General features: G+C 39.9%; 1 protein-coding gene and 1 pseudogene across 2 annotated transcripts; both read left to right on the forward strand.

Moving 5' to 3' along the window:
* Nucleotides 1-24,466: 24,466 nt before the first annotated feature.
* Nucleotides 24,467-24,585, forward strand: LOC136884582 (5S ribosomal RNA; annotated as a pseudogene).
* Nucleotides 24,586-54,715: 30,130 nt separating this feature from the next.
* Nucleotides 54,716-111,797, forward strand: LOC136884442 (tubulin alpha chain). Of its 2 annotated transcripts, XM_067156608.2 has the most exons (6): nt 54,716-54,934; nt 76,867-77,077; nt 93,070-93,371; nt 99,177-99,344; nt 104,300-104,659; nt 110,953-111,797. In XM_067156608.2, exons 1-6 carry the CDS (start codon nt 54,920-54,922, stop codon nt 111,241-111,243), a joined length of 1,347 nt encoding a protein of 448 aa, XP_067012709.1. In that variant the 5' UTR covers nt 54,716-54,919; the 3' UTR covers nt 111,244-111,797. The 2 variants fall into 2 exon arrangements, with proteins under 2 accessions (XP_067012709.1, XP_067012710.1); XM_067156609.2 differs by lacking the exon at nt 76,867-77,077 and having other exon boundaries at nt 54,716-54,938.
* The last annotated feature ends 29,674 nt before the right edge of the window (nt 111,798-141,471 follow it).

The following is a 141,471-nucleotide window of genomic DNA, read 5'->3' on the forward strand; positions in this document are numbered from 1 at the left end:
AGAAAAAAGGGGGAGGGGTGTGTATTCAACCACTCCCACCTCGGAGGTTTCCCGTTCCACAGTAGCCGAAAAATCTGTGTTAATACATCACATGCACAAAAAAAAAAAAAAAAAAAAAAATACATAAATCTAAATTACTCTTTACAAACATCAGAAATGTATGCAAAGTAGTGTTTCATAGCTCCCGTATTTTAAAAAAATCGTGTTTTGTAAACCATTATGAGTGATTCATTATTTACCTTTCTTCTCGTTCTTGGAAATGAAGCAAGGATTCACGATACTTCAGTCACCGCTTTTGTAAATAACACTATGTCGTTGTTTTGAACTGCAAGTAACTTTCTTAAAAGATATGTATTCCCACGAAATTAAATCACCTACATAAATCAAGTAATAGTAACGAATTACTGTATACAGAATCTGGCGCTAAAGACTGTAAACTTGTAGCAATGATCTTGTTGTAAACGAAATCGAACATCTCAGAAGCACAAGATAACATTCTCTTAGCACACATCTAAACAGCAGACTGACAGCTTTCCCCGTGTCAGCAGTAAAACAGCTGGGTGTTGCTACTTTAGTTAGAGGAGGGACAGTCGAGAGCCAATCAAATTGCAGCATTCACCTTCTGGGCTCGGCGGGCACCTTATCTGTCTGGACTTTATTGCACAACACACACACTCCGTTACACTTGCCTCAAAATAGTAAGGGATTTCCTTTGCCACAAACATTACACCATAAGTGTAAGAAATTACAATGTCAAAAAAGGAACACAACACAGGGTCGCCCGGGTGTGCATGATGCAACTTTCGATGACCACGGGTGGTGATTTTTCGCAACAATGATATTACGCAAAATGCTTATAAAGGCTTGTGCTTCTGTCTTTTCAATTTTTGCGACCAATAAACCACGTTTAATGAGTTTTGAAAACGCGATGAAATACGAAATTTACTCAAAAGGCGAAATGTATTATTAAAACGAGATACAAAACAACGATTTTTTTAAGTAAAACCTAAATTATTTTGTTTTTTATTATTCTGCCGGAATGGTAAAACAAGAAGTGTGTGCTCGCAAATGCTGCTGGTTGTTAAGCTAAAATACCTACAGTTTTTTCCAAGTAGTTCTGCAATGTACCGAGCAAGTGACTGTTGCGCTTTGGGTCACGTATCTGTGAGCTTGCATTCGGGAGATAGTGGGTTTGAACCCCAGCCTTGAAAATGTTTTTCCGCAGTTTCCTATTTTCACACCAGGCGAATGTTGGGGCTGTACCTTAACTAAGGCCACGGGCGCTTCCTTACCACTCCTATCCCTTTCCTATACCACAGTCGCCATACGACCTATCTGTGTCGGTGCGACGTAAAGCAAATTGTAAAAAAAAAAAAAAAAGTGGGCGTTGTCCAATGTACGTGAGGTTCTACCAAAAAAATTACGGAAAACGTCCGACCCTCGAAGAATGCAGATATCTGCAAACCATCGTATATGTATTAAATTGTACAAACTACACAGCCTTAAGATTCCTAATTAGATATAATAATTACGAAATTTACACTTAAATAATAGTTAGATACGAAAGGTAAATTTCTGAGGGTTACCGTAAAGAAACATATTATATATGAGTTTCTTAAGTCTATCTACCATTTACAAAATATATTTTTAAATACATTTCTGTCCGCCTCTGTGGTGTGGTAGTTAGTGTGATTAGCTGCTACCCTCAGAGGCCCGGGTTCGATTCCCGCCGATGCCACGAAATTTGAAAAGTGGTCCGAGGGCTGGAACGGGGTCCACTCAGCCTCGGGAGGTCAACTGAGTAGAGGGGGGTTCGATTCCCTCCTCAGCCATCCTGGAAGTGGTTTTCCGTGGTTTCCCACTTCTCCTCTAGGCAAATGCCGGGATGGTACCTAACTTAAGGCCACGGCCGCTTCCTTCCCTCTTCCTTGTCTATCCCTTCCAAACTTCCCATCCCCCTACAAGACCCCTGTTCAGCATAGCAGGTGAGGCCGTCTGGGCGAGGTACTGGTCATCCTCCCCAGTTGTATATCCAGACCCAGAGTAGTGGTGGTGGTGATTATTGTTATAAGAGGAAGTACAACTAGGCAACCATCCTCTATATAACACTAATCAAGGGGAAAAAATCGAAGGGATCCTACACTTCGAAAAATGAAGATATCGGCCAAAGGAAGACAAGGGCCACGAAGGGCGTGAAAATGAAAGACTCCCTAGCCCTCGCAAACCTAATAGCGTCGGGGTCGGAAAAGAACAAGAGTTGACCAAGAGAGGTCGGATAGGATAGATGAAAGTGAGGAGCCTGTCACAAGTAAGTGGAAGCAATGCCAGGACTCGGCTAAGGACCCCGTGGTCGCCAACCCACGCTCCAAAGTTAAGAGCCCCTGGGACCCCTTTTAGTCGCCTCTTACGACAGGCAGGGGATACCGTGGGTGTTATTCTACCGCCCCCACCCACAGGGGGCCCCGACCCAGAGTCTGAAGCTCCAGGACACTGCCCTTGAGGCAGTAGAGGTGGGATCCCTCGCTGAGTCCGAGGGAAAAACCGACCCTGGAGGGTAAACAGATTACGAACGAACGAAATACATTTCTACTATGTATGTCTAATTACAGCCGGACAAATAATGGAAAATAACTGGCCAACTAAAGATGATATATTCAAAATGTCAATATATGGCACAATGAAAATGACTGGTAAAGGACCCTTCATCACTGATCTGAATCAGCTGTTAAAAAAAAAAAAAAGATTTAGAATTTAGATTTTTTCCTAGTATGACATAAACTTAACCATGTTTCTGTATAAATGCAGATCAATTTTTGAACTATGACGCAGAATTGCAGTGTATTTAATGCCAATTTAATTTTTTTGTAAAAATGCTCACTAAGTCTACTGATTTTGAGCATACTCATTATTGGAAATTAAGAATTAAATACCTGTCCATTTCTGGTTCTGAATCTACCCAATAACAAAAATATCATTAATGTAAAAGTAGACACAGCTTTTTAATTACTCCTGTATAAGAAAACAGAGTAGGCTACACATGATTAATCTTGTTGTTTGAGCCATCAGTCCATAGACTGGTTTGATACAGTTCTCCATTCCACCCTACCCTGTGCTAACTTGTTCTTTTCTACAAAACTACTATATCCTACACCTACTCTAATATGCTTGTCATATTCATACCTCGGTCCATCCCTACTGTTCTTACCACCTACACTTTGCTCAAAACCTAACTGACAAGTCCTCGATGTCTTAAGATGTGCCCTACCATTCTATTTCTTTTTCTCTGCAAATTTAGACAAATCAGTCTCCTCTCACAACTCGATTCAATACCTTTTCATTCATGATTAAATCTACCCATCACAAACATCTGCGTAATTCCTATATCAATTTTTGAAGTGAGCAAATTTCTTTTCTTAAGAAAGGCCTTCCTTGCTTGTACTAGACTGCATTTTATGTCCTCCTTACTTCTCCCATTGTTAGTTATTTTACTACCCAAGTAAAAATATTAATCTACTTCCTTTTACATACTAAAACTGACACTTGCAACTAAGTGTCTTATTTCTGATATATTTTTTTTTATAAATTCACTGATCAAGATCACCACTTCCTATTTCCTGAGTGCTTTTTTTCTCTCTCACAGATGTTTCAATACTTAAATACTTAAAGGCAATTTAAATGTAATCAATTTGTTCAAACCACTTCAGAATTACACTAATTTTCAGATGTGTAACCACAGTGTACCTCTACATGTGTTCAAGATCTGAAATGAAATTTGTGCCTTTAACTGGTAAGAAAGCAAGGAAGCAAGCTAGCAGTTTGACATGTTTGTTGTTATCTTGATCATAGCCACATCAACACACGTGAGTGATTTGTCAAAAATGCCATACTCATAGGTCGGGTTTAGAACGGCAACCACCTCAGTGAGAAATCATTGTTGATGTTAATCAACTACTGGGCAAGTTGCACGTGGGTTACCCTAGTATAATCATCATCATCCTCCTCCTTTCCCCTTATCCAGCTCCTGCTGGTTCCGGGTATCTATGGCACTTCTCCACCTTCCGCTCTCCTTCCACCATTTTGTCCCAGTCCACGTCTTGCACTCCTCTTTATCAAATCGCTCCACCTTGATTAAGGTCTCCCTCTCGCTGCCTTTCCCTCGGACTTCATCTCAATCATCTGTTTTGGTATTCTTTTCTCCTCCATCCTCTTTACATGTCCAAACCATCTTAGTTTACACTTTACAAAGGAAATTGAATATGTCCTCCTATTCACCCCCCCCCCCCCCACACACACACACACAGACACACACCCTCCATGATTAGATGGAGTAATAATAATCAAACATGTTTCAACTCATTCGAGCCATCTTCAGTGAAAAAAGTTAACTTTTTACATAACTGAAGCTTAAAAATGTGTTAAAACCTGTAACGGCCACTCACCTACTTGATTCCGTATGGCCACTGTTCTCTCATACTCCACTTGACTTGCACAACACGCTGCTACAAAGCACTCATGTATTTCGCCTTGTACTTTTGCTGCTGCCTCTCATATCGCCTGACTTGCTGGACATCTCACCGCGTACTGAACTACCACTGGGTTACGTCACTATCTGCTGTTTCCTGAAGCCTTGTGCGCTTCACAAACTTTCTGCCGCCCTATGAATTCATCCCCCGATCCCTCGGTCTTCAGTCCAGCACTGATACCAAGGGAGGTTGGAGGATCATCCAACGAGTTCCCAGTATTTTGCTGGGAAACTATATTTTTATTTTCTTCCTGATTGGGTGAGCAACAGAGTGTCTTATTATTTATTATTATTATTATTATTATTATGATTTGCCCAGTGGATTTTGGCAATCAGGGCCTAATTTTAACTTTATCTCCCTGGTCAGTTTTACTTTACATGAGTGTTTTAACAAAATAATGCCAACAAGATAATAAATAGACTCACGAGGTTCGAATGATTGAATATGAGGCCTGGACTTAGCAAGCATACTATGAACTAACTTAGTACTCTACATCTTCACCTGCTCGGGGGACTGTTGTGATCCCGTCCTCTGCCCTCCCCATTGCCCTCCTTTTCCTTCTGTCAATTTTAAAACTGTGTTCATTTATCTCATTCGCCTGAGGCTTGAAGTTCACTATATCTTTTTGAATTGCCTCATCTAAAATAAAAGTTTCGTAAATGGTCTAGGGCTTTCTTGTATATACATTATTTCTATTTAAACATTGTTCCTGTACTTTACGGTATTGTGAAATGTTGAGTTTTATTCTGGTTATCTTTCGAGTAGAAAGAATATATGGTCTTGGTTAACTATTATTCTTCTTGTTTCCTCCACGGACCTTTCATCAATCCCAGCCTGTTTCTTATTGGATAGCTTGTTAATATTTCTTGAAATAATCACTGCGCTGTTGCTGCATATACATACATGCTTGGTTGTATATACTTCCACAATCGTAATAAACCTAATGAAGAAAAAAATGAAAACAAATAAGATAAGATGGAAACAAACAATAAGCGATTATGGTGAGGTTCTGGACGTCGTAGTCTAAAAATTTGCAGTGAGTTATAACTAAAAAACAGGATAAAATCTTTGTGTTAAAAATTCAGAATGACAGTCTGTCTCTGTAGAGTCATCATCACAAATAGTTAAGAGGGGAGAGAAAAACTTGAGAATCTAAGTTTGAGAGGAAACACGTGCCAGGTCAAATGTATGTGACACATAATGGAAAACCGCCAATGAATTTTAGAACAGTAGCACTCTCGAAAGGCCTGATCATCTCAATTTTAGCGGTCCCGTTCTCAATGATTGTTTCCAATGTTGGCTAGATATGTTTGCCTTATTTTTAAATAGTCAGGAGGGCTGCAAAAAAAACTGAGAAGCTATGTTAGAGAAGACAACAGATGTCTGGTAGACTGTATGTGACACATAGTGGAAACTGTCAATGAAGTTCAAATCTGTAATGTATTTAGTATTAAAAACTTCATTTTTTGTCCGTATTGACTCAAGATTTTACAATGCTTAGTAAAGCTAAAGGTTCCACCTATTCAATACGTTCAAACGTATAGGTGGAACCTTTAGCTTTACTAAGCATTGTAAAATCTGTAATGGAAAAAATGAGGTTGTATGAGAAACTTGGGCTGATAAGTACAAAATAAGTATGAAGATACTTTAAAACTTACTTATTAAGTAGTTGTCTTTTTGAAACGGCTTGACCTTCTCAAAGTTAATGGTCCCATTCTTAAGATTGTGTCTATTTTTTTGAACTTCAATTATGTAAAAACATTAATATTTTTCCACTGAAGATGTCACAAATGAGATGATTTTTACTCCATCTAATGATGGTGTATATATTGAATTGTTTTTTATTTCCATCATGTCTCTTTTGTTTTTCTTTCTTTCCTTCATTATATTTTAACACATTCTTAGCATCTATTATGTAAATAACTTTAACCCCCCTTTCTCACTGAAGATGGCTCAAAGAAGTTGAAACATGTTTGACTATTATTACTCCATCTAATGATGGAGATGTGTATTTATTGAAGAGAAGGCCATATTAAATTTCCTTTGTAAAGTGAAAACCGTCAATACGGAATGATTCTAACATCTCAGTTTACTCCTATCAATTCTCTCATTTAAGTTTTTCCATTCCGACCACCTTTCTCACATCTTCGTTTCTCAATCTGTCTTTTCTTGTCTTTCCTATCATATTTCTCAGGCAAGAGTAAGTGTTGAAAATGCTCTCCCTTAGCTTGTAGACAAAGCGCTGTAGCATATGATGATATTCTGTTTTACTCTCTCCAATTCAGCCTTGTAAATCTTCAAAATTTCAATGCGAATTGCATTTAATTATGTACAATACCAGAAAATATGCTGCTGAACACTTAACCCAGAAGCCATTAAATGCACTGTTGTAGAAGAACCAATCATGCTATACAGAAGCTTACTGCAGACCAGCTGAGACCATATCACTTGGTGAGCTATATGGGTTATGTGGCTACTGCATCATCCAGTCGCCCAGACACAGCACAAGGAATAACAGGCAATTCGACTGAGGCTTGCACTTGTATTATACCCTGGTAAGTGCAAATCAATGTTAAAAATCAATGACCGGGTGAGTTGGCCGTGCAGTTAGGGGTGCGCGGCTGTGAGCTTGCATCCGAAAGATCGTGGGTTCGAATCCCACTGTCGGTAGCCCTGAAGATGGTTTTCCGTGGTTTCTCATTTTCACACCAGGCAAATGCTGGGACTGTACCTTAATTAAGGCCACGGCGACTTCCTTCTAACTCCTAGGCCTTTCCTATCCCATCGTCGCCGTAAGACCTATCTGTGTCGGTGCGACGTAAAGCCACAAGCACAAAAAAATCAATGAGGTGCCACCAGCAATGAACGAACAGTTCTCGCTGAAGTTCATGTTTCCAAGCAGATCATGATTATTCTTTTCCATATGCCATGCATGGTCTCCCGCATGTTGGCAGTACCTATTGCAAATGCTTTTCAATCTTATGCCTATTGAAAGAGCTGTTGGGCATTGTAAATGTCTGTCCTTTCCTCTATTTCTATTAACCACCATTTCCAACTTCATGATGACCCTCGTCCGGCTCCATGGCTAAATGGTTAGCGTGGTGGCCTTTGGTCACAGGGGTCCCGGGTTCGATTCCCGGCAGGGTCGGGAATTTTAACCTTAATTGGTTAATTTCTCTGGCACAGGGACTGGATGTGTGTGTGTCGTTTTCATCATTTCATCCTCATCACGACGCGTAGGTCGCCTACGGGTGTCAAATCAAAAGACCTGCACCTGGCGAGCCGAACATGTCCTCGGACACTCCCGGCACTAAAAGCCATATGCCATTTCATTTTTCATGACCCTCAATTTTCCCTAGTATTGTTTCCTTGTCTCCTTGCATAACGTGACTGAAATTTTCCTGTTTCTGACATTTAATCAGCTTTAATAACTCTCACCCAGTTCTTACTATATTCTTTGGGAGAAAGATACTAAAAATTTTGTAATAATGCGATGAACCTTCCACTATTCTATGCCTCTTCCTTGCAGATTTTCTTTTATATGGGATATCCATCTTGTCCTTGGCCTGCCTCTAGATCGCTTTCAAATCATTCCCTTACTACTCTCTTTGAATCCATTCTCTTCAAGTGACCAAACCATTTCAATCTTGATGATGATGATGACAATAATAATAATATGGCCTCAGCTACCATGTGCAGACATTACAATTTGATGCCATCTGGCTGTCTGCTCGTCAATGTCAACATTCTGTTTTACTCTAGGCCTACTAGATCGCAGACCAAGTAAACCGAAACTCTCTTGGGCATCTATGGCTGAGATTTAATGAATTTTGTCAGGTAAACACCACATGTGTCACCAGACATCTTTTACATGCCAACATCGCACAACATGGAGTGTTGAATGTACTTGTACCCACCCTTCAATCTTGATGATGAATGCTTCATAACAAAACATAAATTCCGACTAACTTTAAGCAAAAACAAGCTAGTAGTTTTATAGGACTGTCAATATTACAATCATATCCATCGGACCTCCAGCATAGGGACTTTTAACTTTTCATTTTAAAAATTCAACATGCCTTGGCTGGGATTTGAATTGTAGCTGCCTTCATAAGAATTCAGCAACACAGTGGTTCCCTCCATGTCCCTCCAGAGCAAGCAAGCTTGTAGTTTTATGTGACATGATATCAGGATCATAACAATACAACTTCCAGGTTCAAATGGAATAAAAACTCCAAGAATGTGACTTTTCACTTCAAAAACCCCACATGCATTGGTCACGGGAAAAATATACCCTTCAAAAGCACTAATCGAGGAGAATGAGGACCTGTTCCAACACCCGTAAGAATGTGTGTGTCACATAAAGGAAGAGAACGTCCACAAAATGTTTGGAAATGTAAGACATCCTAAGTGTCGTCAACTTAATATCACTGAGAACAAGAAAAGAAGACTTGTTAAATCATTCTGTTGTAATTTTGATTCATTTTAACCACAGAAGAGGTATACAATATCAAATGGCAGAGGTGTCAAATATTTTGTTCTGAAGGAGATCTTAAATATGTTGGTACCCAATGACTTGTAGTTTTCAGAATTCAACACTTTTAAATGCCAGACTTTAGCTGGGAGGGAATGATAAAATTGATGAGACTGCACAAGCAAGTGGAATATGTCAGTATCAGATGAAGGCTTCTGACTGCCAATCAATGAGTTATCTTTGTGACTATGTTGAATGTTGTCAGATGTTATCTTTCTACCTAAGAGTCCAATAACAAATATGTAGTGACATGAGAATCAGATATATATGACAAGACAGTGTGTACAATTAAATCATATTATTATTATTATTATTATTATTATTATTATTATTATTATTATGTACAATTCATGAATAATGAATGCAGATGCTGTTACCAATCTGTTCACTGCATAACCGTGCTTATCTATCTTTAATTTGTCGTCAGTACCGTGAGATCTGTATCAGGCTATGTCGAAGGGGGTTCTCAAGTTAGAAAGAAGAAAAATACGAAACACTAAGGCAAGTTAAAAACATTTTTGCAAATCTACATGAGTTTAATAGCGTACTTACAAGGGTCTATAGACACCGCTTTTGCTGAGCTTTAGTGAGGTTAAAGTAAATTTTAAAAATTAAAAAAATCCTAACCCCACAGTGCAACAGCCCCAAAGAGCCATGGCCTACAAAGTGACCGCTGCTCAACCCGAAGGCCTGCAGATTACAAGGTGCCGTGTGGTCAACACGACAAATCCTCACAGCTGTTATTCTTGGCTTTCTAGACTGGGACCACCATCTAACCGTCAGACAGCTCCTCAAATTTAATCATGTAGGCTGAGTAGACCTCAGACCTGCCCTCAGATCCAAGTAAAAATCGCAGTTATAGATAGAAAATTCATAGCAGTACCTATTTGAATGGACTTTAAGTTTTGAGATATGAGCATTTTAGGTTTCAAACACCAGTCATAAGAGATTGTAGAAGCCAGCATTCAGAGAAAGTTTCTCACAGCACAGTGGTCAAGGCACTGGCTCTGTAATGTAAGGTGTACAGGTTCAACTCTCCAACTTGCTGTTGCTTTTCAACTGTGTGTCTTTTTTTCATATATCTTTTTACTGATAATTTATATTATTCTAATACATAATCATCGCATCACTTTCTCCGAGTGCATATTAAGTACGCAGCACAAAGGATGATTGGATCCTTAACAGCTCCACCATCAGTTGTCATACAAAAACATTATGACTGTCAAGCTCAGGAACTTCACAGAAACCTATTCAGAAATGTTGATGGTTAACCGTGCAAAAAAAAAAAAATTTAAAATAAAAGTGAAGTGAAATAAGAAATTTGGAACCAAAATGAAAGTGCCTAGGTGTCAGTGAAGAGGCGTACTAAGGAAATGAGGAGTGAGGTAGTTTCGCTACTCCTTTCTTTACAAAACACATTCCCCTAATAAACATTCTTGAAATAACTCATAAGTTATATGTAAGAAAAAAAAAAGACATGTCAGAAATAATATACAATTTGTAAAAAGTTGCTAACTATTGAAAGAAGACTTTTAAAAGAAATGCAGAGATATGAATAACAAGAAGAAGGAAAGGAAGGTTCGATGGCAACTTGACTCTCTGCACCTACATTACAAAGCCAGCACCACGACCACCATTCTAAGAGCACTGAACGCTAGCTAATATGACGGTTTATAAGGGAAGTTTAAATATTAAACTAAAAAATCTGGAAATTAAAGGCAATTCAAAAGAATTTCCAAATAGGCACTGATTTATGTGACACTTTAAATAGGGACTTGCCAAATGCTACTGATCAGCCTGGCGATCTTGGTATATTATCAGCATGGCACTAAGAGTTAATAATGTTAATGGTTTTACATCCCACTAACTACATTTATGTTTTTCGGACAAACCTCAAGACAAGAAAGATTTTAGATAATAAGTTACTCTCGACTCCTTAACAAGGTGATGGCACGTAGAACTGTCAGTGAGGAGATAAAATACAAAAGAAAAACTACAGAACTGCAGCAAAAAATATAACAGACTCAACAGCCATTAGCATGACAAGGCTAATAAATGTTGATGGTTAACTGTGCAAAAAAAATAAAAGCTATGAGGATACTCAGCTCTACAACAGCTAATGTTTGTATCAGAAATATTCCGAATTTCAAAGGAAATAATTAATTGTATCAAGTAGCTTTACATCGCACCAACACATTATGTCTTATGGCGACGATGGGACAGGAAAGGGCTAGGAGTGGGAAGGAAGCGGCCGTGGCCTTAATTAAAGTAGAGCCCCAGCATATGAATGGTGTGAAAATGGGAAACCACGGAAAACCATCTTCAGGGCTGCTGACAGTGGGGTTCGAACGCATTATCTCCCGAATACTGGATACCAGCCGCACTTAAGCGACTGCAGCTATCAAGCTCGGTAATTAATTGTATCAATACATATGAAGCACCATAAAGAATGTCCAACAACCATACAGAAAACCACAGCTATCCATTTTAAAATAAGGTGATCCTGCAAAACCAAGCTGTACTTTTACCCAACTAATGAATACCTGGAATAATTCCTGGGCACTACGGCAGCTGGGCACAGAACTAATCACTCCACCACTCTTAGTGGTTTCAAATTGTGAAAGCCTTTACCCTCCACTCCTCCAAAGGCCACCACGGCCTGTATGGAGATGGCTTTGGTTTTTATGGATACTGTGATCTTGATGTTCCTTGAATAATGCAAACAATTCTTCCATTAGAAAGTTTAGGACAAATTGCTCCTACCGTGGCTCCTCGGACTCGTAATTCTTTATTACTCTACCATTTACATTAACAAATAATTAATTAGAAGGAATATCTCAAATCAGTTTCGTGGTCAATAGCTATGCTACTTACTCCACTACTGCCTTCTGTGTTGCCTTTAGTTACCAAGAAAGAATAAAAGAAAAATTGAGGTTTTTTTTATTTTTTACAACTTGCTTTGTGTTGCACAGGCACAAATAGGTCTTATAACGACGATGAGATAGAAAAGGGTAAGAGTGGGAAGGAAGCGATGTGGACTTAATCAAGGTACAGCCTCAGCATTTTCCTGTTGTAAAAATGGGAAAAACCACAGAAAAGCATCTTTAGAACTGCCGACAGTGGGGTTCGAACCCACTATCTCCCGAATGCTGATAGCTACGTGACTCAAGCCGAGCAGCCACTTGCCTGATAAGGACGCGTATACGTTTCACTCCAGTCCAGTTACTAAATAAGTCATCCTTATAAAGTAAACAAAATTACTTCAAGACATCCCAAACATAGCAGATAGTATACACACACCCACCTCACACAAAGGCACACAAACAAAAAATCCAAAAATCCGCCTTAAGTTATTATTACACGCATGTTAAGTTACTTTAAAAAGTAATTCGAACACAACCTAGAATATAATACGAGGTATGAAAATTATTCACTAGAATGTTCGCATACTGTGGAAATCTTGCATAACGGAAGAGATGTTATCATTGCAGCTATCTGAAGCTTCATAAAACATACGAATACATTTCAAATTAAGAAGAAGTACCACATCATTAAACTCAAGCATGCGACTTGAATTTCCAATTTTACTTTCATTATTCGATGAATAACATAGTGACAGGATTGATGTTTGTAAACAAGAATCTTGTTTATAAACAAGTCCTCATGCCGAGTTCACTAACCCATAACAATAAATGATAAAGAAGTACATGTCACTTACTAGCAAAACTTGTTTATATTAAAGGGCCCACTCTCTATTCTGATAAAAAGCTGTAACTCACCTTTATATTAATTTTTCATCCAGAACCGAAAGATTCACGCCTCCGCACTCTGACAGCCATTTTGAACTAACGGAACTCGGCGTAGGACTCGATCAGTTGAACCACACGTAAGTCACTAAATTCCCTATATTCAACATCACAAGCATCGGCAACTTTATTTACACACGGATAATATGTATAAACCTCCTCTCTGCTTCATTAAAAACAGCTATTCTCAAAAAGCTTAATCATTTTAAAATATGGCATTTGTCGGTTCGCCAAATACTGGCAGAGAGATTTCTCGCAGATAAAGCCGGAAAAGCTTCCATTCCAGTCGATTTAATCCGATGCTAAAACAAAGCATATGTGATACAGTAACTTCCGTACTCAGTTGGTGCATATTGATATATTACAGCTGTTTGGCTGCAGTAAAAATAAAAAAGTAGCACCAGACACCATAACTTTGAAATGAGAGTTAAAAACAATAGCGTTAATCAAGGTGAACGTTCATACCGATCACACGAAAATCTGAAAAACTGAAATTAATGATTCAAGGATCAAAATAATTCGTGTTCGAGATTCAGTATACACCACAGTTCTGAACATGATGAAGCGAAAAGAAAAATACGTGTTGTATTCGATAAGTACTGTATGGGCTTTTCCCCAACATAAATAAACACAGGTCCCAAGCGAAGAGTATGAGTATGGGTCTCAAGGAACTGGAGTAGGGAGAGAAGGAGCTCAGTTCAAACGCGTATCCAATAAATACCTTTTTGTTGGTGTTAATCATATGTCGAGGGGAAGCGGGTGGGGTGAAGGGGTGAGTAGAAGAATATACACTATTAATATGTTGGGTACAGCCTCCGTGGCTCAGACGGCAGTGTGTCGGCCTCTCACCGCTGGATACCGTGGTTCAAATCCCGGTCACTCCATGTGAAATTTGTGCTGGACAAAGCGGAGGCGGGACAGGCTTCTCCGGGTACTCACATTAATAAATCACTTTGGGAGTGGCGACCCCATCGTACTAATAGCCTATCCCTGACCCGGTCAATGACTGGAAAACAGGTTGTAGGTTTTCCTTCAGTATGTTGGGTATTCAGCCCGAAGGCTCGTTTGATCCTCTACAGCTCCACCAAAAGCTATCATAGATAGCCTAGGTGTCACTAGGGAAATGAGGAGTGAGGTAGTTTCCCGTTGCTTTCCCCACCGAGCCAGAAGTTGCTGTTGCATATCAGTCTGCCAAGCACAATGCATGCATTTCATGTACACACAGAATGTCGTTCGTCCGGCTAACTGATTTGTATAGCGCCACAGTAGTGCAGGCTTTGCATGTACTGTGATGAAGGGTAGCAGGGGTAAGTTTTTTTGCCAAGGTCAGGGTCCGCTATATCCCACGAACCCGGTAGTGTTTATTGTCTGTACATTTTTTTGCCCCCGCACTTTGAATATAACTCTCTCCTCTGTATCCGTTCTTCCGCTACTAGTTTCGTCTTCGTGCCCTGCTTTCGACATCCTCCAGCTCCAGGTATTATTCTCCAGATCGTGCTCTCCCTTTCTTCCGTAACACTTTGCCTTCAAGCCGGGGTGAGTGGCTCAGACAGTTGAGACAATGGCTTTCCCACCCCAACTTAACTTGGCAGGTTCAGTCCTGGCTCAGTCCAGTGGTATTTGACCGTGCTCAAATACGTTAGCCTCGTGTCCGTAGATTTACTGGAACGTAAAAAAAAAAAAAAAAAAAAAAAAAAACCTTGCGGGACAAAATTTCGGCAATTCAGCGTCTCGGAAAACCATCAAATAGTACTGTAGTTAGTGGGACGTAAGCACGCTACTTTCGGTCTGTTAAAAGGCCCTGCTGGTCTCGTTGGTCTAGAGCAGGGATGGCGAACCTTTTCCAACTAGTGTGCCATTTTAACTCTGGTTTATTATTCTCATCTGTTGACTGTGCCACTTATTGTTTTCCATTTCCATTACGGGATGTCTACAACCTACCCCCCCTCCCCCCTCGCAACTTCCTTTCAATTTCCCGATTATGTTTCATAATACGTTATTTATTCATTTATTGAGTCATTTATTTATTTATTATACATATTTGCATAACGGGTGCAATATATCTTGTAAATATATTTGATTGCATGTTCCGCGGGGCCGCGGCGGTTTCCTACCCACTCGCAAGCCTATCCCATCGTCGCCACAAGTCCTATCTGTGTCAGTGCGACGTAAAACAAATTGTAAAAAAATAGATATAAAAATCTATAGTACTAATATTGTGAATGGACTTCACTTCCCCCATTAGCTTCATTATCTCCCCATGTTGTAGTTTGTACGCTCAACAATTAAACTAATTTCTCCCTCATCACAATTCTATAAGGAAATCTTATTAAAAAAAACAGCTATCCTTGTTTGTAAGGTCACATTCATGCTTCCATCAAACAATCCTGCATATATGTGGGAGTTATCCAAATTAGCTTTCAACTGCTCCGAAACTTCTTCACTCATTTTTATTATTCTATCCTTGACAACAGTTCAGCTGGCTGGCATTTCTTTATTCTTGTTAATTATTAGTTGTTTTTTAGGGAAGTTTTCAAATAATGTGTTGGACGTCAATAAGAAACTTATTTTCAACAACTCACCGTCAGAAATCTGTTTCCCATGCATGCTGTACTATGCAGTGAGACAGATAGAAACAGCCGCACTGATATTATTCCTTGGCCGGAAAGATGATACAAAAGAACTAGTTTGTTTGTGTAATGTTGGATATTTTGTGAAACAAGCTCTCTTCTTTCTTAATTTGAAATGGAACAAACATTTGAATGACCAGCCTCAAAATTGCGCTTTACATTAAATGTGGGGGATACAACTGTTTTCGAACACAGGCAACACATCTTTTTAACAGTCCGAATTCCCTTGGCCAGAGTTCTTGAAAAATACGGTCACCACCTTTGTTAAGTTACTGTTTTTTTCGGCACCGAAAACATATTTGCAATGTCCGTATACAAAACCACCAGAAAACGACACTATCTCACTTGACTTTCGGACCTATCAGTGTAGCAGTGTTGCCATATTGCACGTCCGAATGGAACTAGTATTTATATTTTCGATATTTATTTCTTACACGTGAAACGCTGTAAGATATGCACTGTCTGTATTACGAGACGTATATATAAAATATTATTATGTTCATGTGGCGTGTCACCGAAATCGTGTCCGCGTGTCACCTAGTGACACGCGTGGCATAGGTTCGCCATCTCTGGTCTAGAGCAAAGGTTCTCAAACCATTATGAGATTGTACCCCTCACTCATGGCTAAAAGTTCAATGTACCCAGACGAAAGAAACCATAAATGATAGGTTTAAAAAAACATAGGTACCTGGAGTACTTCAGACATTTTTAATTGATTATAAACAATTCTTTTAAATTATTTCTTACCCTTTCATTTTTTCTTAATCCGTTTACCCTCCAGGGTTGGTTTTTCCCTCGGACTCAGCGAGGGAACCTATCTCTACCGCCTCAAAGGCAGTGTCCTGGAGAGTGAGACTTTGGGTCGGAGGGATACCGCTGGGGAGGAGGACCAGTACCTCACCCAGGCAGTCTCACCTGCTATGCTGAACAGGGGCCTTGTAGGGGATGGGAGGATTGGAAGGGCCGTGGCCTTTAGTTAAGTACCTGGAGGGGAAGTGGGAAACCACGGAACACCACTTCGAGAATGGCTGAGATGGGAATGGAACCTCCCCTCTACTCAGTTGACCTCCCGAGGCTGAGTGGACTCCGTTCCAGTCCTCGTACCACTTTTCAAATTTCGTGGCAGAGCCGGGAATCGAAGCCGCCCCCCCCCCCCACTCGGGTGGTGGCAGCGAATCACGCTAACCACTACACCACTGAGGCGGACATTCTTTTAAATAGACCTCGCAAATAAGACGAGAATGTGAAATTAAATGCATTCTTATAACACATCACAATAAATTTAAGAGTTTGTGTCTGTATCAATGATAATAATAATAATAATAATAATAATAATAATAATAATAATAATAATAATAATAATAATAATAATAATAATAATAATAATAATAATTTCATGTGGCTATTTCTAGCCGAGTGCAGCCCTTGTAAGACAGACCCTCCGATGAGGGTGAGCGGTATCTGCCATGTGTAGGTAACTCCGTGTTATTGTGGTGGAGGATAGTATTGTGTGTGGTGTGTGAGTTGCAGGGATGTTGGGGACAGCACAAACACCCAGCCCCCCGGCCAATGGAATTAACCAATGTAGGTTAAAATCCCCGACCCGGCCGGGAATCGAACCCGGGACCCTCTGAACCGAAGGCCAGTACGCTGACCATTCAGTCCCCCCCCCCAAAAAAAAATGTGGAGAAGAAATTAAAATTTTATTCCTTTTTATTCCTTGTAAGACAGACCCTCCGATGAGGGTGAGCGGTATCTGCCATGTGTAGGTAACTCCGTGTTATTGTGGTGGAGGATAGTAAAACTAGGAATTACCGGTATTAAAAAAAATACCGTATGCAAACACTGTTGTATCTTTAAATATTCTTCTTCTTCTTAATCTGTTTATCCTCCAGGTTCAGCTTTTCCCTCGGACTCAGCGAGGGATCCCACATCTACCGCCTCAAGGGGAGTGTCCTGGAGCTTCAGACTTTGGATCGGGGGATACAACTGGGGATAATGACCAGTACCTCGCCCAGGCGGCCTCACCTGGGCCTTGTGCAGGGATGGGAAGATTGGATGGGATGGGCAAGGAAGAGGGAAGGAAGCGGCCGTGGCCTTAAGTTAGGTTGCCTGGAGGAGAAGTGGGAAACCACGGAAAACCACTTCCAGGATGGCTGAGGCGGGAATTGAACCCACCTCAACTCAGTTGACCTCCCGAGGCTGAGTGGACCCCGTTCCAGCCCTCGTATCACTTTTCAAATTTCGTGGTAGAGCCGGGAATCGAACCCGGACCTCCGGGGGGTGGCAGCTAATCACGCTAACCACTACACCACAGAGGAGGACATCTTTAAATATTACTTAGCGTAAATACGCACAAAATGTCATTGGACGCAGCTAACCGATTCGTGCAGTGCCACAGCAAGTACCGGGCGTGGCAGCTAATCACACTAACCACTACACCACAGAGGCGGACCAATTCTACTTTTCTAAATTTAATGTTTTTTTTTTTTTAACCCACCTATTACAGATGGAGAAATTATTAGCTTTTACAAATGTTGGGGTGGCTTGTGACTTGAAGAAGGAGAAGAAGATTTCCGTGAAAACATCGAAATGAATCTAATTGGTTGCACAGTTTATAGTAACTTACCTTCTCAATAAGAATTATATTTGATCACAACTGCTAAAATTCCGCAAATACTACGTAGATCGTCAACACTTATTTCTCAAGATGAAGTCGCTTCAGTAGATATATCTTCACTGTATAAACATGACTAATCCATTATCACCGAACAGAACAATAGACATGAGTGATGCAACGAACAGCGAAACGTCAGTCTGCTATTGTGCAATCATCTATGTAGGGGAAAGAACCGTCACATCCTTTCATGCTATGCTCGATGCTGCGCTATAATCGATTCATTCGACTATTGTTTCCCATTCGAGAGAGCAGCAATTAGTTGGCTGGCACGCCAACATGAAGTTGTCATGCAGGCGGTTAGTACAGGCGTCACCAAATACGATGTAGTTGTCGTCAGACTCAATAGATGTCAGGAAAGTGTACGTTCTGTTTGCGAAATTTTGCTTCGTAAGATCCCAATTAGTCCGCCTCTGTAGTGCAGTGGTTAGTGTGATTAGCTGCCACCCCCGGAGGCCCGGGTTCGATTCCCGGCTCGGCCACGAAATTTGAAAAGTGGTACGAGGGCTGGAACGGGGTCCACTCAGCCTCGGGAGGTCAACTGAGTAGAGGTGGGTTCGATTCCTACCTCAGCCATCCTGGAAGTGGTTTTCCGTGGTTTCCCACTTCTCATCCAGGCAAATGCCGGGATGGTACCTAACTTAAGGCCACGGCCGCTTCCTTCCCTCTTCCTTGTCTATCCCTTCCAATCTTTCCATCCCCCACCAAGGCCCCTGTTCAGCATAGCAGGTGAGGCCGCCTGGGCGAGGCACTGGTCATCCTCCCCAGTTGTATCCCCGACCCAATGTCTCACACTCCAGGACACTGCCCTTGAGGCGGTAGAGGTGGGATCCCTCGCTGAGTCCGAGGGAAAAAACCAACCCTGGAGGATAAGCAGATTAAGAACGAAATATCCCAATTAGAGTTATCCACTCTCCAGTGTACGGTTCCCTCAGTAGGATTACTTTTTCGACAAACGAGTAATGTTACGAAAATACTACAACTTTTGGGTTGGGAGGATCTGGGTATGTGGAGACGAGCTGTTCGACCAAACGGTATGCGGAATGAGATTAGAAGTCAAATAGGCAATACTAAAATAAGGAAATGAAATATTTGTCTTTGTTTTTCTTCGGTGTTTATTCTTTTCCATACTGTCGTGTTTGTTATTTAGAACATTTAATTCAGATATGAATAATGAATGTAGAATACGACTTAAATGGCTCATGAATAAAATAAATAAGAACCTTTAAATCGATATTATGAGCCCTTTTTACTCAGACAGCATTTTTGTGGTAAAATTCAATAAATAAGACTGGTGCTTTAAATTAAATGTAAACCAATATTAATACTAAAGATTGAGTTTGTTGAAAAATTAAGTGGCTACAATGGATCAGTATTGTCAGAGAATAAAATTTTCTGTTCAGTCTTGGTTTATTAACATTGTTAGAGAATAATACTAAAAGGCCCTACTTCATTTGCTGTTCAGTCTTAGTTTAACATCCCCTCAATGTCCGGCTCCATGGCTAAATTGTTAGCGTGCTGGCCTTTGGTCGCAGGGGTCCCGGGTTCGATTCCCGGTAGGGTTGGGAATTTGAACCATCATTAGTTAATTTCGCTGGCACGGGGGCGTATGTGTTGTCCTCATAATCATTTCATCCTCATCATGACGCGCAGGTTGCCTACGGGAGTCGAATCAAAAAAGACCTGCACCTGGCGAGCCGAACATGTCTTCGGACACTCCAGGCACTAAAAGCAATACGCCATTTCATCCCCTCAATGAGCGCAACACCGTCTTCAGACAAAAAATTTGTATAGGCTTCTTATATACCGTACTTCACTTTCTTTTGGTTGATGTCCCGGGTAGCAATCTTTTCAGTGGTGAAGTTTTCTTATCTGTAAGGACGTTTCCAAATGTGAACAAGGTTGAAAGTGAAGGTGCGAGAACGCAAAACATGACCACTTCTCATTGTGTTTATGATTACATGCTGCATTATTGTGAATGGGACATTATTTCTGGATACTGACTTGCACAAAAATGTTGGAGATAAGAACTTATCCCAGTCCAGCAGCAGGTCCACATCCATTGTGACTTCAAAAGCGGGGAAGGATCTCTGCGGCACAATACCATTTCACTAATATAAGGCTTGGCATTCCTAACCACATCTTTCTGGTTAATGTACTATCTGATAAGTGAAAAGTTCCTATCAGACTGTGAGAAGCTGTGACCACGAACTGGGAAAAGTTTCACGGCTAACTTTAAACAGGTGTGACAACATCAGTTTTCAATATATCCCGCTGAATATTTCACCATTTTATTAACTAGAGAAAATGGCGGACAAACCTATGTATTTTGCGTAAAACGGACTCATAGGTCTATGTGCTCATTTTACGTCGACCCCCTCAAAAAATCTTGAGTGGAGTTTTTAAAATAGGACTAACTGAAGCGTGTTTCTTCATAGAAAAAGAAATTCGGGATAGGAAGACTTTACCCAAGGAGATGTTCAACAAATTTCGAAATCCTCTGAAATGGTTTAAGAAAGTAGAAGTTAAACAATTAATAGGGAATCTGCCACCCGAGCAACAGTCGTAGTCTAAATGCAGATCAACTGTAATATATATACAATAAATATAATTGCCGGGCTGAGTGGCTCAGACGGTTACGGCGCTGGCCTTCTAACCCCAACTTGGCAGGTTCGATCCTGGCTCAGTCCGGTGGTATTTGAAGGTGCTCAAATACGACAGCCCCGTCTCGGTAGATTTACTGGCACGTAAAAGAACTCCTGCGGGACTAAATTCTGGCACCTCGGCGTCTCCGAAGACCTTAAAAAGTAGTTAGTGGGACGTAAAGCAAATAACATTATTATTATAAATATAATTATACTGTATTACCGGAGATCTAGGTGACGACAGGTAGACTCAGGTTTTAATGACTTTAAGGTGCCGGTAAGAAGTGTAGAACGAGATGTGGGATAAGACCACACTGCTAGCTGCAGATAGAGAATTGCAGAGGATCTTTGATCACTCACAGAGGGCAGTGGCGTGCAGTGAACATATTCATGACCCCAGCTGCAAAAACGTTTTTTTAAATATAAACAATCGTAGCCCCACTACACTCTCTAAAGTCAATATTACCATTTTATAAGGCTGCATTATTCGTGGAAAGGTCTACCTGAGAAAGGTCTTTTAAGAATATTTTCAACCACACGCTCGCTATTCACGGCAGTGACGACACCATCGTAGATTAATCTATAGCAGATTTTAAACAATGTACTTACAGTTTCATCCGGTGACTCTTCGTGATAGTACAGTCATGGTTTTCACAAAAATACACTAGGATTAACTATTTATTTTTTTACTTAAAAGCCTAATCTAAACTAATCAGCAAAATTTAACTGGTATTTTACCGTCGTTGAAGTTTTATATTGTCACTCGCATATTGAGTGTACGTGCATCAACGACAAACGAGGGAAAATATTTGTCTCGACGCATAGCACACGTTATATTCATGAAGAATGCCACAGAACTCGCGAAACCTTCACCTATAATTAGAGGCATGATTTTTTCGCACTAACGATAAAGGCGACAAAAATATTTTGAAGCGATTTTGCGATATCTTTACGAATCATGTGTTTCTGGTTAAGAAAATATGGATATTATGCTCGCGAATTAAAGCGATAAGACCATTTTAAAGCGAAATTCAATTATTTCGCGATAAGCGCTATATTACAGCGAAATCTGTAGTGAATAACGAACTTAACATTTTGTTCCAAGATTATGTATGAAAAGAAAAGGATGAGCGAACAGTGGTTCATCAACAGGAAAAAAAAAAAAAATCATTAATGTTCTGGAAAATCTCTTTAAGACATGGTATCAAAGAAAAGGGGTTGGCTCCAGGCTTCATCATCATCATCATCATCATCTGTTTACCCTCCACGTTCGGCTTTTCCCTCGGATTCGGCGAGGGATCCCACCTCTACCGCCTCAAGGGCAGTGTCCTGAAGCTTCAGACTCTTGGTCGGGGGATACAACTGGGGAGAATGACCAGCACCTCGCCCAGGCGGCCTCACCTGCTAAGCTGAACAGGGGCCTTGTGGAGGGATGGGAAGATTGGAAGGGATAGGCAAGGAGGAGGGAAGGAAGCGGCCGTGGCCTTAAGTTAGGTACCATCCCGGCATTCGCCTGGAGGAGAAGTGGGAAACCACGGAAAACCACTTCCAGGATGGCTGGGGTGGGAATCGAACCCACCTCTACTCAGTTGACCTCACGAGGCTGAGTGGACGCCGTTCCAGCCCTCGTACCACTTTTCAAATTTCGTGGCAGAGCCGGGAATCGAACCCGGACCTCCTGGGGTGGCAGCTAATCACGCTAACCACTACACCACAGAGTCGGACTCCAGGCTTCTTGCCAAACGAAATGTTTGGAATTTTGTTCTTGTGGTGGCTTGTAATCCCACCCCAGCCTGTCTCCTCACGGCAATGTGCAATCCTCGAATCCCTAATGACATCTACAAGCAGTGACTGGTGTATTTCGGCTTCGTGGTCAGGTAAAATTAAAAAAGTGATCACAGACAGTAGCGAAGATGGGTCGTTCGACAAGTGTTACGGTGCACAGCAGAGCTAACCAGTTTGCGAGTGAAGGTTTATATGTTTCGGAAAGCAATATTTTAATGTGTAAATTTTGTAATGTTCGTATCGAGTGGGAGAAAAAAGATATTATCTCAAAACATTGTTTTAAAAATAACGAACATTCCGAACGTAAATTTAGCACTCCAAACAGTGAAACGGCAGGCAACAATAGAACTCTCATTAGATATGCAAAAGAAAACTAAGAGTGAAAAAATAGAATTTATTCGCGAAACAGCAGCGATGCTACTCAAAGCCAACATCACGCTGGAGAAGGTAGACGACCCTGCAGTCCGGTAATGCCTTCAAAAGTATATACCAGGTATGTACAGTCTATCAATTAAACCTCCACAATCAACGATCAGTGATAGTAATGAAAGTTTTAATGATTAATTTTAGAACTGCATTAAAGCGAAATTAAAGCGATACGGCAATATCTATTACGCGAAATAACGCGAAAATTAGTATCCTTCTCGCGAAATCGTTCATTTATTAATGCGAAAAAATCATGCCTCTACCTATAATATAAGAGGAACACCACAAAAATTCACTATATACCACTATCACAGACAACCATTCGTGCTTACCTCTGTGTTCATGCTGGGCAACCTAAATATTTTTCTGCGGCTATCGGAAGACATAATCTACACGCGCCATCAATCAATTGGTTGAAAAAACTGTATACATGCCGAAACCCAAGACTAAAATATATTCTTCTATATTACAATTTATTTCATATACTGGCTCTATTTTTATTAGCAAGAATATGTGCAAGTGGCTATACTATTCAGATGTTGATATGTTTTTCTTGCAGTCTCTAGTGTGTGGCGCTGAAGACTTCGAGTGTCAAGTATTAAAACTAACACCCCTTACCTAAGCTAGCTGGCCTGTCGCCGTAAATTGCTGTCGGGGGAGGGAGCACAGCTCCGTCTCGAGGAAGCTTCAAGTGCATGCGTTACCCAAGCGACCTTAAATTTCGCTGGGGGAAGGTCTCTATCGCACCGGCAAGGAAACCCAGCTCGCTGGAGAAGCTGAACTGCGGTAATGCGAGCGGATTGTCGAGACAGCTGTACTTGGCTTGCCTTAGATGTTCGCAATTTTTTAAAAACTTTATAAAAAGCGTTCTAAGGAATAGTTCGAAAATGTTAATACAAAGTTCTTTAGATGGGGTTCAGTGCACGCAACTGAGTTGTAGACCGAACACTGAAACGCTATTATAATGATGTATGCATTTATGTATTATTTCTAGGTATTCCAGATGTCCCAATTTTCCTGGGACAGCCCTAGTTTTCTTTTATTTTTGTAGTGTTGTTCCGGTCACAGGCGTAGTTAGAGGGTGGGTAGGTGGGACGTGCCCTCCCAATAATCTTCTGTGTCATTTGTCTGATTGTTTTATCGTCGCACCGACAGTCTTACGGCGAGGATGGGATAGAAAAAGGCTAAGAGTGGGAAGGAAGCGACTGTGGCCTTACAGTAATTAAGGTACAGCCCCAGCATTTACCTCGTGTGAAATTGAGAAACCACTGAAAACCATCTTCAGGGCTTCCGACAGTGGGATTCGAACCTACTATTTCCCAAATAGAAGTTGACAGCTACATGACTGCGTAGCGAACTCGCTAAGTGCAAATGCTTTGTTTCTTCTACGGTACAGTTTGTAAATGAAACAGCTGATACCATGCCTATCTCTAGCAAGAAGCCAACGGCCATAACATGTTGAATACACCGGTTCTCGTCCAATTACCGCAGTTAAGCAACATTGGGCATGGTCAGTATTTGGATGGGTGACCGCTTGGGAACACCACGTGCCGTTGGCTCAATTCCCTTGTCCTGCTCCATGGCTAAATGCTTAGCGTGCTAGTCTTTGGCCACAGGAGTCCCGGGTTCGATTCCCTGCGGGGTCGGGAATTTTAACAGTATTTGGTTAATTTCGCTGATATGGGGGCTGGGTGTATGTGTCGTTTTCATCATCATTTCATCCTCATCACGACGGGCGTCAAATCAAAAGACCTGCATCTGGTGAGCCGAACTTGTCCCGGCACTAAAACCATACGCCATTTCATGTTTTCTAGCAACCCTTGTCCTGTTTCTCAACGGGGGCGGGTATGCAGTGAGCGAGTTTTTACGTCCAGATGCTCTTCTTGGCGCCAACCTCTTCAGAGGTTTGAATGAAATGAATGATGTGATATATGATTAATAAAGTGGAGGGTTAAAGAAAGCACACAGCTCTGCACAGTGTATTTAGCTAGAATATGAAGTGAAATCAACACAGCCAATTTATCAAACTTTGCGTTGATGTTGTAATAATAATAATAATAATAATAATAATAATAATAATAATAATAATAATAATAATAATAATAATAATAATGTTATTTGTTTTACGTCCCACTAACTACTCTTTTACGGTTTTCAGAGTCGCCGAGGTGCCGGAATTTAGTCCCGCAGGAGTTCTTTTACGTGGCAGTAAATCTACCGACACGAGGCTGACGTATTTGAGCACCTTCAAATACCACCGGACTGAGCCAAGATCGAACCTGCCAAGTTGGGGTTAGAAGGCCAGCGCCTTAACCGTTTGAGCCACTCAGCCCGGCCGTTGATGTTGTGGGCTACTGACAGCGGAAGGGCGCGTACCGGACAATCACGGATCGTACACGTAAATTTTGCACGCACGTTAAATGAGACAACGGCCAAAACATTTATTTCGGAAATTAACTTACGTGACCCACAGAATGCGTTAAATCTCGCACGTTTGAATTGACACGCTTGGCTATCGTGTTGGGTTCACTCGTCGAGGGACGCCACTGATCTTTTCTATTCCGTTTGACCGTTAGTAATATGACGTAGCACGTCGCGAAAATGATGTAGTGGTATTAATAATTTGATTCCTGCATTGATTGTGGATCAATAAAGGCAATAGAATAAGATTGTTATAGCGAAAATAAAGGTCAATCAGTATAACAGGGGACATTATTCACAAAAGCAAGTTACTCCTTATAGCTTCTACAACAATGGATGCTCGTGAAAGCACAAAGCGGTTCTACACCTAACGAAGCGAGAATAAGGGCTCAATATCACATGTTTCATATTTTCCTTCAAAGCAAGAATAACTTTACCTATGTTGTTTATAATTATATACCGAGCTCGATAGCTGCAGTCGCTTAAGTGCGGCCAGTATCCAGTATTCGGGAGATAGTAGGTTCGAACCCCACTGCCGGCAGCCCTGAAAATGGTTTTCCGTGGTTTCCCATTTTCACACCAGGCAAATGCTGGGGCTGTACCTTAATTAAGGCCACGGCCGCTTCCCTCCCACTCCTATACCTTTCCTGTCCCATCGTCGCCGTAAGACCTATCTGTGTCGGAGCGACGTAAAACAACTAGCAAAAAAAAAAAAAAAATATATAATTATACGAACAACCACTTTTTTTTTTACAAGTTGCTTAACGCCGCACCGACACAGATAGGTCTTATGGCGACGATGAGATAGGAAAGGGCTAGAAGAGGGAAGGAAGAGGCCGTGGCGTTAATTAAGGTACAGCCCCAACATTTGCCCGGTGCGAAAATGGAAAACCACCTTCAGGGCCGCCGACAGTGGGGTTCGAACCCACTATCTTCCGAATGCAAACTCTCAGCTGCGCGCCCCTAAAGGCATGGCCAACTCGCTCGCTCGGTAAAACAACATTTTGTCCCATACAACAACTATAAACGTTGGACAGTGCGAGTTGCGGCTTGCGTAATCGAGCGCACCTATTCAAAATACGAAATTTAAGCCCCAGGGGCTCTGAACTTCGGAGCGTGGGTTGGCGACCACGGAGCCTTTAGCTGAGTCCTGGCATTGCTTCCACTTACTTGTGCCAGGCTCCTCACTTTCATCTATTCTATCCGACCTCACTTGGTCAACTCTTGTTCTTTTCCGACCCCGACGCTATTAGGTTTGCGAGGGCTAGGTAGTCTTTCATTTTCACGCCCTTCATGGCCCTTGTCTTCCTTTGGCCGATATCTTCATTTTTCGAAGTGTTCGACCCCTTCCATTTTTCTCTCTGATTAGTGTTATATAGAGGATGGTTGCCTAGTTGTACTTCCTCTTAAAACAATAATCACCACCATACGAAATTTAACGCTTTCTGTAGGTCGCACAAGTTAATTCTCGAATGAAGTATTTTGGCCATTGTGTTATTCTTGGCTTATTTAACGCGTGCGCAAAATTTGCGTAAGACCGGCGATTCCCCCGTATGCGCCCTTCCTTTGTGAGATCAGGAATAGGCCTATGCATTTAAACACTTTTCATTAGCAGTTAGGCCTATTTGTAATGTGCTTTGTTTGGCCATTTTAAGACCGTAGACAGTGGCGCCGTCCCCCGTGTATATTTCAATACGTCCATGAGGGAGGCCCTGGTTTAGCGATCGATGAATTTTACATTTTATATTTGAGTATCTCTTTGAAATTTGTTCACTTCATGAAAGAGGGCCTTGAACTGTTTGTTTACAACAGCATTGTTAATTGAAAACATTTCTTGTGGTATCGTAAAAGCTGGAAACAGAATTTACGACATAATGGTAGATTCCAAAGGAGGTGACAATTCTAACATCATTTATGATTCTTTTAGTGGAAGAATTTTTGAACGAGGTGCAGTTTTAGGGAAAGGAACATTTGGAAAATGTTTTGAGTTCACGGATATAAGAAGTGGGGAAGTGCTGGCAGGAAAGATTATTTCGAAAGCAAACATTAAAACACGTAGAGTGAAGGATAAGATAGTTCAAGAAATTAATATACACAGACGCCTTAATCATAAACACGTTGTTGGTTTTCGAGGATTTTTTGATGATTCGCACAATATTTATATATTATTAGAACTATGTCGCAGAAGAACTCTGATGGAACTCCATGCAACAAGAAAAATTATAACAGATCCGGAGGTTAGGTATTTCATGTTGCAGGTATTGTCAGCTATTAAATATCTGCACTCAAATAATATTATTCATAGAGATCTTAAGCTCGGGAATATCTTTCTTGATGATAGTATGTCTGTTAAAGTGGGAGATTTTGGACTCGCCACCACCATAGAAAAAACTGGAGAAAGGAAACGAACTCTTTGTGGAACTCCAAATTATATAGCTCCAGAAGTTTTAGAGAAATCAGGACATGGCTGTGAAGTAGATGTGTGGTCATTTGGATGTATTATATTCACTCTTCTAGTTGGTAAGCCACCCTTCGAAGCTACTTCTGTTCAAGATACTTACAGACAGATTAAGACGTGTGAATACAGCATTCCTATAGCAGTCAATTTCTCTGCTCGTCAGCTTTTGCAGAGAATCTTCGTTCGTGATCCAACACAAAGACCAACTATTGACGAGATTGTTCAAGATGATTTTTTTACGAAAGGTTTTACTCCAACAGAACTTCCACTATCGTCATTAGTAACTCCACCTAACTTCCTTGAATCGATAAATCCTTGCGAACCAAAACTCATTAATTCAATTGATACTTGGGGTGACAGATTTGGCAAGAAGTTCCCTTTTACTCCTGGATATCCGTTGTTGACTTTACAAAGTCAGTTAAAAAGTATTCTTGACAACAAACCTGTTGAGATGGTGCCACACCCTTTGGAAGAACTTGAAGACCCTTCATTGAAACCTCTAGTGTGGATTAGTACTTGGGTAGATTACTCGGACAGGTATGGTTTTGGGTATAGTTTAAGTGATAATAGTGTTGGTGTTTTGTTTGTTGACGGTACAAAACTCGTCTTACTGGGTAACGGCATCACAATGTATTACATGGATAGTAATGGCTCTGAGGAGTGCTTCAAAATGACCAATTATGATCAGAGAGTAGCTAAGAAAGTCAAGTTATTAATACTTTTCAAACGATACATGACTATATTACATCGTACTGGTATCAACTATACGCCTAATGACCCCGATGCCTACAATCGACCTCCATCATTAATAACGTGGTTAAGACACGACAAAACTATCGTCATGCTTCTTTCGAACGGAATATTACAGATTAACTTTTTATATGATCATACGAAAATGATCTTGTGTCCCTCTCTGGGCGCATTCACTACGATTGATCGAAACGACCAGTTGCGGACTTATCAGATGGCATTAATTCAGCGCTATGGATGTAGCCAAAATATGGACGTACGCTTGCGTTATGCATTGCGTAGGGTAAATGAAATGCTTCTGATGAAAGGTAGACCTATAGTGAAACGAAATCAGAGTTTATGATGAAATTTTTGTGAGTCCTTTTATAGATTTTCTTCTCAATGCTTATAGTGTTATTTCTTTTTCTACTTTGGCTTTGATCTCAGTTTCTTTATAATCAGTATTTCAAGACACACTGCTGTCTAAAGATGAAATAACCCCATACACTCAGACTGGTTCATATTTTCATCAATGATTACATTTCCGCTTAAGTATTTATACAATATATTATGTACTTCTTGTATTTAGATGCTCTATTAGGATATTTAGCGTGTGATAATGGTGGCAGTTGTGTGAGAAATATTTATAGCGATGATTAGTGCTCGATCAGCCACATAACCTTCTAAAGAAGTAATATACACTGCGGAATATATAAGTCATAGCCTTCTTAGAAATGTTTTCGCTGGATTTTAAAGAGTAGATTATTGAAATTTCTTGCACTTTCGATGGTTATTGCAGAATATGTCTTCAGTCTTTTGTGCTTCTTTTAATGTTTTTTAAAGAATTTTACCTTATTTTATAGTAATTTTAGATAGGAGAATTTAATGAATACTACGTCAACTAGCTTTTTTGTGCTTATTAAAAGGTGTCGGAAATGTAAGAATACAAAATGCGTGTTTTAAACGATATATTTTCAAGAGTTGAAGTTCAATTTTTTTTAGATTGACTCGAAGGGGGTAAATGCAATAAGAACTCCTTTAACATGTAGTATTTATTATTTCTAAAGGTCACCAAAATACTCGGTACTTTCAATTTAGGAGTAGTTAATACTGTTTTGGTCTTCGGAAGCTCATTTAACTTTCAAAAGATATTCACTTCCGTGGCTCAAAATTGTTTAAACTACTCCTTGATCTGAAATGCCCGAGAATGTGGAGACGAAGTTGCGAATTACGGAATTAGAGGGGTTTATTGTTCCATTCATCGTCCCTAAATTATTTCAATAATTTAAGAAAGTCTGATAAAATTATTTGTTAATACCACGTTCTTTTTGTTGAGAATTACCGAAATCACAACGATTTTACATGCTGTCTAAAACGTATCGTTTTATTCTTTTACACGAATATATTCATATAATGGGGTTATTTGATCTCAAGTGGTGAAGTGTCTCTGTAGAATTATTTGTATATTTCTTTTTGTGGAAGAAAACGCACCGTGCATTGTAAACGAAAAAAAATTAATTGTTCTTTTTCTTTCTATTTTTTTGCAGCGTTGTCTTCATAATTATTTTCACAAATTTCTTGTTATTTTTTTCTGCTTTATTCATGTTACATTTCAAGTATGTATTATTTTAGTTGAATATTTTTCATTATTTTGTTTCATTGGTCATATTATAAATAGAATAAAAAAGAACGGTGCGTTAAGATAAAATGTTTTATTCTATTAACATCATATGGTAAAAAGCCGGTAAGTTTCTAGGGGATATTTTTACTTTAGTGCTCACTTCAAATGTTCAGTATTTCAGGGATGAATCCCAGCATATTCGATTGACATTTAAAGGTACTCAATTGCCAGTTGTAAGTATACTTCCTATGATTTTCAGGTCAAAATTCCTTATAATTCACCATGTAAAGGACGTTAAAAGTAGAATCTTCTTTTTCCTCTACTTCCAGGTCATTTCTCATTTTTGGGGGGTTAGCATTTCATTTATTCATATAACTCCAAATATTATAAAATGAAGTCCTGGTAGGTGACTGTCTGTGTTTTTGAGGACAATCTCAAGAACCGTTCAATAGATTTTGATGCGGTTTCAACATTGTATTGAGCAATTATCATGGAAGGTTTAAGTATAATATGAAACATTTATCTGTGATGTTTGAAGTCATTTCTTTACAGTTTCAACTCAGTTAATTTATTACTGTAAGTTCCTCAGTCCGTAGAAACTAATTTATAAATAAACTTATATTTATAAACCACCTAAAAAAAGTAAACATATTATACCTGAAAAATACTGCAATATTGCAGGGGCGAATCCCAGCATAATCGGTTGACATTTAAAGGCACTCAGTTGCCATAAACTTACGATGTAAGTATATTTCCTGCATCTTCAAGTCAAAATTCCTTATAATTCACTATTTAAGGAACGTTAAAGGTAGGGACTTCTTCTTCCAGGCCATTTTTCAATATTTTTACTATTATAATTATACCTTCTGATGTTATAAAATAAATTCCTGACAGGAGTCTGATTTTGCTCTTGTGCTTGTGTTTAATTAAGTTGTTTCTTTCAGGTATAATTCTGATATATGTTTTCTTTTTTAGGTAGTTCATAAATATGTTTATTGAGAAATTAGCTTGACGTGTGGTTAGGGACGCGATGCTGTGAGCATGCATTCGAACCCCATTGTCGGCAGCCCTGAAGATGGTTTTCCGTGGTTTGCCACTTTCGCACCAGGCTGTACCTTAATTAAGGCCACGGCCGCTTCCTTCCACTCCTGGACCTTTCCTATTCTATCGTCGTCATAAGACCTATCAGTGTCGGTGCGACGTAAAGCAAATTATTTAAAAAAATAGCTTCGACAGACTGAAGAATCAACAGTTATCTGTAACAATAGGGAGCCGAGTAGTGGCAATTTTAGTGAAGGGAGTTCCGAGCTGTCAGTTTAGAGGTGGCGTGGAATGACATTCGAAGACTAAAAGTCGAAGCTTGAGCGGAGCTTTAAAAAGTAGGTAAGATCATAATACGAAGATAAAAGTTGGAATTCAAGAGGACAAATTGGGGCAAATATTCATTTATAGGACGAAGAGTAAGGGATGGAATAACTCATCAAGGGAAATGTTCCATAAATTTCCAAGTTCTTTGAACATATATAAGGAGAGGCTAGGTAAACAACTGATAGGGAATCTGCCACCTTGGCGGCAGGCCTAAATGCAGATACTTGATTGAGATTGATTGATTGATTGATTGATTGATTGATTGATTGATCGATCGATTGTTAACCACCACCACCACCACCACCACCACCACCTTGGGAATCAAAGAGAGCACGGCACTTTCTCAGCTTACTATACTCAAACCGTTACCGATAGTGTGAAAGAACGGTTGAATATAAAAGGCTTTACGAAAAAGTCAGTGATGATATTATACCTATCTGTATAATAAGTGATTTTTTGATACAGCCTTCAGGGTAAACAATTGAACCTTAAACTTAAAAACCATATTTTGGGATTAATCACTTTATCCGTATCAACATAAAATCTTTTATTCTCCTAAATAATCTTCTCGTCTGGTTTTACCAGCACCATGTCCAAAATATTCTTTCCTCTAGTTGGTTCCATCACTTTCTGAATCAGCTGTCCTTCCCACATTAATATATTTGTCATTTGTTGGTCATGCCTAGGAGTCTTTCTTTGGCCGATACCTTAATTTTTCGAAATGTCGGACCCCTTCCTTTTTTCTATGAATAGTGTTAATAGAGGATGGTTGCCTTGTTGTGCATTGCTCTACTTTTAGAGCTGTCACCCAGATGGCAAATTTCCTACCAGTTCTTTACCTCGTAATTTTCATGTATAGTTTAGGAGAAGCGAAATATCCAACGACGTCTTTATAAAAAGCTTCACTGCCTGCTCACTCTTACTTGTGTCAGGATCTTCACATTCATCTTTCCTATTCGACCTTCCTTGGTCAACTCTCGTTCTTTCCCGACACTGACGTTGTTAGATTACCGAGGCCTGGGAGATTTCCATTTTCTCGGCCTCCGTAGCCCTTCCCTTTCTTTAGCCGATACTTTCATTTTTCGTAGTGTTACATCTCTTCTATTCCCCCCTCTGATTAGTGTTAATAGACGATGGTTACATAGTTGTACTTCCTCTTAAGAAGTAATCACCACCACCACCACCACCACCACCAACACCACCACCACCACCACCACCACCACCACCACCACCACCTTTCACACCCTTCGTGACCCTTGTCGTTATTTGTCTGACACCTACATTTTTCGAAGTGTTGGATCCCTTCCATTTTTCCCCTCTTGATTAGTTTTGATAGAGGATAGTTGTCTAATTGTACTTCCTCTTAAACAATAATCACCACCACCTTTATTTTGCAACTTAATTTGTTCAGAAAGGATGATTACCTAGTTGCACTTCCTCTTAAAACAATAACAACCACCACCACCACCACCACCACCACCACCACCACCACATTCGTGGGCCTTGTCTTTCCTTGGTCGATATCTTCATTTTTCGAAGTGTCGGATTCTTCCTTTTATTTTCTATGAATAGTGTTAATAGACGGTGGTTGCCTAGTTGTGCAGATGACAAATTCCCTATCAGTTCTTTACCTAGTCTGTTCTTACATGATGTCAAAGAAGTTGGAAATGTATCAAACGTCTTTCTTGATAAATTATTCCAGTCCCTAACTCCTCTTATAAACGAATATTTGCCCCAGTTTTTTCTCTTGAATTCCCAACTTTTTCTTCATGTTTCCAACACTTTCGTAACACTATTCTTTTGTCGGAAACTACTCCGAACTAATCGTGCTGCTTTCCTTTGAATCTTTTCCAATAATCATCACCATCATCACTCTTGTAAGATCACGACTAGAATATGCCTCGATTATTTGGAATACATACACCGTGAAGTATGTCGATCGAATTGAGAAAGTCCAAATAAAATTTCTCAGATATGTGTATCAGAAGATATTTTGTTATTGTCCCTACTACGAATCGTACGCCCTAATCCTCAAAGCTATTGATTTCAGAGAACTGTCACACAGAAGAAATTGTCAGAGGTATCTATTTTTTCATAAAGTATCTATGTCCAACCCTTGCCTGTTTCTGTACGGTGTCGTGTATAAAGTGAGATGAATCTTCGTAGCGAATTTTTATAATCGGATGCCCTTTTTGAAGTCAACCTAATCAGAGGAGTTACGAGAAACGAATGACGTGGTATATGATAGTAGGAAGGGAGGGCTGAAATCCGGTGCCGGCACATAGCCTATCGTTGTCGAATAGAACCAAGGCTAATTGCCTAGTTGTACTTCCTCTTAAAACAATAATCACTACCACCACCACCACTCTCGTTGGTGAAGACAAAATCACTACAGAATGTTGGCCGGTAGGGTAGTGGAGATGGTGGTATACAATTGCTATTCAATAGATTGCGAGCCAAAAGCTTGGATTAAATTCCAAACCTCTCCGCAGTGCTGATATGGAGTGAGGGCATAGCCTTGAGCAGACCCTTTGGTGTTATTCGACAGGAGTAGGCTACAAGGCGATACCGAGTTTCACTCTCCCTACTCATTTTCTTCATCATCCCACATCCAGGCGCGCAGGTCGCCTATGGGAGTCAAACAGAAACAGCTGCACCATGCGAGCCGCACATGTCTTCGGATACTCCTGGCATTAAAAGCCATACGATCAATAACTTGGTGAGGAAACCAACCATCCTCCCTACAGCGGCGGGGATGATCGAATAACACCCACGGTAGCACGTACCTGTTGTAAGAAGTGACTAAAAGGGGCCCCAGGGGCTCTCAACTTGGGAGCGTGGGTTGACGACCATGGGGCCCTTAGCTGAGTCCTGGCATTGCTTCCACTTACTTGTGCCAGGCTCCTCACTTTCATCTATCCTATACGACCTCCCTTGGTCAACTCGGCCCCAGGGGTCTGAACTTTGGAGCGTGAATTGGCGACCATGGGACCCTTAGCTGAGTCATGGCATTGCTTCCACTTGCTTGTGCCAGGCTCCTCACTTTCATCTATCCTGCCCGACCTCCCTTGGCCACCTCGGCCCAAGGGAATCTGAATTTTGGAGCGTGGTTTGGCGACCACGGGGCCCTTCGCTGAGTCCTGGCATTGCTTCCACTTGTGCCAGACTCCTCACTTTCATCTGTCCTATCCGGCCTCCCTTGATCAACTCTTGTTCTTTTCAGACCCCGACGGCATTAGGTTTTCGAGGCCTTTCATTTTCATGTCTTTCGTGGCCCTTTGTCTTTCTTTGACCGATATCTTCATTTTTCGAAGTGTCGGATCCCTTCCATTTCTTCTCTGCGATTAGTGTTATATACTGTAGAGGACGGCTACCCAGTTATAGTTCCTCTTAAAACAATAATCACCACCACCACCACAACCAACATCACCACCACCACCACCACCACCACCACTCTTATCACTAACTGGACCTAACCATTGCAGACCAATGGTCCTGTCAATAACTGGACCTAACCAACTCAGACCAATGGTTTAGTCACTAGCTGGACTTAACCAGTCTAGACCATTGGTGTTGTCACAAGATACTGGGCCGATAGAATTCAAGAGGACACAAACTGGGGCAAATATTCGTTTATAGAAAGAGGAGTTAGGGACTGGAATAATTACCAAGGAAGATGTTAAATAAATTTAATGTATGGAGTAGCTCATTAACGGGTGTTGCCGGTCCCAGGCCCGGATAAAGGAGGAGGGTTGACGTCAGGAAGGGCATCCCGTCGTAAAAAGCTACTGCCAAAATCAAAATGATGGATGGATATTTCTCAAATAAAATGTTCCGGAGTAATAGTCTTCCAATCGGATCTCCGAGGAAGACATCTTGTGAGGAATTCAACGAAAGAACAGGAAGGAGAGAAAGTAGGAGTGAAGTGCAAAATCAAAATTAGAGTTGGAATTTTAAATGTAGGGACTATGAAGGGGAAGAGCAGAGAGATTGTAGATATGATGCATAGAAGGAAGGTGAATGTCCTGTGCATACAAGAGACTAGGTGGAAGGGTGATAAAGGGTAAGTATTGGCAGAAGTTTATAAGTTGTTCTATAGCAGTGCGGACAAAGAGTCAAGAAATGAAGATAAAGTTGGAATTGAAGAGGACAAACTGGGGCAAATATTCATTTATAGGAAGGGGAGTTAGGGATTGGAATAACTTACCAAGGAGGACGTTCAATAAATTTCCAATTTCTTTGAAATCATTTAGGAAAAGGCTAGGAAAGCAACAGATAGGGAATCTGCCACCTGGGCGACTGCCCTAAATGCAGATCAGTATTCATTCATTCATTCATGGAGTGGGGATTATCTTGGATAAAGATCCTGAAGGAAGAAGTCTGTGAAGTTAACAGAATCAATGAGAGAATTATAAGTGTAAAGCTGGTTATTGGAGGAGACGTGTCACAGTTCTGAGTGTATATGCTCCTCAGTCAGGATGTTCTGAGGAAGAGAAGGACACATTTTTGGAAGACCCTAGATAGCGTAACAATGGAAATACCAGACAATGAAAGGGCGACAATTGGTGGAGATTTGAATGGCCATGTTGGTGAGAGGAAAAGTGGTGAAGATAGAGTTCATGGTGGATGGAGTTACGGAGAAAGGAATGCAGAATGGACAGGATTGTGGAATACGCAGTAGTCTTCGACCTAACGATTGCTAATACCAACTTCAGTCGGAGAATAGAACAACTTGTAACTTATAGAGAGTGGAGACCATAAAAGTCCGATTACTTGTACAGAAGGAAACACCTCCAGGAACACCAAGGTCATATATACTACCAGTGGCGTATACTGAGGGCTACCAAGACTATCAGTGAAGCCCAAACCTCAAATACGAACGATGGAAATCTAAAGCACATTATAATGAAAGCATCTGACACACTGTTCCATTTACAAATCTTGAAAGCAATGAGAAAAAACGTCGCACGTATTTCTGAAAACAAGGCTTCGGAGACTGATATTGCAGCCCAGACTCTCCTCGACCCTCTCTCCTCGACTCGCCTCACGTGGCTTGCTGCTGTATGCCTGATAGGCACCGGAACCGGGGTGAAGAGGTGTGCTAGGCTTCGGTCCGTCAGTTCGCCACTGCTAACTATCAGCCATGCGTTACTCATCGCATATATTTCCTCACCTCGTTCTTATTACTTAATTATATAGATAACAGATGCTGGTATTTCGGTGGCGTGCCAGATGCGACCGTGCCGCATGCGACCCGTGCCATTAGCGACCCCATAATCTGTAACCGTGCCGGATGCGACCGGCGTTGACAAGCAAATTGTCATTTGATAAGTTGTGTCATCACCCAAGATAAGGTAAGCTAAACGGTGTGCAATGCCATTTCAGTAAGTCCTATAAGCAGCTACTGCCCCTACTTTACACAACACTTCTGGGGGAAACTCGTTTAACAACGCGAAACATGGTGATGCGTTTACATCTTTTCCCACCGGGCGAGTTGGCCATGCGGTTAGAGGCGCTAGTCTTCCGACTCCAACTTGGCAGGTTCGATCCTGGCTCAGTCCGGTGGTATTTGAACGTGCTCAAATACGTCAGCTTTGTGTCGGTGGATTTACTGGCACGTAAAATAAGACCTGCGGGACTAAATTCCGGTACCTCGGCGTCTCCTTAAACCATAAAAGTAGTTACTGGGACGTAAAGCCAGCAACATTATTATATTTTTCTTTCGACCAATGGCACTCGAACCTGCTAACAACGGTGTCAGACCTTTATTTTAGAAAAGACCAAGTTAGCTACTTAAGCAATCTGCCACTTGGTGACAGCCCTTAATGCAGATCAATTGTAAGTGATTGATGGGCCGCATGCGGCACGATGCTTTTCCGCTCGGTCGCTATTGGCACGATAATGGCCGGGTCGCATCCGGCACGGTCGCATCTGGCACGTAACCGATATTTCACTCCCGTTTACTTCTGCATCATTTTAGGAAGACACTGCAGGGCTGCTGTTATAGGAGTAATATAGTTTTATTTTTATAGGTAGATCTGTTAAAATGAAATGCAGTCTTTCAGGTTTAGTGTTCTCTTTTGTTGGTTCGAATCGAACCCGTGATCATGGGCCGGACACCACCACTGATCTTCCAAGGAAGCTAATTTACCAGTGAACCATGGGTACGACCGCTGTAAAATTCAACATTTTAATAATAATAATAATAATAATAATAATAATAATAATAATAATAATAATAATAATAATAATAATAATAACGGTGCATGGCATCTGTATTGGCATGCTGGTGACCTAATGAGGGTAAAATGAATGGTGAAGACGTCATAAGAACCCAGTCCCCAAGCCACGGGAATTAACAGTATGAGGGGGTTGTTTCTGAAAACTGATCCGGGGCCATCGGATCAAAGTCAAGCATTAGCCACAAACCCGGACTTCAATTTTCTGAACCTTAGGCTAGCATCTCGACTGATCAGGTGTTGAGTATTGACAGTAGCAGAGACCAGGGCAGTAGCTTGTGGAGCACCTTGACAACACAGCAGGACACTCCGTTGGCTACTGGCTGCAGCTGAAAACGCTTAAGGCTTGACGTTCACGAAACCAACTATCGAAAAGGAGTAAACTACGTCTAGTGGTAGCCCACGTCTTGATCCCAGCATTCGCCACTGCCCATATACAGTGAAAGTGTGGCAGCGCAACACAAACTTGTAGTGGCCGATTATGAGATGATAGTGAGAAAAAGAAGCAAGGAGAACAAAGAATAAAGTGATGGAAACTGAAAGGAGAATTCAAGGAAAAGGCGTTAAGGGAACTAACATTATCAGAGGATGTTCAGGAGTGGTGGAGTATCAATAGCAGTGTTATAAGGAAAGCTGGAGAAGACGTGCTAGGTGTAACACCAGGAAAGGGACCGCCAGAAGATAAGGAGGCATGGTGGTGGAATGAGCAGGTTCAGAAAGTTATAGAATTGAAGAAGAATGCTGAGAAACAATGGGATTTAATGGGAAAATATGAAAACTGGGAAGCCTATAAGACTGCAAAGATGAAGAGCAAATGAGTTGTGGCAAAAGCGAAGGCTGAGGCAGTGGAGGAGGCGTATGCAGAGCAGGAAAGAAGTCAGGATGATAGGCAACTAATGAGGATGGCTAAGGCAAGAGATAAAGCGTCCAAGGACATAATACCAGTGAAGTAGGTGAAGTATGAGTTAGGTGTAGTAATACATGATCAGGAGAAAATACTGAAAAGATGGCTGGAGTACTTTCAAAGACTACAGAATGAGGAAATTGTGAGAGAGAGAAGTACGGGGATGGAGAGGTAAATAAAGGAGTGACCCAAGCTATAAGTAGGGAAGGAGTGGAAAACGCAGTAAAGAAAATGAAAATGGAAAGGCAGTTGGCGCGGATCGAATTCCAATAGAAGTATGGAAAAGCCTGGGAGAACAGGGCATTGATATTCTCCGGGATTTAATGGAGAATATATGGGAAGGAGAAAGAATGCCACATGAATGGAGAAGTAGTATACTTGTTCCCATATATAAGGAAAAAGGTGATATTCAAAACTGTGGCAGTTTTAGAGGGATAAAGCTGATGTCCCACACAATGAAGACTTGGGAAAGGATCATTGAGGCGAGGTTACGTTTAGAAACCGAAGTTTGTGAAGAACTGTTTGGATTTATGCCAGGAAGAGGAACAACCGACGCAATATTTGCACTAAGGGGAGAGACAGAGAGGTACAGGCTGATCTACATATGGCTTTCATTGATCGGGAGAAGGCGTATGACAGAGTGCCCAGGCAAGAGCTATGGAGAAGTATGAGAAGTAAAGGCCTGTCAGAAAGGCGGTGGTGGTGGTGATTACTGTTTAAGAGAAAGTACAACTAGGCAACCATCCTCTATATAATACTAATGAGAAAGAAAAAGGGAAAGGGATCCGACACTTCGAAAAATGAAAGTATCGGCCAAAGAAAGGCATGTGCCACGAAGGGTGTGAAAATGAAAGACTACGTAGCCCTCGGGAACCTAATAGCGTCGGGGTCGGAAAAGAACAAGAGTTGAGCAAGGAAGGTCGGACAGGAAAGATGAACGTGAGGAGCCTGACATAAGTAAGTGGAAGCAATGCCAGGACTCAGCTAAGGGACCCGTGGTAGCCAACCCACGCTCCTAAGTTCAGAGCCCCTGGGACCCCTTTTAGTCGCCTTTTACGGAAGGCAGGGGATACCGTGGGTGCTATTCTACCGCCTCCACCCACAGGGGGAAGTACGTGAGAGTGGTGAAAGAGATGGAGGTGTGACGACACAAGTTAGGAGCAGTGTAGGTACAACGAAGGAATTTCCAGTTAGAGTAGGACTACATCAGGAATCTGCTCTTAGCCCATATCTCTTTGACCTGGTAATGGATGTACTGGTTAAAGATGTAAAGAAGGCGGCGCCATGGAGCATGATGTTTGCCGACAATGTTGTACTCTGAGAACCGATCCGAGGGAAGCTACAAGAGAAGCTGGAAGAGTGGAGGAAAGCTCTGGAAGAAGAGGAAGGAGGATCGGCAGGGTGAAAACAAAATATCTGTGTACTAACATACAATTTAAATTTAAAAAAATTCTTGAACAGAGAGAACGAATAAATTATCCAGAGCCCAAAAGTAACCAGAAATACATACAACACGAAATGTTTGTCAATAAATACAAAATTGAAACATTATAAGATTGTAGTGCAACCTGAAATAACTTATGGGAGTGAAACATTATTTAAACTAAAGCAAAAGAATAACATAGACACAATTTTAAAAATAGAAAGAAGAATAGTAAGGACATGCATGAATAAGAAGTACCAAAAAAGAAAGGGAATGGCGTATCAACCCAAATGCAGCAGTATATCAGGGAATAGAACTCATAATGGATTTCATGAGAAAGAGAGAATATCTTTCTTTGGTCATATGTTGAAAACACCTCAAGACAGGTTAATATGCAGAATTTTGGAAAAGCTTTGGAAACAAAAACAACAACCTGTCTGGATAAAAGAAATAAAAGACGACATGAAAGAAATAGACATAACACTAGAGGATTTAAAGAATAACTCAAACAAAGTAAATAAATTGAAGAATAGTAAAATTAGATTTCTACCAAAATGTGATAAAAGAGAAACAACTAAAAGAGTATTTTCAGAAGAAGAACGACAACGAAGATCAGATACAATGAAGAAATACTGGAAGAACAGGAAAGAAAAACCAATAAAACATCATAGAAGACCGGACAGAAATAGACTACATTGGTCCAATGCGGCCGTAAAAGCACAATAATAATAAAAGAAGCACAAGATCTATGTATTAACCTGAAAGAAGAAGAACTACCATTGGTCAGGAAGTTTAAATATCTGGGTTCATACGTACAAAGTGATGGAGGTCTGGAGGCTGAAATACAGCACAGGGTAAATAATGGACGGATGAATTGGAAGAAATTGAGTGGAGTATTGTGTGATAAGAAGGTCAGCTACAGGATGAAAGGAAAGCTCTATAAATCTGTGGTGAGACCTGCGATGCTCTATAGTGCAGAAACTTGGTCGATCACAAAGGCTCCAGTGAGAAATATGGAAGCGGCAGAAATGAGAATGTTAAGATGGATGAGTGGAGTTACTAGAAAGGATAGAGTAAGGAATGATTACATGAGAGGATCAGTGAAAGTGGGATTCACAGGAAAGAAGGTTCAAGAAAGTAGGCTAAGATGATATGGTCATGTGCAGATAAGAGGGGAAACCTGGAAACTGAAGGGTCAAGGAAGAGAGGATGACCAAAAATGAGATGGAAATACAAGATAGAAGGGGATCTAAGAGAAAAAAGTTGGAGGAGAGAAAAAGCATTGGAAGAGAAGAATTCACCAAAGCAACGCTGACCCTACGTGATGTGGGAAAAGACTGAGATGAAGAAGAAGAAGAAGATGTTCAATAAATTTTCAAATTCTTTGTAATTATTTAAAAAAAAAAAGACTAGGTGAAAAGCAGATAGGGAATCTTCCACCTGGGCGACTACCCTAAATGCAGATCAGTGGTGATTGATTGGATTGATCGACTGATGTTGGCAAGCCTGCTTAGTATTTTGTATTATCGGCACACTTTATCTTGGTGCATTTACACTCTGGTGCTGAATCGGTCGACCTCGGCAATCTTCGAGATTCGTACTGGCAACCTTTGAAAAAACAAACTATGAATCGCTTAAGCATCGTTGTCCGACATCTGGCGTACACTTTACGTACTAGTACTGTTGTTGTTTACACAGCAAAGCCAAACTATAGAATTCATGCTAGGAACAAGATTCGCATCGAGAAATGTTATATAATATGTATGTGACATAGTTGTTGTCATAAGATAATAACGGTTTAGAAACTTCATATCGATCGATCAGTCATATTCTCGATTCAATTCAGATTTCATTTTCATTCAGTTGGCAGCACTATCGTAACCGGGACAGCTCCCTACTCCTCACCCCCGTACCACTGCCTTCGTAATGTCCAGGCCGTACTGTACCTCTGATGACGTCACGCTTTGGGGGGGACTTGAAGGCGATACGCATACGTTCCGCTTGAATAACACATTCGTTTAAATTAAAGAACTGTTAACACCTTATAAAACCAAAACCTATCCTCAAATATTTGTTAATTCTGACATACAATGCATATCCTTCTCCGTAAGGTTCTATTTCTGGCGTATATACGTTCGTTTGAGTGAGTACAGCCTGAGACATATTCTTGCGATTTTATCCACTTTCCGATCAACTGGAACATTCACTTCATACACACTGACAGAAAACATGCAGCCAATTACCATTTTTATTTATTACAAATATAGATTATTTCCGTACCTCACTGTTTCCACTCCATGAACACTGCAGCTTTCCTGGACCTCTACAGGAAGTTACACCAGTATGGAGTAGGTCTGCTCTCTTTGAAGCACTTTGTTGAATACACAAGTCGGTGTGAATTTTGGAAAAGTTATTTAAAAATATATTCACCCAAATATATATACACTGTCCGGCCAGGTTTTCCAATTTCTTCCCGCAGTCACAAATGACTAGGGAATTTGCCAACTGCATTGTCTCCAAAGCCAAGGATTTTGTGACACACTTAGGATTGTCTGAATTTAGAAATACCATCTTATATGTATCTGACACTAACACACAAAATACTTTGCACACCTCAATTACAAGTTCTATTGACATGTCTGATGGATACTTTAAGCCCCCTCGATTTAGGAAATTTAGATATTTTACTTCTGGAGGTAATTCATAAATAAGATCTGAATCTGTCAGAAGATAAGATTTACATACATCACACTGCTGTTTGATAGTCATACTTCTTTTTTTCTTGCTATTGGCTTTTCGTCGCACCGACACAGATAGGTCTTACGGCGACGATGGGACAGTAAAGGTCTAGGAATGGGAAGGAAGCGGCCGTGGTCTTAATTAAGGTACAGCCCCAGCATTTGCCTGGCGTGAAAATGGGAAACCACGGAAAACCATCTTCAGGGCTGCCGACAGTGGGGTTCGAACCCACTGTCTCCCGAATACTGGATACTGCCCGAACTTAAGCGACTGCAGCTATCGAGCTCGGTGATACTCATAAATAAGAGTTGCATTTTTAAATACACCGAATTCAGATAAGCCGTAGCTCTGATTACATAAAAATATAGGACCTACCTAATGTTACCCATGTTTATGACATAATAAAAAAAATGTAACTCACCATTTGGACGAAACACTCTTATTTCTCTCAGAATGTGATTTTCAGGAAAGTGCTTGATACACACGACTGTGTTGTGATTAACTATTACATTCTCCCTGCCGGAGTGTACTCTCCTTGTTTATAATTGGCTTTGCAGCCAAGCACACAGCAGCTCTTAGGCATGGTGATTTCCCTCGATGTTCATCTTAATTCAAGTATATACAATTCGTGGTTAATAATAAAACACACAATGCACTAACTCAATTAATTTTACACTATAAATATAGCTTTACACAAATAAACTACAAAATGAAAACACTGAAGAACGATCTTCTTAACCTATAGCTTCACATAAATACACGCTCACACTAAGTTTTCTTCACTAATTAACGATTTTCCACTTAATAATGCAGTCGATGACGACTCATTCTCACATATATCTGAGTGAACATACGGCCATCGTTAAAATTTTCAATAAAACTGCGAAAATCTATGTTTAATTCTAGTAACTCATGTGCTAAACTTCCCCCCTAACGATCAGCTGATTGCTTTCCCGCGCTCGTTACAGTACGGCCTGGAAATCACGAAGGCAGTGCCCGTACACAAATGAACCAAGATTAAAGTGTGCCGATAATACTCTCGACCGAGTCGCGTCATGTTTGATCTTTAACCTAACTTTCGCCCGCCGGCTATAAAACAGATGATCTTGAGAAAAAACGAATTATTAATTCAAAAATTCAAAGTGTATATCAAATATTATTAATTAATTCACTCAGTTATAAGAAATGTTCCACAATGCCGTCTTTTAAAGGCTGGGGGAGTACAAAAGCAATCTAAGTAAAATGCATTCGTTTTGATCTTTACTGGTCATTACAATTCCATACCTCCAGGCTGTTGTCTGTGGACCAGAGCTTCGTGTATGAGAATAATAAAAGGTTCGATTGTCTCAAGGACAGATGGAACTCGTTGCTGGTTGGTAGGTTCTTCGTGACGAGACGACTTCACAACTTGAGCAAGAACTTTACCGATGAGGATCAGGTCGTGTTTTTAATTCTTCAAACCACACGAGTGTTATGAAATCATCTCTTCAATCTGAAACGAGATTTATTATATTTGTGAATAAATTATATGAGTAAATATATCTCCCGGTATAAGGAGATCCTCTATACCAAGTGCCAACAGTCTCTTTGAGAGTGGATGAGCGGGTATGGGTAAGGGCACTCTATTGTCTTTAACATCAACACTACAAGAATCAAAATCGAAACTGAAAACCTCGAAAATCCCAATTTAGCTGTCAAGAAATCCGCTATTTATTTATTTATCGTGTTAGAAGTACAAAGTAAACGAGATAAAAATTAAACAGGAAATTTTAAACATTGGTTGAGCAAAAATTGGCCACGACAAGCGCATTTGGAGTTGCCCTCATTAGATCTTTAATGGTACAAGTGGCTGGAGAAGAAGGATACAGTAGAAGATGCACGTTAGTCTGCTTAGTACCACACTTGCAGTAAACTTTCTCCACAGGAAGACTCCATTTCTGTAGGTTGATCTTGCATCTCGTGGTACTGGAGCGTAATCGATTGAGAGCCTTCCATGTTGTCCACTTTTCAGAATGTCCAGGAGGAAGTTCTTCCTTTGGAACAATCCATTCTCTCAAATGTTGACATTTTTCCCGCCACATTGAGATTCTTGCTTGTTGTGGTGTTCCTTTAAGAGCTTCAGTGGTTGTCAAGAAGCTCTTTCTTGATTTCAGCCTAGCATGAGCTGGTTGACAGGGATACAGAGGATGGGCTTCCATAGTCATAGCCTTTCTTTTCTCATACCTAGCAGCAATCTTACGTCGGATTTCAGGTGGTGCTATACCAGCGAGACAGTGGAGTTTATCTATGGGAGTAGGTCTTAAACAACCTGTGATAATACGGCAGGTGTCATTTAGTGCTACATCTATGTATTTGGCATGGCTGGACCTATGCCACACGGAGCATGCATACTCAGCAGTGGAGTAGCACAGTGCTAGCGCGCTTGTTCTCACAGTGCAAGGGTGAGCTTCCCAGGTGGTGCCTCGAAGTTTCCGCACTATGTTGTTTTTGGCAGACACTTTTTGTTTCACGTTTAGGCAATGTTTCTTATACGTAAGCGTACGGTCCAGAGTCACTCCCAGATATTTTGGAGTAGAACAGTGTTGAAGAGGGATTCCTTCCCAGGTGATTTGTAGGGTTTTAGCTGCTTTTTTGTTATTGAGATGAAATACACAGCTATGAGTTTTGGCAGGATTTGGCTTCAAGTCATTTTCACTGTAGTAGTTGGTAAATTCTTTCAGAAAGAAATCCACTGAGGTGATACCAATAAACATTAAGATAGGTGATGAAACTGTACAATAAGTCAGTCAATTTTGCTACTGGGGAAGCATTATCACTCAGGACAACAGGTGCTTCACAGAAATCAGGAGGATGATTGCTCTAGTTAAACAAGCTTTCAGTAACAAGAAACAGCTTCTTACAAGCAGGAACATTAACATTAAAATTAGGAAAGAATTTGCCAAAATGTTTCTGTGGAGTGTTTGGTTGCATGGTTGCGAAATATGGGTCCTAGCAAAACAGGATGTAAAACGCCTGGAAGCAATGGAAATGTGGATATGGAGGAGGATGCTGAAAATAAGTTGGACAGAGAAAAAGTCAAACAATAGGGTCCTTAAGAAAATAGATGAAACACTGTAGAAAAGAGGAACCAAATTCCTTGGCCACAAACTTCCACATAACACATTCCTCACGACTATGTTGGAAGGAAAAGTTCTGTGTAAGAAGAGGAAGGCCAAGGAAGAAGTATCTGGATTCCGTGATGGATACGCTAAATTTGAAAAAAATATATAGACCTGAAACGCTCAGCAGAGGAGAGACAAACGTGGTTGCAGCGACAAGGCCTTGCCTTTAGGATATGAATGAACGAAGTACGGATGTAAAGAAGAGGGCGTCTAAGTCTCTGGTAAGACCCCAATTAGAGTATGGTTCCAGTGTGTGTGACCCACACCAGGACTACTTGATATGAGAACGGGAAAAGATCCAAAACAAAGCAGCACGATTTCTTCCGGATGTTTTCCGACAAAAGAGTAGTGTTACTAAAATGTTACAAACTTTGGGCTGGGGAGACTTGGGAGTAAGCAGTATGTTTCAGCTGTCAGTAGAGAGATGGCGTGGAATTACATTAATAGAAAATAAGCTTGAGCGGAGCTTTTAAAGGAAGAAAAATCATGATATGAAGATAAAGTTGGAATTCAAGAGGGCAAATTGGACAAATATTCGTTTATAGGACGAGGAATTATGCAATGGAATAATTAATCAAGGGAAATGGGCGGTAGAATAACATCCACGGTATCCCCTGTCCGTCGTAAAAGGCGACTAAAAGGGTCCCAGGGGCTTTTTAGTGGGAGTGTGGGTTGGTGACTACGGGTCTCCCAGCAGAGTCTGATATTGTTTTCACTTACTTGTGTCAGGCTTCTTGCCTTCATCTTTTCTATCCGACCTCTCTTGGTCAACTCTTGTTCTTTCCGACTCCGACGGTATTAGGTTTTCGAGGGCTAGGGAGTCTTTCATGTTCACGCCCTTTGTGGTTCTTGTCGTTCTTTGACCGTTACCTTCACTTTTCGAAATGTCGGATCCCTTCCACTTTTCCCCTCTGATTAGTGTTAATAGAAGATGGTTCTCTATAGTTGTACTTCGTCTTAAAACAATAATCACCACCACCACCACCACCACCACCACCACCACCACCACCACCACTCTCATTATATGATCATACCATCTTAGCTGCATTTCAAAGTTCTGTGTAAGAAGAGGAAGGCCATGAGTTTTAATACCATGTTATTGTCCTAGACAATCCAAATTAAGGGCCTATTTTTAGTTACTTTACACCACTTGCTCGCTATATTCCGAACATCTGTGAACATATCAATTCATCATTGAAAGGTCGCTTGTCTTGGCGCTTCTCCTTCTTTAAGTGCCAACATGATAACGGTCTTAATTTAAAACTACCCGTAATGTAGTTGTTTGGAATTTTATTTAAAAGGGTCGCTCCAGCACACCAACTTAGCATTCTCATTTCCTAAAGCCTGCTCCATGTCTAAATATTTAGCATGCTGGCCTTTGGTCCAAAGGGTCCCGGGTTGGATTCCCGGTCGGATCGGGGATTTTAAACTTAAATGGTTAATTCCGATAGCTCTCGGGCTGGATGTGTGTATCGTCTTCATTATTAGAATCACCTTACAGTAGGTAAGGCCCCATCGTCATAGACGTTCCCCCTGTGGCTGGGGGTGGCAGAATAACACCCACGGTATCCCCTGCCTGTCGTAAGAGGCGACTAAAAGGAGCTCCACAGGCTCTCAACTCGGGAGCGTGGGTTGCCGACCACGGGGCCCTTAGCTGAGTCCTGGCATTGCTTCCTCTTACCTGTGCCAGGCTCCTCACCTTCATCTATCCTATCCGACCTCCCCTGATGAACTCTCACCACCACCTGTTCTTCTCGGACCCCGGCGGTATTAGGTTCCTGAGGCCTAGGTTTTCACGCCCTTCGTGGCCTTTGTCTTTTTTTTGGCCGATGTCATAAAATTTTTCGAAGTGCCGGATCCCTTCCATTTTTCCCTCTGATTAGTGTTATATAGAGGATTATTGCTTGTGTATCGCCATCTGTAGATCATTTTGTGTACTTTATTTTGGTGTCAATAAAAGCTCCATACCATGCCAATCGTGTGTGTTAATTATTACCCCACCGGGCGAGTTGGCCGTGCGGTTAGAGGCGCGTGGCTGTGAGCTGCCGGCAGCCCTGAAGATGGTTTTCCGTGGTTTCCCATTTTCACACCAGGCAAATCCTGGGGCTGTACCTTAATTAAGGCCACGGCCATTTCCTTCCAACTCCTAGGCCTTTCCTATCCCATCGTCGCCATAAGACCTATCTGTGTCGGTGCAACGTAAAGCCACTAGCAAAAAAAATTATTACCCCATCAAATGTTAACTTACTTTTGGGTCACCCTGTACTTCCACTTGCTTGTGTCAAGCTCCTCACTTTCATCTATGCTATACGGCCTCTGTTAGTCAGCTCTTGTACTTTTCCGACCCCGGCGGTATTAGGTTACAAGGCCTAGACATGCCTTTCGTGGCCCTTGTCTTTCTTTGGTCGATACCTTCATTTTGCGAAGTATCAGACCCCTTTCATTTTCCCCTCTGATTAATGATAATAGAAGATGGTTGCCAAGTTGTACTTCCTCTTAAAACAATAACCACCACCTTCACCGGACTCTCATAATGAGAAAGAAAATATGACGGTAACGTTATATAGTACCCTTTATCTCCACTGCACAGATTTATACGTAGAGTGAGTAGAGCTCTGTTTCTCTTGGTGTCACTGATGTCATTTAGATGGTACTACAGATGCGAATGTGCAAAAAATTCCGTTTCAGCCACCTGTACTGCATATGGTAAACAATGAACTATATTTCATTTATGTCACAACTATCCACCAGTTGAAATCGTGACCATGAGTTTTAATACCATGTTATTGTCCTAGACAATCCAAATTAAGGGCCTATTTTTAGTTACTTTACACCACTTGCTCGCTATATTCCGAACATCTGTGAACATATCAATTCATCATTGAAAGGTCGCTTGTCTTGGCGCTTCTCCTTCTTTAAGTGCCAACAGGATACCTTAAAGTTATAAGAATTTTCTTTCTTTCAAGGTTCTCGAACTATATTTTTAGTGCCTGGAATCTTGAGATTAGCATGGTAACTTGTAGTCCTATCAACCCAGATTTAACTCCCAATTCTTTCAAGAATTTAAAACTGGCCGAGGACGTGGGATGGTATGTGCTAAGCCTCTAGTACTTGGGGGCGGTAGAATAACACCCACGGTATCCCCCGCCTGTCGTAAGAGGCGCCTGAAAGAGGATCCAGGGGATTTCATCTTGAGAGCGTCGATTGGCGGCCTCGGGTTCCTTAGTTGAGTCCGATATTCCTTCCATTTACTTGTGGCAGATTCCTTGCCTTGTTCTTTTCTATCTGTCCTCCCCATGTCAGCTCTTGTTTTCTTGTAGCCCTGCCGGTATTAGGTTTTCGAGACGTAGGGAGTCTTTAATTTTCACGCTTTTCGTGGCCCTTGTCTTTCTTTTCACATCGTCGGGTCTAATAATTTCAACGACGATGATGATAATGAGGTACCGAGACATAAAATACTGCAGAGCGGAAATTATAATTAATATCTAGTGGCATTCACTTACTGAGCATTTCTTTAATCAAACAGGAACATTTTGAAAAATTCATGTTTAGGTAAGTGGGTAAAATTCCCTCTCTAAACTATCCCTTAGAAATAATATGTTGCCGCAGTCTCACAATTCAAGTTCCTCCAGAGCATGTCTTCTAGTGAGAAGTTGCTTGACGTCCAGTGGACACTTAGATGAATCTAGCATTGGTTCTACAGTACTCATCTGAGCCAGTCCCCTGGCTTTTGTACTACCTCCCTTGGTTAAATCCTGACCTTTTCTGGCCCTGACAGAATCAGGTATCATTTTCACGTCCTTGGTAGCTCTTTCCTTTGCTCCCCCTGTGGGTTACTTGTGCCAGGCTCCTCACTTTCATCTATCCTGTAGGACCTCTCTTGGTCAATTCTTGTTCTTTTCCGACCCCGACGGTATTACGTATGGAGGCCTAGGGAGTCTTTCATTTTCACGCCCTTCGTGGCCCTTGTCTTCCTTTGGCCGATACCTTCATTTTTCGAAGTGTCGGACCCCTTCCATTTTTTCTCTCTGTTTAGTGTTATATAGAGGATGGTTGCCTAGTTGTACTTCCTCTTAAAATAATAATCACCACCACCACCACCACCACCACCACCACCATCCCCCTGTGGGTGGGTAGAATAACACCCACGGTATCCCCTGCCTGTCGTAAGAGGCGACTAAAAGGGGCCCCAGGGGCTCTCAATTTAGGAGTGTGAGTTGGCGATCACGCAGCCCTTAGCTGAGTTCTGGCTTTGCTTCCACTTACTTGTGCTAGGCTCTTCACTTCACCTATCCTATTTGACCTCCCTTGGTCAACACTTGTTCTTTTCCGACTCCCACGGCATTAGGTTGCGAGGCCTATGGAGTCTCATTTTCACACCCTTCGTGGCCCTTGTCTTTCTTTAGCCGATATCTTCATTTTTCAAAGTGTCGGATCCCTTCTATTTTTCTCTCTGATTAGTGTTATATTGAGGATGATTGCCTACTTGCAGTTCCTCTTAAAACAATAACCACTACCACCACCAACACCACTCTTTCTTTTGCCGATACCTTTATTGTCGTAGAATTGGACCTCTCCCTATTTCTCTTCTGATCAGAGTTTTTGTTACATTTTCTCTTAAAACGACATTTACTGACAATTACCTCTTGTTGATGTGCTTCCCCTGTGGCCCCCTGTCGGATCCCTTCCACTTTTCCCTCTGATTAGTGTTATATAGAGGATGGTTGCCCAGTTGTACTTCCTCTTAAAACAATAATCACCACCACCACCTTCACCTGTGGCTGGGGATGGTAACTCCTGCCTGTCGTAAAAGGTGACTGAATGGGGAGTCCTCACCTCTTATCCCCATCTGGGTGGAGGCGGTAGAATAACACCCACGGTATCCCCTGCCTGTCGTAAGAGGCGACAAAAAGGGGCCCCAGGGGCTCTGAAATTTGGGGCGTGGGATGGTGACCATGGGTCCCTTAGCTGAGTCCTGGCATTGCTTCCACTTACTTGTGCCAGGCTCCTCACTTTCACATATCCTATCCGACCTCTCTTGGTCAACTCTTGTTCTTCTCCGACCCCGACGGTATTAGAGTACTCGAGGCCTAGGGAGTCTTTCATTTTCACGCCCTTCGTGGACCTTATCTTTCTTTGGCCGATACCTTCATTTTTCGAAGTGTGGGATCCCTTTCCTTTTTTCTCTCTGATTAGTGTAATATACTCGTTGAAGATGGTTGCCTAGTTGTACTTCCTCTTAAAACAATAATCACCACTATCACCACTAAAATTTGTATATGTAATATATTTATATGGATTGGTGGCGGGGGCACAACTTGGTCCCCCACTCTGTAATTGAATTTCCCTTTAAAGCTAAAAAGGTCGAAAACAGTGTTATGAGATGGACAGCGGACAATGGTATGGTGGTGAACGGAATGAAAAGTCAGATCGTAAGTTTTGCCAAGAGAAGAAGTCCTCTTAGTTTTAATTCTGTCTTGATGGGGTGATAAAATGTCATGGGGATCACTGTACTGTAAGATTCTAGGTCAGGGATGGCAAACCTTTACCAACTAGCATGTCAATTAAGATTTTAAAAAGATTTAAGCTCTTTAAATATTTAGGCTTTTTCAATCGTGAAATTACCAGCGTTTCGCCCCAGTGTAGCAGTGGGCTCATCAGTTGGAATGCTACATCTTTTCAAGACGCTGGCGCTATAGTGCGCCGTTCAGACACCACTGCAAGCCTCCCATGTAGGACAATGCAGTGATGGTGCACTAGGGGAAGCATGTGCCTCCACTTGTATAAATGCCTGCCTTTGGCCTATATCACAATTAAGGTTCCTAGAAGGGAACCATAATTTAACACCATCGATTACAAATGTTAAAAATATTTAAGCTCCTTTAGGCTTTTTCAGTCGCTTCTTTCTAGGAACCTTATTTTTTTTTAAATTAAGGTCTTCTTCATTACTTTTTGCAGTCTAGTATGCCATCGGATATTTTCTTTTAAAATCCATTCGACTGATACTTTGCAAACAACACTGAAAATTACATTTTTTTTAAACAAGTAAATTTTAAGAAAGGTATATTTTTGCTTTAACCTAAAAATTTTAAAAAGAGAGGTGTTCCACCTATTCAATACAATGATAAACTGTTGCACAAATTAATGTCACAACATGTTTAATTTGGTTTGGGACCGGTTTCGACACATATTTATGTCATCATCAGCCGATAGAAAAACATGGCAAGAAGCATACAATTATCGACACACAAATAAAACCACATTAAAGGATAACTGTAACACATATAACACTCAGTTCAATACGAATCAATTATGAAGTTTTTAACTTTAAATAATAAATTTTGTAAAATATATGGCCATAGAATTAAATGAGGTATACTTCTTTATTCAAGCGTAATCTTAAAATATGCTATGTTCCTAGATATTCGGCCTATTTAAAGATTACATTAAATGTTTTAAATATGTTAGTATGTTGTCTGACGTGACACATAAGTTGTGTTCGTGTGTCACCAAGTGGCTGCTCGATGGCTAAATGGTTATCGTGCTGGCATTTGGTCACAGGGGTCCCGGATTCGATTCCAGACAGGGTCGGGAGTTTTAACCAGCATTGGTTAATTTCGCTGGCACAGGGGCTGGGCGTCTGTGTCGTCTTCATCATCATTTCATCCTCATCACGACGCGCAGGTCGCCTACGGGAGTCAAGTCAAAAGACCTGCACCTGGCCAGCCGAGCATGTCCTCGGCCACTCCCGACACTAAAAGCCATGCGCCATTTCATTTACCAAGTGGCACGCGTGTCATAGGTTCTCCATCCCTGCAGTAGGTGTTAATAGAAGGAATGATCATCGTATTCACGAGGTTGTTAAGAATGTTCACGTGGTTATGAGGTTATTTAGGGCTTGTAGTAATGATGTAAAGGAGAGGGCGTTTAAGTCTCTAGCAAGACTCCAATTAGAGTATGGGACCCACAGCAGGTCTACTTGATTTGAGAACTGGAAAATATCCAAAGTAAAGCAGCACGGATTTTTCTGGATGACTTCCGACAAAGGCGTAGTGTTACGAAAATGTTGCAAACTTTAGGCTGGGAAGACTTGGCAGTAAGGAGACGAGATGCTCGACTAAGTGGTATGTTCCGAGCTGTCAGTGGAGAGATGGCGTAGAATACGCATGAATGGAGCTTTTAAAAGCAGGAAATATCATAAAATGAAGGTAATTAATAATAATAATTTCGTGTGGCTATTTCTAGCCGAGTGCAGCCCTTGTAAGGCAGACCCTCCGATGAGGGTGGGCGGCATCTGCCATGTGTAGGTAACTGCGTGTTGTTGTGGTGGAGGATAGTGTTATGTGTGGTGTGTGAGTTGCAGGGATGTTGGGGACAGCACAAACACCCAGCCCCCGGGCCACTGGAATTAACCAATTAAGGTTAAAATCCCCGACCCGACCGGGAATCGAACCCGGGACCCTCTGGACCGAAGACCAGTACGCTGACCATTCAGCCAACGAGTCGGACAAAACGAAGGTAAATCTGGAAAACAAGAGGTCAAATTGGGGGAAATATTCATTTATAGAACGAAGAGTAAAGGATTGGAATAATTTATCAAGGGAAATGTTCAATAAATTTCCAAGTTCTTTGAAAATGTTCAAGAAAAGGCTAGGTAGAAAACACTAATAGGGAATCTGCCACCTGGGTGACTGCCCTACATGCAGATGATTAATTGATTGAATCATCATCACCACCGTCAAAACAGCCACCACAAAATGCGGTTTTAAATTTGTACCTAAACACAGTGTCCGCCTCTGTGGTGTAGTGGTTAGCGTGATTAGCTGCCACCCCCGGAGGCCCGGGTTCGATTCCCGGCTCTGCCACGAAATTTGAAAAGTGGTACGAGGGCTAGAACGGGGTCCACTCAGCCTCGGGAGGTCAACTGAGTAGAAGTGGGTTCGATTCCCACCTCAGCCATCCTGGAAGTGGTTTTCCGTGGTTTCCCACTTCTCCTCCAGGCGAATGCCGGGATGGTACCTCACTTAAGGCCACGGCCGCTTCCTTCCCTCTTCCTTGCCTATCCCTTCCAATCTTCCCATCCCTCCACAAGGCCCCTGTTCAGCATAGCAGGTGAGGCCGTCTGGGCGAGGTACTGGTCATACTCCCCAGTTGTATCCCCCGACCAAGAGTCTGAAGCTCCAGGACACTGCCCTTGCGGCGGTAGAGGTGGGATCCCTCGCTAAGTCCGAGGGAAAAACCGAACCTGGAGGGTAAACAGATGATGATGATGATGATGATGATGACCTAAACACAGTTTCATTGAACTTGATTGAACCAAAGCTCGTCCTATGTGTTCGTTTTATCCTTGCGTGTTTCATCCAGATATTGATTATGAAAGTGAATGTTACAATGAGGGTTCTGAGGTGATCAATAACATATCACATTCACGTGGCTTTTGTGACGATAATCAGCTGGTGGACTACAATACAACTGATGAGATTACATAATCTAAAATGCTCAATACAAGGAAAGTGAAATTAATAATTAGTGATAACGAAATTGATGTTGCCCTGTTGTGCTTTCGCCACTCACTGCTGTAACTGCTACCGCTACACTTGGCTGCAAGGACGCCCACTCTCTTTCCAAAGCCCCCCCTGCAGGCAGGTTCGTGGTTCGTAACTGCGAGACTAACTCCACCACAGCTATTCCCATCTCATTTCTCCTTCAACCACTAACACATCAGCTGCGAAACGAAGCCAGAGAGAGAAAGAAGAAAAAAAGGAAGGATTTACTCAAGACTTCTCCGGTTCCAGTCGCGAGAAGGGCTGCTACCTGGAACACAACCACCATGCGGCTAGACCCTGCAAGTATTTCCTACCAATATTTTGAATTTATTATTTATTTATTTATTTATTTAATGTATTTATGCATGCATGCAGGCCAATTACTGATTGCGATACAAGGTTATCAGCTATTGATTTTCAGTGTATAGATAAGCAGTGGCGGCTCATGAAAAAATTTTCAGGGGGTTCGCAACAAAATGTGCGTTCACGTCTCAAATATACCAAAGTAGAATACAAATCAGTACAAAATAACTTACTTAAATCATTTCACTAAAAGTTCCTTGTACGGTTGTTTCTCCTCTCATAATTTGGTAGAACCCCTATAACCGAGGATACATTTTTCCGAGACTGATCAGTGAGTGTACAACAAAACTAAAATTGCACTGCCGGGCTGAGTGTCTCAGACGGATTTCTGACCCCAAGTTGGCAGGTTCAATACTTAGCTCGGTAAAAGTAAAATTCACAGCAATTTTGCTACATTGCTGTAAGCCGGGCTGAGTGGCTCAGACGGTTAAGGCGCTGGCCTTCTAACCCCAACTTGGCAGGTTCGATCCTGGCTCAGTCCGGTGGTATTTGAAGGTGCTCAAATACTACAGCCCCGTGTCGGTAGATTTACTGGCACGTAAAAGAACTCCTGCGGGACTAAATTCCGGCACCTCGGCGTCTCCGAAGACCTTAAAAAGTAGTTAGTGGGACGTAAAGAAAATAACATTAACATTAACATTGCTGTAATGTGGCGAATATTAAAAGAGCGATTGGATTTACATAGCACGAAGTTCACCTGCGTGCAATTACCACATTTACCAGTACTCAAATTGAAACGATTCTCCACTCACAATGTAAAGCAAACTTCTTCCCGTGTGTTCAGAATTACCTACTAGCGATATCTTGCGGCGATGTAATGCAATAATAACTTCTTGGAGCTGTGGCCAACAGTAACAGGGGAGGTGGCGGACCCTTGTGGCCAACTGTAATACTATCACTCGTTTGAGGGTAGTTGTAGACTGAAAGGCACATACCTTACCGTGCTCCTCGCTTATGGAGATATCTGTGCACAAACCATGACGTCATCTCCATGCGCATGCGTATAGTCTTCAGGCTCGTAGCAAAATCTCCAGTGTGCTCCCTGCACTGTCAGTCGAAACGAACAGCTGTCAGTACAACGGAGCTTCGATATAAGTTGAATAGTTTCGATCGATTGATGAAATCAGACAGAAACAAAGGAAACAATTTTGAATTATCCATGAAGGCATTAGAACTGGGTGTTCACGTGCTCATGTGCTCCTGAGAGCCCACCGCCACTGCTGATAAGTAAATAATGTGTTATTTGCTGCAGTAATCTACAACTTTTTATTTAAAAAAAGTAATGCGCGGAATGGGGATTTAATAATAATGCTATTGGTTTTACTTTGATGATTTTTGGAGACGCTAAGACGCCAGAATTTTGTCACGCAGGAGTTCGGTATATACACCGACTCCCCCTATGGGTGAGGGCGGTAGAATGTACCTACGGTATCCCCTATCTGTCTGTCAAAGGAGGCGGCTAAAAGAGATAACTGCCAGGGGCTCTAAACACAGAAACATTGGGTAGCGACTACAGAGCCTCTAGTTTAGTCTAGAATTTCTTCTACTTATTTGTGCTATGCCCCTCACGTTAAACTTCCCTATCCGACAGCCCTTGGTCAAAGCTCTTTCTTTTCCGACTTCGCCGGTGGTAGATTTGCGAAGCCTTGGAAGTCTTACATTTTTTTATACTCTTCGTGGCACTTCACTACTTTCAAAGGATAGGACCTTTTCCTTTCTTCTGATTGGTGTTAAGATACAATGGTTGCTAAGTTGTGCTTCCTCATACAATCATACTTCCCACCAACTATCCCCCGATACGAAGCTCTGTACTTACAATTTTAAAATACATCTAGGAGTAGGAATTTTGGCATTTGCCCTGAAAAAGTGTCCTTCGTTCTTACATTTCTTTTTACAATTTATTAGGTCTTACGGCGACGATGGTACAGGAGAGGGCTAGGACTGAAAAGGAAGCGGTCATGGTCTTAATTTAGGCACAACCTCGCCCGCATTTGCCTGGTGTGTAAATGGTAAACCACGGAAAACCATTTTTAGGACTCATGACAGTGGGGTTCGAGCCAACTATCTCCCGAATGTAAGCTCACAACTACATTACCCTAGCCAATTCACTTAGCTCCATTGTTCCAATAGCTGTATTGACACAAATATCACCCCATATTTAGGCACATTTAAAAATGTCATCCAACATGCCGGAACTTATTTATTTTAACTAGCGATACATTTGCGCTTCACAGTGCGTACAAATTGCAACGAATTTTAAGAGGAAAAAGTTCAACCATGAACAACATCAATCGAACATTATGGCAATATTATTTAGTGAACTAAGATCATAGTGCTTTACAAATAAAAGGACCAAAATATATACAGTAAATTATGAATGTACATCGCTTTAAAAAAAGGATTGAACGCACGATATTGTATAAATTATTCACAGGTCAGATACAATTGAAGTTCTTTCTTTCTTTCTTTCTTTCTTTCTTTCTTTCTTTCTTTCTTTCTTTCTTTCTTTACTTATTTATTTATGAAGTGGTGAAGTTAGGGCTCTTGGCCCTCTCTTACACTCAACCACATGGAATTTTCAGATTTTTACAGCATTCAGTTAAAATATTATGGTAATCAGTTACAGTTAATGTGATAAGATGAGTAAATCGGATAAGAATTGCCAATACTACAATTAATTAAGATTACTATTGATGAAAAATGTATAGGATAAATAGGGAGTAGACAATAACAGAAACATATCAAATTAATAACTAAACAATGAATCTACCAACTAGCTTAACGTAAAACTTTTTCTAATATGAGGAAAACTGAAATGAACTGAATAGGCATATTACTACGTTACAATCTGAGTTTGCTTGCTTGTTGTTTAAAGGGGCCTAACATCGAGGTCATCATCAGCCCCTCAATCTGAGTTTACTAAAAGCCATGTTACTATGTTATCTATTTCTAGCAACAATGCATAGTTTTGAAGGAGGAGAGTAAAAACGTAAATGGAATAATCTAAGATACTTAAATTTAATATGTAACTTTTGGTTTTATTCACACATCATTCACTCTTATATTCACTCAGTTTAATTGTATGTAATTTGGAGGAATTTAAGGTAGGCTGATTTTAACGTCCTAGACGAGCAATAATATATACCGGAATCGTATTCTATTGGACTCTCACCACTGGGTACCCATGGTTCAAATTCCGGTCACTCCATGTGAGATTTGTGCTGGACAAAGCGGAGGCGGGACAGGTTTTTCTCCGGGTACCCCGGTTTCCCTGTCATCTTTCATTCCAGCAACACACTCCACTATCATTTCATTTCATCTGCCAGTCACCAATCATTGCCTCAGAGGAGTGCGACAGTCTTCGGCAGCCGGCACATTTCCTATCCTCGCCACTAGATGAGGACTTCATACAATGCACTCCTGACCCGGTCAAATGACTGGAAACAGGCTGTGGATTTTCATCTTATTCCATAACCTCGGAGCAGTGACCAGGAATGAATGGCTGTAGGTATTTTCTCGATGTGGTGCTATTTCAAGTAGTGATACTGAACGAATAGGCCTATTCGTGAAATGAAGAAAGAAGCCCAAGTTTGGAAACTGCACTTCTACCGAAGTATTTAATAACTTTTCTCAGTGTTGTATTGATACCTTTTCCCTAACTAGGATGACATTTACACACAATCTCGCAAACGGCTTATTTGCGGACCCACGTTTACTAAGAAATTTTTTGCTTCTAGTATCGTGAACAGCTGTTTCGATTTGCTCTATTAATTATGTAACACCCTGCATATCTACATAGCTACAGAAGTGATATATACATATAATTTTTTTTGCTATTTGCTTTACATCGCACCGACACAGATAGGTCGGTCTAATGGCGACGATGGGACAGGAAAGGCCTAGGGATAGGAAGGAAGCGGCCATGCCCTTAATTGAGGTACAGCCCAAGCATATGCCTGGTGTGGAAATGGGGAACCACGGAAAACCACCTTCAGGGCTGGCGACAGTGAGATTCGAACCCACTATCTCCCGGATGCGAGCTCATAGCTGCGCGACCCTAACCACACAGACAACTCGCCCGGTAGAAGTGATCCTGATCCGGCACTTTGATGAATTTTTTTTTTTTTTTTGCTGGGGCTTTACGTCGCGCCGACACAGATAGGTCTTATGGCGACGATGGGATAGGAAAGGTCTAGGAGTTGGAAGGAAGCGGCCGTGGCCTTAATTAAGGTACAGCCCCAGCATTTGCCTGGTGTGAAAATGGGAAACCACGGAAAACCATTTTCAGGGCCGCCGATAGTGGGATTCGAACCTACTATCTCCCGGATGCAAGCTCACAGCCGCGCGCCTCTACGCGCACGGCCAACTCGCCCGGTCTTTGATGAATGAAGGTATCGAATAATAAAAGGTGGAAAGTTCACTCCCTGAAATATACAATTTTATTTTTTGATATTTGTTAAACGTCACACTAACTCAGATAAATGTTCAGTGCCGAAAGGTGTCTAGAATGGTAAGGACTGGGAAGAAAGAGGCCGTATTCTTAAGGTACAGATTTACTTGGCGTGAAAGTAAGACACCACGGATAATTATTTTCAGACTGCTGATGGTGGGGTTCGAACTCAACATCTTCCGATTACAAGCTTACAGGTACGCGGGTCCTCCTGTACATCCAAGAAAAAGAAGAAAGAAGGGCCGAACTGTCGGCAGCCCTGAAGATGGTTTTCCATGGTTTCCCATTTTCACACCAGGTAAATGTTGGGGCTTTATCTTAATTAAGGCCACGGCCATTTCCTTCCCATTCCTAGCCATCGTCGCCATAAGACCTGTATCGGTGCGACGTAAAAAGAAAAAGCAGGAAACGAACAGGGGTATCATCGGTGTGGGAAGACAGCAAGAGTTGGCCAAGGGAAGCTAAACAGAAAGGATAAAACGCGAGAAGCGAACACAAGTAAGTCTAATATTAATTCAGTTGGGAATCCCAAGATCACCCCCAGGAGGAAAAATATGACCAAGGAAGGTCGGAAAAGCAAGCTTTTACATGACAGTTGATTTCGTTGTCCGGTTCCATGGCTAAATGTTTAGCGTGCTGCCCTTTGGTCACAGGGGTCCCGGGTTCGATTTCCGACAGGGTTGGGAATTTTAACCATAATTAGTTTATTCCCCTGGCACGGGGGCTAGGTGTATGTGTCGTCTTCATCATCATTTCATCCTCATGACGACGCGCAGGTCGCCTACGGGAGTCAAATTGAAAGACTTGCACCAGGCCTCTCCGGAGGTTACACGCCATTACACAGGTGTTTTCCATTAAGTTTGGTTGTGTATATTTTATGTGAGTGCAAACTCACGGTTTCGGTTTCGTACAAACCCCCAGTTAATTCAGGGATTTATAAACAATATTGGCCCTGAAACGTATCCAAGGACAGATGGGTTCTAAATATGAAGTTTGGTAGAAATATACCCAGTAGTTTTCAAATTATAGGAACTCAGACAAACAAACAGACAAAAACAAACAAACAAACAAACAGCAAACAGACAACAAAGCTTAAAAAATGCAGATGCTCATTATTACACTTGTAACGGATACGTGAATGAAATTTTTTCTTTAATAGTCAATGTACAGGCATACGGTCGTTACGATTTTATTTATATAGATAGTGAGATTCGAAGTTTGCTAAGAGAAAATGTCTTAGTTTGTAGGTATATATATCCACAACGAAAGAACTGTCATTTTTTCCTCTACATGGGGGATGTGGCCGTTGGATTGAAGCAATAGCCACAGAAAGTAGTATAGCGGGCAGAGCTCTCTGTATTCTTTACTCCCTGATTTTTAATGACTAGCCGTACTCGCCGAGGACTATACCAGCATGCACTTTATACGTCTTCTTTTGGAAAGGACACAGCTGGGATTTGAATCAGTGACCTCCAAATCCAAATTACAAGATCGCAACTTTTCATTTCGAAATCCTCCATATACTGGCTGGGATTCGATTTTCGTTCACCTTATTGAGAAGGAATTTCAAGGAATTCGAGAACGTCTCAAATGCTATTCCTTGGTTTAGTCATTTTCAGTTCAAGCAGCTGAGCTCCTGAGATTAAGGGAAGAATATACCGTAATAATGTTATTGGCTTTATGTCCTGCTAACTATTTTTTACGGTTTTAGGAGACGGCGAAGTGCCGGAATTTAGTCCCGCAGGCGTTCTTTTACGTGCCAGAAAATCTATCGACACGAGGCTGGCGTATTTGAGCACCTTCAAATACCATCGGGCTGAGCCAGGATCGAGCCTAACAAGTTGTGCTCAGAAGGCCAGCAAGAGAGGAGCAGCTATGCCCAAAAATGTAATGAGGAATTTGTCTTGTTTATAGAAAAATCGCTCTACCTTTTTAGCCCTGAAAATGAAAGAAGTACCAGTCTGGTATTTTCAGTTTTCCTCTATGGAGCCGAGACGTGGCCTCTTCGTGCTACAGACCTGAAAAAAAAAAAAAAAAGATTCTTTTGAAATGTGGTTCTGGCGAAGGATGTTACGCATACCTTGGACAGCATTTCGCACCAATGATTCCATTATAAATCAGCTCAGCCACAGAGCTACATTTTCAACAATATGTAAAGACAGAGTTTTATTCTCTCGAAACACTCTGCGACGTGGGAATGACAGCATAGAAAAACTGATCATTCTTGGAAATGTTCCCGGCAAGAGAGATCGTGGACGAGTTCCCACTCGATGGTCGAACACAACTGACCAATATAGCTTCCTCGGAGATCACGATCCTCAGAATTGAGGGAACGATCAGAGAGAGGTAGATAACGAGAGAGAGAGAGAGAGAGAGAGAGAGAGAGAGAGAGAATGATGAGGTACTCAGCTACCACGCCCCCTAGAGAGATTCGCCTTTCTGCCTTCAGAAACCTAACACTCCTGGGGTGGTTGTAGTACTGTATAGGTAACCGGGCTGAGTGGCTCAGATGGTTGAGGCGCTGACCTTCTGACCCCAACTTGGCAGGTTCGATCCTGATTCAGTCCGGTGGTATTTGAATGTGCTCAAATACGTCAGCCTCGTGTCGGTAGATTTATCGGCACGTAAAATAACTCTTTCGGGACAATATTCCGGCACCTCGGCGTCTCAAAAAACCGTCAATAGTAGTTAGTGGGACGTAAAACATATTATTACTGTTTAAGTAAGTGAATGCAATGCCAGGCTCAGCTTTCAAGCTCTCTTGGACACCACATCATGTTATAATGTTACCACTGATGATTTCGCGGTCCGTAGTTGTAGACGTGATATAGGCTTTTGGGGCTTATACCGTGTCAAGAAAATAAGGTGAAATTCTTCACGTTCTTGACACGGCATAAATGGTCGTGGTAGGGTAAAGGTAAGGGTGTATTCTGCCCGAAGGCAGGTCCGAACCTCCGCAGAGGTGTGCGTGAGCCGAAGTTTACGTACGGTAGGGTGGCCAGTTCCTTTCCGTTCCTCCATTCCCTTACCCCCTCCAATAGCGTATGGCAACCCATCCAAATCTTGACCACGCCAAATGTTGCTTAACTTCGGAGATCTCTCACGGGATCCGGTGTTTCAACACGGCTACGGCCGTTGGCTATGGTGGTGGTGGTTGTGGAGGTGATTTTTGTTTTAAGAGGAAGTAAAAGAAAAAAAAGCAAAGTCATCTCCGTACAGGCATGAAGGCCCTTGGAGGGGTGGAAGGTACAGGCACTTGATGGGGTAGAGTGGTTAGCTCTACGCCCAGCCGCCTTTGCCCCCAGGAATTAACCTGGTACTCATTCTTGGTGTAGGCTGAGTGAACCTCAGGGTCATGTGCACCTCCGGAAAATGAGTCCTGGCATTGCTTCCACTTACTTGCACCAGGCTTCTCACTTTCATCTATCCTACCCGACCTCCCTTGGTCAACTCTTGCTCTTTTCGGACCCCGACGGTATTAGAACCACTGACTTTATGTCGTACCGACACAGATAGATCTTATGGCGACGATGGGGCAGGAAAGGCCTAGGAGTTTGAAGGAAGCGGCCGTGGCCTTAATTAAGGTACAGCCCCAGCATTTGCCTGGTGTAAAAATGGGAAACCACCGGTATTAGACCACTCGAGGCTAGTGAGTCTTTCATTTTCACACCCTTCATGGCCCTTGTCTTACTTTGACCGGTACTTTCTTTTTTCGAAGTGTCGGATCCCTTCCATTTTTTCTCTCTCTCTCTGATTAGTGTAGGTAGAGAATGGTTGCCTACCTACCTGTACTTCATCTCAAAATAATAATCACCACAACCATCACCACTACGTCAATATACTAATTATTGTGCAACCGTGGTAGCTCTTTTTTTTTTTTTTTTTTGCTAGGGGCTTTACGTCGCACCGACACAGATAGGTCTTATGGCGACGATGGGATAGGAAAGGCCTAGGAGTTGGGAAGGAAGCGGCCGTGGCCTTAATTAAGGTACAGCCCCAGCATTTGCCTGGTGTGAAAATGGGAAACCACGGAAAACCATCTTCAGGGCTGCCGATAGTGGGATTCGAACCTACTATCTCCCGGATGCAAGCTCACAGCCGTGCGCCTCTACGCGCACGGCCAACTCGCCCGGTGGTGGCTCTTTTGATAGCATACGAATTATCATTCAAATAAAGAGAAGGCTAAGTATACATCTATGTCTATTCTTGCGTGATCTTAAGTTATCATCACATCAAACAACTCAAATTCCACATAGCTTAAGAAGTAAACTGCTAATCGAGAAAACATACAGCAGTGCTTTAAAGGAATGATATCATCAAATTGGTTCATAAGCACGTACCTGGAAACATTAAAAGTATTGGCGTTTTTACTCTTGTTCTACAATCTCCTCGCTGAAGGTACTGCAATTATACTTTATGTAATACTCATCGTACCAAGGCCATTAAACAACACGAAGAACAAGAGCAGTGTAGTACATCACCGAGATGAACTTTTGCTGCATCGTTGAAGTTGAGACCAAAGCCTCCTGCTACACAGACTGAAGTAAAAACTGGTTTAAACAGCTTGCTGCGGAAATTCACAAAGAACATCATACTACTCTGACCTCTCGGTAACTTTGAACCGTGACAGTGTCTAATGAAAATCAGTTTTTAATAATAATAATAATAATAATAATAATAATAATAATAATAATAATAATAATAATAATAATAATAATAATAATAATAATAATAATAATAATAAGGGGATATACATAAAACATCCAGACAATAAATCTATCAGTCTATCTATCTAGAGAATATACCGGTACTGTATATATAGCCGATAAAATAAGAGTTTTGTCTATACATTGCTCAGAATTTAATTTTAAAAAACGGTATTTCTGAATCGGTCGTGTCCACAGTAACAAGGAAATGCACACTTTTTAATTTTCCATCATCTTTGTCTCTGTATCTGCATGTATGTATGCTTGCACGTATGTGAGAATGTACGCATGTAACGTATGTACGGGCATCATGAGAAAACGGTTGAAAAGAATTAATAGAAATCGATATGTAAAGTCGGAGAACGAGGCACTACAATCTAGGCTATAAATAATTTTATTCACGCTAGATGAAATGGTAGTTTAGGGGAAGGCCTAAAATTTAATTCCCAAATATTTATGTCATTAGTGGTCCTATAGATAAATACTACACAACTAAAGTTACAGAGTATTAAATTTCCGATAATTTCCGTGATGAGAAATTGACAACTGGAGCAAAGTGGTGTTCGACACAGCGAGCTAATGAAAACTAGCTGGATCGAACGAAAAATGAATAAACGCCAGAATGTGTAATGAAATTTATCGTTGTCTCTAGTTGGCCAATTGGCAAGTCATAATAATAACTGGATATGGAACAACTGGGGATCCCGCATGGGTCTATACATGACCGTCCACAATTTCGGCAAGCCATCCAGTGGGGAATTTTTCCAACGTCACTTACTAGAGTAGAACGCAGCCCGGAAGGCGGTTTCGTTGCGCAGAGTATGAGGTGCGGTGATGCCAATTTGGCTACTCATAACAGCATGAATGTGTAAACATATTTTCATCCAGTTATATCTTTAATTCCAAAGCGATGACCTATATTTTTGTGGGCTTAAAAGTTTCCTGAAAGTCCGAATTAATTTTTATCATCAAACTCCGAGAAAGTGTTGAGGGAAATTTTCGAGATATTAAAGAAGCTAAATGGAAGTTGAGAGAAATGAAAGGCGAAATGCAGAGAGCATAACAGCATGAATATGTAAACATTTTTTCATCCAGTTATATCTTGAATTCTAAAGCGATGACCTATATTTTTTGTGGGCTTAAAAGTTTCCTGAAAGTCAAAATTAATTTTTAACATCAAACCCCGAGAAAGTGTTGAGGAAAATTTTCGAGATATTAAGGAAGGTAAATGAGCGGGCCAGTTTCAATGCCGTAGGATATTCGCCGTTTTTTTTATACATATCAAATATTGTTGTACGTAGAACATTTTTATTGAAATCATCGAGGTCCGTCACTGGCTTCTTCCTCTTAGGGCTCTTCCCTGGCGACCTGAACACTGCATTATTTTTATTTTCGTAGCTTGTTTTATCCCCTGTACTGTTCGTAGGCCGATACCACACGCGAGTGCAGATTTCTTTTGAAGCGTGGCAACATGGCGGTCCTCACCTTCTCCGCCTATGAACGCCTGCTGCTGCATGCTTACAAAATACAAATGCACTCCAAATACTATTTCCCTCGTCTGTCGATGGGGTACTTATCTTTGTGCTCTTCCTGGATCTATCGTACACACACAAATATTCTCTAAATTCGTTGATGATATTTACAAATAAAACTCGAAACATTCACTCGTGACCCGCACAAACAGGCACCTTTTACTGAAGTGATTCTGTTGGCTCAGCGGAAAACACGTCATACTACAGAGCGCGCGAATGTTACTGGGCAACCCTCTTCAGACCGCCTTTCCGGCTGCGTTCTACTCTAGTAGGCTTCGATCACATTGGAGGCACGCGGGTGCAAGTAATTTGGTGGCGCGCGCGTGTGCAAGCTGGCGTGAACAGCAACATGCTCACACTAAATGCAAGCAGGTGCAAGTTAATTATTATGAACAGGTCAGTCGAAATGGAGATGTCAGACGATGAAGACATTGTTTTGGAAAATAGTGTTTTAAAATTTTAATTTTTGGATGAGCAGGAAATCAGGGAAAAGTGGGTGAACGAGTATTTTTTGGACAGAGAGGAAGATGGAGAGTATGCACGAATATTCAATGATTTGCTTAGACAGTCTGATAAGTTTTTGAATACTTCAGAATGATACCAAACACTTTCTACTATATACTGGACAAAATCACACCTAGAATAAGGAGGCAATCTAATTTCCGAAAGTGTGTATCCCCTGAAGAGAAGCTGATGGTTACGTTGAGGTAAGACTTGAAGATTTATTAACTATTGACTTCAAAATATGCTTTTGATGAATTTACAAATGATATTCAATCTGCCAATATTAAAGACGTTATAGGCCTTTCTTTTCCAAAAAAAGTTAATATAACGTATTAATTATAAGCATTAAAAAGTGCCGATTGAATATTTTTTTGAGTGAATAGTTTATGAAAATAACCTGGATATTGCACGCTTGCAACTACAAAACAAATATTTTTGTTTCGAAGTGGAGTCGGATCAAGCGTGCGCTTGCTTGTGGCGGGCAGTGTGAGCGACGATGGACAAGTCACCACTTGTTTCTGTCGCTCTCCTGCAGATTTTGTTTATATGTGCACGCTTGCGCACGCGCGCGCCATCAAATTAGTTGCACAAGTGTGCCTCCAATGTGATCGAAGCCGTAGGAAGAACACAGGAACCAGCAGAGCTATGTGGATGGAGAAAAGAAAGCTGTCTCATAGTTAAAATTAAGGAGTACTGGAAGAGGAGAAAACAGAAAGCCCAGGTTATGAGAGGATACGAGCCCCGTGGTTCACAGCAGGCCTAAACGACAAAGAATAATCATATGAATAAAATTGCAAGAGTAAAAGAATTTAACTACTTAGATGAATGAATCACTGAAAATGGCAATGAAAATAAATCAGTAGCTTCAACAATTCAGAACATGGAAATTGCTTTTCAACACACAAATAATGTTTATAAGAAATGCTTGTCCTGGAGTAGTAAAATTTGTCATTGCTTAACAGTGATTAAACCTGAAGCTCTTTATGCTTCAGAAACGCTCAATTTACATCATAAAAATTTAAAGGAACAAATTAGAGATTAAAGAAAGGAAAGCAAAGAGAAAAATCTTAGGGAAAAGAAGTAGAAATGGAATAAATGATCCCAAAAACAACTCGGAAACATATTTTCAAATATCTAAACTTACTGATGCAATGATACTGCGACGAATTCAATTTTTAAACCATTTGGAAATAATGAATAACAACAGACTTACTTATCGAATACACAAATTTTTGAAAATCAAACGTACGAGATCAAAATGGTATAAGTAAGAAGAGAAAATCCTCACTGAATTAGGATCACCAAATCTGCAGGACAGAAATATAATCAGGAAAATTGTTCACAGAAGGGGTTTTGAGGAAGACGAGTAGAAACCAACACTACGTACCTGGACCGGGGAACAGAAATTACAACAAGCGATGAAATGAAGAACGATTCGACAAGGAGGAAAGCTCAACAAATGTTGAATCCGCGTGGTCTTAAGTGACACTTTCGCGCAGAATAATAAAGATGATAATAATAATTGTCTAGCCTTTGCGGACAGACAAACCTCACACGGCCACGAAGCAAGTTGAAGAATTGCAAAATATGGATGCCAAAACTGAAATAACGTAGGCAACGTTTAAAACAAATTCTGTTCGATTCGACTCGATTCCATTCCACTAGGTGGAAGAGGGCCTTAACATCACCAAAGTTCTCAAGCGAACTAATATAGGACAATACGAAACAAGACGACGAGATATCGCAACACTGCAGGTCACTCCACGCGGAGTTGAGAAGAAACTGTCATCGAGCATTCTCAGATTTTCACTGGGTACCGTAGTGCTCTCAATGGTGCGGCTTGAGTCAAAGAATATTTCCCCCGGGTCTACTGAAGCTGTCATTGGCGCGGCGTAAGGCAAGGGACATCAAAGCCGCACAGTATCGTTTAGAGAAGCAAATATATATATTTATTCAAAAGAGGAAGGGGGACAGAGGCAAGCACATAACAATCGATCTCTTCCACCGCACGGGATATCTAATTTCAAGGCGAGTTTATTGCAGTATATTAAGTCTTCGCTAAAAGAACGCTATCATTCAAATCATAGCGCATATTTAAGTCCGCCTGGTGGGCATGTTTACTAAGGCGTCAAGTCTATACAGTCTGACACCGTGTTTAGCCAGTTCGAGTCCCGTTGGTCAAAAACATGTTCACCATGAGAATGTCGGTCGGCAGTTTAGGGGAGATGGTGAGGACAGCGCACAATTTTCATTTTGGTGAAATATATATTTTGCTTTATATTTTTGGGTCATTTTTAGGTAATTTTACAGTCCATTTTTCGGCATTTATTAGGTCATCAAAATTCGGGTGCTGCATTTAACCATTCCTTCACTTTTTGTGTCTCTGAAAGTCCTCTTGTCAAGGCCATCTTGGAATGCACGAGTCATGTCATTAATATCGTAACAGTTTAGGAGGTTTAGGTTCAAGATCTACAACTTCTCTGATTGAAGTAATGACAGCGTGCAAACAAGGTTACATCATCGGCATGTTAATGTTATCAAGGCCATTGTTAACACATGTTCCATTTGTGATCCGATAAAGTGCTAATATATTTTGACTTTTGTAAAATGTGGATAATCAAATATTTTATTCCAGGTACACGAATAATAAGGTCGATAAAATTAAAATATTTTTTAAAATCCTGATGAAAAAGAGACACTTTTTAAGATGCAGATGGTTGTCTTACCCAGAGGCATACTGGCTAACAGCGAAAGTTAAAAGGTCACTGATTCAAATCCCAGCTGTGTCCTTTCCAAAAGGAGGCGTAGGCTATAAAGTGCATGCTGGTATAGTCCTCGGCAAGTACGGCTAGTCATTAAAAAACAGGGAGTAAAGAATACAGGGAGCTGCCCGCTACACTACTTTCTGTAGCTATCGCTTCAAGCAACACCACCTAGATTAGGTGGTGTTGGCCTAAGCCTGTATGTGTATAGCATCAGGTGGCATGCTCGCCAGTATCGTTCTCAGAGTTGCACGAGAGTAGCAAGTCCCCTGCCGACAAACAGTTCCAGATGTCTCCGTTAGATTGCGCAACTCTGCGGAGATTATTTCATTCCTACTTTCTCTCCTCTCACAAATATAATTCCATTTCCATTCTTTTAAATTTACAATTTTTGCTTTACGTCGCACTAACGCAGATAGGTATTACGGCGACAATGGGATAGGAAAGAGCTAGGAGTTGGAAGGATGCGATCGTGGCTTGAATTAAGGCAGAGTCACAACATTTGCCTGGTGTGAACATGGGAAACCGCGGAAAACCATCTTCAACAGGGCTTCCGGCAGCGGTGTTCGAACCCACTATTAACCGAATACAAGCTCACAGCTACGCGACCATAACCGCCCGGCCAACTTGCTGGGTAATTTATTTTCCACGCCATACCGGACCACCCACAATATTACCAACATCTTGCTTCAATGACAAACAGGAGGGCAATTTTCTTCTTTTATTCAAGTGAGGCAAGAGTAACTCTGCCAAGCTGACTGGCTAGGACGGATTGAGGCACTGGCCTTCTGACTCCAAAGTGGCAAGCTCGATCCTGGCTCAGTCCGGTGGTATTTGAAGGTCAGCCTCGTGTCGGTAGATTTACTGGCATGTAAATTAACTCCCGCGGGACTAAATTCCGGCACCTCGGCATCTCCGAAAACCGTAAAAATATAGTGGGACGTAAAGCCAATAATTTTTTGCTAGTGGCTTTACGTCGCACCGACACGGATAGGTCTTATGGCGACGATGGGACAGGAAAGTAATTGCCAGATAATTAAGTTTTAGTAGGAACATAGTTCATTACTTAAAACGATAATAGAGTCTCTTGTTATTTCTGTAAGCTATAAAAGTGTGACACTGTTGTTGTTGTTGTTGTTGTTGGAGAGGTTATGGGCTCTATTATTTCACCCAGCCACTACACTTATTATCGTGATATTACACTTAATATGCGAAATCACACGCAATTATTCACACTACGAAGACCACACGCAATGAGTCTCACTACAAAGGTCACAAGAACAAAGTTGAGCATCATGTCTATGTACACATCTTAAACAGCGCGTAACATAACAAAGGAAGTGCATAGAAGTAAAAAACTGTGGAAGCAGGAGTATGTAACCGAGCGAACAATAAAAAAGACAGTAATTTACAAATGAATATGAGAGTCATCCAAATATTGATTGATAGCATGTATTATAGCAGGAGACATATCTGTAAGCAAACAGGAGACATTGGTGGGGAGAGCTTTCTGAAGACTGATAAGACGAGAAATAAAAGCCGGACGAAAAGAATCATACACAGGGCATTGGAATAATAAATGATTTACATCAGCATTTGGAGTACCACATAGACAGGAGGAGTGGGGGGAGAGGTTAAAACGATGTTTATACAGAGGAGTAAGGGCATGATTAAAGCGAAGACGAATAATGTTGGTAATGTGGCGGAGTGTGACACTGAAAATTTTGATGCAACACCCAGCTTCAGATACCACCAGCCGCCACTGGTGAAACTAAAGGGTTGTTTTCCTAGAGGCTGGTTTATTGCGTCTCGCCGGACGAAATCGCTCGGTAAAAGTAATGCGCCCAGCGCAACGTAAAACGTTCAAGGCGACTGTTATCCTAGAGGGCACACTAGGTTGTCAGTCGAGTTGCGATCTGCGTAATAATATTGTGTTCTCCAGAGTCATGGATCATTTTCAACTAAAGAAAAGGAAAGTACTGACGATGTTGCTCTTACTAGATTAGGAGAATGAGGATGATGAGGAGTTCGTGCTTCGTGAGTGGTCGAAAATAAGGAGGTTGGAAGATGGGATGTACAAGAAAAGAGCCGAAGAAGGAGCATTTTAATAACTGCTGATTACAAAGCATTTGATGGACGAAGAGGAAAAATTTAAAGCTTATTTCAGAATCTCTCGTGAGAAATTCGCGTCCATTTTGCACCTCATTGAAGAAGACCTTTCATGTAATGTCATCATCATCATCATCATCATCATCTGTTTACCCTCCAGGTTCGGCTTTTCCCTCGGACACAGCGAGGGATCCCACCTCTACCGCCTCAAGGGCAGTGTCCTGGAGCTTCAGACTCTTGGTCGGGGGATACAACTGGGGAGAATGACCAGTACCTCGCCCAGGCGGCCTCACCTGCTATGCTGAACAGGGGCCTTGTGGAGGGATGGGAAGATTGGGAGGGATAGATAAGGAAGAGAGAAAGAAGCGGCCGTGGCCTTAAGTTAGGTACCATCCCGGCATTCGCCTGGAGGAGAACTGGGAAACCACGGAAAACCACTTCGAGGATGGCTGAGGTGGGAATCGAACCCACCTCTACTCAGTTGACCTCCCGAGGCTGAGTGGACCCCGTTCCAGCCCTCGTACCACTTTTCAAATTTTCGTGGCAGAGTCGGGAATCGAACCCGGACCTCCGGGGATGGCAGCTAATCACGCTAACCACTACACCACAGAGGCGGACTCATGTAATGTACTGTCAATAAATGACTTCTTTTTATGTAGGTGCTTACTTGTTGATCATATTGCCGATATCTGCCCAAATAGTTTCTTTCTTTACGGTATGTTTGCATTCCGGGTTCTTCAGTTCCCACAGAATTGGATGACCACTAACTATTTCAATTAATTCTTCATCTTTCGCAGCACTGAAACGTGCAAGTTGTGACATTGTGGGCAACATGTGTATGTATACGAACAATGAACAGACTGGTGATATCACGTGATGAACTCTGAATCCAAATAGTACGCCGGGCGCGAGACGCTATAAAGTCGTTCTAAACCAGTCGGCCAAACACGCCGAGCGTTTGTCGCTGGTGTAGAGCGTTTTGCGCTCTGTAGGAAAACACCAACACTACTCCTACGTAGAGGAGTGGAGAGCGTATTACGCTGGGCGCGTTGCCCTTTAGTATTTAAGTTCAAGATAAGTACGCACTGGTAATAAAGACTAAACGACATACACTATACGTGAATAGATGACTTCACTACAACAGTGATAAGCTGCAGCTATTCACAGAATAACGAATTACGCGTTGCATTTACTAGAGCGACACAGAAGGAAAATGAAAGAAGGCAACAAAGCGATGGCTGTTCTCACCATTATGCTTCGTCCCTGAGAATGTATTTATGAAATAGAAAATCTTAAGTAGTTATTCTAATAGCGCACAGGCAAAAAATTGCCTCATCTTTATTCTTTTATTTCTTTCGTAATACAGTCCGGCTCCATGGCTAAATGGTTAACGTGCTGGCCTTTGGCCACAGAGGTCCCGGGTTCGATTCCCGGCAGGGTCGGGAATTTTAACCTTAATTGGTTAATTTTGCTGGTACGGGGGCTGGGTGTATGTGTCGTTTTTATCATCATTTCATCCTCATCATGACGCCTACGGGAGTCAAATCAAAAGACCTGCATCTGGCGAGCCGACCTTGTCCTCGGACACTCCCGGCACTAAAAGCCATACGCCATTTCATTTCATAATACAAAATGTAAATATAATATTATAGTTATAATATTTCTTAACCACGAGAAATGATCGGTTTCTCACAGGGGTTGGGTTCGCTCCTTTAGCAATACTGTTTTCTTAACATGGAATTATCTATAAAAGCGTCTTAAATTTTTTCTTTCCATGCCTCCGTTGTCGAGAAACATAAGTTTACGTTAACAAGCCACGAGAAAATTATTGCTAATGTTGTCGTTCCGTGGCTGTTCAATAGTTGTGTAAATACAAGGTATTTTTAGCCGCTTTCAACCACTGTAGAAACATTCAGAAAAATCTGGCGTGGAAATGCATAAGGTTGAAAAGAACTTGGGAGTGAAAAGCTTAATAAACACTATACTATTTATTACACATCACAAAGGAATTTAAATAAATTGTTCTTTCCAAAGCTCTCTTGAACCGGTTAGAAAAACAGACAGATCACCTGATTGGCGAGTAGCAAGCGGGTTTCAGGAAAGGTCGATCATGTGCAGAACAAATATGGAACTTGAAGACGATATTAAGGATTCGCCGAAGTGCCAGCACGATCGTCACCTTTGTGGATTTTAAGAAGGCGTATGACTCTGTGGACAGACAGACAGTATTTGATACTCTAGAAGAACTCAGAGTGGACAAGAAGACCAGAGCACTTATCCAGCAGACCCTCACAAGTACGACCTCTAAAGTGAAATTCCTTGGAGAAATCTCTGAGCCTTTTGAAATATGTACGGGCGTTCGTCAAGGCGACGGCATCTCCCCTATTCTGTTTAACTTAGTTCTAGACAAAGTTATTAGAGAATGGGAAAAGGATATCAAAGGTGTGAACATCGGAAATTTGGGAAGCAAATCAATGTGAAATGTTTAGCATTTGCTGATGATCTTGCAATCATTACTAAGACCAAGGATGAAACAAGGTATGCCATACAGAGACTACATAATATAGCATCAAAGGCGGGCCTCCAGGTATCCTACGAAAAAACCAAGTACATAGAAAATCTACGTCAAAATAGCAAAAGAACTCCGCTAGAGATGGAAAACGGCACAATTTCACAGGTGCCCTCCTTCAAATACCTTGGAAAAATTATACTACCATCAGGATTAGACAGTAGTGCCAATGTAGAAAGAAACACCAAACTACATAAGATATACAGACTGACGTGGAATTACTACAACAAAAGAGTCATATCGCGTAATGCAAACTTACGACACTACAAGACAGTTGTATTGCCTGAAGCTTTATATGCCTCAGAAACCATATGCTTAGGTGGTCACTCTAAAATTACAGAAATTGAAAAGCAGGAGCGGAAAATTCTCAGGAAAATTTATGGTCCTACCGAGATAAAATGGAATGTGGATTCAGAGGAGAACAGCGGACCTCTACTCCTTCACCGACAGGTTTACTGATGCCGTACGGAAAAAACGCCTTAATTTCTATGGCCATATCTACAGAATGAACAGCGACAGACTAACTAAAAGATTATTCAAAGTAATCAACTCAAAGAAGGTCAAAATAAAATGGCTAGAAGAAACTAAGGTGGACCTCCAAGAAATAAATATCACAGACGACATCATGGAAAATCGCGTAGCTTTTAGAACAAAAGTTGCCAATCATAAATTTAGGGAGAAACCAAAAAAGACAACTGGTAGGAAGTGGTCGACAGAACGCAAGATGCAACACAGTGCATTCATGAAGAGATTTTGGGAGGATAAGAAGGCACAAACCATCAAACCAACTAACAAGTTCAAACGCGCTCTATGAATGGGCATAACGAAGAAAGAAGAAAGAGAAATAGTAATGAAATAGTTAAACAAAATCACACCGAAGCGTCAACCACAATGACAGCTGAGTCTGCATAAGCATACACACATAAACAAAGCCACGTGCTGTAAGTAAATAATAATTTCGTGTGGCTATTTCTAGCCAAGAACAACCCTTATAAGGCAGACCCTCCGATGAGGGTGGGCGGCATCTGCCATTTGTAGATAACTGCGTGTTATTGTGGTGGAGGATAGTGTTATGTGTGGTGTGTGAGTTGCAGGGATGTTGGGGACAGCAGAAACACCCAACCCCCTGGTCATTGGAATTATCTAATGAAGGTTAAAATCCCCGATCTGGACGGGAATCGAACCCGGGACCCTCTGAACCGAAGGCCAGTACGCTGACCATTCACCCAACGAGTCGGACACGTGCTGTAAGTCATACACATAATCGGCAACACGGGCTCGTCTGAGCCAATAGTATGGCTTATTTTTTTCCAACATGGCGTCAAACGTCAAGTGAAACCATGGCATAGGTGGCCCTTTGGAGTTTATCATAAATCAGCTGTCTAGGAAACTATTTTTTATAGAAGAGTTGCTGTTGAACCTCCTATTCCCAGCAATTCCTGCATATAAAGTTTTACATGAGCTTCAGTACAAAAGGAATAGTATATGCAATTCAATGATTTTCCTAAAATGGACATAAGGAGGATATGAGACGAGACACGGTTTGAAAAGCCTTGCGGTGCATGGGTTCCACCATCGTTTGTGTCAAGGGTGAACTTTCATGAGCCAACTACAAACTGTAGATGTAAAAGGCGTGATAAACTTTGCGAACATTATCGTATATTTACGTGTAACCTACGAGTTGAATCCATAATGAAATTCTGTGTTGACTATTCGTAAGAACCTGTTTGTACACATTTGTGTGAAATAAATAATTTATTAATAAACTCCTGCAGTATGTCGTCTGTGTATGCTTCAACGAGGTAGAATTCTATTGGTATGCATAGATTTGTACGTCTTCTCTGGTGTTTCGTATTTTTGTTATGATTTCCTCCGCTACAAGGATAAATAAAAGGAAGCTCGTAGGATCACTCTGAAGTAGGAAATGAAACGCAATAAATGACATAGATCACCTTAGTCAACTGTCAATCAAAACGGCCTTGACACTCTTCCGCCTCAAAGTTACTCCAAGTGTCACTTACGACATTGAAACAATTTGGACCTTCCTGAAGAAAAAAAGATCTAAAAGAGATAGAAAGGGTGAAAGCAACTTTCCTTAAAAGAGCCCTATGCGTATCTAAATACACACGCTCTAGACTTGTGTATGAACTGACTCGAGAACCTTTCTTCATTGAGGACTTGCGACATGCAATGACTCTACAATCAACAAAGGCATATTAAGAGCTCTTACATGAATTAAAATTAAAGAAGACAAACATTTGGAGTGATTTTTATATAACGGATGCAATGACAAAAGTCAATTGGTGTCAGAGTTGCTTCGACCTCAGACATACAGTGACCCGTGCAGCTGTCCATGGCTTCCATCATAAGGAATGTGTTATACCTAGATTTCACGATCCGAACCATGACTGTGTATGTCGATGGTGTGAGAAGTTCTGTGGTCGTTACCACGCACTAGAGTGCCCGAAGAGACCGTGTTCTCTGACAAAACTTTGTTGTGATTAAGTTTATACCCCTGCACACTGTGCGCTTTTCTGTGTAAATAAATTATTAATTTAGGAGAAGAACGCGAATGTATAACTGTATGTTGTACCATTTTTTCAACAACTCGTAGACATATTAGCTCTGTTGGTCTAAGAGACACTATTTTTGGTGGATCATAACCTAACCTATCAACGTCAAGAGGATTATGGAGTGACAACCTGACATGCCAAGGGGACTGCAGAATACTCCGTGATCATGGAAGGCCGTCTGGAAAGAGAAGTTCATAAGTACAATCGCTCTGGATGAATACAAGGCCGCCATATTGCTGGACATGAGCCACCGCTGACACTGGTCTTAGTAATACTCATTTCCTTCTAGGAGCATATAGATAATACATTAAAAATTTGTTTAATTTAGTACTGAGTGCGTACGTCAGTATGTCAGTAGGGTAGAAGACAGCGCCATGTATGACGACATTATTAGTGCCCTCTACAGAATCCAGAGATCGTACATCACATGTTTATATTTTGATTGTTAGGTAAGCCTCTTTTTGGCACTTTAACCCAACTAAATTTTTCTGGTTCATTTCAACTTTTACTTTTATATGGCAGTTTAACTTCAAAATTTTGGTATTACTTTAAATTTCCCGCATAAATTGATGCATACCTCAGTAAGTAAATGACATAAATGATGGAAAGATAGATAAAAAATAAATGTAAAGTGCATTAAAGGTTATTGTGGATCACTTGCAGCGAAAATGTGTCTCCATCCACGTTGGTCAAGCCGGAGTCCAGATCGGGCACAACTGTTGGGAGTTGTACTGTTTGGAGCATGGGATTCAACCCGATGGTTTCTACTCGGGCGGTGTAAATGACAGAAGCTTCGGTACCTTCTTCTCGGAAGACAGTAGAGGAAGGTTTACTCCTAATGCTGTCATGGTGGACCTAGAGCCAAACGCCATAGGTGAGTGTATCAGATTTTACTAGAGTAACTATTGTACTACGAAATGGCAGCATATTTCCGTCATACTGTTTAGAAGATGGAGAACATGTTTAAAAAACAACGTTTTCGCAATCTAGCTACTACACTAGACTCAACCGAAGAAAAGAAATGTGTATATAGGTACTACTGTATATTGCAGCCTTTTGTAGCATTACATCCACTGCCTGTTATTTTCTTGTATCAGAACCTAACCTATCGATGACACTAATTTTTGGTGGATGGATCATAACCTAACCTATCAATGTGTAGAGGATTATGGACTGACAACCTGACATGACAATGAATACCTTATAATTATGGCAGGGCGTGAAATTTCCGGTCGCCAGGTCGACATTGCCTGATTGGCAACCAAGAATTTGGATCAAGCGACCAATTTTTAATATATAGTTACAAAATATTGGGTGTTTACGAAATGATGGCAGTGATTTATTATTGGTTTACGTTTCTCATACTATTGTCCGGCATTGGAGAATTAATTAATTGTTTCCGTTTGCGGTGATTAGTTAGTGGTACCTTAGCGAGTTCAGTGTTTAGTAAAGTCGACAATTATTTTCATATATTTCATATATTTTCATATATTTCATATACTGTCTCCGCAAACCGTAAAAGTAGTCTACAGTAGTTAGTGGGGAGTAAAATCAATAAGATTATTATATATCATATCATGTCATCTTATTCATATATATATCCTATATTGCATCCGAATAGCCACGAGGGGACAAAATTCCATACACTGTGCCTTACTAGTACCAACATTATAAATGGAGTTTGTTTGTGGTTCTTTACTATATTCCACCACTGATTTCTTTTTTGGCATCGTTGGATGTGATAGCGTTCGCATGTTCAACCACACAGAGAGCGCACGCAATCCTTGCTCACTCCGTTCCTTCGCTATGTACAAGGCCGGGAAATGCAAGCAGTTCTGTGCGCTAAAAATGACGCTACATGAAGTTCCGCCAGTTGCCGCTAGGATCGCGTTGTACCACCCTACTTCAATATTCGCGCCTGTTTAACTCAATAGTGACATTGCAAATAGTGGGAGTATTTTAGTAAAATTATTTACTGCTGTGTTCTGTTTGGTATATCTCGTGAGGGAAGAGCAAATCCATTTTGTTGCATACGTTTCCTGTTAATCCAGAATTCAGAAATAAGTGGATTTCAGCTGTTTCTCAACAAGGTGATAAACCAGGTACTGTGTGGCCTTTTTTTTTGGAAAGGTCGACGGTTTACAACAGGCATTTTAGACAAGACAAATATGGTGAGAGCACAAGTGGAAGGTTTCTACTGCCTACTACGTTCCTTCCGTATTCACAAACGTAAACAAGCGACAGCCACAGCTAGGAAACCACCCAAAAGACGACAGCCTCGAACACGTCTTCATTCTAATCGGAAAATCCGTTAAATTATTAACTTACACATTTGGTTTCATTGCAGTGTGCTTTTATCTAAACACGAGTATTTTTAACAAGTTGGTTTCGTTTCAGAATCTCTAGATACTACATCCAACATAACGGTACGAATAGTAGCAGGCTAAATGGTGCGCGAAGTAGAAGAAAATACTAGCTGTGAAGGTTGTTTACAACCTATTTCTCTTTCTGCGAGTGAAAGCCCGGTCCTCAGCCTCATGTGTTTCAAGATCGCAGAGGGCTGAGGTGGCGTTAATAGAGAATTCTCAGCCCGAAGGCTTGTTGTATCCTCAACAGCTCCGCCATTAGCTGCCACAGATGGCCTAGGCATCACTAAAGAGGCGTATTAGGTAAACGAGGAGTGAGGTAGTTTCCCGTTCCTTTCCTCACTGGGCCAGAAGTTGCTATTACATATCAGTCTGCCAAGCCCACTGAAATGTATCTACAAACTGACCCTATGAGCAACATTTTCACACCAATCATAGCACGCACTGGATGCATAAGGAATGGCGTTACTAGCATCGCTCATACCTCAGTCACTTTCATATTCTCAAAGTTAAGGATAAGTCTGAGACAGGTCAATGAAAGTAACAAAATTGTTCTAGCCCATACCAGAAGACATAAACACTGATGCAGTTCATGTCCTGTGCCACCCAGTATCTGCTTCGGAAGAACTTGCTCACAAAATGTACAATTTTATTAAAAGACAAGTTCTTTCGAACAGTTAATAGTGACAGATGCATCGACACTGAACTTCCTATTATTCTTCTGCAAAAATTCTTGAAGCTGCTCGTGGGTAACCTAGCCTTTAATCGCACGAGCAGGAATGAAAGAGTTTTTCATCTCCACACAAAGCCTCCCAACAGAAAAATAACGTATTTTAATGAGTGACAGCTTATTTATGATCTTTCGCGAGTTGCGGATATAAATGAGAAATCTCAAAGTTGTAAATATCCGTAAAAAGAGTGGGTACGCACTCTCAACTTTAGAATAAATTTATATAGTGCACTCATATGCAAGTCGTCAAATTCAAGAAACGAGATTTCCACTTCTGGAGGTGCCCATGGCCCGGAGGTTCACTCAGCCTACCCCAAAAATGAGTACCAGGTTAATTCCTGGGGGCAAAGGCGGCCTGGCGTAGAGCTAACCACTCTACCCCATCAAGTGCCGAGGTTACGAATAGCGGAAGCCTTTGCCTTCCACCATTCCAAGGGCCTTCATGGCCTGTACGGAGATGACTTTTTTTGCACTCATACGTAGGGTGTTAACGAGCGATCCTAGTGGCAGAACGCTGAACTCCAGTGTTATCCTGGCCTTGTATAATAACGAAGCAGTGGTCGACTAGACAGAAGCCATTAAAGTCCTCGATACAGAAATACTCTTTTGCCAGCTCAAAGGTCAGTTTTGACTTTGTGTTTGTTGCAACATATAAAACTCTTTTGAGGATCCTTGCCTTGACTCTTTCTATGGACCTGAGGTCAGCCTATGTTAGATAGTCCCAAATAATCTGTATCACATAGGTTTACTCTGTCTGCTATGTAGTAGGCCTAGAATAAAACGGAACGTCGAAATTGACGAGCAGACAGCCAGATGGTGTCAAATTAATTTTTTTAGTACTTGTTTTACGTCGCACCGACACAGATAAGTCTTATGGCGACGATGGGATAGGAAAGGGCTAGGAGTGAGAAGGAAGCCGGCCGTGGCCTTAATTAAGGTACAGCATTTGTCGGGTTTGAAAGTGGGAAACCACGGAAACCCATCTTCAGGGCTGCCGACAGTGGGGTTCAAACCCAATATCTTCCAGATGCAACTTCACAGCTGTGCGCCCCTAACCGCACGCCTAACTCGCACGTTGTGTCAAATTAAAATGTCTGCACACGGCAGCTCAGATCATACGATTCTTCTTCTTCTTCTTATTATTATTATTATTATTATTGCCGATTTTAATGAGAAGTTATGCAAGTCTTTTCTTACCCAGAGGCTCCAGGTTCGATTCCCGGCCAGGTCAGGGTTTTTTACCTGGACCTGAGGGCTGGTTCGAGCTCCACTCAGCGTACGTGACGGTGAGATAGCGGCCCCGATCTAGAAAACCAAGAATAACGGCCGAGAGGAGTCGTTGTGCTGACCACACTACACCTCGTAGTCTGCAGGCCTTCGGGATGAGCAGCGGTCGCTTGGTAGGCCAAAACCCTTCGGGGCTGTTGCGCCATGGGGTCTGGGTTTCATTCTTGCAGGTCTTTAGTTGTTTATTACTTAATACATCAAATTTATTGGGAGTTATTGTTTAAAGCGATTATTTTTTACTATATACAAACGTCAAGTACTAAATTCGATATTAATCGTCTTTGTCCGTAGCGCAACGGTCAGCACTATTAGCTGCCGTCTTCGGAAGCCCGGATTCGATTCCTGGGAATTGGCAGGAGGCCTGGTATGTGGTTGAAAATGTACAAGCCACTCACCTCCATTGGAAATGTCTGAAAGGAACTTTATAAAGATGTATGTGTGTATGTTCCAGCATACCTCTCATATGACTTACTATATGGAAAAAAATATGGAAAAAAATACTGTGGAGTTTAAGACACCCCTATTACCCCTAGGGGCTGGGGGTGGGTAGGGTGGAAAGGGTATGAAATATAAAACAACCAGTATTAATGTAGAATCCATAGTTTTCGGGATCGCTGAGATTAATAGTGATACTCCAGATGTCGTTTAAATCCAAGTTCAGCCCCATAAGCATGGGGGTGAGAAGGGGTGAAAAAGAACATGTCCAAAATGACCGATATTATAGATGAATGTGTGTATGGTCCAGCGTAACTCTCAATCAGACTTGGTACTGTGGGGGTAAGGGGGTGACATGTAAAAGTGATCGGAAACGACCGATTTTAGTGTCGAATCCAGAGTTTCTAGGAACGCTGAGATGTTTTGTACACATATGACTTACTATCTGGAAAAAGATACTCCTGGGGGGGGGGGGGGGAAGTGAAATGTAAAAAAAAAAAAAAAAAAAAAAAAAAAAGTAATCGACCGACAAGTGGCTAGGCGATTTGGACCTCGTAGCTATCAACTTGCATTCGGGAAATAGTGGGTTTGAACCCCACTGTCGGCAGCCCTGAAGGTGGATTTTCGTGATTTCCCATTTTCAAACCAGGCAAATGCTGGGACTGTACCTTAAGTAAGCCCATAGTCGCTTCCTTCTCACTATTAGCCCTTTCCTATCCCATCGTCGCCACAAGACCTATCTGTATCGGTGCGACGTACAACAGATTCTTAAAATATAAAATTCGGAAAGACCGATATTAGTGTCGAATCGATAGTTATCGGGGTCACTGAAATGAACCGTGATACTCTGGATGCCTTTTAAATCATAGTTCAGTCCCTTCGGAATGGAGGTTGAGAAGGGTTAAAAAGAACGTCCAAACTAACCGAGATTATGGATGTATATGCGTGTGTTCCATTATACCTTTTAACCAACAGGAAAATAAAATCTGTGGGGGTAAGACACCCTTAGGGGGCGGGATAATTACATGTAAAATAATGGGAAACGACGAATATTACTCCATCGGCATGGGGGTTGTGAAGAAGTGAACAAGAAAATGCCCAGAGCGACCGAAATTAGTGTTGAATCCACAGTTTTCGTCCCCCTGTGGGTGGGGGCGGTAGAATAACACCCACGGTATCTCCTGCCTGTCGTAAGAGGCGACTAAAAGGAGCCCCAGGGTCTCTGAACTTTGGAGCGTGGGTTGGCGACCACGGGGACCTTAGCTGAGTCCCTCTGTGGGTGGGGGCGGTAGAATAACACCCACGGTATCCCCTGTCTGTCGTAAGAGGCGACTAAAAGGGGCCCTAGGGGCTATGAACTTTGGAGCGTGGGTTGGCGACCACGGGGCCCTTAGTTGAGTCCTGGCATTGCTTCCACTTACTTGTGCCAGGCTCCTCACTTTCATCTATCCTATCCGACCTGTCTTGGTCAACTCTTGTTCTTTTCCGACCCCGACGCTATTAGGTTTGCGAGGGCTAGGGAGTCTTTCATTTTCACGCCCTTCGTGGCCCTTGTCTTCCTTTGGCCGACATTTTCATTTTTCGAAGTGTCGGATCCCTTCCATTTTTTCCCTCTGATTAGTGTTATATAGAGGATGGTTGCCTAGTTGTACTTCCTCATAAAACAATAATTACCACCACCACCTTAGCTGAGTCCTGGCATTAGGCTACTTACACTTACTTGTGCCAGGCTCCTGACTTTCATCTATCCTATCCGGCCTCCCTTGGTCAACTCTTTGTTCTTTTCCGACCCCGACGCTATTAGGTTTGCGAGGGCTAGGGAGTCTTTCGTTTTTACGCCCTTCGTGACCCTTGTCTTTCTTTGGCCGATATCTTCATTTTCGAAGTGTCGGATCCCTTCCATTTTTCCCTCTGATTAGTGTTAAATAGAGGATGGTTGCCTAGTTGTACTTCCTCTTAAAACAATAATCACCACCACCACCACCACCACCACCACCACCACCACCACCACAGTTTTCGGGGTTGCTAGGCTAATTGTTGACAGACCTATTGTCAGCTGGAATTCTGTAGGACTTCATATCTTTAGTGCGGCGCGTAAATACATACGGTTATAACTTACTTCCCAGACAACCTGGGCTGCCACGAGAGAAAAATTTAACGCGAAACTAAACTATCTCAAACTAAAATCTTATATTGAATAGTCAGCAATAACTCTTAAACTACAACAGACAACTAATAATACATGTTTTCATTCCTTCCCTAAAGGGGAAGGCGGGCCTCCCAGTCTCCCGAATACAGAGGTGTAGAGCCGTGGCTACCCGTCCTCTGCTCGGCTGCCGGTCGGAACGCAGAGCTGACAGACCACGGACCAGCTGTTGACACCTTTGGGCCCAGGCCCACTCTGCATCCACCGACGCTACAAACGAGTTCGTAAAATATAAGTCAACGGCGTCCCATTTCTTTACGGGTTCGGGTATGAGGTGAGATGAATCTGTCGTGGCGGGTTTTTATGACCGGATGCCTTTCCTGACATCAACCTCATCAGAGGAGTTGATGAGATGAAATGAATGAAGTGATATATAGTAGTAGGAAGGGAGAAGGTGAAATCCAGTGCCGGCACATATCCTACTCCTCTCGAGTAGCACCAAGGGGTCTGCTCTAGGCTTAATGTCTCCATCCGACGGACAAATCACCATCAACAGCGTCGTATACCCTCACACTTATGAGCACTGCGGAGAGGTTTGGAATTTAATCCAAGGTTTTCGCACCCAATCTAGTGATTAGAAATTGTATAACACCTTCTCCCCTATCCTTCTGATGGTCAAACTTTTTTCGACCTACGGAACTCGAACCGGTTAAGCACGGTGTCAGACCGTTTAGACTTCAACTCCTTAATGATTATGGCCACCAGGCGGGCAACGTCACAAACTAATCTACAAAATTTTACTTCAAACAGATAATAATAATAATAATAATAATAATAATAATAATAATAATAATAATAATAATAATAATAAGGCATTAGGGTTAGTTCAAGACATCTACAACAAAAAATGCATGTCAAGACAGACAAAAATTCGGCATTACAACACAGTCATAAAACCAACAGTCCTTTACGCAAGTGAAACATTGTCACTTAACAGTAAACAAGAATTAGAAGAAATAAAAAAGCAAGAGAGGAAGATCATCAGGAAAATCCTAGGAGCAAGATATACCCAAGATGGTTACAGGCTACAATCAATCAAAACAACAGAAAAAGTTTCAAACATTGAAATTGACATTAAGAAAAGACGAATGAAATTCTTTGGACACCTCACAAGATTACCAGAAAATCGACTGTCAAAAAGAATATTAAATTATGTTAGCTCACTTAAGAATTCAACACCTTGGCTGGATGAACTTCGAAAGGACCTCAAAAACGCAAACATATGTGCAACAGACATTTTAGAAAGAGACACCTTCAGACACAAAGTCAACAAGTGGGAAGTTACATCAGAGCAACCAAAGCAAAAACAGTGCAGACCGAAATGGTCGGAAGAACGTAAACAAGCCTTCTCAGAGAGAATGAAAGCCTATTGGAAGAACAAGAAGAACCCAAAGAAAGCTTGATTGAGTTGTTTGCTTAACGTCTTCCATTATTGGGAGAATACGCTAATAATAATAATAATAATAATAATAATAATAATAATAATAATAATAATAATAATAATAATAATAATTTCGTGTGACTATTTCTAGCTGGGTGCAGCCCTTGTAAGGCAGACCCTCCGATGAGGGTGGGTGGCATCTGCCATGCGTCCCGAGGTGATGCGGCTCATTTCAGGCACACCCCCGTTGGAGGTGAGCAGCACGTACCATTTTAACCACATACCAGCCCTCCTGCCATTTTGAAATTCTGGCAGTACCGGGAATCGAACCCAGGACCCCGAGGACGGCAGCTAATAACACTAAACGTTACGCTACAGAGACGGACAACAGATAATTAAAAACGTAAAATTAAACTTTCGAAAAAGTCTCCTCACTGATGGAAAATTTTACAGACCACAACATAACTTGTCATTAGCACTAGTTTTCCTGGTTTACGACCTAACCTGTCATTGACAGTGGCTTTGGAGGATCACAACGTAACCTGTCCCTGACAGTAGCTTAGAAGTACTACGACCTAACCTGTCACTGACAGTACTTTCCCTGGATTATGGCCTAATGTGTTTCTGACAGTAGTTGCTATGGATTGCACGATTGATTCCACAAGCAATTTTTACGAATCATAACCGAAATAATTTTACAAATAACGAACCACATCCTCTCTATGTTTGCAGAGCTACTCATTTTCTTAGACTTACTATTTGTATTTTGTAATGTCAATGATAACGATGCTATGTTACAAGAGCTCTAGGTAATGAAAATGGAGCTAAAATGGGAATTACACGATTATATTTAGGTTCAGAAGCACTCAACTGGCAACATTGATCTCATATGCTGTGAATCCTTGAGGGCAGTCAATTTCTACTAAGTTGTTTCTCGTCACTTGATTTTATAGCTTTCTCATCATAATAACAATGAATTATCTCATATCCCCACCCCTCGCTCCTTTGAAGCACAAGTACGGTGCTCCAAATAACTGTCTCCGTTTACTCAGTGTGAAACAAGGCATAGAGATTAGAGGAAGTAGTTAAGACGAATGAGATGAAGACATTGTCTTTGTTTTCAAATTGTGAAAATCCTTTTGTCACTTGTTATGTACTCACAATGTCTCCCATCTCTTCCTTCCTTAATTCCTTTTCCCACTCCTCCTCTCCTTCTGCTTTGAATCTTCTCTACAAAGAAAGAAGCTTTTGAGAGTCGAATTTCCAGATCTCATTATTTTTAACAAGCAAAATACTGTAATTAGACCCAACCGCAAGATATGGCTTTTATTATTTTATTTTATTTTATTTTATTATTATTGTTATTTCTTCTTCTTCTTCTTCTTCTCCTTCTTGGTTTGACTAGAACTTCTAAAGTGACGTAGTCCTAAGGACTTGACATGATTAGTTTATATTATTACTAACGACCTTCTTCGCCTTCGTACGGGTGCAATTTGGAATTTATCGTGATAGGCTTTGTAAGATTTCCTTGTAGACGACATTAGTTCCTATATTTTCAATAAAACGATGTTTAATCCTAAATCATTCGAGAAAATTTACACTGTAAAGGATATTTTTATCTTGATAAGATTAATAAGGTGGACTAATGATTTATTGTGATAAGGATTACGTGATTAAACTCAAGATATAGTTCTAAGATTGATTTCTTACTGCTAACTATAACTTAAAAGCATATCTTATCGAGGTTTCACTACATATAGCGGACATACGCAGTGTAAACAAAGGAAGCGCTCGGATGATCGTTTTGTTTCTCTGACTTACTACCTAGGCTCCCTTTTATCGCAGATTAATGTTCCTTAAATTTAAAGCTTTCTTGATTAGTATTTCTCGAGATTCTGTAGAGTTCACTCTTTACGCTACCTGATAAACTATAAGCGAAGGGGCTGAGGTCGGGAGACCTGGGTGGCCAGATATTGGTACCACCACGACCAATCCAACGATTAGGAAATATGGTATTGATATGTTCCCTTATCTGGTGCCAATAATGAGGAGTGGATGAAAGTATAAAACAAGACGTGTAGTCAAAGAAAGATATAGGGCCATCACGACGACCGTCCCATATTGACCCCATGTTTATATGAACTTTTTTTATCTCAATGACCAGTACTACCTTGCCCTAGAATATTGACCTCTCCTTCCGGGTCATCCTGTATATTCACATTTTGTCTCTTCCTTCAACTTCTCCCTTCCAATAATGTTTCATGAAGTTAGTCGTTCATTTGGTTTGCTTTTTGAATACGGTTGTCCACATCTACATTAGATCTTCCATCTAAGGTGATATTTTCTTTTACGAGATGCTTAATCTTCCACCTCTTTCTTTCCCGTTACTTCCAAGATGGAGCCGCGGGTTTAATCTTATTCACAAAAACGCACACACCAGATGCTGTGGACTGTGTACACTGATTTACAAATTATATACACATTATACACACACATTAATGAACCACAATCTTGAATTGAATCGAAGAAGAAGAATACTGCCACATTAGCATGTCATCCAACTACAGAACACTTGATAAGATCACATGTACCAACACAACATAACCACTGAACTCAAAAGCATGATTTCACTTAATCGACTAACGATTTTCACTAACAACTCAACTCAACTCCCAAGACGTTCCTTTATATACCTTGCCTGGCCAGGCTTGTAGAAACATATGACACAACATGCTTTCTCGTATCTTCTCGAGCCTCCAATGACCTATGTACAAAGGGATAGACCAGTCTAGTCTAAGCAAGCATCGATATCAGACGTGCTGGGTCGAGTGTGCCGGTAGAGCGGGAGTGGAGTGTGACCGGTGAGTGCAAGAGGGAAGGCGAAAGTGAAGAGGAAGATGATTGGTGTGAAATAATATCGGGTAGTTTTCGGAAGATGACAGGGGAAAAGGAAGAAGGAAAGAGCCAAAAGAGAAGGAGGTAAAGTGGAAATAAGATTGAAGGGTGAAATGATATTGGCGGTAGCGGTGGTACTGCTAGTTATAGGGGGCGTGGAAGTAAACCCCGGGCCGACTTCCAGTGGCAACATGGGCAGTAAAGATATGGAGGTTGTAAGGAGGGTGGTAAAGGAGGTTGTGGAAGAAGTATACCCATTTGAACAGATTAAAATTATGATTCAGAAACACGTGAAAGAGTTCGAAAATATGAGGCAATGGATCCGGATGAAATAATGACCAAAGCGGGAATCAACGAGAGATAAATTGTGTCACTCAAAGAGAATTTAAGGAATATGGAAGAAGAGGTGGTGAAGCTGAAGGTAGAAATAGAAGACGGTAGCCAGGAACGCAGGAAGAAATGCTTATTTATATATGAATTGCCGGTAGAAAAAGGAGAGTAGAAAGTGATGACAATTTACAAATGGATAGACCATTCCATAAAACCCGAGAGACAAAGGTGCGTTGTTCTAGACTATTACCCTGAGTTGCACAACATTACATCGGGTTCATACATCCTATTTACATGTAATAATAAATTGTATACAATTAATTACGTGTTCTTACATTAAGTAAAATCGTATTAATAAACGTACAGCAGAAGTATCGTGACACAAACTCACATGTTCTGTTACATACGACAGATCATACAACACACAAAAAATAAATGGTACGATCACGAATTGCACCGAAAAATGTCCGTATTGACAACCTGTCGTACATAACTACGTAGATAATAGTGCATAACTACGTAAATAGCAATAATAATAGACGTAAACAACTTCATAAATCGAAATATTAGCCACACATCACATACCTACTAATCGAGCTCGATATTTTCACTATTTACCCATGGGTTTAGAGAATTGTTTCCAAGTTATACTAGCTAATTGCATTTGCATCATTTACAGTAAAGTTAGAAACTTCATAATTGTTCCGTATTGAACTGAGAATCACAATGTTAAAAATAGATTCAGAGGTTCCACCTACTCAATACACTGATATACAGTTGCACAAACGTATGTTACATCATGTTTAATTCGGGACCGGTTTCGACACATACAGTATTTGGTGCCATCATCAGCCGATATAGCGCAGGGACTTTAGTCCCTGTCATGTAAGTTGATACTCTTACTCTTGTCCCCTGTTAATACTGAAGATAGGAATAGAATGTAAGAAAATCGAAAAGAGGATGATATTATTCCGACAGTTATAGAGATAATACATGTTTGTACAATACTGGTTAGGGTTATAGCAAGAAGATGATTAACTTGTATAAAGATTAAACTATTGAGAAAATTGAAGATAAGAATTTATTCTTAAATTTATAATTTAGAGGGTAGTTTAGTGTATATTAATTTTGGAGATTAATGAGAAGAACATTCTTTCCTCCTTTATTTTTAACTGTTGGGTTCGATTCAGTGTCACTAACCAACAGTTTGGCGACCGTACTTGCCGAAATGGCGTCGTACAGTTACTGTTAATCTTGAAGGTTGGCACTATATATACATGATTTTTTCGTGACTTGCGAGATTATACGGTACTGCCGTATTGTGAAAATCACTAGTGTTGCATTTGCGGGAGTAAATAAAGCATATTTTCTTTTTCTGTAGGATTGTAAATATGTATAGTAATACTATGTAAAAAGAATTGTGGCTTGTTTGAATAATGCATTTAATAACATACTGTAGTTGCTGTTAAATAACGAACGCAGCATTTTTTCACTACGGTCTTATTTTGTCCATTTCATTTGTATAGAATTCAACTAGGACGTATAAGAAGCAAGAAAAATCTGCAAGAATTCCTCCGAAAAAGAATGCAACGTTACGTCCTCTATAAAGATCAGTTCATTTCAAATGGAAGGAAATCTTGTTAACAACCTAACCTAACCTAACCTAACCTAACCTAACCTAACCTTGTCTTGTCACGACTTTGCTTTCACTTCAGTCCGACAAGTAATAGGAAATTTTAATCTTCTTCTTCTTTTCCTACCTCTTTTCTCACACCTGTGGGGTCACACCGGTGTGAACTGCGCCGCACATGTGGATTTGGCCGTGTACCTGTATGGAGGGATGTAATCACTATTGCGTGTTTCTGTGGTGGTTGGTAGTGTAGTCTGTTGTGTGAATATGAAGAGGAGAGTGTTGGGACGGACAAAAACACCCAGTCTCCGAGCCAGAATAATTAATCAGAAACGATTAAAATCTCCGACCCGCCGAGAACCGAACCCGGGACCCTCTGAACCGAAGGCCAGTACACTGACCATTCAGCCAACGAGTCGGACAAGTAATAGGAAATTTTAATAAGGGAGCTTAATTATTTACGCAAGGCAAACACCGAAGAATGTGCTTATAGTTAGAGCTCTGCACGAAAGCGGGTATCCGCTGATCAGCGGATATCCGCGAAGTTAGTGTCTTGGCGGATACAAACTGTCTGCCGGTGCAGATAATTTTGCTGATAATATCTAAATAATTATTTTGATTGATTTTCACTCAGGTATACTCTTGCTTGTAGTTAGGCGACCCTTGACGTCGGTATGGGAGAATAGTGATATATAGAGCCTTGAGGCCATAAAGCCGTAAATCTGGCCTAAGCCTAATTGGTTTCTGCCTGCATTTAGTGGAAGGAAGAAACAAAGGTCAATACGTCGGTAGTTGTCGCAAAAGAAAGTCTCTCATAAACCTGTGACTGTAGAGGTTGTGGAGTCAGGTGTCAGGCCTTTGTATTAATGTTAACAGATCTACCCGTTTCAATATCTTGGGTGTAATATAATGTAGGTAAATATTTATAATATCCGCGGATAATCATTTGCGGATGGGGATAGTATTTATTGTATTGTATTTATTCTTGAACATAACAGGCGTTCATCCCCAAATACATGTTCATAATAAAAAACTTACAAAAACAGGAAAAAGGAACAAAGAAAATCAACAACACGAGACTCTTAGGGCATGCCATGAGATCCATCAGGTACTTCGGAAACGTGACACTCCCTAGGGAGGATCACCACAGCAGTCATCCTCAGGCCGGCCATACACGTTGCGGCGTACCGGAGAGATTTACCTGTACAGTTGACCTGCACAGTAAACTTGTACAGGCGACGACCTCATACACGGTACGGTTTGCCCATCAGTTGAACTTATGGCATCGACACGACGATTCCTCTGATTTCTTCAACTTTGTCAATAATTTTATATAAGCGTCATCTCTCAGTGCACGATTATGATATTCCTTGCTCTTCACACGCCACAGACAAGGTTCAGATTTGTACAACTCGATAAACTCCTCTAAAACTTGAATTCATTTACGGTTTGACACGTTTCGTATAGAATTCTATCAAAACAAAACAAAAAATCACCGGTAACCAAAAAGAAATTACAAAACAAAACAAACCGAGTGGTCTTGTAAAAAATAAACAGAACGCAAGACCCTCTTCCTACGCCTGTCCTGCTTCAACTGAGCTGAAACCTGTGCAGGTCTTGGGTGAATCACACAGACGTACAGTTATGTTCAACTGCGCAGGTCAACTGTACAGGTAAACCTGTCCGGTATGCCGCAGCGTGTATGGCCGGCCTTAGTCCCTACATGCCACGCCCATCGACCCTGCTGGATAAAAATAATAAATAAACTACTGCTGTCCGGCCATGTCATCATCCCTGGTGAGAAAAAGACCACCCTCCCATGATGACACGACCGTGGGGTCTGTAAGACGCCCCCAACCATCTCTACCAGATGACAGTACAGCTTTTTCACCATTCCATTAGCGGTCAACCTTGTGAGGCAGTAACCGGATGCGGATGTTAATTTGTATATCCGCGCGGGGCTATAGTTATAGTAATGCGTATATCAAAATAAAGGCAAGAATATAAAACATTAAAGTGAGTGACCTTGAGAGAGAGCGTGTATTTCCTTACTTCCTTATTGAGCGTGAAAACCGACTTAATTATGAATATCTTAACTGATCGTTTACTTGGGTAAAGAAATCTTTGTTATTGATATTAATATTGAGGTTAGGGGCTGCCTGGCCGAGGCTGTAAAGACGTGCTCGGTTCGCCCGGAAGGACGTGGGTTTGAATCCCCGTCAGGAAGTCGTAAAATTTAAGAAACGAGATTTCCACTTCCGGAGGTGCATATGGCCCTGAGGTTCACTCAGCCTACACCAAAAATGAGTACCAGGTTAATTCCTGGGGGCAAAGGCGGCCGGGCGTAGAGTTAACCACTCTACCCTATCACGTGCCGAGGTTAACAATGGTGGAAGCCTTTACCTTCCACTCCTCCAAGGGCCTTCATGGCCTGTACGGAAGTGACTTTGCTTTGCTTTGCTAATATTGAGCTTAGTTTGTTGGTGTTTATGTCTCGTGAGTTCAATATGCAACCAGTCACGTTGGTAGGAATGTTGAGCCATTAAAGAAAAAAAGAAAATAGGGTGGCGATATTTACTTTCTAGTGTACAGTCTTACGTGCCGCGTACTATACAGGTTGAAGCGAAATTCGCGCACTCGGGCGTCGCAGCGCGACTCCTCACATGCCAGCAATAAAAAAATGTATCTCACAAAAATTCGTTCTGCGAGTATATCCGACAGAAAAAGAACGTTGAAGAGTGGCAATCTGGCAACACTGTAACCACATGTAGGCTAACTACCTCTGTCAGCACTAAGTAGTGGTCCTGTACAGTTGGTGCAGTGGGTAGAGTTTTGGGTTAGCATGCAGCAGGTCGAGGGTTCGATCCTGGGTTGAGGCGCACTTTTTATTTGCTAATTTCCACCGGACATTACATACTGTAATACACTAAGACACCGTTTCTTAGGTCACATGTATTCTACATTTACAAAATTTAGTAACACTGAACACGTTGTAACGCACCTAGTAGATAAAATGGTGCGAATAAATTCACGCCCACGACGTGGAAAGGGCGTCTTTCAAAGCTGACCAATGAAAACGAATGATCGTGCTTTTCTGGGATCGTAGTATGTAAGTGCAAATGGTTTCTAGAGGACCCGCTGCAATCGCTGTTGACGATTAAAATGCCAGATACCATACTACCTGGACTACATTTACGAAATAAAAAACATACGCCTCAAACCAGAATCGACCCCTCGACCTCCTGCATGCTAACCCAAAACTCTATCCACTGCACCAACTGTACAGCACGTCGAGCGCGTGCTGACAGAGGTAGTTACCCTACATGTGGCTACAGTGTTGCCAGATTGCTATTCTTCAACGTCCTTTTTCTCCCGGATATTCTCGCAGGACGAACTTTTGTGAGAGGCATTTTTTTATTGCTGGCATGTGAGAAGTCGCGCTGCGACGCCCGAGTGCGCGAATTTCGCTTCATCCTGTATAATGAGTTCCGGGAGCTCACTCTGGACCCAACTGCAAATAATCCAAATTTTCTGTACAAAGACTGGCAAGTGAGAGAATTTGATATGTTCACATCCAGCTATCTTGTTTAATACTTCTGTTCCCAGAGCTCTTGAGAGTGGGTACCTGTCGAAACCTCTACGACGACCGTTTCCTTCTGACGGGCAAAGAAGATGCTGCCAATAACTACGCCAGAGGTCGTTATACACTTGGCATGGAGATGATCAAGCAGGCTTTGGACAAAATCCGTATGCTAGCAGAGGGCTGTGGAAACGTCATGGGCTTTATGATCTTCAACTCGCTGGGAGGAGGAACTGGATCCGGATTTAATGCACTCCTACTCCAGGAGTTGGCTCACTGGTATAGCAAGAAACCTCGACTGGAAGTGGCGGTCTTCCCAGCGCCCAGGGTGAGTATTTACGGCTTCAAATGGATGTGTTTTCCTAGAGATGGCGTTAAGCATTTCGCGGCAAAATTAAAATAACAAGACTTAAAGAAAAAACACGAAAATGTATGGACATGCATACGAGAATGAAGTTCGTATAATGACTCTTAATAGGGAACAATGGAAGGTTTACTGTCGTGGAAAAAAATGTATAGACACCCGAGTTCATTCGTTAATAAAACTCCTTTGTCGCACATAGAAATAAGCTCCACGAAAATTTAACTTATTTTATTCTACGTATAACTTAAATATGTGGAGTAGAAATTTTTATCGTCATCATCATCATCATCATCTGTTTACCCTCCAGGTTCGGTTTTTCCCTCGGACTTAGCGAGGGATCCCACCTCTACCGCCTCAAGGGCAGTGTCCTGGAGCTTCAGACTCTTGGTCGGGGATACAACTGGGGAGTATGACCAGTACCTCGCCCAGGCGGCCTCACCTGCTATGCTGAACAGGGGCCTTGTGGAGGGATGGGAAGATTGGAAGGGATATGGAAGGAAGAGGGAAGGAAGCGGCCGTGGCCTTAAGTTAGGTACCATCCCGGCATTCGCCTGGAGGAGAATTGGGAAACCACGGAAAACCACTTCCAGGATGGCTGAGGTGGGAATCGAACCCACCTCTACTCAGTTGACCTCCCGAGGCTGAGTGGACCCCGTTCCAGCCCTCGTACCACTTTTCAAATTTCGTGGCAGAGCCGGGAATCGAACCCGGACCTCCGGGGGTGGCAGCTAATCACGCTAACCACTACACCACAGAGGCGGACAATTTTTATCGTACTCAGTTAAAGTTTTAACCCAGGTTGAAGAAGAAAGGGCCGGTATTTTTTCAATTTCCAAAGGAGCGCTCACTTTGAAAATTCATAACTTTAAAAGTATTGATCTGATCGTTACCAAACTTTAATACATCTTAAAGTAACTTATTTTTGATCTGTATACTAAGTTTTTATTTCAACTGATATTTATGAAAAAGGTTGTTGTAGACTTTGTGAAACAACACATTCTCATTACTGGGTGATCATAGCCGTAAAAAAAATATTCGGCTTGTTATGAAGCTCATGAGAATGTGTTTTTTGCCTGCATGCGATTGTTGATTTTATATTTTATTTATATTTAATTGTGTGGTTGTATGAGAAGAAAGCAGTCTACCGGCGAGAACAATGCACTTGACCCTAGAAACTCTATCAATCATCAATCAATCAATACTGATCTGCATTTAGGGCAGTCGCCCAGGTGGCAGATTCCCTATCTGTTGCTTTCCTAGCCTTTTCCTAAATGATTTCAAAGAAATTGGAAATTTATTGAACATCTCCCTTGGTAAGATATTCCAATCCCTAACTCCCCTTCCTATAAATGAATATTTGCCCCAGTTTGTCCTCTTGAATTCCAACTTTATCTTCATATTGTGATCTTTCCTACTTTTATAAACGCCATTCAAACTTATTCGTCTACTAATGTCATTCCACGCCATCTCTCCGCTGACAGCTCGGAACATACCACTTAGTCGAGCAGCTCTTCTCCTTTCTCTCAATTCTTCCCAACCCAAACATTGCAACATTTTTGTAACGCTACTCTTTTGTCGGAAATCACTCAGAACAAATCGAGCTGCTTTTCTTTGGATTTTTCCAGTCTTGAATCAGGTAATCCTGGTGAAGGTCCCATACACTGGAACCATACTCTAGTTGGGGTCTTACCAGAGACTTATATGCACTCTCCTTTACATCCTTACTACAACTCCTAAACACCCTCATAACCATGTGGAGAGATCTGTACCCTTTATTTACAATCCCATTTATGTGATTACCCCAGTGAAGATCTTTCCTTATATTAACACCTAGATACTTACAATGATCCCCAAAAGGAACTTTCACCCCATCAACGCAGTAATTAAAACTGAGAGGACTTTTCCTATTTGTGAAACTCTCAACCTGACTTTTAACCCCGTTTATCAACATACCATTGCCTGCTGTCCATCTCACAACATTTTCGAGGTCACGTTGCAGTTGCTCACAATCTTGTAACTTATTTATCACTCTATAGAGAATAACATCATCCGCAAAAAGCCTTACCGCCGATTCCACTCCTTTACTCATATCATTTATATATATAAGAAAACATAAAGGTCCGATAATACTGCCTTGAGGAATTCCCCTCTTAATTATTACAGGGTCAGATAAAGCTTCGCCTACTCTAATTCTCTGAAATCTATTTTCTAGAAATATAGCAACCCATTCAGTCACTGTTTTGTCTAGTCCAATTGCACTCATTTTTGCCAGTAGTCTCCCATGATCCACCCTATCAAATGCTTTAGACAGGTCAATCACGATACAGTCCATTTGACCTCCAGAATCCAAGATATCTGCTATATCTTGCTGGAATCCTACAAGTTGAGCTTCAGTGGAATAACCTTTCCTAAAACCGAATTGCCTTCTATCGAACCAGTTATTAATTTCACAAACATGTCTAATATAATCAGAAAGAATGCCTTCCCAAAGCTTACATACAATGCATGTCAAACTTACTGCCCTGTAATTTTCAGCTTTATGTGTATCACCCTTTCCTTTATACACAGGGGCTACTATAGCAACTCTCCATTCATCTGGTATAGCTCTTTCGGTCAAACAATAATCAAATAAGTACTTCAGATATGGTACTATATCCCAACCCATTGTCTTTAGTATATCCCCAGAAATCTTATCAATTCCAGCCGCTTTTCTAGTTTTCAACTTTTGTATCTTATTGTAAATGTCATTGTTATCATATGTAAATTTTATTACTTCTTTGGCCTTAGTCTCCTCCTCTATCTAGACATCATCCTTGTAACCAACAATCTTTACATACTGCTGACTGAATACTTCTGCCTTTTGAAGATCGTCACATACACACTCCCCTTGTTCATTAATTATTCCTGGAATGTCCTTCTTGGAACCTGTTTCTGCCTTAAAATACCTATATATACCCTTCCATTTTTCACTAAAATTTGTATGACTGCCAATTATGCTTGCCATCATGTTATCCTTAGCTGCCTTCTTTGCTAGATTCAATTTTCTAGTAAGTTCCTTCAATTTCTCCTTACTTCCACAGCCATTTCTAACTCTATTTCTTTCCAGTCTGCACCTCCTTCTTAGTCTCTTTATTTCTCTATTATAATAAGGTGGGTCTTTACCATTCCTTACCACCCTTAAAGGTACAAACCTGTTTTCGCATTCCTCAACAATTTCTTTAAACCCATCCCAGAGTCTGTTTACATTTTTATTTACCGTTTTCCACCTATCATAGTTACTAGTTACTAGCGACGTTGGCGAGTTGAACATCAATATGGGCGTTCCCTGTTGTACAATAAGTGGATGTTTCTTGTTTCGTCAATTGTTTAAAACATTTATTGGACTAGCGCTCGATATATCAACGATTGAATTACGTACAGTAGTATATCTCGTATTTCGCCGTAAGTTCCGCCATATGAGAAGGAATTCTTCTTTTCGTTAGTGATTAATGCATCAGTGCACTTCGCAGAATTATTTGAAAAACTTTCCTTGGAAGTAGAGAAGATGTCATTGTTTCTTCAAAATGTCTCACTTCTATGTGAACAACGAGAGCCGCAGGTAAAATGAAAGAAACCGAGCTTGATAGCTGCAGGTTTCCCATTTTCACACCAGGCAAATGCTGGGGCTCGACCTTAATTAAGGCCACGGCCGCTTCCTTCCCATTCCCATTCCTAGACCTTTCCTGTCCCATTGTCGCTATAAGACCTATCTGTGTCGACGTAAAGCAACTAGAAATAAATAAATAAATAAATAAATAAATAAATAAATAAATAAATAAATAAATAAATAAATAAATAAATAAATAAATAAATAAATAAATAAATAAATAAATAAATAAATAAATAAATAAATAAATAAATAAATAAATAAATAAATAAATAAATAAATAAACTTCTTCTTCTTCTTCTTCTTTTATTCATGGGGCCTCTAAATATTAGTTTCTAATTAGCGTCGACCTCTAACATCTTATGCTACCATGTTTTTCCTTCATTTCCATCTAGATATACCTGCTCCCTTCACAAAGCTGCAGGTTGTTCTTATTGGGTCTTCTTGGATTTTTTTTTCTCTCCCTTCACGTGGTAGTCCTAGAGTGGAGAGTCTGTTTCTACCCAGCGCCTCACATTCGAAAAGTATGTGTTCAGATGATTCCTATGCTTCATTGCATTTCCTACATATTATGTTGTCAAAATGAAAGATACTGTGCGAATCTTCACTGCTCGGTTCTGAAAGGAATGTAAAGGTTGCGTGTTTATCTTTCATCGTTGGCTTTTCCCGGGCAGGAGTCCGGCTCCATGGCTAAATGGTTAGCGTGCTGGCCTTTGGCCACAGGGGTCCCGGGTTTGATTCCCGGCAGGGTCGGGAATTTTAGCCTTGATTGGTTAATTTCCCTGGCACGGGGGCTGGGTGTATGTGTCGTCTTCCTCATCATTTCATCCTCATCACGACGCGCAGGTCACCTACGGGTGTCAAATCAAAAAAGACCTGCATCTGGCGAGCCGAACTTGTCCTCGGACACTCCCGGCACTAAAAGCCATACGCCATTTCATTTTTTCCCAGGCAGGAAAAGTTTAAACCCCTAGAGTGTGTGCCAAAATGTCCTTAACTCTTTGCCTGATTCCCTAGCTGAACGGTGAGCGTGTTGGTTTTCGGATACAAGGGTCCCGGGTTCGATAATTGGTCAAGTCATTGAAATTTATCTTCACTCGGAGCTGGGTGATAGGGCTTATTCGAAGTGTATCGTCTCTTCAAGATATCAATAGTCATGGTGGGATGCGTTCATCTCCTGAAACGTTTTGTATTTAAATTCATCTAGCATGTTATTCGCATATTCCACTTTCTCACCCCACAACACAACTCATTCATTGCGAAGTAGTTCTACATGACTCAAAGCTGATACATGGCAGTGAGAGTTCAGTTGGCGCGGCCAATAGGCCAAATGGGCAACACCTCTTAGCGGATACGCTGATTTCTTCTCTCAAAACCACACAATTAAATATAAATCAATATAAAATCAACAATTACATGCAGTCAAATAGCTGTTTGAATTTTAGCCAAACATTCCCATGAGTTTCATAACAAACCGAATTATTTACGGCTAGTAATGAGAAGATATTGTTTCACAAAATTTACAACAACCTTTTTCAAAAATATCAGATGATACAAAAACGTAGTATACCGATCAAGAATAAACTACTATAAGAAGTAGTAAAATTTGGTAACGATCACATCAACACTTTTAAAGTTATGAATTTTCAAAGTGAACTCTCCGTTGAAAATGAAAAAAAAGTACCGGCACTTTTGTTCAACCCACGGTAAAATTTTAACTGCTTACGATAAATATTTCTGCTCCACATAATTAAACGTAGAATAAAATAAGTTAACTTTTGGCGTATCTTGTTTCTAGGTGGGGCAAAGGATAACTTTTTATTAACGTATTAATTCGGGTGTCTATACTATTTTTTCCACAACAGTAAGTTCCCGATGAGGGACTAAGATTAATTTCTCACCAACAGAACATTTTAAAAATTACATGAGATGTCTTTTCAGGCGTTCGCTCTGTAACCAGCGTTCGTCTTAGGCCTGACGCTAGACTCCTCGCACTCTGATCATCATCAACAATTGAAACTCCACATCATCAAGTCCCAATTTACACTTCAAATACTGGTATTAATGCTAATCAATAAGATTTTTTTAGAGATGGTTTGTTTAGCATTTTTCGTATGTTTCAGGTATCATCGGCTATTGTGGAGCCTTACAACGCCGTGCTGAATACCCACGATACCTTGCAGCACGTCGACTGCACATTTCTCGTTGATAACGAGGCATTGAGAAGGATAAGTGGTCATCTCGGAGTGGATGTTCCTCAACATTACAATTTAAATCAGCTGGTCAGTCAGGTAAGACATTTTCATAACCTTGCATGGATCATTTCATGCTGGAAGATTAGATTTGGAATTTCGAAAGCCAGAACAAAATCATTAGGGTGATTGAGAATCTTTGGAGTGTTATACATTTTGTTGAGGAACATCTTCCACATTCCTTGTGGGTGGAGGCAATGGAATACATTAACGGTTATCCCCTGTCTGGATATATATTCAGAGCAAAGAACAACATCATTCAAAAACTTGCGGGATCTTCATGGGAAGAAGCCTTGGCATGCACTCTTCGATCGTCAGCAATGGGGTTGTAGATTCTTCAGCTGAGTATTGTTCTTCTGTTTGGCTGAATAGCAAACTGGCACCGTCCTCAACCAAACAAGGCGCATTGTCAGCGGTGCAGTCAGATCTACTCCACTTTTTTGGTTGCCAGTGTTGAGTTACATACCACCTCCAAGAATACGAAGACAAAATAATCTGGTTCGTGAGTTTAGAGCTGGCTGTTAGGTTTGGATGTCTGAAATAAAGATCTTCCTCCATTCAAACTACCGGGGAGCTCATCAATAAGTCCTATAATGTATTTCGTGAGTTGCAACTGGAGTGGAACAACATAGCTCCAATTGAGTGGCAGGCAGCATCCACCAGCTGGCTATGATCTCCCAAGAAAAATCTGGGTTGCCCTCAGTATAGTTCGCGCCAGTCATGGACGGTGTGGCTCATTGTTACATAAGTGGGGCTTGAGATCCTCCCCTGAGTGCAACAGCGGTGAGGAAAAGCATACCATCCGGCATATCGCCACTGAGTGCCCTAGGGATCATACTTAGGGCCATTGGAAGATTTTATGGGGACTACAAATGAGACTATTCAGCAGTTGAACAATTTAGATTTAAATTTATGAACTCTCCATGAGTTTGGTTGATTGTTCAGTGTCCTTTTCTTTAAATTTGTTTGTAACTTATAAAACTGTATACTAGCCATAAGCTAAATAAATAAATTCTCTGCCTGTCATAAGAAGTGACTAAAGGAGGCCCCCAAGGATAAAGATGCAAAAGAAGCGGTAATTTTACCATGTAAACATGTGAAAGTACCAGCTAGGGATGTTTTTTCTCATCTACGTCCAACAGTCTTGTCATCCTGGGAATCGGAGTGGCTACCTAGCCGAACTCTCAACAAGATGAGAGCAATTAAGAAGACAACTACCGTGTAGCAGTCCTATTATCCGGTCTTCACGTAGAGAGGCCGTAGTTTTGTGTAGGCTGAGGATAGATCATGGAAGATCTACGTACTTTTAGCTCGTGAAGAGAGAAGATCCCCCTCCAAGTGTGTGTTTTTGTGGTGCCGACTTCACCCTGCGGCCCACATCACCACAGAGTGCTGATCTCTCTGGCCTAAGATGAAGCCTCGGCCTGCAGGAGACACTCGAACTCATACATTACTTTTTTTTGCTAGTTGCTTTACGTCGCACCGACACAGATAGGTCTTATGGCGACGATGGGAGAGGAAAGTCCTAGGAATGGGAAGGAAGCGGCCGTGGCCTCAATTAAGATACAGCCCCAGCATTTGCCCGGTGTGAAAATGGGAAACCACGGAAAACCATCTTCAGGGCTGCCGACAGTGGGGTTCGAACCCACTATCTCCCGGATGCGAGTTCACGGCTGCACGGCCAACTCGCCCGGTCATACATTACTAGCCGAAGACGAGTTTCCTACTGATCTAGGCATTCGTTTTATGTGTGAGAGTGGATTAATGAAGGTCATAGCCTATAAATTTCAAGTGTTTTGCTTCTCAGGGAACGAAGATGACCTTTTCAGCTTAAGATAATAATTTTCGTTTTATTTAAACAAAATTTTCAAATCCCTCCCTTGAATAGTTTTATTTTAATGTTCTTTTTCAATTAATTTGTTCAGAGAGGATGGTTACCTAATGTACTTCCTCTTAAAACCACCACCACCACCACCACCACCACCAAGTGCCAAGATGTTCGAGGGTACTCCAGGTGACTCCAAGTTGTTCAAAAGCTCTGTCGTGTCGCAGACAGCCTCATCTGTAGTATGTGTTGTGTCGATAAAACACCGGGTAAATCTTGTAAAATATCTTGTTGATGCGCGATCGGTGAAATGCTGTGACCACCTATGACAAAAATTTCAGATCCCTGCATGCCGTAAATTTGACTGGGCATCGCACACACAGACAAACACTTCCTATTTTTAACAAATACTCTAATTCTTTGAAAGGTTCGGAAATCTCATTTTCACTGTGGTGACTATGATGAGAGCAGGATCAGCTTATTGTATCGTGTGTTAAAACAATAATCACCATTACGACTACCACCGCTATCATCACACGAGGAGATAACGGTTACACTATTTTTAATAATCTCTAGTAGAAGGCTATGCCTGCCGTGTGAGATGAGCAAAGCAATCAGAGAGAGGATGTGGGGGCAGTAACCCCTAGTATTTTATTGTATAAGCATTTAAAATATGCCCCTTGTGTTGCAATTTTAATTTGATAAAGTTAAATATGATTCATGACCGGCGATAATGGAGGTGATTTAAGGAGAAGTACAACGAGGTAAAGGGGTAGCACTATTCGAGGCGCTAAAACCGTGTTCGGTTCGCTTCCCTATCAGAAAATTGAACAACTTGTAAATGAGACTTCCACCTTTGAAGAGGTAAAATTCCTCTTAGCCTACGTGAAAAATAGTTCAATATGGTTTGTCACCTCCATCGGAATCCTCTCAATTTCTCTGAGAATAGTATTACTCTCGAAGATTTTCAGTTGGAGTCATTTCTAATTTTATCCAGCGTAGTCTTTCTATGGGCCCAACCTAACATTCTCATCTCAGCTTCAAGGACTTTTTGTTCGTCCGTTTTCTTTCCACCCCAGTATTCAGAAAATAATGTTTCTCTTAATATGTTGCCTTCCATATCATTTATTATAATTTGTGCACTAACAACTATTTTTAAAACTTGTTTCAAAGGCAAGAACCTGGAGCATGTTGTTCACTACCTTCAATAATTTCATGCAAATATGTAAAATAGATTTTCCCTGGTCTTCCCTTTGGTCTTTTTCTTTGGACAGTAAGATAGACGTATTTTCTGGCAGTTCTTTTCGCTCTTCATTCTTACAATGTGCCCATACCACAGAAGTCTACACTTCTTTATTGTACTGGTAATAGGGACCTCAATGTCAGCTCAATGATATCTGAGAACTGGTACAAAGTAGACGAGGTAGAGGGTTGTATTCGATTTTTTTGTTGTAATTCTCAACCCCAGAATAGGTTTCCGACCTGATTGTAAAAGTTTGATGCTTTCTGTGTCCTGCTGAGAATTTCCTGCTTGACAGCTTTGTCAGTGTGTTTCCAAGATACTTGAAGAGAGAACCTGATTCTAATTTTGTTCCTTCCAAAACGAGGTTTGAGTTTATTACCTTCCTGTCTTTGATTTACTCACCTTCAGCTCAAATTTATTGTATACCGGTATATTGTTTCATTTAGTCAGTTTTGTCTGTACTTTAGCTTCTCATCATAACAGCACATAAGCAAATTTTCTTGATATATTTTATGATCTTGTCTATTACTACGAGGGCTGTAAATAAAGTACTGGTAAAGTAGTCCAGACACTCGCAGGAGATTGGACATTAGGATATGGGAGCGGTCAGGTAGCGCTGTTGTCGGGCATCCAGTTGGGAGTGTTGTTACTGTGTGGCTTTGAAGTGAAGAGTGTCAATTTCACCACTCTAAAGCATGCTTACGAAAGGTGATCAGCGTTCGTGGATTAAAATCGAGGTTGTCCATGGTAAGAAGGCATCAGAGTGTTGGCGAGAATGCATTACCTTACAGGATGGTTGCACGATGTGTCAAGGCATTCCGTGCGGGTCGGAATGAGATTGCACATTTACACCACCCAAGTCGGCCGTCCGTTCCTCAAGATCAGATTGACATCGTGAGTGGTCTCGTTTCTGTAGACCATCGATGGACTGTCCGGGAATTACCCATAGAGGTTGGTCTCAGTCATCGAACGGTGTGGTACATACTGACGAAATGTCTTAACATGAGGAAAACTGAGTCCCTTTGCGTTCCACGTCAACTCACCGTTGTACAGAAATAGCACCAATATGCACTGGGTAGCATCCACATGGACAGATTTCGCAACGAAGGAAACGCATTTCTGCAGCTTATTATCGCCATTGATGAGAGCGGGCACGAGCCTACGAGCCCGAATAAAAGCGTCAATCGAATGAATGGCGTCACCCAGGTTCGCCATGTCCACAGAAATGTCGACAGGAACCCACTCGGGTGAAGCTAATGCATATTGAGGCATACGACTACGAGGGTGTTATTCCTACGCATGCTGTGCCTAAGGGACGGACTGTCAACAGTGACTACTATTGCCGATTTCTGGAGCGACATCTGCGTCCGGCTATGCGACGCAAACGTCCACCTTCATTGCGAGACGATTGCCCTATCCTGTTGCATGACAACGCATGTTGTTATTTTGCAAACAATGTCAAGTTCTTATTGCAACGGTGGCACAGTGAGGTCTTGGAACAGCCTCCGCACTCACCAGACATGAGTCCTTGTGGCTTCGACCTGTTTCCGAAATTAAAGGAACCACCTAGAGAGCGCCGATTTTCAGACGTGAAATCTGTACTCTGCGCAGTAGTGCGCTCTGCTCTGTCATAAACAAAGAACACCTTGCCAATTTCCCGATATTTGGCAAAAGGTAATAGGCTTTACGGATGACTACATTGAGGGAATGTAATTCGATTGTCCTTGTTAGTTCATCTTAATGAAATCCTCTTTTCTCTCCAATCTAGCATAGAGTGCGACGTGTTGAAAAACCGTTGCGTTCTATCAATATTGCCAATACATTTTTACAGCCCTCGTATTATCAAAAATCAGCATAAATGATAATGTGATACTTGTATATGAATGTAAATCATTTCAATACTGTACCAATGCCTGTCTTTTGTAGATGGTATCGTCCATAACGGCGTCGATGCGGTTTGACGGCGCGATAAACGTGGATCTAGCCGACTACCAGACCAATTTGGTGCCATACCCAAGGATACACTTCCCACTAACATCACTTGCTCCCATTATAAGCTCGCGGAAGAAGAATATTGGAGGAACTCCCAGCGTAGAGCAAATCACGGAGGCATGTTTCACGCCAGCCAGTAGACTAGTAGTGTGCGACCCCACCAAAGGCAAGTACATGGCGTGTTGCCTGCTCTACCGGGGAGATGTTGTGCCCAAGGATGTGAATGCTGCGATCTGTGCCATCAAACAGCGCCAACAAGTCCGCTTCGTGAACTGGTGTGCTACAGGCTTTAAGGTAAGTGCCTGCTAGGAATTCCCAAGAAGTACTGATATTGACGGATGAATCGAAGATCGAAGAAACGGTTCGATGTTCGATAGTTTATGACAATGGCAGCACAAAGGTTGTAGCATGTCATGCGCCATATACTTTATGCATAGGCATGTTTTTGTAATACTGAAGCCATTTCTTTTCAGTTTGACTCAGGCAATTTATAACTGTTAGGTTCTTCGATCTGCCGAAATTAATTTGGAGTAATAAATTTACAAACTACCTGAAAATGAAAACATATGGTAATAATATTATACTTGAAAAAGAAACAACTTAATTAAAATAGAATTACATGTTTCGTTCTTGGAAGAACATCATCAGATTCTATCAAACACTCTCAAAATTTATGTTTATTTATGTTTAAATGTTTATTGTTAGGAACTTGCAAATCTGAAATTTATCTTAATGAAATCCTCTTTTCTCTCCATTCTAGCATAACATGCGACGTGTTTAAAAACCGTTGCTCTGTCATTGGCGCGAGTCCAGCTGGCTAGCAAGTCCGTTGACCTTTCGCCACGCCACGGCCGCCGCACTGCCTAGGTCAATGCCACGAGTTATTTTACTTCTAGGTTTTTTTATTTTTAGTGCTACCCTTATTATTATTACTATTATTATTATCATCGTATTATAATATTCTTTTGTAAACTGTGCAAGGGTTCTTAATTAGCATCTAATGAGTTGGCTATTATACTGGTAATTTTTCCGTTATGCCATGTTCACTTACTTCATCTGTTTTGGAACAGTATTTGCAGTTTATTATTATTATTATTATTATTATTATTATTATTATTATTATTATTATTATTATTATTATTATCCTTTTTTAAACTAGCCTGGAAATATAGTTTTGATTACCCTATATATGTGTTGTTACAGTTTATTAATTGAGTCTCTGAAGACCGTAAAAGTAGTTAGTGGGACGTAAATCAAATAACATTATTATTATTATTATTATTATTATTATTTCTTAATTGAAATTTGAGTTCATTCAAAGCCATTCATTTAAACATAAATTACATGTCGGAAAATTAAAGAAAAAATAGCCAACCTATGAAAAGCTCATTAGACAATCCCTAAATAGTTTTGAAAAGCAATTCAAGTTACGACAGTAATATAACAATAATAACAATGAAAATGGTAGCTTAATTTGATTGTTCTCAAATGTCAAGTAAGAAACTGCAACGCCATATATATATAGGTCAAACAAAACTAAATTTCACGCCAGATTTAAAAAAAAGGACGATGATATTAAGAAACTGCAAGTACTGTTCCAAAAGAGTTGAAGTAAACGAAAATGATATAACGGAAAATTACTGGTGTAATAGGCAGCCCATTAGATGCTCACTAAGAACACTTAAACAATTTACAAAAGAATTGCAATACGATGATGATGATGATAATAATAATAATCATAATAATAACAACAATAATACTAATCATGTTAATAAGGGGAACACTAAAAATAAAACACCTAAAAGTAAAATTCAGCGTGTCATTCACTTAAACAGGGCGGGGGGCGTGGCGTGGCGGAAGGTCAACGGACTGGGTAGCCAGCTGGACTCACGCCAATGACAGATCAACAGTTTTTGAACACCTCGCATTCTATGCTTGAGTGGAGAAAAAATAGAACTTCATTAAGATAAGTTCAAAATTTCAAGTTCCTAACAATAAGTATTTAAACAGAAATACACATAAATGTTTATTTATTTTTTAAATAATTTAGTGTGATTTGAAAGAATCTGATGATGTTCTTTCAGCAATGAAACATGTTATTCTATTTTAATTAAGTTCTTTTTCAAGTTTTTCATGTTTTTCAGGCAGTTTATAAATTTATTACTCAAAATTAAATTAATTAATTTTGACCTATGCTGACGACATGGTCTTAATGGCAGATTGTGCCGAAAGCCTGCAGTCTAATATGTTGGAACTTGAAAAGAGGTGCAATTAGTATGGTATGAAAATTAGCCTTTCGAAGACCAAATTGATGTTAGTAGGTAAGAAATTCAACAGAATTGAATGCCAGATTGGTGATACAAAGCTGGAACAGGTCGATAATCAGTGGCGGCTCGTGAAAAAATCGTCTTACGTGCTACAAAAAACAAGCTAAATACGCTGTTTTAAATCTGCATATTGCCATGATGAACAACGCATACTTCAAACTTGGTAATAATAATAATAATAATAATAATAATAATAATAATAATAATAATAATAATAATAATAATAATAATAATACGACTTTTCTCACAATTTATAACTCAGAACAAACAAAAACAAGATTATTTGGAAGCAGATGAATTATTCGACAACTGTCTACGAGATAAATAATTCATTCGAGAAATATTGTTTCTACTAACCTAATGGCGCAACTTACATCAGTGCAAATAAAATCGTGGGAATATAGATCCCCACTAAGAACACTAATTTAATTTCACTTTATATGCACTGCAGTGGATAAATAATTTGATAAATCTCCGTATAAACTTTAGCACTAACACAATGACAAAAAACACGCACCAGTAATATAACCGCGAGATTAAAAACCTCACAAAGCATCTGAAAGAGCTGCCAACTGATTCATTGAGACCTCCCCTATTACCAGAGTAAATGTCCGGCTCCATGACTAAATGGTTAGCGCGCTGGCCTTTGGTCACAGGGATCCCGGGTTCGATTTCCGGCAGGGTCTGGAATTTTAACCATCATTGGGTGTATGTGTTGTCTTCATCATCATTTCATCCTCATCAAGAATAGCAGGTCGCCTACGGGAGTCAAATCAAAAGACCTGCATCTGGCGAGTCGAACATGTCCTCGGATACTTCCGGCACTAAAAGCCATACGCTATTTCATTTCACCAGAGTAAATTACATTGTAATGCGGGATAACATTTAGGGTCAGTCAAAGATTCTTTGACTCACCTACGAATTCCGTATTTTTGATACAAAAGGAAGATGGATATTTGAATAAGCATGTGTGAGATAGATTGCCTCCACTTACGCTTTACTTTCGAGCCCAGACGATGCTACTCTCTAGTGGCAGACTCGCTTACCACGTTCAACATCAAGGTAGCAGGAGACATCGAGTACTTCTACCCCCTTGCGGGAGAGGAAGTAACTATAGACGGGATCAGTGAAAGTTGATCCCGGTTTATGGTATACTTCGCCGGCTAGGGGGAGTGTTGCAAGCTTGGCTGCGCCTGCGTATTGCTTCCGTCAGGCTACAGGCAAGGGCTCACTTCACATGAGCACGAGCCTTGTTCCCCGGGAGAACGGCGCTAGGTGTTCGACAGATCTCGTCCTGATTTTCACAAAACACAAATTCATATCGTACTCAAAACAACGAAAAGGCACCAGGATAATTGTACTGTACATAAATAATATTCCTTACAGTTCCAAGCTACGTGCTGGAGCCCGGTAGCACGTACTGACCGGCCGCCACTGTCGATAATTTTAAGTAATTAGATTGTGTGTTGTCCCGGAATGGTAATATATTATTATTAAATGAAAAGCGCACAATGTGCAAAAACAGTTTTTGTACAGATGGTCAACTGTGCTAATGCCATTCTTATTATTGAGGTTGTCCTCATTTTGCAGTTTTGTGCATGGTACCTTTCACAATAATCGTTGCACAGGTTACATATACAGTCTTCGTTCGGCTGGTGGAAGTTTTTGGTTTGGCAGAATCTGTGGTGAAATCCATGAGTGGCGTAACGTGTAATTGCGTGCCGTTGCTCGTAATTTGCTTGCTTCCACTCTTCCGTCATTATGGCGTCCGTGGAATAGAAGTCCGACCAAATGGCATTTCTTTTCTCGTTTAAAGTTTGGCGTGCATTCTCGTAGGGCTTGGTGTTTGGTAGACAAAACTGTGTTTTGATATCGTCAATGAAGTAGTCCTCTTTGGTTAGAACATATGTTAACCTTGAAGGGGCTGACTTCCCAATGCCTAGAATTCTCTTGAGATATCGGGCCTTGACTTTTTATATTGTCATCAGGTCGCTGAGTGTGAGTTTTTCCCAGGTGATGCTAATCCCATAGGTTGCTATTGGTGATATGGCTGTCCTGAACAGTAGCATTGCTGTACCCAATGATATTTGTTGAGGTTGTTGAATGTTGTGGATGGCTTTTATTGCTGCGGCTGCTCTTTCTTTGGCGTGGATATTGTAGGATGTTAGAGTAGTTTGGAAGGTGACTCCAAGGTACTTGAATTTCGGCACTACTTCTAGAGGTTTGTTGTGCATGGTTATTGCATTTTTAGGTGCATGTTTTCCTCCTTTCCTAAAGGTCATTTGTTTAGTTTTGTAGTGGTTTATTTGCAAACCGTAGTAAGCGAGATTGAATCAAGGTGTAGTAAAGCTAATGCAGCGAGCTCGCAGTTGCGATCAACAGTATTCCGTAAGAAGGAAGTCAGCTCCCAGACGAAACTATCTTTACATCGGGTGTTTTCAGACCAACTTTGATTTACGGGAGCGAAAGCTGGGTGGACTCAGGATTTCTTATTCATAAGTTTGAAGTAACAGACATGAAAGTAGCGAGAATGATAGCTGGTACAAACAGGTGGGAACAATGGCAGGAGGGTACTCGGAATGAGGAGATAAAGGCTAAGTTAGGAATGAACTCGATGGATGAAGCTGTACGCATAAACCGGCTTCGTTGGTGGGGTCATGTAAGGCGAATGGAAGAGGATAGGTTACCCAGGAGAATAATGGACTCTGTTATGGAGGGTAAGAGAAGTAGAGGGAGACCAAGTCGACGATGGTTAGACTCAGTTTCTAACGATTTAAAAATAAGATGTAGGCCTACAGAACTAAATGAGGCCACAGCACTACATGCAAATAGAGGATTGTGGCGACGTTTGGGAAATTCACGGTGTCTTGCAGTCTGAACGCTGAAAGGTATAATGGTCTATAATGGTTATGTATGTATGTATGTATGTATGTATGTATGTATGTATGTATGTATGTATGTATGTATGTATGTATGTATGTATGTATGTATTAATTTTGGCAGAATGAAGAACCTAACAGTCATAAAAAATATAAAATCCGTAGCACGTGCCATATTTTAAGGACTTTTTTCCCATCTTAGGAACGGTGCGGTTTGCGCTGACACACGAGCAATGTCAGTTTGGGTTCGCTGGAGTCGACAGATTCTTGTTACCAGCAACACCCGTCGGAACAATCGATCCATTACCTTCTAGCCAGGTTGTGTCATTCCAGCACCAGAATCGCCTTCGCATGGTTTCCGATCCAGACGAGAATAGAGGGGAAACGGATATCAAGATGCGAAACAGGCGGTGGATGCGCCTATTTTGGATATTTGTTCTTGCTAACGCCAAGCCACCTGGCTCCTTAATAGCAAGTTACCCGAACCTCCAACTAGCTCAGGGCAATTCAGAGGATGGTTACAGACTGGTTGAGGATAGGCCATTTAGGATCCATACACACTCTTACCTCCTAAGGAGAGGAGACTTTCCATTACGTTCATTGTCTTCCTAGCTTTTGTTCAGCTGCAGGGTCAACTATTTGGCTCTGTCCTGTACAGTTTTAAGATCTAGATGAACGGAGCGCATTGCTTCCTGTATCCTATCGATCCATAACTATTTGAGCCGAATGCGTGATCGATTTCCAGATGGGGTGATATTTAGTAGACTACTGTAAGATATGGCCATACCACTTGAAGCGGGCCTTATGCAGTTTGTCCACATTTGGAGCAACACCCTCGATTTTATGGATGATGGAAATTACTTTTGTGACATAGTCCATGCGGGTCAGGCCAAGTGAGCAGCGAAGCACGTGCATATCTATGTTATGCATCTTTCGTTCATGTTTGATTGCCGCTGACCAGCCTTCAGAGCCGAACAGAGTGACTGATCAGTGAGTGGGTATCCGGCAATCATAGAGAACTCAGTAGTTTTCTGCCGCATTAACTCGTGCCACCGTCATCACTATCTAAAGAACTCTCCAGTATGTTCATGAGTTGAATTCACCGTGACCCACTTTCTCATCAAGTACGTGGATCTCCGTGAACTTCGATCAAAACTCAATCTGTTGGAAACATTCGTTAATATATTAGGTGATGACGAGTTTATTGCTGATCTCATCAGATTTATGAATGAGTCGGACTGAGGGGCTCAAGACTGTAGAAAAACCACAGTGCTAGAATGTTGTCCCACATGAATTCTTATGCATGCCACACTGACATATTTGAACACCTTCAAATACCAACCGGACTGATACTGTGATATTTCTTTATGTTGTACTCTAGGTGGGCATCAACTACCAGCCGCCGTCTGTACATCCAGACAGCGACTTTGATGCGACGCCACGGGCTGCCACCATGATCTTCAACACAACGGCCATCTCGGACGCTATACACCGTCTTAATAGGCAGTTTGGACTCATGTTTAGCAAAAAGGCTTTCGTGCACTGGTACGTCAGTGAGGGAATGGAGGAAGCGGAGTTTCTTGACGCTCGTGAGGACGTGCTCAGTCTTGAGATGGACTACAAGCAAGTGGCATCAGACAGCAATGAAGCCATTAAACCGCATGAATTCTGAATTATCGGGCGAAAGAGCAGTGATGGTCACTGAAAGAAGCCAAGTTCCGCTTATGGAACTTTTTAAAGATAGGTGAGTCCTTGCGGGAAATGAAAAGACTGTGCAAAGACCAGGCAAGATCGACGAATTCTAGAGGCTACCTCAGGCCAAGAATATTTCTGCGAAAAGTATCAAGAAAGTAGGCTACGACGTGTAGATCTAAGACCGAATATTACGCATGTAAATCAAGTGTGTTCAGGAAAGAATGTTTTGACTGGTTAGTCCTGAAGCCGTCTGCAGGCCAAGATTGGTAATAAACATGTTTGAATTTCTTGGGTTATGTCAAGTAAAGATTATTTCATTAAGTGTTGTTGAGAATTGTATTTGTTAACTGCCATATTCAGAATTCAAGCAAGAGGTTTTCAAATTTCAAATCAAGCCCCACCGAAGAATATTTATAGTAAGGAAATATATTTTGTACAGTGTATTGTATTGACAAGAAATGAACTATATGAGCTCAAGTAAGGCTCTGTGTTTATATGTATGATCTGTTGTATAAAGGAGAGATATCAAGAAGTCAGAATATACTTTTCGAGTTGTTTTAAATGAGTTGTACTATTTTTTTAATTATTGGGGATAGCGTTAAATGAACTGGTAAGTCACGCCGCAAAGTAAACAATAAAATACCACATAGACCTGTAGATATGCCTGCTAGGGATTTTAAATCGGCTACGCCGATCTATCTTGGCTTCCTGGAAGGCGTAGTTGCTAGCTATTTGAACTCCCAACAAACTGAGGGCGATGAGGAAGAAGACTGCTCGTTAGCGTTCACGGAAATAGGCCGCAGTTCTCTGCAGGTTAAGGATAGGTCATAGAAGATACACCTCCTAATGAGAGAAACCTACCACCACCTGTGTCTTCATGTGGTGCTGATTTCTCTGTGCCCTCATTACTTTACTGAGTGCGTTTCGAAATAAATAAATAAATAAATAAATAAATAAATAAATAAATAAATAAATAAATAAATAAATAAATAAATAAATAAATAAATAAATAAATAAATAAATAAATAAATAAATAAATAAGTAAATAAATAAATAAATAAATAAATAAATAAATAAATAGACCGGATCCCAAAGCACCACATAACTATTTTAATAGGAGACTTTAACGCCCAGATTGGCAAAGAGAGAATATTCAAAAACATAGTTGGAGATTACCCAGCCCACAAGAGGACCAACAGGAATGGAGAAAGGCTGAATGACCTGTGCAGAAATTACAACTTAGTCCTTAAATCTACAACTTCCTACTTCTACTTCCTAGGAAAGCCATGACTTGGAGATGCCCTAACCCAATGCTTGGGGAATTCCAACTGGACCACGTAGCCATCAGTAGAAGCAACAGCAAATAATTGCTGAATGTCAAAGTATTGAGAAGTGCAAACATTGAGTCTGACCACTATCTTTCTTTGATCAAAACCAATGCCATTCCTCTTGAAAGAAACAGAGAAAACCACTGCATAAATTCGCAAATTCCGAGGTTCAATCCAGCCAAGCTGAAAGATAACAATAACTTCACCGAGACCCTGGCTAAAAACGAAGACTAAAAAGATTGGCCCCAAGTACAGAAGGCACTAATAGACGCAGTGACAGCCACCTCCCGGCGGTCAGAAAGAACAAACATCCATGCTGGACAACTATTTGTGACAAAACAATAGAAGAAAGAAAGCAAGCATGGCTAAAATGGAACCGTAACAAAAGTCTGGATAACCATAAAAACTTCTTAGAAGCTAGGAAAACTGCTACAAAATTATCAGAAACACCAAGAGGCAGTACAATAAAGATATCATTGAACAAGCAGAGAGGGATTTTCAAAGAAAAAACACTGGAGACTTCTACCAAACCTTTAAATCTCAAATAACACCCTACTCAGCCCCTACACATCACCTTCGGGGAGCTGACGGAAAGCTGAAAATGAACAATGAAGAGTGCACCACAGTTCTAGCAGAGTAGTTCAACAACCTTCTCAATTCAAAGGAGCCCAAGGAGAAATTGCATTTGGAACCTCAGACTGTTACTAAGTCGAACTCTCTCCCACCAACAAAGGGAGAGGTCCAGAAAGCCGTTTCAGAATTGAAATGTAACAAAGCAGCGGGCGAGGATGGAATCATAGCAGAGTTCTGGAAATACGCTGATGAGGAGTCAATCCAAAGTATTTATGAAATCATATCTAGTATCTGGGTGACCGAAGCGTTACCTAGCAACTGGACCTCAGCTATCATCCACCCGTTACATAAAAAAGGCGACAAATCAGGTCTCATCAGCTACAGAGGGATTTCCTTTGTATCAGTGACGAACAAGATACTCTCCAAAGTATTACTCACAAGAGTAGGGGCTCAACTAGACTCCTGCATCGGAGAGTACCAGGCTGGGTCTCGCAAGTCAAGGTCATGGGCCGAACAAATCCTGAACCTCAAAACCATCATCACCTACAGAAACTTAAGCACCTCACCCTACGTGGCAACATTTGTTGACTTTCAGAAGGCCTACGATTCAGTAGATAGAGAGTCACTCTTCCAGGCACTTGCTAAACTGGGACTAGATAAGAAAACCTTGAATCTAGTGAAAGCAACTCTTACCAACACTACAGCCAGAATCAAATTCAGAGGGGAACTGTCCCAGAGCTTTGAGATCAAAACAGGTGTTAGACAAGGGGATGGCCTATCTCCAATCCCCTAACTGCCTACTATAAAAAGCCATTCGTGAGTGGACGAAAATGCTAAAGGATGACTCTTGATTGAGAATAGGCTTCAAGAAAGACAAGTTAACTGTCAACTGTTTAGCCTTCGCAGATGACCTTACACTCCTGGCATCCAGTGTGGAGGAAGCTATCCATCAACTATCCTCTCTCGACCACATAGCAGCTAAAGTAGGGTTGAAGATCCCCATCAACGAAACACAGTTTATCACCAACATCAAAGATGCACCCAAATCAATCCCACTGGGGGATAAAACAGTACAAAGGACTAACTCCTTCAAATACCTAGCAGAATGGATAACCCCAAACATGAATGAAGATCAGGCCATGAACAGCAGATGCATCAAATTGGAAAGCGCCTACCACCTATGTAAGAGTATGTACAAATCCAAATCCCTCTCCCATAACCTCAAAATCAGGCATTACACTACTGTAGTGAGACCGTCAGTACTATACGCATCAGAATGCCTAAACATGGTAAGAAAAGGGCAACTTAGAAAACTGGAGCTGAAGGAAAGGAAGATCCTGAGAAAAATCATGGGCCTTATTAAAGAAGAAGGCAAGTACAGAATCAGGCACAACAACGAACTGTACCATCAATTGGAGAGCATTACAACATATACAAAGGGCACTAGGAAAGTTTTGCAATACGCAAAAACGGTTGCCTGGACACCCCTGTTATGGTTAGGGATTAAAAGAGGGGTGAAAACCGGTCTAGAAGACGGCAAGGCGCTACCTTCACACCAGCTGTTGACAAGCAGTGGGACTGAAAGCAAGTTAAGATGTCAGTTTGGTCTACAGGCGAGTATCGCACAATTATCCTCTATAATTTTTCTCGTGTATTAACTGTTGACCAGTGCCTGGGGGAAATGACTCTTGTGTTGGGGAAAAGCTGTCCACATCGGACAATTTTCCGCTGGTACAAAGTGTTCCAGAGGGGAAATTTTGGGGTTGAAGACCGTATAAATCAGTGACTGAGGAAAACACTGAAGCTGTGAGGAAAATGTTGCAGTGAGAGAGGCGGTTGACATATCGGCAGGTAGAAGAGACCCTCCACATCCCTGCACCAGCTATTCATTCAATTCTACTTGACCATATCCATGTTAGAAAGGTGTGTTCCCTTTGAGTGCCCCATTCACTTTTAGAGGAACAAAGGGCACATCGAGTAAAATGGTGCCAAAAAATTCTAAAACAGTCTGAAAATGGGACTTCGCGTAACGTCAATAGCATCGTTACAGGAGACGAAACTTGGCTTTATTATTACGACGTCCCAACAAAATCCCAGAACAAGGTGTGGCTGTTTGAAAATGAGGGTACTCGTGTGACTGGGCGAGAGTTAAGTTCAGTGAAGAAAAGGATGATTGCATTATTCTTCACTAAACGGGGCATCCTGACTCGGGTTGTGCTAGAAACACAAAGGACTGTTACTGCAAAGTGGTACAGGAGACTTGTCTGCCTCAGGTCATCCAGGCTCTCAAGCAGCTCCGTCGAAGGTCACGGCTCGACACTTGGCTCTTGCATCACAACAATGCTCCAGCACATCTTGCTAATGTAACAATGGATTTTCTTGCCAGATCAGGGTTGACTGTGCTTGATCACCCTCCATACAGTTCTCATCTTGCCCCATGTGACTTCGCACTCTTCCCAGAAGTGAAGATGAAGCTGAAAGGGTGACGTTTTACATCCGACGAGGAGCTTCTGGCAGCATGGGATCAAGAGTGTGAAAATGTAACCGAAGTAAAGTGGCAGAGTTGGTTCAGTGACTGGTTTCGACGTATGGAGAAGCGTATTGAGTGTGGTGGAAATTATTTTGAAAAAGTCTAAAGCGTTCAGTCACATTGCAAAACTTTCCTAGTGCCTTTTTTATGAGGAAGAGGAGATTGAACTTCTATGGTCATGTCATAAGAATGGACAATCAGAGGCTCATCTCCAGAATCGTCCACACCATGTCTAGAGGGAAAGTGACTAATGCCAAGTGGGCAAGACTCATCAGAAAAGACCTTCAAGAACTGGACATTGCTCCCAGTGAAATTTATGACAGGAATAAGTACAGAACGTTGATCAGAACATCAAACTCTCTCCAGTCACTAACAGAAAAAAAACAGTACCTGTGAAATGGACTCAGGAGCGAAAAGACATTCACAGTGCAAGAATGAAGGAGTACTGGTCAAAGAAGAAAGCTGCTAGAGATAAGAACCACGTGGTCCATAGCAGGCCCAAACGGAACTAAACATATAAATAAATATGAAATTGAAATTACTAAACAAAGGACTTGCGAATACGCCGTCACATTCACAAAGAAATGTTCAAAAACTAAAGAAGAACATGAGTACTTTAGTGTCTGACGAAGTTAAACGAATATTGAGGAAAATATTTTCAGCCAGCCAAATAAGACGTCTGTTAAATGGATCTAAACGAGTTCAGTGGAATAAGGAGGACGTTTGCCGTTCCTTTCGCTGTCGGTCAGACATATTGCAAGACGTTCTACTTCTGATGAAAATGCAAGCTGAAAGTCTGAGCGACAAAGAACGAATCTGCGTTGTATCATTCGATGAAATGACCATCGATAGCAGAATTTGTTATGACCAAGAACAAGACAGAATTGTAGGCCCACATAGCGATGTTCTTGTTGTTATGGTACGAGGGTTGTTTGCATTTTTGAAACAACCTGTCTACTTTGATTTTGACGTATAAATGACAGCTACGCTTCTGAAAGGAATAATATTGTCCTTGGAGTGCGTCTCGTACAATGTTGTATCTACTGGTGGCAGACATGGGAGCCAAGAATGCGTCTGTGTGGAAAGTTCTTGAGGTAACATACCTAAACCCTTGTTTTCCTAATCCTCACAATGCGAGCAGAAATGTGTGGGTGTTTGCTGACGTACCTTATTTATTTAACTTAATGAGTAATCACTTCTTGGACAAAGGTATTGTACTACCTTGCTAAAAAAACCAGCAACGAAAAATGTAATAAAAAATTATTGGTACTGGATAGTGGTGAATTTAAAATGTGTCCTAAGCTTTCTCAGCAACATATTAATGTGGTAGGCTGGGAGCGAGCAGCGTGTACGATTAGCAGCTGAGTTGTTTCCTAACACAACAGCACAGACTATCCGGTACTTGATGCCAGACCAAGAACATGTTAGTGCATTCATAAGCTTGCCGATGACACACTAGACATTTTTAATTCTAGAAAACCTGAGAGTGACAAGCCACTTGCATGCGGGTTTGGCATTTGTCGCAATAAACAGGAGAAATGCTTCACAGAATTTTATGAGTGTTGTGGGAACATGCGTGATGGCTCTGCGAAACATATGCTTCCCTTTCAAAAAGGATTTTTGAAAAGTATCCGTTCCCTGCTCGGCCTTTTCAAAGACATGGAATCTTTCGGTGTTACGCGTAAATACATTCTCACAGCACGTTTAAATCAAGATTGCCTGGAAAATGTATTTTTGCGCCTAAGAGGTCTTGGATATTTTTACGATCATCCTTCTCCACTTGGTGTCAAAATCGGATGAGATTGTTGTTGTTAGGATCCAAATCCTGCGATATTCCTCTTTCCAGTGTGTCACCTGTAGCCCCTGCCGAAGGAGGAAAATTTGTTACGTCGGCTATGTTTGGCAGCATCCTCCCGAATATGACTGAAGCTCTAGCGATGACTGAGGGTGACAAGGATATTAATGGCATTGAACCGCCAGCTGTTGATAGTGATAATCCATCCTTACAAGACGATACCGACTGTAGTGTAGAGGGATTCATATACGTTGCGGGGTTCATCGCACATCGCTGCCGAAAATTTGACAGGTCCTTGGCCACGCCTACATGACAGTAGTTGACACCACCCGATGACCAAAGTCTGGGGTGGGTGCACATGCTGTCTCGTTGAGGCTTGCTCGTCCCTTCCGATGACTTCATGGAAATGATAACTAAATTCGAACTGATATTTGCTGAAGTTCACAAACGAACAGAACTGAACAGGGAACCAGACGTTGTGAACAATTTATGTTTGTGAAGCTGAAAAGCCGTTTTCCTGATGTTCACCCCCAAGAATTGAAAACATATTCTAAGATCCGAACCTTGCTCCGTTTACGTTGGTTGGCTACAAAACAGAAATCCAAAGAAATAGAGGCTGCCCATAAGCGAAAAGCGAGAATGTGGCATTTATCAACAAAGTAAGTGTTTTCAAGGTCAATAAATGTTCGTGACCGTTGTATTTGTTGTTTTAAACTCCATGTGCAAAGCCACGGGACCGTTGCCTTTTACGCAGAACTCGGAAAATAACTTATTTCATACCCTGTCTCGCTTTCATCGAGGTTGCTGCACAGAATCAAAAAGTAGTGGACCAGGTAATCTACCGAGATTTGATTATTACTCCATTCGTGCAGGATTTGTGCCGTTTTTGTCGCGCGGGAAACTTACCCCTCCAACGACCAATGGATGTGGCTACAGTCCACACCGCTGGGGAGTCACTTATCCTTCTGCAACGACACTTTGGAGATCGCTTAATTCTTCGTGGAACTCCATTTCCGTACCCTTCCCCGGATCTCACCACCCCAGATGCCTATATAAGGGACATGTTGTCTGTCCTTAATCCATCTGCACACCTTCTTCTGCTCAAGATTATTCCAAGGTTTTTCCACTGAAGCTCAACTTCTAGGATTCCGGCAAAATATAGCAGGTATCTTAGATTCAAGAGGTCAAATGGACTGTACCGCGATTGACCTATTTAAGGCATTTTCTGGGGTAGATCATAGGAGACTACTGGCAAAAATGAGGACTATTGGACTAGATAAGAGAGTGAATGAATGTGTGGCTATATTTGTAGAAAACAGATCTCAGGTAATTAGAGTAGGTGAAGCTTTACCTGACCCTGTAATAATTAAGAGGGGAATTCCTTATGGCAGTATTATTGGACCTTAATGTTTCCTGATATATGTATAAATGATATGAGTAAAGAAGTAGAATCAGAGATAAGGCTTTTTGCGGATGATGTTGCTCTGTATAGAGTAATAAATGTTACAAGATTGTGAGCAACTACAAAATGACCTCGATAATGTTGTGAGATGGACAGTAGGCAATGATATGATGATAAACGGGGTTAAAAGTCAGGTTGTGAGTTTCACAAATAGGAAAAAGTCCCTCACGACGGTTTTTCATGGTTTACTGTTTACACCCCAGGCAAATGCTAATTCAGGTCACAGCCATTACCTTCCCAGTCCTGGCCATTTCCCATCCTTGTGTCACCCTAAATACAGATCAGTAGTGATTTATTGATGATAACATTGTCACTTCACGTTCAATGCCTTGATTTCCGCCTGCAGGTACGTCATTCGGCGTAATTCGTAACCAATAAAAACTTATAAACGTAGGGTGGCTAAGTATATATCGGCCATCCTATAAGAGGTTAACTTCATCCCTTACCAAGTATTTTGAATTTAAGTCATTCGTGGAGAATGTTTTGCTTTACTTTTTCAAAGTCCATGGTAAAACACAAAAGATGGTTTTCAAAATGCTGTGCCAAAGTGTTGATCCCATTTACTCCTAAAATTTTCTAGTTCCTCCCCTTCTATCCAGGTAAAAGTATCATATAACCTGATGAGCATTTCAATGTTATGTTCACTCTTGAAAAACATTTCCTCTAGGTGTAACTTCTACAGTTACAGTTACTTATCACAACCAAATTTTAAACACGCAAAATTTGAAGTTTACTAGTTAATTTGTTGCAAAGTTATTAACAATTAATATGAGGTGTTTATGTGTTACATTGAAAATGCTCCTTGTGGCAAGCGTTTCATTATTTTTGGGTTATAATTTGACAGACTTGTCAAAAATATTCATATACTGAATAATAACTCTGGGTTTTGCAGTCAAGTATAAACTATTCTCAATTTTTCATTTATACAATAGACAAAACTCCAGTTTTGGTGCTATTTTAGGAACAAATATATGAAGGTAATATACAACTGGTAATAAAATCCGGAGCTACTTTTAATTCCTGTACATACTGAAACTTCATAAAAAAAATTCAGGTGAATCTGATAAGAACTCTGCCTCAAGAAACAATGTTGTACATGGCAATGAGCGGATAATATTTTAAGCTATAAAAATGCAATTGGAAATTTGAAGGAACATACTTGCATTAAAACTGCTCTGGACTGTAAGTTACTCCCTCAGACTTATGTCTCCTCTTACGCACAGCCTAGACCTATTACACGATAAATATATTCCAGCGGGATTATTTAAATGGTAGTCCGAAAGAACTTGGAAGCCAATACTGTCTGAAAATGTGACAGAAATTAGCGTATCCTTGCTCTATGCATGCCGTGCCACTAACATTTAAATCCGGCATTTAAAGCTAAAAATGGCATTAGAGCAAAACTGAAAACTGGATTTAAAAGGGGAAGAATTGGGGAATTTTTAGGTTAAAACTGAAAATTCGTTTTTTGGTAAAAATTCGTAACATTTCAGTCGCGACTTCTAGTGTTATTTTCAATTTCTATGAATACAGAAAGAGGATAGTTTATAAAAAACAAGATTAGATGAAAAATTAGTTTATTATAGAGAAAAATACACATGGGTCATCTTGAACATCCACATCATTTCGAATAATGAGATTGTATAACAGTATAAACAACAGATGTTCTTTTAATTTACAATAAAACAGGTTACATAAAAATTGGTACGTTCCATTTCACACAAGAACTGACACGAAATCACTAGCAGATCAAAGTACAAAAAGCATTTAGTATATAAGTGAACTTCAAGGAACAATAATATAGTCTGCATTTACGATAAACCGAAAATAATAATTATATAAAGCAGAGTGCCCACATTGAAATAGGCTGGTCCTACGCTAAATTGAACCAAGTAATAATTACACCAAATAAAACCTTAAAACATGTTCATCCTTATATCAGTGAGCCATGCTGTATTTGTACACAATTTCCGTAAAAGAGATTTTTGTGATATATGGTTGGCAGTACCATGCTTCACGTTCCAAAGTGAAATATTTAATGAAAGAATATGACTTGTTTTTTATTTTGTTTGTGTTTTATTCTGCGGGGCGTTTAATAATCCCAAAAGTCCTGAATGATCTCAGAAGTCTACTAAAATTCGTTACCACCAACAGATCACACCTTTACTGAAGGACTGAAAACAAGGCCAGAATGTAGTGAATTACCTTCTGTTTCCCATTAAGCTAAGATTCAGTGACGAAAATAAATTTATTTTTACAGTGCTCAGTGACTTTTAAAAACTGAATTCAGTCATTCCAAAAAATATTTTATTTTTGTTTCGTTTGATCAGTAATCATTTGTGTTACTTTTTACATTGATAGAAGTACGACATCAATATACAACTCTTACTACAACTGTAAATATGGAAATTTAAATGCACATTTACTACTCAGAAATGTACAAGTTGTGTGTACTGTATTGCATCATAATGTGTGAATGATAAATATTTTCAAGGTCATTAATACATTAATTATAAAATACTTAAAATCAAACATAATTTTATAATTATTAGCGAAGTTCTATTGTATGCAAAAGGTAAGTAAATCCTTATTCTACAATCCCAGTCATAAAACGGATTTACAGACATGGTGTTTCAAAAATACACTCCATTAATTCAGGGTTCGATTCCTCTCATGTACAGAAGGAAGTGTAAACATACATGGGTCCTGAAAGGTTTACTTTCTTGGCCACCATTATTACCTGATCTAAACCAGGGCACTTCAATGCAGAATATTAAGGGTCTTTCAAACAATACCTATGTACACCGCCGGGCATATACGATCGTGTTCACAATTTCATGCGGCGACGAGCACAAGCCTGCAATATGGCAGAAGTGGGCATTTTGAACAACTTCTTTAAGGTAATGACCTGAGTACCTTAGTACATGCAAGCCAGCCCACAAAACCTGAGATTCCAGCCCACTGCAGGCTATGATATCTACGTAACTACGCATTTCCGGACCTACATTTATATACACTTTTTACTTCTCAATAGATGAGGAATCCAAACCTGGAGTTAAACCATATATTTTTGAAACATCCCGTATTCTATTACTATTTATTCATTTAGAACAACTTTTTGAAATTATGGGTTGCCACGAGACAAAGTATACCAAACGTTTGTTTTTTAAATCCTTTTCTTGCATTTAAGAATGTTCTTTAAGTTCATGTCCATAATGATCGTTTCTCAAAATAGAAATTGAGCGTTTTAAGGGCATTAAGGCGATCTTGCTTATGGACTCTTTATGGAAACCTATGTTTTTGAAGAAATTTGAACAAGGAAATAGGTATGTTGTCCGAATGCACATATATTTTCTCTTTTCTTCTCGAAACCATGCTCATATAACCTGGTTCTCTTTAGCCTAAGACCATCCAATTATTTTCAAATTATTATCTAGATCGTTTAGAAAAGCGTCACGCACTTGTTTTAAAAGAAGAAACTACAATATTTACATTTTAGTTAACTTTTCACGTTAAATGTTTGATTTAATTTATTTCGTGTTCTGTATTTCTTAATTTACTTACTATTTTACAATACCGTACTGAAAAAAGACGATGGGAATTATATTAGCTTATTACTTTAATGATAAGATGAGATCCCAACCTGTAATCATTTTGCTCCATCTACACTCGAAAATACAAGTATAGTATAGGAAGAAGAAGAAGACTAGTGCTTCCAACTATTATTTTATGAATTAACAAGTGAAGTATTTTTGTATGCGGGTATTTCTTTAATGTTTTCTTTCTCAAATAAAAAAATAGCATAACAGGAAAAAAAGACAATAAACATCTCCCTTGACAGCCACCGCACAGTAATGAAATGCTAACCCGTCACAAATTGCATATTCCATACGCATTTTTAAGTAATGAACGTGTAGAATGCTTCAAGTTAAGCAACAGAACAAAAAAGAAAACAGAGTTATCAACTGCTCCATCTCGAATATGGTCTGCCTGTCATAACACAGATTAAGCCATGGCATGAATGGTTCCTAGCAGCACAAAAATCAACTAGCAGAGCAACTGGACAACTATCACTCCAAACCATCCCCTTTTTTCTATCCCATTGGGGCTGAAATTGTTAAAAAAGATATGTTCTTCGTTTATAGAAGGAGATTCCATGGACAATCCTGTATGATAATGATGTGATGCTTTCGGCGGGTACTAGAGAGGATCGTAAAATTCAAGCCCAAGCAAGGTTCGATCGTCTGAAAAGCTTTGACCTTCATGTGAATATGCATAAGACTTTCATGCCCTGGATCCACACATATTAATGCAATCCCCTTTATCAAGGCAAATTACATGCCGTTCCTAAGGATCTCGAATACAGACTGATGGTAGCATGAACAAAGATATGCGAACAAGAATCAAGGCCATCTGATTTGATTCACGGATGTCACAGGTGTTTTTTTGTGATAAGTAAATCCCACCCGCCTAAAATCAAAGATATATCTCACATAAGTGAGACCAGCTGTGCTATAGGGCCTATTCCTACAAAAGCTGAGCATTAACTGCGTGTAATGGAAATATGAATGTTCGAAGAACATTGGAGATTTCTCTACACGGTCATATCAACAATACAACCATCAGACAACCAATAAACGAGGCTTCAGTCACTGAAAACTGGAGACTTCGTTGGTATGGACACGTCTTGCAAGCACTGCCTGATTCTGTTATCACCTCAGTCTATCGTCTTAGTGTTGAAAGTCAGTGACAAGGAGAATGACCTAAATTAAGGTGGATGGGCACCATGAACTAAGCAGCCGGAATCTTAATCCGCAGGATCCAACAGACAGCACGAAGTGGCGTGCGCGGATCCGTATTGTGGACCCTGTTCCAGCGGGATATCACTAAACAGATAACCATTTGCTGCTATGTATGTGAACTCAAAAAATGAAATTTCTTACCTCTTAAATTAAAAACATATTCAGTTTTTGTTTAAATTTAATACATACTAAATACATACCTACTTAAATGTGTAGATCACGCATTATTTTGCTTATACGTTTTTTTGCATTTAAGACCCAGTTCATGTAATAATAACATTAAACAGAAACGAACTATAATTTCACTAATGTTAGTGTTCAAAATGTAGTGTCGTTGGAAGCACTAATCATATAATATTCATAGATATTTTCAGCCGTATTCAGGATTATTCATTATTACACTAAATTATTCAACTATGTTTTATCATCCATCCATAGTAAAATTGCTTTATCGTCAGGGGCATTACACGTGCATACCACACACAAACAATATTTTATTAAGTCGTTATATACACATATATACACCAAATAATCTTTATATACACCGACAGTTTATTTACATAATGGTAAACTTATGGGTCAGTTTTCACCAAATACATACTCTTAATTCATTTCATGTTATGGAATACATGAATAATACATAGAAGTGAATACGGCTGAGCATTTCATTGAAACATATTATGGATTTGTTGAATCTAGACCAGTAGTTCTCAGCTACGGTGTAGAACTGGTGTATTCATTTTCTCTGGTAACAGTATTTGTGATTGCAATAATGTTTCCGGAAATTTACCCCAAAGGTTCTTTCTTCGGTGTAAGTGATTCATGTACAGAGTTGAATTAAATATGCCAGCAACATTATTCTTTTAGTTAGACTATTATACCTTCACGAATATCCAGCTTAAAATGTTATATTATGTTCAGTAATAATAAACTCATACGTTAATAATGTCATTGCTAATGAAGCACGACAACAAATGTGAAAAATACAATAAAATACGAGGAGAGATAATTTTATATTGAAAAGAAATGTAGATATTACATTGATAGAAAATCGCTGAAGTGTTACATTGTGCAAAATATAGCAACGCTCAGATGTCTCCGATGATTTCAATATCCTCTTGTTTTAATAAATAATTAAACAGAGAAAATAAATAACAGAAATATGACGTTCACTTTTAATTCCCAATCCTCCACGCCAACTCTTGAGATATGAACAGAAAGAAAAAATGCAACGAATTAGTAACTTCGACTTCCAATAAACACGTTTTCTCCAGCATCTTCTTTCAAAGACATACACAAGAAAATTTGTTCGTGAGTCAATTTCTGACACTGAAAAAGTATATTAAATTATAAGAGGCACATCTATTTTACAAAATTCCTCCGTATATCCATTTAAGGCGTTAGTAATTTTGGCAGCCTCCAAATGGGGGAAGCAGTAGTAAGTGCTTTCAAAATAAATTTTAAAAGTGAAAAAAACCTGTAATAAACTGACAGTAAGTAATAATTGACAGGAAATCTAAATAAAATTGGAGAAGGAATCAGAGTGTAAGAAAACAAAGTTAAGTCCCACTGATTTATAGTTCATCTGTCTTATTACACCAGGAAAACATTATCGACATCATCTTAAAAATCATGACAGAAAACTATTAAAAATTCTGCACATTATTCGCAATGATTTTATTTTGATTACATCAGTAAATATATATTAAATAACTAGTGACAGATATTCATTTAGCATTCAACCAGCTTAAGAACATCTGGTCTAGATAGATGGTTATTTATTTTTTACTTACTAGGAGAAATAGCGTATTTACACACGTAATATATGTCAGTAAGAGAGAAATGGTCACACTACAACATAATAGAGTATTATTTATCATTAATGGTGTATTTATATTATCATAGTGAGTCGTTTATAATACGTACAATCTCGCAAGATTTGCATCAATCACTCAATATATACATATAAGTTATTTTTACATTATTATAAATCTATTTCCATATAAAGAGAAAATTAATCATGTAATTAATGTAGCCGGTATGTTATAATGATAATTGATAGAATGTATTATAGATTTAAAATTAACGTTGGCCTTATTTTGATGTCACTATGAAATCTTGAGAAGAAACACTGTCAAACAAACTAGAATATCACTTAGATGCTTTTAGGGAAAGTTATATTTAGTTTACAAAACTTGTTATTTTTACTGTCACATATGACAAAAATAATAATGTTGAAGAAGTGAACGATATGAAATTGAAAGAGAACAGAAGCTGCACTTTATTTCCTTTGGTGCCAATTCACAAAACTGTAGTGGCCAGAGTGTTCTATAACTAAACCCATTATGCCAGGTTTTATCAAGGAGGGTTAAATACACAGGTATTCTAAACCTGGATTTTTTAACTTCGGGTTAATATTTTAACTTGTTCTTGGGAGTCAAGTGTTTCGGTGAGCTATTTCTACAGAGGATTATTAACCCTTACCGGATATATTCAGCATACCAATAACGATGCTGTGACGGAAAACTAAAGGTTATGACTACATTTCTTGCGTGTTGCTGTTGTTTATTTTTTGCTCAGTATTTTGTTTTCTTCAACAATTCCGTGGAAGCCTGTACTCTTCTTTCGTAATAGGCCTGATAGCAGTGATCGAAAAGATGGGAAAGAAACAGACTCATATTTTTTTCTACTTGTGAAAGAATATTACTGATTGAGTTAGTGACTTAAGCATCAGAATACTATAGAATGCAAAATGGTACGAGATTCAAAGAAAAAGAGGACGCACAGGAAAATATTACAGGGGAATTTAATGGCAATTCCCTCGTGCGAACTGGCAAGCAACTTAAACAGTTCTTCAAAAATAGTAATGTTATAGCTGCAGACACTATAGATACCATTCTGCTGACCGTAGCTTTTGATACCCCAAATCTCCAAACATTTTTCTCCCTACATCGTAAAGTTTAGTGAGAGGAAATTTAAGGAACTGTAGCTTCGAGTTCGAAAAGTACAGGTTGAGCTGGAACATTCACCTATGACGGATAGAGCTGCACTAATAATATCACAAACGAGTTTTCGTTAAGATGTAAGATATTTTCAGATACTTAATATCTTTTTTCAATTACGACCAACACAGTTCTTCATCAGCCAGCGATATTTTATTCTGAAGCTTCGAGATGTTCAGTATTAGTGACAAGAAAGCACGTGGTGGAAGTGCCCAATGTCAACCAACAGAGGCTACTGGACAGCTAGGAAAAGATTTCGAGCACTGGTTTTAATCCTCTCCAGCTCAAATTTACTTGAAACATGAAAAAGAAAATTCTTGTAAATTCCATTCAAATAGGTATGATTAAAATTTAATAAAATTAAAACTAATAAAATTGTAGGAAAAATAAGGAAACTGAAGCAGTTATTCCAAATGGAATAACTGGGGAATATGAAAAAATTGCAGACCCTGAGTGGCTACCAGTTTACAGGTCAGCTACAATTGGAAACAACGCAAACGAACAGTGAAAAATGTCTTGTCCATTGTTGAATTGTGGATCAATTCCTTTAACTTGCCATTCTTTCTGAACGTAACATCAGCATGAATTTCCCTTTGACATTATTGGACACAAGCACTTCGAGGATCCTTGAGGTAATGGAAATTGTCACTTTCGACTAATCAAACCCTTGCCCTAACTTCACAGCCTCTAACATACATATGAGGCGTGAAGTTCGTTGACGAAGCTCCATCCCTAACGGAGATCAGGATAGTTTATGATTAAAAAAGAAGGTCATAGTTCTACAAAAGTGACATCGGGTGGTCAGTGCACACTAGGATGTGACTAGTTACCGATTTCAAGGATATTAAATCCATCGTCTGACGTGCGACTCGTGTCCAGAATAAGTGAAACCGAGTCTTGAGAAGTGACAGCAAAAGGGCATAAAGTAGCCTCACTTCCCATTCGGTTAATTTTACTACGGTTTCTTACAATACTTTACTTAAATGACGCTTTTGTATATATTTGTAATACGAGATTTACACTAGAATAATGTGTCATGTTTGCACAATGAAATTGTCGTTTGATACCTAATAGCAATACGCATACGCCGATCCAACTTTTTCAAAAGGGGATCATGAATTTTACCGAATCCAAAGAACGAACAAGTCTAGCAATATACATGCGTGAGTTTTAAAATTTGAAAACATGGATATATTTAGAAACGTACGTTTGCGCTGCTCAGTTTGGTTCAGTGATCTTTGTTATTTTGTATATCATTATAAGCAAATATTTAATAAATAGCAGGAAATTTTACTTTTTACGCTATATGAAATATTTAACACAGCAAGAGCACATATAACCACATGAAACACAATTATGAGGACATGAGAAGACGCATTTCTCGAAAATAGAAATACCGTAGTAAAATTTACTACATTTTTGTATCGATCTTAACCGTCGAGTCAGAAGTTGTTTTACCAACAAACCACTCACTCGGTGAATATTAGGCTTCTGCAGTACATCTTGTACATATCACTCACAAACGTACAGTACCTGTATATTTTTACTCATGGGATATGCACATGCAGTACGCCGACATGTTCAGTATGAGCTGATTTCTTTGACAAGTGATTTGTGTTTTCCCAAAATGTTTTCATTTTGTAAATCTACTTCTCTTAAAGTACTGTATATTATATTTGTCAAATTTTGATTATATTATACCTACATTAAATGAAAATGAGTAACCAATCGATTCTGTCAAAAGTATTGAAAATAAACATGTTGTCGAGGCATAAATTTAGATAATACCCATGCAAACTTTGAGTGAATACTTCTAATACCTTCTTCGCTAACCACGAAAGAGAAGTAAAGTAGCATAGGTAGAAGATTACGTCTCTGTAAGGTAAAGTAGTGAGGTTCCATTCACCTCAATATGATATTATGACAGCCGAAGACATTTCAACTAAACTATTATCGTAAAATGTCTTGTTTGGGAACTGTTTAATGTTTGATGATTTACTGATTAACGTCGGACAGTAGACCAATATTAGTACATACGTACTTAAGACGGAAAAAGTTACATATGTCCTGACAATTACCATGGGAATATAAATGCTTTGCCAGAAGCAAATTAGCTCCTTCGTGCCCGAACTCTTCGTGATATAGCAGTAACAAGAGTTACTCATTACATATTGCTTTGATGATGGTGATGCTTGTTGTTTTAAGGGGCCTAACATCGAAGGTCATCTGCCCACATATTGCTTTTGCAAAGTGTTAGAAAATATTCTTTTCACTCTTAACTCTTCAGAACTGAAATTTTGTGTGATGTACAAACAATATTTTAATACAGTTTTATCATCAAGATATTGTACAGAATGCTATAAAAATTCTTTTAAGGGCAATAGCATGGAAAATTCTAAATTTTGATGTGTTGAGTTTTGGTACCACAAAGTTCTACAACTCGTTCAGTAGCATTAGCTCCAAAATACATGGTTTTATAAGTTGTAAAATATTTTTACCCTGGACTACGTATTCATCACCGTTTTGTAGTTCTGTATTCTATATGGCTGCACCAGTGCCAAAATTTGGTCTGTCTGATGTGGAAAATTCTGCAGACCACGTCTTAAAAGCTCTAAATGATATCTGCGGCCAAATACGAACAAGTTTCAGAATCGTTATGCATTACTGTCTATGGTTGTCCCGAAGTGGTCAATGTAATGTTTAGTTCATAATATGAACATAAATAGAAAACTCCTGAATATCGTAATATAATACATGGAATTTAGTTTGAGAAATTGTTCCTATTTCTTTTCCTTTTCATACTAATTTCTTCGTACAGTGCGCCTGTTTTGAATAAATCTTGGTTTAATAACTAATTCGTGTGCTATAAATTCGAAATAATTTTGTATTTAGAAAACTAAGGGTAGAAATAACTGCCTTCATTTAAAAAATAATTTGTGGTAGGTAGAAGCCATTTATGGGAAATGTACTAAAATTCAAAATACCAAACTCCTTAATAATTTCAAAACATGTCGTTTAAATTTAATATTCCCTAATTAGAAACCGGTCAAATACATGTATTCACCACTTTCATTAAGAATACAACAAATTTCTTCTCAAGAGAACTTTGTGCTCGCGAACCTGTATGAAAAATTGAATTTATTTATCAGGAAGGGGGTTATATTTCATCCTCCTAGGGATTTTCAGTTAGCACGGTTGGTACCTAATGTTTAGCCGCGCGCACGTGCGTAGCCTTATCCCGTTGTCCTGTTGTGAGAGTTGGTTGTGTGCACCACGTTTAGTTTCCATGTACAAGGAGAATTCATTTTTCATGCTAAGCTGAGTTAGTGCAGCATTCAAATTAAGATCCTGATATTTCTAGAGTGAGGACTGATATCTGTATGAAATAGTGAACTGTATTTTAGTCATGCGGTGTGGTTCGTGGTGTGCAATCGCTTCAGCGAGTTGGTTGGCGTGAGTTGCTGTAGCGGCTATTATAATAAATCAGGGAATGTTCGTAATTTCGTCCCCCTTCATTTTGCCTGTTGTTTACGAAGTTAGTTATTATTTTCAGGTGGGGAAACGCAAGCAGTGGGATAAGGAAGCTATGAAAAGGGCTATTAAGTGAGTGAGGGACAAGATAATGGGTTAAAAAGGTGCAGGCAAAGCGTTTAACACCCCACGAGCAACGCTGAAAGACTATGTTGAAAGGAATACAAAGAAAACTTTTCATACATGGATTTCAAGTAATTCATTATAGGGAAAGTGAAAGTGTTTGGTAAGGTTAGAAAGGTAAATTAATTGCACGAGTACTTTCATAAATTTGGCGTGGATGAAATCACGAACAAACGTTTGGTAGTTTAGTTTTTGTAGTGTTTATGTTTATGTCAAATATTGACTACCTTACGTTATAACAGTTTCATTGTAACTTGCCCGTAAGTGGAGAATATATTCAGTAATATATATACCAATTTCTAACCTTATCAATAATATTCCTAAATTTCTACAAGTTCACATTTGCTAAGGGGAGGAAATATGGGCCCCCTACCTACGTGATAATAAAGAAAACAGTTCTACTTATTTCGATAATGAGTAAAGTAGTTTTATTAAAATATTAAGGGCTTGATCAATTTGTTCATAATTTTGTTGTAGATATAGTTGAAGACAACAGTGAGAACGAACGATGTTTCCTGTGATAAAATAAATAATGCATAAATGGAGTATACATTGTGAACATCAACAATATGTGGACTTATAAAATCATACATCAAAATTATATAAATATGGTGTCGTGAAATGTTCAATACTGACTTCACAACATTATGTACATCAGTTACATCAAACTACCTGCCACTGAACTTAATTAAACTCTGGACTCTGCAGAAGAAAAGGAAAACTTTACATTTATTTCACACATTCCTTTATACAATAAAAATGTATGTATATACGACACAGACTTTTATGTAAAAATAGTCATAGAATTCTCAGTATGCACATACAATTTGAACATATTATATTTCTTACAAACAAATTAATGGTGCTATTGTATCTCATAGGAATTATTGCTCATAAGCATGATTATCGAAATAATTATTTTACGGAGAATTGGAAGCAATTTGCATATTTCTATTTGGAACTTCAATGACCATGGTATTTAAACAAATCATATTTACAGGATAACTTCACGCGACGTACTTCATTGTAAGGAATTATTTGTCATTCAAATTCTTGGAAGGTAATCACAATCGCATCCCATAACGTATTTTAACCATTCTTCGAGATCCGTTTAAATTACAGTACGAAACGGAATGAGAATTTATGGAACATGTTTTTTCTAATAAATTATGAACATGCTTTCCTCTAAAATTATTGGAATATTAACTTGGTGAATTTTACGGTACATTCATAGTGGTGTATAAAAGATTAATTTTTCTTAATATTTCAGATATAAAACATACACTTTACAGTGTTCTCCTCGACAGTCTATGTAAGAGTTCTTTAACTTCCTTATAAACATAAATACCTCCTTTTCATACAGAACTCGTTCTCGTACTTGATAATGTTATACAAGAAAATGATGTATGTAATTTCACAAAAAATAATTCCTATTTGTTATTAAAAAGGCAAGTTATAACTCCAGATTATTATTCCAAGTATTTACAATAATCTTTACAATTTTAAGGAAGTAACTAAAAATATACCTAGCAATACAAAGCTATATCTACAACTCGATGCCATTATATCCACAGATTTCCAGATCAAACTTCACAAAATAGAGCACCAAACACTTTTAGTTACTTAAAGTATTTTATTGCTAAATATACTTTCAGTTCTTTCTCTTGGTGATATTTTATACATACCACTATTTACAAAAGAATAATAACAAGACATATAATGTATATCAAATGATACCCCACAATTTTGCACAATATTATTTGTTTCCATATTCTCCTCTATTAGAGTATGCTTTTATGGAAATTTTAACGATATGTGGAAATATACTGTAAAGAGAGCTATTAAGGACTGCATTTCTCTTTGAAGTCAAATTTTGACAGAAATGACCACTGTAAGTGAAAGTTAAAATACGTTTAGTAGAAGGAGTATCAACACAATCTGGTACGATCTATATTGATGAATTCAGTATTACAAATGTATTTACACTTCAGTTTACAAACAAGTTTCATCATAGAAGTGTCTCTGATTCTCCAATGGATCAAGAAGAAATGTAAGAAAAACGACACATTTTATTTTAAAGAGTATTGTAACTATGAATATACCATCACGTCGTATTCGAAACATTCAGTGTATCTGCAACTTCCGTTCTCATGTTTAGTTACAAGTAAGCTTTGACAACGGATGGTTGGAGGTTTAAAATTTATATTATCGTTCATGTGAACAATTCTCCAAGAATATACGGTGGTTCAACGTTCCACCTTCAACAAGGCATTCTCATTATCTAACCTTCCAGCTGTTGACATTCCACACACGTCAATAAAAATCCTTTTTAATGATATTAGATAAATATTGACAACTAGTAATAAAACATCTTGAAAGTTATTCATGTTTAGGAAATAAGTTACGGTTTGATTAGATAAATAAAGCATTAAAATACTAATTCGACATTTGGAAACATGTTTTGCTTCTGTATCAACAGTTCTTCATTACTAAAGATTTAAATACAGTAATTAGCTGGCAACATTATAACTCGAATGGCCCTCAATAATTTTGTAGTAGAGATTACAAATACAACATATCTTATTCTAAGGCATAACATAGCATTCAAACCTTAAATTATTTTAGATAAGTATATTATGGAACACTGGTTACGGTCAGAGAAATTTTCTTCCCAATATACTAATTACAGTATCTAACCTAAACGTTCAGTAATTTTTCAGTTAAAAAAATTAAAATGAAAAGCTCAAAATTACGATATAGGAACAGAGTTCATAGTACATATCTATCCACTCCCTAAGAGAGAGAAATTGTGAGTTTCATCAATAACCACTTCAGAAATAATACGGAAAACCAGTAAATTAATTTACTCTGCTTTGAGGCTATATTTAAATGTATTAGAAATGTATCTTTTAGAAAAAAGTTTTTTATTTGACATAGGAGTAACACTTGTTATAATACACATTCGTTAATGGAATTTTTATGTACGAAAGTACCAAGTAAAATAAATGTGAAAAACCTACCTGCGGTTGTTGGACTCTGCGATAATTTAGTTATTTTTGTCAAGGCATTTCAGAAGGAGTTTCCGCGACAATATTAATGACATAAAATTATTGAATAAGGTTAAATTATCAATATACAATAAGGTTAAAACAGTTTGATCCTTATTTATATTTACACAGCCAATATATTTCTGAAACGCTGCATGAAAACTGACCCACTATTCCTGTTAAATTATATACTTACCTCTTGGCGGATGTAATACAAACAATTTGGATAGTCAATATACATATTTATAGAAATACATCAGTTAATACAGTTTGCTTACTCCTTATTAATTTAATCTGAAGTTTGGTGAGACATTCAGTGCTTAAGGTATATCGTCTCACCGCCGTTATCATAGACATATATCAAGAATCCGTACATTAATCTGCAGAAGGAGCTGGTTCCGAGGAAGTTATATTCTGATTAAAAAAATCAAAAGGACATACCAGTTTCACTCTATCCTCTTTCGCTTTAAACTTACACAGATTCCCAATTTAACAACCTGGATGATTCTTAAAGATTTACAACTAACGTGGGTCAATTTCTGCAGAATTATTAAAGATATGCTGAGGAATCGTTGAGTTTTAGTGCTTTTGTATTTTGTATTTTGGAAGGAAATCAACAGAATGGAATTTACGATCGCATCATCACTACAGTTGTTTTAGAATGTTCTATAATCATGTTGTCTACAATAAAAAAGACACGTTGGGTATGATTTCAAAGTTTTCATATTTACTTGAAGGAAAGGTATTAATGCGTCATGGTCTTCGGTTTAGAGGGCCTCGGCTTCGATTCCCTGTCGAATTAGGAATTTTAACACTGTATGATAATTCCCTTGCCTGGTTGATTGGGTGTTTCTAGTACTCTTAATAAGATCTCCACACAACAAACAGCACTATCAGCCACAACAAAAACAGCGCAATAGTGATAGCATCTTTCCTTATACAGTTGGCGTCAGGAATGTCATCCGGCAATAAAACTTGGCCAAATCCATATGATGTGCCAACCCTAAGAGATTGAGTAAAATGCCAAGAAGAAGAGGCAATAGAATAATAATAATAAGACGAACCTTCCCTTCAGAGAATATATCTTCTACTTTCACCGGGGTAAAAATTCATTATCCCTATTCCTTCAAAATATGTCTGTAAATGTTCCAGTATGTCATATGTTTGTTACCTGTAATGACAATAAACTTAAAAACTCACGAACCGAATTGCGAATGTTTATGTATGCTATGTAAGAAATGCTGTAACAAATACTACATATCTCATTGCGAAAAGAGGATATTTAGACAAGAATTAATGTCTAAGTTCAAGGTTATGTAAAACTTCGTGCGCTTTTATATATTAATACAGCTATAATTTAACAACCTGTTTGTAATGTGTAAGGTTACATATTATTCAAATATGTATCTTTTATGGTAATTTGAAGCCTGCCCCCAAAGAACGTTGTGTATCAACATTTGGACAGGTAGAGATTTTCATGGAATCATCTAAGGAATACGCTGGCAGTAGAAGGTTACTCCATATTCAAATGCGAGATAATTTTTTGTTTGAAAATTGGTTTCCCTGGAAGAATGTTGTACATCAACAAACATGGCCGAAGTCAGCAATCTGAGTGTGACACCTCGATCCATGTTAACTCTGGATAAGAGCAGAAAGAGCAAGATTGATCAATTGAACTGGAAGTACAACGTACGCAAACGATTGACGGATAGTGGAAGAAGTTATACATCAACATCAGGGCGTGTAGTGGAAGAAAAGTAATGTCCAACGCAAGTAAGGAAAGAACGTAGCCGGTTGTTTAAGGAACAGATTCGCGTAACGTGCTTTCCGTAAGAACTTGTCAGATAATAATTTTACGATTTAACAAACTAGTTATTACTGAAATGTTTGTTTCCTCTCAGGCCTGAGTGTTTTAAGGAGGTCAGAAGACAAGCAATTGTCTATAAGACGTGGAGCGTAATGTTTGCAAGTATTATAGTAATTGTTTGTTTAAAGTTTATTATATGTTATAATTAAAATATATAATGCAGACGTGTTGTGTAAACGAAGTATTAATGTATTTGAACCTGCATAGTGTAAAATGAGTTTTTTGCAGGATTTATTAGATTGTTAAAATACCTCACTGCTCCCTTTTTGTGATACAAGGAGTATTATGCATGTATTTGAAGGCCATTTGAATTACAACAGTACACGTTCCTTTCTTGATACTGTATGTTTTACAAAACAATGTATAATTCGAATTGTCATGAACTTAAAACACAAAAGTACTACAGAACTCATGATGAGATATACAAATTTCTAACTCTCTGGTGATATATAATTTTCATCCATGGAGTTCATTGTTTTCTCGCTCTAATCCTTCTGTGATACCATTTACATGCGAATATATTATTTATCTAAGAAGGAGAAAGTCTAAATTCTATTTACAGAAACAATTAAACCCAGACCTCCATTATATAAAGAATTGCCTGGTTTTTATTCATTCCTGTAAAGTTGCCAAATATGATACACACTTTCTATAAGGGCAGGCCTCAGTTGTCTACAATAAATTCTTATAAAATAAACCTTCCGTATGCGGTTTTCAAATCATTATCTTGTCACTCCAAGGAAATGTTAATTACGAACAATCTACAAATGTTCAATGATTAGTATACAAAGCTCATGCATAGAGTAAGTAAAATTTCCGTATCTGTTCAAATGTATGATGTATGGTTGCAAAGGCAACCTCTGGCAACTTTAACGATACTGATGATGATGATGATGGTGATGATGAATACTATTTAAATGGCGCAGAAAATTTTTAACATAATATTGTATCTTAGTCAATTTGGTCTTACATATATAACATTCCATATCTACTTAACTAATAATATGTGTTGTAATTTCTTCCAAACTTCCAAATGAAACTAAATGAACTAAGAAAACTTACCCTAATATTTTACTTAAAATACTCAATTTAAAAATAAAACATTCTTTATAAGGAATTTGAAATGACTCTATTTTAATTATAACTGATAAACAGTAGATATTTTTGATAATAGAAAGTACAGCTAATTTAGGTGTTTCCTAGTAATTGGTTTATCACGCTGAAAAGAACTGCTTGTAGTAGAAAATAGGAATAATTCGATTCGTTTATGACTCTCAATTCTACATACCAATAAACATTCCTTTTCATTTAGTAACTGTTCAGCTAGATTTGAATTATAATTTAGCTATAGCAATAGTAAATATGTTAGAATCTTACAAAGTCTACAAGAATATATAAGATGAAGTAAAAAGTTCTAGAGATATACGAACACTAATATATTTAAAATCTGATGAAGTTTTCAACATAACATTGAATTGAAGATGGAGATAAATGCAGTGGGGTATTTCACTAAATGAACTGAGGGTCAAAATGAAATATAAATTTCAATGCAATCTTTTCAGGTTTCTGTTTGGCTGACAAGATACCCAGTTGCAGTTTGCGTTTTGCCTAGGAGTATAAAAGCAGATTCCTTTTCCGTTGCCACATGCTGATCCTACTGAAAATTTCACCCAAATCCACCGAGATTTGAACCTGGTACGATAATTCGAAATTCAGATTCTAACAAGGCATTCCCACGTTATATCCGTCCAGCTGTTTGACATTTCACACATGTTTCTAATTTCATTTTAAATAAACGTTATTCTACTCTTTCCATCGTTGGTGGTTACCTGACAAAACATATAGCAAATATTAAGTTATGAGATGATATTTTGAAAGGCACAAACGATAATAGATCATTTACGATTAAAATGACAATATTAAAACATCATTAATTTAGACTAATCTACATGATATCGAAATCTTATCAGAACTGCAATAAATTCCTTTGAAGTTAATTTGTAAACCATGATGAATAACAGTTCCGCATTAACTACATAAATGGCGCTTAAGTGAATCTATTAGATGTACACACACACTTCAGGCCAACTGTCTTAAAAATGGACAAACGTCAATAGTAATGTCGGTCTACCACCAATGAAATACGTAGGTTCTTTTCGCAAGTTGATGTCTTCGAGTTCTTGCTGCAAATATTAGCCAACAGTTAATTATATTTGGCCTATTTCTGTGTTAACTATAATCCGGGAATATATTCATGTGATATGAAAGATAACTTTTACATTATTATTTACTCAACTATGCTTTTCGTAATGGATCAGACTGAAATACTGTGGCAGAGGTCGTAACAAACATAATCTAAAACGCAGAACTATTTTCAAATGACTGAAATGTGAAAATGCGTATCAAATGATGTGTGAAGTAATAGAACAAATGTAAATGTATGATCCAGCAAAGAAATTCAATTCTTTAATTCTAAAGTACCGGTACTTTTAGAATTTTGAATACGTATGTTTAAGCACTGAGAAGTGAAGTACTAAACCAAGCCATTTATTTTCCTGTCCTTTAATGCTCAAATCTTAGGTAGTGGGGATGAGTGTATGTGAGTTCAGCTACAACATAGATTTCTGCATGACAGAAATGGATTTCTCAGCGAGGACCAAGACATTGACAATGAATGGTGGTGAATCTGTGGACGAGGAAATTGTCATTGCAGTCCAGAATTTTTTGCAGTAATAGGTTAGAAAGCAATCTTACTAAAGCGATTAACAAATATACTCCAGCCCGCCCAACGATTCTGCTATGAGATTTGTATAAAGAATAGGGATACACCTGTTATAGCCCCTAGAATTTATATTACTTTTGGTACATTATGGAAGGGCGGGCTGATTGATACTTTGGACCAGCCAAATTTAGTTTGCGTTCTAATGCATTATTGCCTAAAATTCCGAACTCTGCTTATCAATACCGCTTCATACAATTTCCGTCGGTAATCTACCACCACTTGTTTTTCTAATGTCGTTGACGAACTTTGTAAATGGAATATAACATGTAATTTAGTGTTGCCACAAAAATAACATGAAATCTATCGTGACCATCTTTTCTGGATCAATTAAGAAGCTACAATCTCATAGTTTCTATTGAATATACGATATGAAGACAATGGAAATAATTCTTACATAACCTGAAAATGCTCCTCTCCAAATGACAGTGAGCCATACTATAAACAGTATTGTCGGAGATCAGAAAGGTTCTATTAATACATTACTTGAGAAAGTGGAAGTAATTTTTATATAAAGTGGAAATGCTATTTTCCAAGTTACATATTGTTATCAGGAATTATAGGTTTAATATATAATCTGTCATCAATTTTACCCCATTTCAATTGTAGAGATGTGACGCACATCGACTTATGAATATCACTTCTTTATGACTTCTTTCTTATGAAGAAAAACATTAACATAAGTTAATTCGCAACTAGACTCAATGTGCAACGGCTTTATCTGAAAATAAAGAATGTGGGAAAGAATCACGAGGTGAACGTAAAAATCCAACATCACTGATATTTCTTCAGTGTCAAGATCATAAAATGTAAGAAAACTCTACCAGAAAGCTTTCGTTAATGGAAAGATAAAACATAATTAACATTCTACCAACATTTACCTTCTTCAACCTTGTTATGCTGAGAACTCCACTACTAAGTTTACATAGACTATAATTATTTGATCCCACTAAGAAGTATATTGTTGTTTATTGATTTAATGTCTATGAAATCCATAGACATTGTCAAATCCTCTTTACAATATGCATATAATCTAGTGAAAGACTGGGAGGTGAGGTTTGTGTTCAGTCATTTTCGAACAAGAAGACGAGTGATAACGAACACTACTACTACGCATAAAATATAGTGTACAAGCATTTGTCTTTCAGCATAATACGTCCCTATAGCTTGAATATAAATATAAAGAGAGTGAAATATACAACATAAGATGCAAAATCATAAACATTTTTGGGCATGTTCGATATCAGTTAATTTTCAATAAAGAATGAAGTATTATTTCCATTTTGTTTTAGAATTATAATTATCCAGGAGGATAAGTTTCAACCTTGCACATTCACACTGGAGTCTTCTTTACCCCAGAAAAATTTCAAATCCACTCCATGATAAAGTGGCAATTCACGCAAATACAAATTATACCATTAACTTGCATACCTTTTAGTTACAATCGAACTATCGCGGTTTATGTTAATACTTAGCCGATGACACAACCAAAAGACAGGAGACTGATACATGTGCCGAGTACTTTTATGCAGAAATATACATATTTTGATGTAAGATTGCTATGAACCCTTCGAGTTTCAACTGATTTTTCAGATTTTCCTATAGAAATTATCGAGATATTTTACTCAGAAAGTTCACATTTTTCATCTATCTTAATACTTCGAGGAAACTGAAGTGTCTCTTCTTAGTATGAAGGATTATTTTACGTTTATACTTTTGAAGATCAAATATTCAAAATATTTCAATATTTCCATCAGAATCAGTATTTTTCCTCACATTTCTTGTCCTTGGACGTTACTGTTTGCTTTTATTCATCATAGATATTATAACGTCAAAATACGACCTTTCCTGTATATAATCTGCCCTCCTTACTGTTATCTTGGACGCCATCTACCAGCAACTTCAAGAACTTGATAAAACTCTGACTGATATTTAGCCTATTGTTCACCTGCATGTGGTCTACCCTCCTTGCTTTGTACTGCATGCCATCCAGCAGCGCCACTCAAAACCCTATATTTGCTATGATAAATTTTGTTTTCGATATTGGTACTCCTCCTTAATGCATCATTAATATGGCACTAACTGTGTACAATAAGCTGCCAGCCTGCCACCTATAAAACGGCGAGCCTGTGTCTCAGTAATCGTCCGTGGCTGGTTACTGGCAAGGTAAGGGGAAACTTTAAAATGTAAGAACTCCTATGTTTGACGCGACGCCTCAACTGGTTTAGTGAGATACTTTATGGACTTTTAAATTTGTAATAATATAAACGATAGGGTAGGACCTACGGATTTTTCAATTAAATTATGTAGGAAATATGTGTACCATTTAGCATTAGCAAATAACAGGGCAAGTTCCGTGTGGCCATGTGGCCCTAAATTATCATTTGACTTACCCACGGTATCATCATCTCTTTTACTGCGAGTAGGTATGTTCCAAATGTAAACTTTTATTAATTGATATGGATTTTAGTTGAATTTCTCCTATTTGTAGCGCATATTGGGCTTATCCCTTGATTCAATTGGTCACTCGTACCCTAATAGGTCTTCTTCCATGAAAATATAATTATGCAGATATCGTGTTATATTGAACACCTCAACATTTTGCAAATATAGGTCTTTATTAAAAATATTCTTTCTTTCGGGTTTGATGCATTGTCTTGTAATGTAGTATGAGATTAATTCTTGTTATCTAGGGAGGAAAATACAATCAGGATTTGATTGCTGGAACCACTTATGAAGTAACGGAGTGTTAATCATCCAGTACTCTGAGAGCACGATTCTTATTAACTAGTTTTCAAATGTATTACTTTCTAGGTTTTCTAGTATTGTTATATATATAGGTTTGTCTTTACTCTGAATTCACTTTGCATTTGTTATCTCTTCTGTATATTTAATGAATTGGTACGTATTTCACTATTGTTTTGAGAAAAGAAAATAGAACGAATGAAATGATAACAACTGAAGTTTGTTTCCTCTCGTAACTACTTCGTCCAAACCTAAGGCTCTGCTGCCCACTTTAATCCCACGCCCTAATGTTACAGATATTATCAGTGCACCACAGAATTATCTAATTCCATGGTTTACAAAACAAGAGATGGTTGCGGAATCTCCTAGTTCATCAACAAACAGTTACAACATTCCCTCACTTGTAACAAGATAATATTGTTAGGGAAACCAATGATACTATTAGATCGAAAGTTCAAGGCTAATCTCACTACCTAACAGTGTGAATTATTTTCCGTTTACTAAGTTGTAAGTTAATCTTTAATTCATTGCCCTTTGGAACCTAAACTATAGATAATTCATAATAGTGAATCAAAAATGAAAATGAAAACCTACAACCCGTTTTCCAGTCGTTGACCGGAT

This window comes from Anabrus simplex, chromosome 12 (assembly GCF_040414725.1).
Source record: "Anabrus simplex isolate iqAnaSimp1 chromosome 12, ASM4041472v1, whole genome shotgun sequence".
NCBI lineage: Eukaryota > Metazoa > Arthropoda > Insecta > Orthoptera > Tettigoniidae > Anabrus > Anabrus simplex.

Coding starts and splice junctions, on each gene's coding strand:
- LOC136884442 (XM_067156608.2), top strand. Junction 99,345..104,299: donor TAAATCAGCTGGTCAGTCAG/GTAAGACATTTT, acceptor TGTCTTTTGTAG/ATGGTATCGTCCATAACGGC. Junction 104,660..110,952: donor GGTGTGCTACAGGCTTTAAG/GTAAGTGCCTGC, acceptor GTTGTACTCTAG/GTGGGCATCAACTACCAGCC.